A 144,179-nucleotide genomic window follows, 5' to 3' on the forward strand; every position below is an offset into this window, starting at 1 on the left:
ACTCTCTTACCCCTTAACATAACATCTTAACATAAACTTCAGGAAAGAAAGACACGTGAGACGTTAATCAATAGATAAGACATGTTCAACACAAATGAAAAAGCACAAAATATCTTTGTGATGACCCCTTGGGCCAGTGGGCAGCGCATGCATTGCATGTGAGTCGACGATCCGTCGTCACACCTAAAACCATCTAAAGTCTGATATATTGTTTGCCCGATTTTACTAGTAAATATGCTTTTGTGGATATCCTTTTACGCATCCCACTGAATGTCCGGTTAGGCCGAAGTGAGTTATTTCGACATATCCTATTTACTGCTGTGTAAATTTGAGAGATACAAAGTAACAGCCTAAAAACAGTTTGTTTTTTCTTCTTCTACTTCCGACAGTACTTTAATTCAGTTCACGCACACACATTCGTAGACAGAGGGGACGTTCAGGTCAGTACGTGGGGCTCCTGTCACATAGCAACCTTTACTAGGATTAACCTTAACTCCCGTTCTTTAACACTGCACTAAGTTTACCTAGATCTAAGGTAACCATTCTTTAACACTGCACTGTTACCTAAGTCTAAGGTAACCATTCTTTAACACTGCACTAAGGTTACCAAGGTCTAAGGTAACCATTCTTTAACACTGCACTAAGGTTACCTAAGTCTAAGGTAACCATTCTTTAACACTGCACTAAATGTAACCTTAGACTTAGATAACCTGGCTTAAGGTTAACCTTAGAAAAGGTTGCTTTGTGAAAGAAGCCCCTGGTGACGCCACCTCTAGCAGCAGTCACTGCTCGACTCCACCTTGGAAAGTATTACACGAGCTGTCGGATATTTGCCTGAGGAATTCTTCACCATTTCTCCTGCAACGCGTTTGCAAGTTCTGCAAGAGTCGGAGGACAATATTAATCATGGCGTTTACGGACTCGGCGATCAAGGTCGTCCCATAGACATTCGATCGGGTTCAGGTCAAGCTAACAGGCATGACATTCAAGTTTGCATTGGCGAGACAGGCACATGCTACACGAGCTGTGTGGGGTCGAGAGTGGTCGTGTTGTTAAAAATTGGGAGGAGGTCATGTCGCAGGATTTGGTGGTTGTACCGATTTACTGTAATATTGCCTTGAACCACCACGAGCGTGTCTGATCTAACCGTGTAGGACATGTCCCCTTACACCATGAGGCTTGCCCTACCAAATCTGTCTACCTGTCCATCTCAGTTCGGCGCAAAACGTTCGTGTCGACGTCGCCATGCACGTTGTCCCCATTCCATCCCCAACTCATTAACGCTGAACCAAACGCGTCTCCAGGTCCCCCGGTTTTCATGCCTGTTCCCTGTTATGCCATTGGAAACGTGGTTGTCGGTATAGCCGGTATGTTCAATTTCCCACTTCTCTCAGACGTTTCTGATGGTTTGGTCGAAACTTCTTCGGAGATCAGGCACCTATCGTCTTGTGTCCGTTGCTGAAGCAAATCGGTCACGTAGATGAAATCGGTCATGAGGCAGGACTGGTACTACTTGGTATTCTGGGTCGATCTTAAGCAGGTATATCGATGCCATACTCGAGACATGGTGCTGTGGTGGTCGCTGAAGTCTTGCAACGGCAGACCGAGACTAACCTGCTTCCAAATGTCAAATGGCGATACCTCTTGGAGGTTTTCGTAAATATTAATACGAAATTATGAATATGGTATGGCCCTTTATAGCCTTCATATCTCTACTCATGTTTCTGACACATTGCACATGCATTACGTGGAAAAAGTAAAGAAAGGCCAGAGAATATGGCAAAATGTACACATGTAAAGACTTCGTCTTGTTTTATAGCTCACTGAAGTGTCTTGGACGTTTTCCACAAGTTTATAATACATTTTAGATCCTTAGCATCACCGTGACTCTATCCTTGAGAGTAGTATTTGGACCTGTTTCACGGGAACCTGTCTCTCCTGTAACTTTATGTTTACCATCATGAGTAACGGCAGCTATCGAAATCCTGCCGAAACATCGAGGTAAAACGTCACTCGAAACTTGTTCAGGATCCTTCTTTCAGTACCGACTTGACAATGTTATGTATAGGGAAACATTCATTAGACACATGTGCTGTGGAATGCCATCGATTCGAATTTGTAGGTTTACGGGCTGTAAGGTTTACTTTGTAATGTCAGTGTAATGACGGACTAGTCATTGTGAACTCATCGATTTTTGCATGTCGCGCTGCTGCTATAATTCGATTGACAGAGTGTTTATGATATGACGCAATTCAGTTCATGGTTTTACCTTTCACAGCTTGACAATGTAAACTATTGTATGATAAAGAGAGCTTGGACTAATGTTGCTTTTAAGGGCATTATGCTTCACAAATAACGTTTATACATCATTTCAGTTTACCGTCTATTACACAATGTGTTTGTTAGGATAAGTAAATTTTCCCCATCTGGAAATTGTATATTAAAATGTCTGTAGGTATAACTGATTTATAAAATAGGATCTGTTTACAGTTTCACACTCTGTACTCTTATGGAAAATCCAACTCGGATCTTGAAGTTGATAGAAAGAGCTTGAGACACTGCGTTGTATGTCACCATCCTTACTATAGTGTGCTCAGAATCAACCAACGTCTTCGGAAATCCTGAAGTCACGCGACAATGAAAGCATGACACAAGTGAGGCATTGTGCTGGCACTGTTCAGATATATATACTCTTATCATACTTTTAGTTTACCATAAGAGGTTTATTAAAAGATTTGTGCAGAAGCTGCTTGCGAAGGTGTGAAGGGCGCTGGTTTCATTACCGTAAAATGTGAAATAGTTAGGTGACTTCCGGGATTCGAACCCACGCTCTAACCACCTAATCGTCCCAAGGTCAGCTCTCTGACAAAGGTTTAGACAGTGGATACCCTGGTGGTTAAAGCGTTAGCTCGTCACGCTCAAAATCTCGTTTCGATTCCCCACATGGGTGCGATGTGTGTTACGCCCATTTCTGGTGTCCCCCGCCGTGATATTGCTAAAAGCGGCGGAAAACCACACTCACTCTCTCTAACACACTTTCACTTCCACTTTCTACATGGCATCGTGTATACATAGTTTCATTAACAATAAATATTTCTTGTACAAAGTAGGCTAACTGACCAGCTCTGTCTATAGATCGTGATACAAATCGTCAATTTTGCAACACACACAAGAAATGATACAAGAACCATGTTGAATACATTCACAGGGACAACTATCAACTTCAATTACAATATCAATACTACAACAAAGCCACTTCATTACGGCTTGAGTAGTCACACACCATGTCTGACATGTACCTGGGCACAGCTGGCATCTAAAGGCATGTATTTAAGGTTCGATAGTTTTGTGAGTTGACACATTATCCCGACATCGGTGTAGCAGGCTCGGGTAAGTGTACTGAATTCTATCATATACTGTACACGATACAGGTATGTATCTTTTTCTTACGTTCCTACTTAATTCGTGTTGATATGTAATGTAAACCAAATGTTATTACACTGATGCCCATATTGTTACCTTATCGCACTCTGCTGTGCTAAAAATGTTTTCAATAATTCAAAATGTACATGACTGAGATTTTTCTCCGAAAACGGGTTGCATTAGCAACCCGAGAAACGAACGCGTTCTTTTCTGTCGAAAGTATTCGATGGATTCTTTGGAATCTATACACATCCATTCCGCTCGACGACAGAAAAACTTCATCCAATAATCTCTGGGGCATTTGAGACTGGGCACGATGACCACAGCACTGGTCAATGCTATTTTCAATGGTTCAGGGAAATCCATTGAAAGACACATGTCACTTGAAGTTTACTGAGAAAACAATTTGTAAGAATTCTGTTGTCTTACAAGACATTATCTGTACGAAATGCCGGTCTAAAGCATTCAGGCAAAACCCTGCATAAAATCAATCCGTTGACCACCAATTACGCTCCCTTCTTTGCTCTTGTGTTTCTTCCAAACGTAAAAAAGGAGAATTTTAACTGAAGAAGTTTAATTTAGGCGTCAGGTATATGAATGTTATGACAACGTTAAACACTTTTCAAATGGCGAAATTGTTTCAGTTCAATATAACTCACTCGGGTTTTAAATTACATGTAGATCACATCGATGCTCATGCTGTTGATCACTAGATTATCTGGCCCACACTCGAGTATTTACAGATTGGAATATTGCTGAGTGCGGCGTAAAACTAAACCCACTCACTCACTCACTACATGTAGCGGTCTTAAATCAACGACAAAGGACTGCAAAATTGAAAACAGAGTAGCTTTATCTTCTAAATAAAATGTTGCCCCAAAATTATCTTACCTGTTTGATATTAAATCAGATTTACGCGTGATTTTCAAGTGAAAGGTTTTACTCTAGAGTTCAAGTTTATATGCACTTTTTGTCTTTAAGTGTTAACGTTTGTGTCTGTTTGTAAGTGTCTGCATGTATGCCCGCTTGTACTAGTCAGGGCCAGGGCTCCTTTGACGAAGCAACATTTACTAAGATTAACCATAAGTCCCATTCTTTAACATTGCACCAAGGTTACCTCAGTGACTTACGATCACCTTAGTGCTTTGTGGAAGGAGTCCCAGCTGCGTTGTCATGGTACCAACTCAGTGAAATCACCCAGTGGTCAAAGTTTCTATGTATAACAAACATACCCGTGAAGATCCGGGAACTGATCTTCACTACCGTTGTGTGTTGTAGCACTACATGTATTGAAGTTCAGAACACATAGCGTATGTTGTATCAGTAATACATAGAAAAACATTTTATGCAATAGCATTTATGTATTGGAGATTCTGCATGTTTTCTGCTTCTGGGGTGGTGTTTTAACCTAGTGTCGTCACGACAAAGGCCCGGGTTCGATTCCACACATGGGTACGATGTGGGACGCCCATTTCCTTTGCCCCCCGCCTTGAGGTTACTGGAATATTGTTGGAATATTGCTGGAATATTGCTAAAAGCTGCGTAAAACCATAACCTTTCCCTTAAAACTTCATACATCGACGAACACTTATATGCTGAGATATTTAGGTTACGGTGAACCATTTAAACGGTGTATCTATGCATTTACTGAAGAAGGCTTTATGATGTGGCGTTCATATGTACGGGAACTGTTTATGCTCTGACATGTTTTAATGGCGGCGTGGACTGACAGGCTACTGTATGTGGGATTGATCTAACAGTGTCTGTCGATACCGCTATATTCTTGATTCCAATAAAACAGAGATTCAATAGGTGTTTCAACTGTGGGTATTGTGAGATGTGTTTGTACGCGAAGACCCCGGCAAAGTTCATGTGCGGCCATACTGTGCCATGAAGACAGTCTGGCTTGTTTCAGATCCAGAATATCATAGATTTAACATTAAGATTAAATATCTAAAATCGATATTCATTCTACCATAGAAACACCTCGGTGAGATGAGATCAAAGGATGAGGCCGCCAGCTGTTGGGAGGCAACGCCCTCTACCTTTCATGCATGCAAAATATAAATATAAATATAAAAAACATTAAGACGACTTATAAACAAACAATAACATATGGCAATTAGTCAAAACTGGCAGGACAATTACCAAACATCCAGTTATGATCTTCTAAGTGTGCTCAGTCGCAAAGCAAGATTACTGCGCATGTACTCAAACACAACATGTGAAATTTCGTTGAAAGGTCAGTTTTCGTAAATCGTCTACTGTTTATCGAGGTGGGAAAATGGCTGTTAATATATCTTTACCAAATGCTTTGTTCACCAACGATCGATGACTATCAGCAATATCACGGCATGGGGCACCAGAAATGGGCTTCACATGTAGGAATCAAACCCGGGTCTTCGCCCTGACAAATAAACGCTTTAACCATCAGGCTACACCCAGCTCATTATTATGAAATACATCGGGCATTTTCAATACAGACAGCACAGCAACAATTGGACCATGTATCCAACTTTAATTTGTTATGCATTGAGAAGGTACAAGCACTTATCGTTTAAGTGTCCCAAACCATGTTTCAATTCAATGTGAGTGAGCGAGTTAAGATTAACACTGGCAATATTTCAGATATATTCGTAGCAAAATAAGCGTAAATTCCACTAATAATACATGTAAATTATAAAAAAGTCTGTCTACGAAGGACAGTAAAAATAACTAGGATGTCAAATTTATAAATATAAAACTAATATGTAAATATTATAAATCACTAACAGCAGAAGGCAGATCACTATATAAGGGACTGTGGGGATTAATAGCGCCTTTGCTTCCTGCATGGACCCCAGCTTCAGCTATTAGTATTTTTTAACAAATTAGCCATAAATTGAAATAACATATAGTCTACTTTTAAAAGACGATGGTATCTTTAACTTTACTTTGAATGTACACCACAGGAGGATAATACTTTTACAATACTTTAACAATACTTCAACACTAACTAACGATCTAAGTTTCTAAGTTAAGCTACCCATAATAAAATGTATATCTGTACGAAATATATTAGCAACAGTTTATGTAATAATTCTAAATTAAATTAATTAAATGACTACTAACTCTACTAAAAAGATCCTTCGATGTTCTGATGTATGCCGTTGTAGCAGTGTTATCCCGCGACCACGACCAGGCCAACACTTTTACAAAGGGACGCCCATCAGAACGTATTACACCCGAGGGAATCATAAAACTTATGAAGTTGTATCTTTTCTGGGTTTGTTTTTCAGCATCACCATGAACACAGTTATCCTGACACTTGCAGTGACCCTGTTTATCACAGGAGTCAGCAGTGACTGTCCAGTGAAAGCAGCAATAGAGATCTATCAACCAGGTAACGACTTGTTTATGTTTACGTATCTGTTAACACTATAGGGACAAAGTAATTAAAATGTAGTCTATAAATTATTTGAACAATGCAATGTCGAAAACCATGGGCGGAGTCATTGATGATTCATTGCTATTACTCTGTACAACTGGTTTAAAAACGGATATATCTGAATGATAATATTATATTTTTATTACCATAAAAGCTTCAAACGCCTTTTCAAGAATTCGAAGAGTTATCTCCTGAATCTCCATTATAGGATTTTGACGATATTCTGACATATAATGCTATTTCTTATCAATCAATATCACATAGCGAAAAAGGTGATGGTGTCTTTCCCTTACAGTGGTGTCCATAACAAACACATGCGCAGGTGTGGCAAATTGTTTTAAAGTCCTGACAAATAAACAAAGGAACGTAACTTTCCCCGTTCATGACATTATGTATCTGACAGTACCTTCGAAGGGGTTTGAAGCTGAATAAAATTTTAGTCCTCCTGAGAAGGTTCAGGAGTCCTGATACTTTCGAAATATATTTGAACTTATAAGATTTTTAAAACGCAACAGTTTTGTAATTTTAAATCATGGCGAAATTTGCCATCAATCTCCAAGCTCTGGAGAAAAGGAATAAATCCAGCAAGGGTCCATGCAGGCAGTAAAGGCAATGTGTGTACCGATGGTCCTTAGTGTGGTGATCTACCTTCAGTTGATGGCCATCTATAGAGCATTTTTATATTGTAAGATCAAAAAAATATAGTATAACCTTAAGTTACACACTAGTTTTAAATCTTTATCTGTGGTATACGGGTTGTTTTACTGTCGTTTTATAAAATAAATTTAAAGGTATTTACTGTTTTAGTCACGATATGACTGAACTATTGCCAAAGAGAATTTAAATTTACATGTATCACGTCTAAATGCTGTTCAAAGACTTTAACGTCTATATGGTAAAGTCTGGTTCAGAAATTGCTTTCGTGGCATATTGTTCGTCTGTGTAGTTCATTATGCTGTTTTCGTACCTTTTTCAAGGTGAAGATGTAGACATGTCACTGACGATTCTGTTTACGTTTGCAGGTAGTGAAACCAGCAACTGTAAACTGGACGCCCAGACCATCGTCAACAACACCAAGGTGATGACCAGCTGCAACGTCGAGTGCGAGTGTGGCAAGGATGGACTTAAATGTTGTCTGTAAGTTTTCAGTGTCCGTTAAACATCTCTGGATATCAACACTCACCAGTAACAGCTTCACGTGAACTTGCATGGTGTATGTACAAACGCGCCCCGTCCTGTGCAGATTAGTTAGAATTAATCTTCAGTAACCCATGCTTGTCGTAAGAAGTGATTAAATGGATCGGGTGGTCAGGCTCGTTTATTTGCTTGACACACGTCACCGTATTCCACTTGCGTAGATTGATCTTCATGCTGTTGATCACTGGACTGTCTGGTCCAGGCTCGATTATTTACAGACTGCCGCCAGATAGCGATAATATTGCTGAGTGTGGCGAAAAACTAGACTAACTTAAGAGCCACGGTTCCGATCCACAAAGCCTTCGTAACGTTACGACCAGTCGTAACTCTGTTGTTTACCATAGGCTTCCGAATGTCGTAGAGCTACGAACACTTCGTGCATCGGGACCCATGTCATTTACAGATCACCTTGAGTTGAATACAAAGGTGTACGTATCAAATCCGTTATATATAAATCATCAGTAATTGTTATGATACACTTATGAATTTGTTATCACAGCTGACATAAAGCCTAGAGCTTAGAGTTTTCGGAGGCAGCTTTCACTGATTTTGGGCACTGAGTTGGGCAATCTGACATAATGACTCAGACAATGATGTTTCACCCCTAGTGACATTGCTCCTTTCCTTCTCACATCCTGCTGGAGGCGTTGGGATAGTCGAGTGGTTGAAACGTTCGCTCGTCAAGCTGAAGACCCGGGTTCGATTCCTCGTATGGGTACAACGGGTGAAGCCCATTTCGGGTGTCATTCGACGTGCTATTGCTGTAATATTGTAAAAATACTCGCTTCCTTATTTGTATCTCTTCTAAAACGCTCTTCCTGGTGTTTTTCACTTTTCACTAAGACCCTTTCCTCTATGTGTATCTCTTCTGAAACTCTCTTCCCTATGTGTATCTGCTAAAATTCCCTTCTTTATGCGTATATCTTCTAAACGTTTCTTTCTGATGTTTCCCTTCTAAAACTCTCTTCCTGGTGTATATCTCTTCCAAAACTCCTTTCTTTATGCGTATCTTTTGTAAAAGTCCCTTTCTGATGTGCATCTCTTCCAAAACTCCTTTCTTTAGGCGTATCTTTTGTAAAAGTCCCTTTCTGATGTGCATCTCTTCCAAAACTCCCTTCTTTAGGCGTATCTTTTGTAACAATCCCTGTCTGGCGTGTATCTCTTCTGAAACTCAATGTCTTACGTCTATCTCTTTTTAAACTACTTTGCTTATGTGTATCTTTCTGAAACTCACTTCCTGACGTTTATTTCTTCTACAACTCAATTTCTTATGTGTATCTCTTCTAAAACTCAGTTTATCACATGTACCTATTCCAAGACGCCCTTTCCTATGTGCACCTCTTCTAAAACTCTCTCCTTGATGTTTATCTCCTCTAAAACTCTGTTATTGTTCTCTGCTCCAGGCAGCAGAAATGTACTTTGGTGGATGGAGACTGTGAGATAATGGAAATCAACACCGATGGAACCATCGGCTGCGCCCTGTATTAACAACCTAAAACACCACCTTCCACAGATCAACCCATTATCGACGTAGAAAATCACATAATTACATGTTGCAGCAATTCACACACAATCGGCAACAGTAGATAGCGTCTAATATAAAGTTACGTATATATCCAGAATTACCAATTATCCAGATTTCTCAGTTGCCGCTGCATTTTAAGACCACATCGTACACTTCCAGGTCTGAGACTTAATATATAGTTGCTGAAGGAAGCAGTGTGGTATGGGGTGTAACTAAATATTGCTTCCCGATTTTGTGCAGTGAGAAGCCTGTGCCAGCATGTAGTTATTAATGACATATTTTTCTATGAGTATATATCCTGTGATGGTTGTTATTTCAGTGTCACGTGCTAATGATACACGTAATTACGTGTTGGGTCTCTGATAATACTGTCACTGTCACACTTTCAATGTCTAAATGTGTACTGTGTCCACAATAAGGTCAGTTCTAATAAAGCAGTTACATGAAACCTCTTCTTTTTGTCTTTTTTTATTGTTGACCGGGAGTGGGAGTATATATATATATATATATATATATATATATATATATATATATATATATATATATATATATATATATATATATATATATATATATATATATATATATATATATGAGAGAAGATATTTATACATGAAAATATATATGTGTGCGTGTGTGTGCGTGCGTGCGTGCGTGCGTGCGTGCGTGCGTGCGTGCGTGGTGTGTGTATATTTACACCCATAAATTTAGTGTTATTAGCAGTACATTTTTATTACACATAACATACTCACGCACGTAGCAGCTGGTATAAGGGTGGCATACACGTCATCGGTGCCTTACCTTGGCGGTACCTTCCGCGTCATTAGTTGCATACACTTCGGCGTTGCGTTCCACTTCAGCAGTTCCTTCAACGTCATCGGTGGCATACACGTCAACGGTTGCATACACATCGGCGGTAGCATACACTTAGGCAGTCATTTCCACATCATCGGTGGCATACACTGCATCGTGGCTTACACATCATTGTGGCATACACTGCATCGTGGCTTACACATCATTGTGGCATACACTGCATCGTGGCTTACACATCATTGTGGCATACACTGCATCGTGGCTTACACATCATTGTGGCATACACTGCATCGTGGCTTACACATCATTGTGGCATACACTGCATGTCACTGGTGACATACACGTCAGCGGTGACATAGACTTCAGTGGTGCCTTACATGTCATCGGTGACACACGCTTCGATGGTGACATGCACTTTGGCACTCCCTTCCACGTCACCAGTGACATACCAGTTAGTACTTCGGCGGTACCTTCTACGTCATCAGTGGTATACATGTCAGTGAGGCAATACACTTCAGCCTTGCCGTCCACGTCATTGGTGGCGTACTGTGGTGCTGCCTCCACGTCGACGTTGTCATACAAATTATCAGTGGACTTCGAATTCACCAGTCTCAAAATAACACTGACACTGGAATTTGTTTCTGAAGAATCTTTTTGTGTAGCAACGGAAACTTCTGTCCGAAACACCCTATGCTGAATGTCGATGACTCATTCTCATGCGCCGTGAAGGTCCAGCGGTAGAATAGGCCTTCAGCAACCCATGCTTGTCGTAAGAGGCGACTATTGGGATCGGTTGGTCAGTCACGCTGACACATGGCTGACACATGTCATCGGTTCCCAATTGCGCAGATCGATGCTCATGTTGTTGATCACTGGATTGTTTGGATAAGGCTCGATTATTTATAGACCGCCGCCATCTAGCTGGAATATTGCTGAGTGCGGCGTTACCTTGTATATATACAAGTCTCTCTTAACTCTTATAGAGTGGCTGATATATATTGGTATATTTTACCTGTTTAACTTTTTCTATCTGTCTCTCTGTCTGTCTGTCACTTACATATTTTAAGATATTTAAGACCATGCTATATTCTTTGGATATCAGGTATCATACTCTCTTACCCCTTAACATAACATCTTAACATAAACTTCAGGAAAGAAAGACACGTTAGAGTTAATCAACGGATAAGACAATAGATCACTGGAATGTCTGGTCCAGACTCGATTATTTACAGACCGCCGCCACATAGATGGAATATTGCTGACTGCGGCGTAAAACTAAACTCGCTCACTCACTCATTGTCATGCAAGTTATAACATCACTGTTGCAACACTAAAGTGTTGTGGAAATGATGTTTTCCACATTTTACAACACACAAACAAAATGCATAGGGCATTATTTGATTTAAATAATCAGAGTTATTTATCAACGGACTGATCCCCTACTCAAACCTCCCACTACATTATGCCTTAACGATGGTATCAACGTTGAATGTTACAAACTGAATACAGAGTTTCTCAGAACAGTTGGATTTGATATCATGAACTAATGAAATTATTAGACCTTGAGATCATGAACCAGTGAGATTATATGGATATAAATTCACAGGAATGTATTTGTTTAAATGAATTATTATATTTCCGTTTTGATCAGCTACTTCCAGTTTAATGAATCATCTGCTGATATCCGTCACTCGCTTTTTCTTGTTATTGTGGGGTGCATGACAACTGATATTATTCATAGAACATATCTCCACGCAAGTTAGTCTTTGTCTTTTTTCATAGACGGGTGATATTTACTTTTTGCATTTTAAGGTGTGTATGTACTAAGTAGTATGTTCAATAGCTGATAGCATGTATTGTTTCATTTTGTCTGGCATGGTTTCATGCAGAAGGGTAACAAACAGAAAAGGAAGCATTCGTAAAAGACAGCATACCGAACTGTGTCAAACGCAGTGTGTCTCCCGAGAAGATACGATGGTTGCTTGTAGAACTAAAAACTCTCGGCAACAAAACAATCATTCTAGACATAATACATAATTATATACTGAACAACTAAAAAACGCAACTCGGGCTTTAAAAGATTAAGCAACACTAACAGTCTCATTGCATTTATATTTATTGACATTGCAAATCATGGCATGATGCAATAGAAACGTGAAACATGTACATTTGGGCTTGGACAGTAAACCCCTACCAAAAATGTCCGAATACGTTCAATGGGATAAAGGTTTAGGAATGGTTATAGGTAGGTATATTCCAATGAGGGTGCATATGTGAAGAGTCGAGCACATTCATGCTACACATTTTGCATGCTGTTTCTGAGGGTGGTTGTGTTCGGGTGAAGTTGTCAGTGTTATCAGATAAATCAATTTCACAGCCCTAAAGGTTCTCAGTAACAAGCAGGCAAAAAAGATATCGAGATTGATAAAGATGTTACACAGCTGAAACGTACTTGTTGCTTGATTTTTCTGTGAGGAGTAAAAAAATACAAACACTTGAACACTTACGTTTATGCAATTTCATTTTTTCGGAACTTGCGTTTCTTTTGCTGTTCAGTATAGCTTCATTCTTTTGAGGCCCGTGAAGGTCCCGGGGTCCAATAGGACTTCAGCAAGCCATGCATGCCATAAAAGGCGAGCATGCTTGTCGTAAGGCCACTAACGGGATCGGGGGGTCAGGCTCACTGACTTGGTTGACACGTCATCGGTTCCCAATTACCCAGATCGATGATTATGTTGTTGGTCACTGGATTGTCTGGCCCAGACTCGATTATTTATAGAACGCCGACTTATAGCTGGAATATTGCTAAAAAAACTTGATAAAACTAAAACTCACTCTCTCATTCCGTTGAATTCAATATCGGTGAATATTCACATTCATTGCGAATAGACGTGAAAGCGTTAAGTAACATTCTCGCTCGCCCTCATTGCGTCACGACAACCAGTTTGAGCCACACCAGTATGTTTTGGACCATTTGTGTAGAAAAAGTGCTTTATGTAATATCTATGAATTCTTGAGCAAGGCGTTTGATAACACTCAGTGACATTTGTTTGTTCACTAGCGTCGATAGATTCTGTAAAATGTAAGGTTGCGTTAAGGTCCACAGAACCGTTTGAGTTGAGTAGCACGTAACTGAAGATTGTTTAACTTGTGGTGGAATGCAAATAGTTTCATAAGTGATCCAAACGGTTATTTTCAATGTTTCAGGGTGTAGTCACACAAAACATCAGTTGCTGGTTAAGACCAATTTGAAGATGTATAATACTCTAGGCGATGACATTGCAAAGGTGTTTCTCTGCATTCCACATGTAGGGGGAAAGTGTAACAGCAAGAAAGGCAACAGTACATATCTGAAAAGGTTTGGCTTGTACACGATCATGTTTAGCCAAATGATATTTGAAGGATACATGAAAATCTGACAGCCATACTCTAATCTAGATAAGATTAGTGGGTTTTTTATGAAAGAATCAACCTTGTCACTAAAAGATTTAACTTCAGAAACGAATTCATGTCATATTCATATGTGTAACTTCAGATTTAGAGGAACTTTACATATTCATATGTGTAACTTCAGATTTGGAGGAACTTTGCATTACAAATGACTTAGAAGTGGATATCTGCAACTTTGAGTGACTGAGTGAGTTTAGTTTTACACCAAACTCAGCAATATTCCAGCTATATGGAGGCGGTCTGTAAAAAAATCGAGTCTGGAACAGACAATCCAGTGATCAACAGCATGATGATCGATCTGCGCAATTGGGAACCGATGACATCCCAACTTTGAACACCAGAGTTCTACAGAATTCAGTGGTAATTGAAGAGATTTGTTTCCGAAAAGTCTTTCCGTAGAGTTTTTGCCTCTGTATAGTTTGTCATGGGTCAGCCCACACAAATATGTTTATTCCTGCGATTCTTGCACATTTTGAGAGTACTGTTTGAAGTAAGCCGAGGTGGAAACGACTACATGAGTGAGTTTAGTTTTACGCCGTACACATCAATATTCCATCTCTGTGGCGGAGATCGGTAACCGAGTCTGGACCAGCCAGTCTTATGATCAACAGCATGAGAATCAATCTGCGCAATTGGGAACCGATTGCATGTGGCAACCAAATCTGTTATCCCGTTAGCCGTCTCTCAACAACAATGAGATGAGTTCGGTAGAAAACAAAAACATACATCACCTATTATGGTTAGTGACTTTGTCTAAAGATTACGTCCGTGTTAAATAGATACGTTCAATTCATAAACATAATTAAACGTTTTCGGGTTCACAACAATCCATGTTATTCCTGTATATGCCTTAGAGTCTGCATTTACGTATGAAATATCAAGCATCTTTGCAATACATGTGATACACACTTTTGCAGGCTTGAACTGTAGGACACAAAATGCTGTAGCCAAGTCTGAGGTGACCATGCCTAACTGATCAGAGTGCATGTGTGATTTGTGGATAATGAGCATGCCAGACATTTTGCATGTTGCCTCTGAGGGTGGTTATTTTCGGATAGTGCTATCAATTTTATCGGCCAAATCAAAGTTGACAGTCAGTAATTGTTATGTATTGTCGAAAATTTACCTTTGAGTAACATGTCGCCAAAACTCGCTTGCAAGATTGATACAGATATGGTACTGAAAGTTTACTTGTTGATTATTTTTTGTGAAGAGTATATATATTGTAGTGAACAACTGAGTCCTGCAAGGACGATAGCCTTCTCTGCCTGTCCTGAGATTACAGTATAAAGACCATGTCCAAGCGTCCAGATGGGGTTTGCAGAGGAACCTTTGTAGGTGAAGTGACAGTAGGTGGTTTGTCTCTATTTGTTAGATTTCTCCTCTTCTTCTTTGGCTCGTTGTGAAGCTGACATTTCAGATGGGTTTTTGTTCAGTCTGAATATCTGTCTGATAACCAGACGTAGCTTGGGTGAATGCGTGAATGAAGGTTGAGGGGCTGGAGCTGAAAGGGTAGGCTATGCTGAAGTTATCTATGTCACGTCAAAGAGCGGTGATACAGAACGAGTGACCGCGAAGGTAATGTTTGTTTTGCTTGAGAGTCCATTAGCGTGTGTGAAAATAGATTTATCCAGCAGTTGGAACTTTTGCACCGTTTATCTCCAGCAATGGTTAGACCACTGCAGTTATCAGGATTGAATCGAAAGACGACAGAAGTTAAAAGTAACTTTTCTTGACATCATAACAGGGAAACCATCGTGAAAGACTCGATGGCAAGTTATTGGCATGCGGGACACAGGGATGTCCTTTCGCATATCCTGTTTCAAAACTGCAGGAACTGACCCTTTCACACAAAGATGAATGGCAGAGTATTCTTGTGGTGAGAATTTGACTCTTGATTGTGAGTATGGATAGGAGGGGGGTGGGGGGTTGGCTAAGAATTCATACACAACAGTGAGACTTTGTGTGATATAAGTGATGTAGATGTTATTGTAAACAACAATATAATGTTATTAAACTTCCATCTTGGACAAACCCATACCTTGGAACAGAAAGCATTAAGGAGGGATGGCGTTGCAACAAACGAAAGGTCAATATATTGTGTTACACCCAAATGAGCGGATACAAGTGCGACATTGTATCATAACACTTTTTTCACATATCAATCTTTAGACACTCGTGAAATAAATCTAGAATACTACATAACAATTTTGTTTGAATTGATATAATCTGGATAAAATTGAATTTACACACAGAGACTCAATTAATGAGTGAGTGTGTTGCATTTTAAGCAATATGTCAGCAATATCACAGCTATGAAAACCAGAAATGGCCTTCACACATTGCTCCCAGTTCTTCGGTGTGACGAGCGGTCGTTTTAACCACCAGGCTACCCCACAGCCTAACCTACAGCTTATGAATCTCTGTACTAGCACTAGTACTGTTTGTGATGCCTCAAATACACATAATTTGTTGTTGTTTCTATTTTCTTTCTTGATATGTATCTTTGTTTGGTCATTTTTGCTGCTGTTTTTTGTTTAGTTGTTTGTTTTTGTTTTTGCGTGTTATGCTTCAAATTTGTGTTTGTTATGTATCTTTTGATTGTTTTTGTTTGGTTTCGTTTTTTATTGTTTGTGTTGTTTTGTTTCGTTTTTATTTTCGGGATGGGGTGTTTTATGGAAGGAAGGATACTTTTACAGTTTTCAGCTCTGGGTGATTCACTAATATATATCAACAAATTTTTCTCCAGAGTTATTTTAGTTCTGCTTTGTTGGACAGTCTGTACTGGTCTATAGTTGAACGGCGTTGTGCATGGATAGTTAACACTATGGATAGCTCCACAATCGCACAACTGTTGGCGAGCGTAGTAATATATTACTTACCTACCAGTGACAAACATCCAATAGCCAAGTTATTGAACAAGATTTTTTTTTCTTTATACAAACCATTGGAAGCTATTGACGAGCTACAAATTAAGTATTGATCACGTCGGTGACATGTAGACGTGTGGCCGTTCCAATTTCGGAGATCAATTTGTATACAGCTAGGAAAATTTAGGAAACTTTGGAGGATATGCTTTCAACGTTATTTCTGTATAAGCCACTGAAGAGTCACAAATGCAAATCAAACGTATTGATGTAATGGTCTCACAAATACACGTATTGTGATCAAAGTAAACATTAGACGTAAACCTGTATAGGTAAATCTCATTAAGTAAACCCAGTACAACCTCCTCAAACATCAATGAAACTACTGGAACGCTACAATGGGACTTGATTATTGTGGGTGTTTACGTGTGTTGAGTGGGTTACACCTGGAGCAGCTGCTAGCTGCACCAGAGTATTTAAACACTGACACATTGGTGCTACCGTCATCACATCCACAGGTAAAGGTAAGTGTGAGTAGGTGCAGTTACATTAGCATCATAACTCGTTATGACTGAGACACTCTGGTTCGCTGTCGTTAGGAGATTTACAGAGTTACCTCCCTTAGATATTTCAGGATCTAATACACGGCGATTTTTATATTCAACCGGTTATGATCCATGATGTGTTGGCTTCAAAGATGGAGTTTGTCTACGATCTATGTCGCTCATGACTGGCCTCTTATACAGACATGATACGTAGTACTGAAGAGGTACTGTTTAGTATTGTTTTAAACCAAACCTAATCGTTGTCCTTTTATCATGCTGTTCACCTATTGTGTTCTTCATGACGTACACTCATCCAGTCAGGTCAGCCTCTCGTCATGTTGGAAACTCACTGTACTTTTTAATAACCGTGTTATCATTTACCCATCTTGATTTGCCAATCTCTTGTTCACACGTGTGGTTAATCACTTATTCCATATGTCAGTCAATTCTGCAAGTCTGTCATCCACCCGTTCCCTTATTCTGTTTATCACTCATCCAGTTGTTAATGTGTCATTTTGATCACTCGTTCTGTTGGTAATTCATCCTTTTGGTCACTCATGATGTTGTTCATTCATGATGTTATTCATACATGATGTTGTTCACTCATTTCCTAGTTCATGCATCATGTTTTCACTCGTCATGTTGTTCACTTATTCTGTGTGTTACTCGTCCTCATTCACTCATCCTGTTGTTTGTAACTCTTGTGGAGTCCACTCATCTTCTCGACCATTCACTCACCCTGCTGGTCTCTCATCGTATTCTTGTGGTCATTAGCTCACTCACTCCACTTCATAAGCTCAGTCATTCTGGTGATCATTCAACCTCAAGAGAATCACCTTTCTGACTCCTAAATCTTGTTTAGTCAAACGACCTCAATCGAGGGCTAGATAAAGTTAAACTTCATGCCTATTTATCCCAACGTGATAATTGTACCAAAATCACATTTTCACTGTTATAAACTGTACGCAAGGCGTCTTTAAACCAGGACTGTCGGTGAACAACATTTTATAAAATCATTCCTATTGCATACCTGTAACTGTCGAGGCTGCTTCGGTACAGTGGCAGCAGCTGTAACTTTCAGTTAGTGTTGGGAATCGTATCTTGACCTTGAAGGGGCGATGGGGTAGCCTAGTGGTTCACGCATTCGCTCGTAACGCCGATGGTCTTGGTTCGAATCTCCACATCGTTACAATGAGTGAAGCCCATATCTGATGCTCCCAACTGTGACGTTGCTCAGATATTGCTAACAGTCATATTGACTCACTCACGTGATCTTAAAACATTATCTGGCCATCTGAGAGAAGAACAATATGCTAATATACCAAATGTGTCCTTTCCATACTGAACAATGCCTGTAGTTTGTCCTGTTTCCAGTAGAGAGGGGCAGGGAGTTGTCAAAAGAAATATTATTTCCTAACAAAGAGAATATTATTTAACAGAATTTCAGCTTATGTATTCATGCATCATTTTGGGTCTCTCTGTCCAGTGTTGGTATGGTGTTGTTGAGCATACGTTGAATGAAAGAAGGAGATATTAAAGTAAAGGAACACTTTGGCTTTCGCATACCGCTTCATTTCGGCTTTCACATACCGCTTCATTTCGGCTTTCGCATACCGCTTCATTTCAAACCAATATTTAGTGATGAAATGTATGGGCTTTTGCATACCGTTTCACTTCAATCCAATATTTAGTGATGAAATGTATGGGCTTTTGCATACCGTTTCACTTCAAACCAATATTTAGTTATGAAATGCATGGACTTTTGCATACCATTTCACTTCAAACCAATATTTAGTGATGAAATGTACGGGCTTTTGCATACCGTTTCACTTCAAACCAACATTTAGTGATGAAATGTATGGGCTTTTGCATACCGTTTCACTTCAAACCAATATTTAGTGATGAAATGTACGTATGTGACTATATTTCGATAGTGATAATAATTTGCTGATAAGATATTCCATGGCACGACAGAACAAATAGTCTGTAAATTAGTATGTGCACTCATTTCATCCCCTGACAAATGTTCTCGAATGGAAGTATTTCGAATGAAATTGTTTGTCCGGCTATTAGAAAGACAAACTGACAAGTGACTCCGCTGTCCTGGTTAAATGACCACTAACGGAACGAGCCATATGCCTTGAAAACAGCAGCTATTGTGATCATCTTACTACTGTCCACCGTTGTGTTCAGTTTCAATGTGTGACCTCACGCTTGTTTCGAAGAAAAATCGTTTTCCTTATGAAGTTGTATCGACCCTCCACTTTCAACACAAGGGGTAATCTTACATGATCTTTAATGTATCTTAGCATGAAAAAATTACTCTCATGAAATTAATAGCAAGTAACAGTGAGGGTATTTATTGAAGTTGATAAGCTTGTTTGCCCATCCTTTTCAAATTAAGCTGAAATAATAAGTTAATGTCGTCTCCACATTAACATTGCAATGGCGTATTTAAACAAAAACAATAATATTATAATATGATATTATATGATTATATACGATAATAATATCAGCTGTTACTGTGAATAAATGCTTTGGAGATTTACATGGTAAATGGAAAAAGAGCCAACATTTGTAATGGTTTGGGGGATTTACTTGGTAAATGAAAATAAAAGCAACAAACATGAAATGGTTTCGGAGATTTACGTGATAAATGGAAAAGCAGCGTTAATGGTTTGGGTGATTTATGTGGTAAACGGTAACTGGGAAAAAATTGTAATCGTTTGGGAGATTTACATGGTATATGCAAGCCATTTTCTGATTTTGGAAATTTACATGGTAAATGGGAAAACGGTGTCGATGGTTTTGGAGATTTACATGGCAAAAAGAATAACAATTTTAAACCTTCTTGGAGATTTACACAGTAAGTGGTAAAAAGAACCTTTTAATGTGTTCTATATACTATATGCTCTATATATGCTGATTCTGTTATGTGATAGACAAATTATACATTGTCAGCTTCTATTTGTGAACCTGTCACTTGAAACGAATGGATAGCTATTCAACAAACCATGTGCAATATGTCAATACGAACTTGTACCGTTGAACCACATTGTGCGGTGAACGTCGATAATGTGCACAGGTATTATGTGTGGAGTTAGTACCTCAAATTGCTTCAGACGGTGTCGCCTTAGAAATTCACAATTATGATATTCTCAATACATGATTGATTTTACCATTCTGTGCAGTAAAAAGCTTTCTCCTCAGTGAGCGTAATGTAATAATACCGTCATAGTTTGGTTCTTAAATAGTATAACATGCAGTGGGGCTGACAGGTAGGTTACGTTCATGGATTCAGCATGTCCGAAGCTTCATGACTAAAATGTCAATACGAAGAGCACACATAGCACACATGTATTACATACGAAGAAAACATTAAGAACAAGCCTTACTATCTGAAAACTCAACAAGATCGATATTTCCAAGTTATTTGTTATGGTGATTTCAAATTCATTAATTGATGATGATTAATTTTGAACAGACAGTTATTTTGCACTCTAGTCTGGTAATAATGTATGGTTGTGTAGGGTAGTGTTTACAGCCTTGTGAAGTCACACTTGGAACGTGGTTCGATTCCCCTCATGGGCACACATGCCGATGTCATGTTCGGCCAACACCCTGGGATGTAGGGTCGCGTAGTGGTTAAAGCGTTCGTTCGTCACGCCTGGGTCTCGGGTTCGATTGTCGACCTGGCTAACTATTCTCGAAATGTTCGCAGCCCTACGAACTTCTTAAGCCCATTCTTAACACATTGGCTACGATCAAAGTTAAGAGTTCCTAGGACTACGAACATTCGAGAATGAGGGTCCTGGATACAATGTGTGAAACCCATTTCGTGTGTTCCGGAATATGCTGAACATTGCTAAAGACAGTGTAAAACTAAACTCACTCACTCGACCATCACAACCACAAAGCATGTAACTGTTTGCCTTCACAATGAATATTTGGCCTAGTGGTGACAGTGTCATCTAGTCACGATGACAGTCAGTTTTATATTCTGCTCTGTGTTAAAATGGTCTTGGTAAAACTGTCCCAAAGCATTACTTCACTGTGTGTTTTCAGAATCGCCATGGAAACCGTCATTGTGGCGCTTACATTGCTCATCTTCGTCGCAGGGATCAAGGCCGACTGTACTGTATCATCAACCATACGCATCTTAGGTAGGTCTCAGGCATTCCTCTGTTGCTTTTACACCATATTGGATGCAATGACCTCCCTTTGAATGTAGGCGTGATGTGTTCGGGAGCGTGGCACGATTGTTACTAATTTAGCTGGTTGTCTAACGCCATGTCTTGAATCTGTAGATACAAATAATCCGAACCAAATATTCCTATGCTTGTCATCACTTACGTCGATAAAAGAAAATATGATATGACTAAATCAACAAATATGACCATTTGATCCAGTTATCCGCCTCTCACGACAAGACTCGATTGCTGGAAACTAATTGTACCGATCTTCCTACGATGTTGTCATCTGGGCCCATGTGCGCAAAGCGGTCTCAGCGCAACAATGATTGAAACTCAGATTCTCCGACATAGGCTTAAGATAGTCGGAACGCTAAGATTGCTTTGTGCAAGTGGGGCCTGGTATGCTGGTGAAAACTCCGAGAAAACTTCACTCCAGATTACTTGCAAAACTTAATAGTTCTACTAACACAGAAAACACAGGAGAATGGATATAATTTCGTATCGGAATAAGTCGAGCGGGCCCGAGTGAAAAACCGTTAATATTTCAAGATGCATGAAGCGAGTGATGGTAGACTGGATTATGGATCAGATTCCTCCAGCAGGAAAGTTGTCTACGATGTCAGGAATGTGGTAAACATCAGACAGTATTTATAATACGTCTTAACAATAACATAAAGCGTTTCCCGTTTTGGGAACGCCATAGGTACAAGTTCATTTTAAGATTATTTCATTGGTTTGGTGACCAATTCAATTTAATTTAGCTTTTTTGCTCGTTTAGGTGGAGGATATGTAACTGTTTGACCATTAATGAATGAGAATCATCAATACGACTGAAGCCTCTTGACCAAATTTCCTCTTGACTCTCCAACCAGATCTCACAACCAACCCTACAACAATCCTTAGAAAACCAGTAGAACTAACCCTGCAATCACACTCTCCAAGCAGACCTCACAACCAACCCTACACCAACCTTAGAACCAACCTTGTAATCAAACTCTTCAACCAGGGATCACAACCAACCCTACATAAAACCCATAGACCCAACCCTACAATCCATAGAAACCTTATTTCACTTGAATTCCAAATGTTTATTCAATACCAAACATTATCAACATTGCAGATACGGTTTCTGACGGAACTTTTCAATGTAGTAATGCAACGAGAAAGAAGAAATATTAGGCGTGTTTACCTGGCTCTATTACGTTGGCCTGTATTTGGCTGTGTCACCCCTCAGAGATTACGTAAAACACTTTTCATTCAAAGTGTTTTTCTTTCTCTGAATTTTATTAGAAGAATATTTGTTCTTTTAATGTAGCACTATTTTGCTAAAGAATCGCCAACGCGTGAACGTATGATGTAAATCCAACCCGGGTGCATACAGGTAGCAAATGTAATGTAAGTCCCCATAGTCCCTAGTATAATAATCCAATTTTAGTTGCTGGTGATCTATGCCCCAGTCATGTATCGTTTTATGATTATCTGGTGGCTTACTTTCTATGTGATACTCTGGTATTTTCCTGTTCCTCGTCAACAGTATTTTTTTTGTTTGAGGTTGGTGTTCTAATTAACTAATTTATTAACTGTCCGCGCCACCGTATGCCTGAAATATTGCAAATGTGACTATAAACATTAACACACTCGCTCACTCAACTGGCAGTGTCATTAAGGTAATTGTGTTCATCCATTCAGGAGCTGGACAAGGCAGTTGTAGTGTTGGCCAGCAGACAGTGGCGGATAATGCGAATGTGCCTACAAGCTGCGGCATCACCTGTCGTTGCAGCGGACAGATCTTGACATGTTGCCTGTACGTATCTTCACCTCATTAACAGAATACGTTACATGTTTCATGGTTAACAATTTCTTTTCCTATACACGACGCTTCGGAGTTAATTCTTGCTCCTTCATCACGTGAATACTGAGTCAGTACATAGAGTGGATACACATACGTGTGTATAAGTGTACAAAGGTAACAATATATATAGTTTTGAGCATGTGCGAGGATATAAATGTAATTACGAAGCCATTGAGATTGGAATAATGCACAAAGAAAACAATGTATTGTAATGAAAAAGTCAAGAGCGGAGGCCGGATGTGTTGACAGGAGCGAGAATGTACATTGATGTACAGCGATATCAATTTAATTACGACAATGTACGTTCAACTTCTAAATGCCTTTTTAAAACCTCATTAATAGGTTCATGGTCTTAACTGTGTCCTTCAGCGTAATAGTGAAATTTCTGTAAGGTAGCTTATGAGGTTCGTCTGTTTCGTAAACGCAACGACCTTTGGTGATTTGGGCAAGAACTGCTCTTCAGCAACCCATGCTTGTCGTAAGAGGCGACCTGCTTGACACCGTGCAACCTTATCCAAATTGTGTAGATCGATGCGTACGCTAATGGAAACAAACAAACAAATTCAAACACTTCGCCAAGTTCAAACGCCAGTTTGTCATGCGAGATCTTAATGTCGCCTTACCCTCCACAAATCAACACATTTTGAATTTGACGACAGCTCGAGTAACCTGCATCAAATGAACACTCAGTAGAGTGTGTTGCCATGACACAGAGAGTTGTAACTGTTCAGTGACAAAAGTATTCGAAGTATTTTCCAGTGTGGAGTGAAATTACTCATTCCCAAGCTGTGGTTGACTGTAAGATAAAACCTTGTATTTAATACAGCCGAGTACCGATAGTACATGACACTCTGATATTTTTTGTGTTCAGATTGTGTTAACACAGAAGTTCATTTGTCCATACTGGGCAGTGGGGTAGCCTAGTGGTCAAAGCGTTCTCTCGTCACACCGAAGTCACGGGTTCGATTCCCCACATGGATACAATGTGTGAAGTCTATTTCTGGTGTTCCCCACCGTGGAATTGCTGGAATATTGATAAAGCGGTGTGAAACAATACTCACTCACTCACTCGACCCGTGAAGGTCCGGGGTATCATAATGACTTTCAGCAACCCCTTCTTGCCATAAAAGGCGACAATGCTTGTTGTAAGAGGCGACTAACGGGTAGTCGCTCACTCACTCACTCACTCACTCAATTGTTCATCCGTATATTTATCGTTTACGGTCAATGGAAAGCGTTACGGTACATAGATAGGGGTGGGATTTTGCTTGACTATTTCAAGAGCGGCGTAAAACTAAACTCACTCACATAGACAGACTTAATTATGTTCTCACGTTGACGTTTTTAATGTGCTTCCAGTGGCAGCACCTGCACGCATGTTGGCGCCGCATGTTCAAAAATCCAAGTCAGTGATGGAGGTCTCTCCTGTGCGCTGAAACGTGGACGCCGGGACGTCCTGACTCAGCTCCTTCACCGTAAGAAGAGGGAGGAAGAAACAACGACGACGGAGGACAGAATAGTTATAGATGGCACCACGTCTCCTCCTACTACTACAACCACAGCGGCAGCTCCGCCCGTTCGTTCCAAGTAACAAGCACCATCGTCGCCATTAAAAATAACGCTTATATTAAATTAGTTAATAACACTTATTAAATTAGTTAATAACACTGCGGACGCGTGGACGAGACCTGATATTACGCACTGTTTGCATTGTATACACTGGAAACCACACTTACTACACGGATTTCTGTTGAAACGTCACAGTTTAATAAATTGACTTCTCATGAGAGCACGGCTTGTTGATTTGTAAATGAGAACTTTCACTAAGAACCTCATGCTTAATAACAGCGTTTTTTTATTCCTTTTTAACGTTGAAGATAATATCGGGTTGACTGACAAGACATAACTAATAATTCAGATCAATACCACCATCTGCCCCAAACAAGCATGTCTGCATTCACGAAAAATACATGAATCGTAAAGGTGTTTGTAATGTATCGTTTAAAAGTGAAAACTTTAAAAGTGAAAAATTATCTCAAATTTCATTCCTTTCATTCTTGAAGTAACAACAACATCGTCTACTAGGAACATTCGTAAACCACTACAAGAAGTCAGTTAAAGATCTCGCTCATCACCTGGGTTCGATTCTCCATATAGGTACAATGTGTGAAGAACATTTCTGGTGTCCCTCGTGTTATTGCTGGAATATTTCTAAAAGCGGCTTTAAACATATTCATTCACTCAATCTTGCAGAAGCTCAAACTTTTGCAAACACATGGTGTCAACATTTATTTTCGGTACTTTATTGATATAAATGTTAACAATATTTGTACGCAAACAGCGAAGCACTAGGAAGGTGTCGCGACAGATATTTGATGCGTATTGCCATCTGGTGTTTAACCTACATGTATTCGTTTGCATACAAGACACAATATTGTTTATGCTTTGACTGTGCAAGGTTCTCATGTTGCAAATATCGAAGCGTCCACTTTCTGTTTGTGTACATTTATCCCACCATTTACGCTTCAGGTAGCAGCAAACTGTCTCTCGATACTGTTTTAGAATCAGAACAACAAAAATACCACGGATCATGAACTATATTTTTGTTAAAGTGTTTTGTTGACTGAGGTGGGATCGTACTATGTCATTAACTTTGCCAAAGGCAAGGGAATACTTTTTGTACTTTTTCACAAAGCATATAGGGACATGAAACACTGCATAGTTCCCCATGGAGATGAAAGCATAATACAGCCTTTATAGAGACAGTGATGACTATATAACATACACCATGGTCCCTGTGGCGATAGTGATGACTATATAACATACACCATGGTCCCTGTGGAGATAGTGATGACTATATAACGTACAACATGGTCCCTGTGGCGATAGTGATGACTATATAACATACACCATGGTCCCTGTGGCGATAGTGATGACTATATAACATACACCATGGTCCCTGTGGAGATAGTGATGACTCTATAACGTACAACATGGTCCCTGTGGCGATAGTGATGACTATATAACATACACCATGGTCCCTGTGGCGATAGTGATGACTATATAACATACACCATGGTCCCTGTGGAGATAGTGATGACTCTATAACGTACAACATGGTCCCTGTGGAGATAGTGATGACTATATAACATACACCATGGTCCCTGTGGAGATAGTGATGACTATATAACATACACCATGGTCCCTGTGGAGATAGTGATGACTCTATAACGTACAACATGGTCCCTGTGGAGATAGTGGTGACTATATAACATACACCATGGTCCCTGTGGCGATAGTGATGACTATATAACATACACCATGGTCCTTATGGAGATGGTAATGGTCGCCGCCATATACGCTGGAATATTGCGGGGTATATTGACTGTCTCATCCAAAAATCTTGAGTCGATGGTTCCCTCCAATAGTCCACACCATTTGCTGTCCACATTCCAGTTGTCACAGCAATACCTGATGTTGCGAGGCAATAATACAGTTAACGGAAAACATTCTCCCAGTCCCTGAACAATACTATTTCCCTTCTTTACTGTAGTGCTATGCTCTGCATCTAGCTCCGGATCCTCTTACGTTTGAATGGAGAGGGGTTTGTGTCACAAGTATACAGTCAAAAATACTAAGCATTACCCAATGAAGTCAAACGGTGTTCAGTTACAAAACATGAAATATCACCTGAACAATCTCTATTTGTGTTCCTCTGTCAGGATATTTGAAATTCCTTTCTAAGCACCATGTAAGGGCAAACAACCAATCCAGCTCCAAGCTGTTTAAAGTGTGTGACGAATGCAAGTCCATGCATGAAGTTGACAACGACAACACCTGTGACATGATGTACGACATCCAGGACGAGGAAACGATTTATTGGTAACAATCTGCGCAACATGTGCTCATGAATGGTGTTTGAAAGATTGAAAGAACCAACGAATACCGAGTTACGGGAGGCTACTTTAAGCACATTTTCATGTAAAACCTGTGCATTTTGAAATATCAAAGCATACATTGTTAACATTACGTTAGAGTAGTTTGCGATCTTTGTGAAGAAATTGGATAGATGACTACTTCTACGTTGTATTATCAGCGGCAATCAGATTTTTGTTCGTTTTCAAGTAAGTGTGAGATGGTGTTGCTTTGTCAAAATAGGGCACTCATAAAGTTTAATACTGGTAGTCGATGCTCATGCTGTTGGTCACTGGATTGTCTGGTCCAGACTCGATTATTTACAGACTGCCGCCAGATAGCTGGAATATTGCTGAGTGCGGCGTAAACCTAAACCCAATCACTCACTCACTCACTCACTAATATTGGCAGCATTTCGGATGTTGTATGGATAAAATTTCGATTTTCATGACTGCAAAGTGGTACTGAGAAGTAGAAAATAAGACAGGACAGACATATATTCATCAAGCAGGCATTAACCAAAACAACATGAGATGCAAGCGAAACGCAGTAATAACAACAACGACGGCATGTACTTTGATTATAGTAACCCCAGAAACAAGCACGATGGGATACAAATATTCAGAAATGGTAAGAGTCATCTTAGTCACTGCAGGTAGGTGGGTTGAGGTACCCTTGATTTCTACTGACTGGGTACAATATTATGTGCCGGCGGATTGGCACTGCCTCTACAAGGTTTTTGTTTGGACATTGTTCGAAACAATTTATACATTTTTGATTGAGCGCGAAGTGCGAAATGTGGAAAGGGTTATTACTGATTGGCCTTGATTAGATGGTGGTAGGTTGTAGCGATGTAATAATCTCGATCTTTGTTGATTTTCATTTGGTGATGACTGCCTCTAAGAGTTTTATTGTAGTGTCTGACTGGTACGGTTTACGGACGTTGGTGTCGTCCCTAAAGCTGGTGTGGGTAGGATAGGCTTCCGTGCGGTTGGACATAGCTGATTTGGAGACTTTTGTTCCTTGATTTGGGGAATCTGAAGACGACTGTAGTCAACCTCAGCAGCAGCCATCACTCCGACGGGGATCAAAGCGCTGTCCATGGGACTACAGTTCATCCCTTTCAGACAGTTGAAAAACGACGACAGCGACCTCATCACCAGACTACAGTTCATCCCTATCGGACTGTTGAAAAACGACGACAGCGACCTCATCACGAACTTCAAAACCAGCGCCATTTATCAAGGAGTTAAAATTGACTTCCTCGGTCTCTGAAACACTTGCCAAATCGAATACAAGAACACGCAGCCTCACAACTGTATGTTCACATTTTTTTTCAATAACGTGATGGACTCCTCCTTGCGAGGCATGTATAAAAGTTGGAGAATCAGATAAGGACAAAATTTTATGGATGAGCAACTTCTTTAATCAACTTCTTGTATCGTTGTCCTCTTCCTTGCTTGACAACGATACAACTGTATTCTTGTCCTCTTACTTGCTTGACAACGATACAACTGTATTCTTGTCCTCTTACTTGCTTGACAACGATACAAGAAGCTGTATCGAAACGTCGCTACACCTGATTAAGGAAGCTGCTCATCCATAAAGCTTTGTCCTTAAGTGCTGGACCTTAAGTGGTGTTAAATATCCAATCGCATATCAGAACCACATTCTGGTCAGGTACCAGCACCACAGCTATAACGGCCATGATATTCTTTGTATCTATGTCATCTGACATGCTTATAGCCGTTTGTAACGGTTTAGCGGTAATAATACCGTTTGATACAGATGAATGTCAAAATTTTGAGCGTAATGGAGGTGATAAAGCTTGAATGATGTTTGGATTCAGGTGAATCCAAGTAGCCACTACGTCATATTAACAGACCTTAGTTTAGACCATGTTAGTAAGGAAAGTGACCAAAGTGATGCTACCGTTAAAGTAATGGTCAGATCATATTGATGGAGAGGACATAACTATTAGAGAACTGATTCCAGATCGAAATGACAGAGACTTTCAACATCCAACTGACAGCACTATACCAGCCCTTTTTCGTGATGTACAGGTCGAAAGAAGACAAGCGAAAATGACTGCCTTCAGTAATGGGTAATAGTTACACGCTATAAACATGCTTATTTCCGTCACTTGTACACGGACTGGATTTGTTAACGCGTCTTGCGATTTACATATTCGACACGCACTTGACACGCATCACCTTGTTACGATTGATAATGGAATATGAACCTCACTGTACTTGAACTAATCTGACTATGACAGATAAGCGTGATGCACACCGACACGCACGTGCGCCCTGCGTTATCGCATGACCCACCATTTGCTGATAATCACTCTTTAACCTGCGTGAAAATATGTGAAAAGTATCTCTTTGACAACGCACTGACAGATCATTCAACGGTATGCCCAAATGAACAGCACTGAATTGTTAACTTTAAATAATGCCACGTTTTTTCTGCTGTTGAGAACGAGGAGTTTGGTGCCTTATGGCTCCTCTGTTAATCCAGAGAGTGTATTGTCACAATTCTAAAACAGGTGATCACATGTGTAGAGGGCCTATACTCTTTACGACAAACTGGCAAAGCAGGTGACTGACCACATACAATTCAAATAAGGGGGTCACGGCCCCGACCTAAGATCATTACATTTCTATAGTTCTCCGGGTTTCTGCCAGCTTCCAAAACAAACGCTACCAATCGTGAAAGTACCCAGTCGATACAACATCAATTACGTCAGCTAGGACTACGTGTGTGTACGTATTCTCATTACTGATGAGTAAAGATTCATCTCAGTCACGCTCATGGAAGGTTCAGAGTCCGGCGTTGATGTGGAGAACGCAACGTTGATGGACATGGGGCTCAAACATATAGCGAAGGTACGGAGAAAAACAGTCGTCCCTCACTTGGCGGCAGACCAGCTTCTTCACATTGGCATTCTCAGGATAACTCTTAAATACCGTTACTGAGAACACAAACCGAAAAACGTACATGAGTAGGACGTCGTTATACAACGAGTACAAATTCTGAGCGCGTGTACCATTCCACTTTAACCGTCCTCAGTATTATCTTTAATTTGTGGTTGTGCTAGTTGATAAATAACAGCTTTTTCCCCTTTCTCGTGTTTCAGTCTTCATTTACAATTGCCAGTTGGGAAACGTGTTTCACGTGTCAGGGAGAAACAACGTATGAACTCACCGGAGCGTTCTAATGGATGTCAGTATATAAGTGTCCTTGCAGTAATACACAAATCACTAATATAGACAGTACAACTTAGGCAGAAATAGATAGTGTATGACAGAAATGAACATGGTGAAGGTGTGAGGGGTATACGGAAAAGACACAAATTCATACACATTTTAGTCATGAATAATGCTTTGTGTTTAAGGAAATCATGAACGGGTAACAAAATCTTTTGACTAACGTTTGCAGTTTCTAAGGAATTTCGATACAGTGAGGTTAATCCAGTGTTTACCTCATGGTTTCATGAACGGGTAACAAAATCTTTTGACTAACGTTTGCAGTTTCTAAGGAATTTCGATACAGTGAGGTTAATCCAGTGTTTACCTCATGGTTTTGAAGCACAGGTACAATCTTTAGAGATGTGTCTGTCACACTTATTGGGCAGTCTCTACATCCTAGTTCTGGTCGAGGGTGACATTGTCAAGACGTTATTTCTGTGAAGTCGCTTAAAAACCCGATGGAACTCGCATTCGTCAGGTCTGATGGTAAGTGGTTCCACAAGCTTATGGCAGACGGATTAAATGATTTTGCGTAGTTTTCAGTTCTGGATAGTTGGAACTATTCCTTTATGACTGATTACTCAAAGTGGAAATAATCAAGTGGAATGAGATAAGAAAGATAGTTGTAGTTAATTTGTAACACAAGCTATATTTGGGACTACACTTTTTCGCAAAGTACACATCCTAGCATATGTGTTGGGATTCGAACCCACGTCCTCACAGTCAGTAGCTTAATCGCCATCACAACCGCCTAACCCGCTCAGCCGCGACGTCCACAAGATTTCGCTTTGAAATTTCGTGGGTTTATTTTTTTTTCATGACAAATGCCTCATGGATTCCCACAAATTATTCTTGAAGTATTTAAGTGAAGTTTTGTGACCATCGGGTTATGATCTATCGATCTGTCACCGAACACTTATCCCACTATGACTACAACAATAAACGGCTGGTGAGACAAATGATTTGTACGTAGACTGTATTGGTTTAGGTGATTTTTAAACCTTCGACGGCAATGAACAATAGGAGATACTTTCTTTATAATTTATAATAGTAGCTGTGTGAATAAAATAGAAAGTATGATGGAAGTATCATCGGCAAAAAGATTATATTCCCTTCGATCTCCTCTAAGATGTCGACAATAACGGCTGCAAACAGGAGTGGTTCTGACACTGATCCCTGCGGTACGCTGAGGTCAGATTGTGAGCCTTCGATTACTTGCCTGTGTTTACGGTTTTGCCGGTAATTGTTAAAGCAATTTCTATTGATTTCCGTTCATACAATACGCCGTAAGCATACCTAAAATTCATTTATGCCGTACTTTATCAAACGCTTTGACATCAGAGAATACAGCTTTGACTCCTTCACCTTCATCTGGTGCTCTGGCAAGGAAATCACATTTGTGTGTCAATTGGTAAACAGTAGAATCACCTGGCTTCATTCGTTATCTCCAAAATACTTAAAAGCATGCTTAAAAACACATTGTTAAAATTAGAAACTATGATTGTAAATGCAACAGGTCTATAGTTTGTGAAACTACTACAGTTACTAACAGGAGTGACGTCCTCCTTACAGGGACAGTATGAAGCTTGCTTGACAAAACATACGAAGGGGCTAGCGACAGCACAGTGATGAAGCACACGATTTCAATACCTCATTGCTAAAACAGTCTGTTTCAATAGAAGGATATCTTTGAATTTTGCGTGTGAGGACAATATCGCTTATGTGTACTTGATTGTTTGGGGTCTCGTTCAGGGAACGCTGTCGTTGATTGCGATGAAGAAATCATTCATTACATCGGCTATTAATTGGCTGTCATAGATATTACCGTTGTGGCTAACTGAGGGCATTGTTTTAGACCCACTGTCACCTTTTACAAAAAAATGTTTCACAGACTTCATCATATGCTATTATTTTGGTTATATGTACATAGGCTTCTAGTCTAGAAACTAGTCTGAACCAGACAATCCAGTGATCAACAACATGAGCACCGATTTGCTTCAGCCATGTCTGTGACATGTTTCAACCAGGTCAGTGAGCTTGAGCCAGATAGTAACCTTTCGCTTGAGTGTGTTTCTGTTACACATATTCCTTAGTATTAAATACCGTTGTCAACAGACTTTTCAGTTAATTGCCAGAACGTCTAGGTTTTATAAGCACAGTAGAAAGTACCTATGAAATAATGCCTGTTTTTGCAACTGATTTTCTTCAGTGTTGCCTCAAGTCTAACCATGATCTAAATGTCATCTACTACGAGTGCGTATAGTATATCTCGTACATCAATGACATCTCCTCTCTTAGTTACCCTGTCCTAATCTAATGAAACTCAAGAGAAAGGGTGTGATGCTGCTAAGATCTTTCCCTGAAGGCCAAGTGTGGTGTGTTACGCCATGAAGTTTGTTTTATGCCGCTTTTAGCAGCATTCTAGCAATATCACGGCGGGGGACACTAGAAATGAACCTCACACATTGTACCCATGTGGAGAATCGAACCCAGGGCTACTCGACCTACCACATGGTGCATGAATGACTGGCATTTGCCCGCAATCAGCATGCAGGAACGAACTACGGAATGACTTAACTATCTATAACTTTTTATTGTGTTGTTTGTCATTATTTTTGCGTTGCATTTTGCTTTGTAAGAATGTCTGCTACGTCGAAAACAGCCGGGGTGATTCCAACTGCTTGTGAACGAATCTCACAACGAGACTCCGACATACATGAGACATAATCATATCATACGACCACATGTTCAAGCAATTATGTTAGAGAAAAACCTCTTAACAGAATTTTTTTCCATTAAAACATCGATATCTCTCCGTCTGTTATTCTTTCATGGACAGTGGGCGGGAAGGGTATTTTATGTGACAGCACGGGTGTCTGCACAATCGAACATGTCTTTCATAGACTGGACGTTTGATCATGAAACGTTTTACGCTTGAGTGACAGCACCAAAATCAACACTCTGTCAAGCCCCCAAACTCCATCGATCTATACGTACGGAGTGTATATCAGACTACCACGAAACGCTCAGCAGTCGATATCATCTGTTGCTGCGCTGTTGAGGGGCATAAATGATGTTGATTAATATCATACATATTTATGAACACAAACATAAGTTCAGAGGAAGGTCAATCCAGTTGTTTAATAGGAAACATATTCTAGGTGTGTTGTGCGAGCCCCCTCGAAGCAGGGCTTGCTTTCTATTACCCTTGACGACAGACATGAACTAGACCTGCAGAATCGATGTCCATCATGGATTAATTGTCAGCGATAAATCATATTTGCTGTTTGAGGCCATGCATACTTGAAAAATAACTACCAAGGTTCAGTGTCATGGCAAAAACAGTTGTTTCTTGGTCAGTTCAACTGAAAAACGAATTGGGAGTGTGACTGCGTTCAATCTTTCCGTCGAAAACCTGTTTTAGAGTCCTCATTTTAGTCCAATAAGTAGCTTTTAGCTACATTTGGGATCCCTTGCAGTTGCATGCATTGCTTGAATAGTGCAAAACACAACATTAAACCTTACTCTTTCTTCTGAAGAGTAGTAAAGCGCTTACAAATGAGCTAACGAAGGTTTAACGTCGTACGTAAGATCAATTCGCCCAAATGATGGCGTACATGTGTGTGTATGTATAGCTGGTTGTACTTGTCCGGGCTTAAGCTGGTTTTATACCACTAGCTGAGATACCATGCTGCAGTTAAGCATGAATACCCCACTGAGACAAATTATACTGACTCCGAGCCGACAAGTCCTTGTACCCATCAATGCAAAGCGCCAGGCAGGGACAAACAAGTACCATATTTTAACGTCTTTTGATATGAGGCGGCCGAGTGTCGAACCCGGAGTATTAGCTCTCCGGACGGATGCTCTAGCCACTTCACCATATAGCTGTTCATTGTCATTTCAAGTCCTAAACACTGATTTTCGGTTCTGAAATAAATAAACATGCAAACTAAGTGACAAGAGATAACATACCACATTATGTTACTAGCAATATATCTAATGTGTGGATAAGGTGTAGAAAGCACATTCATGGTGACTCTGCCAATATGTATGAGATACAACAATGTTTGAAAGTTACAAATATAACACTAAATAAACATGTAGCAAAGCACTTTGCATGAAATTTGATGTCACATATCGCGAGTAGCACATGCACTTTGTGCACATCGAACTTATTTTTTGCATGCTTTTCGATACCTGAAATTCACACAACGGATATTCAAAACTGATGAACGGTTGATTATTGTCTTCCCTTCTCTTTCGCATTGAAAGAACGCAACATCAAATAGTGCAGTTACTTTATTCCAGTAGTATATATACTGGGCTGACCTATCTTCAAGTGGAAATATCTCCACATTAAAAGATACCTAATGCTGCAGTTAATCCAGCTGATATCAACAATATGGAGACTTGTAATGTTCCAAGGCTAGAGGATTTTGCTCAGATGTGCATATCTTCCAACAGTTGTTCTAAAAGCTCAATTTTCTAACATGACGATGTTCCTTGACATGAGAGTGTGGATACAGCTGGAAATTACTTAAGAAATCTCCCTCCATTGCACAATATCCTAAATTTCACGCCAGTCAAGACTGAAAATACGTTCGAAAACATGCATCGTGCTTGTGGACTTGGGAAACAAATGTGAGTATGTTCTGATGCATGAAGACACAGGCAAGTTTGCATGACGTTGTATATTGTGAGTGAGTGAGTGAGTGGGTGGGTGGGTGGGTGGGTGTTTGAGTGAGTGAGTGAATGGGTGAGTGAGTGTGTGAGTGAGTGAGTGAGTGAGATTTTACGTCACTTTTACAGCAATATTACGTTATCTGTTTCCAGTTGATTTTTTGTGAACATGATATATCAGATGATAACACCAAACGGATCTATCGGATCTAAATGTCAGTAATTATCTGGGTGCAACGATTCGGAAGGTCATAATGCGATACAAATCTTGATACAATGGCCACGATATGCGACATATGCGGTAAATTGGTGCACCGGAACCAGATGAAGGCCAGAAAATGTTGTACAGATGGCAAAGGCAGTGACAATAAAAAATGTGAAGCCAATTGGTCCCAAACAACACATGCGTGGTAACTACTTTTGATCTACATTTAATACTTATCACAGGTGGTATTTTTCTGTTGAAAGGAATAGTGTGTCTTGTTCATTCCAGACTGATATCATCCTTGCTTGTAATACTCCTGTAGCTATTACCGTTTTGAATAACCATTGTAATTCAGCAAGCATGTGCTTCATAATGTTTACGCGTGGGAAATAACTTTTTAAACTGTTTTATCTTTAATTCAGTTTCGTTTATTTATTTATTTTCATATTTTTGGTGGCATTTTATGTCTTTTTACATAGGTATAAAGTACACTAATTTTGTAACATATAGTCTCTCCTAATCCTTTTGGATACTTTTACCTCTTGAAAATTCAATATGCTGTATTTTAAGTTCTGCTGCACAAATTGTGAGACTTTAATAATCCATATTGCATAGCATTGCAAAACATTGTATAACTGCAGGATATCACATTAATGGAACACCCTGAAAATAGCACCTAGCATTATTATCTTAGCTTAAACACCGGCATGCAGTACAGTTTGTTTCGTCCAGAACTATCATCTGAGAAAATCACATTGTCCCAATCAAAATTTCCATATTGTAATCAGTTACGCCTTCGCTCCTTTTGTTCAGGTTTCATGATTGTTCCTCTACTGTTCAGCCAACCCACTGCATGCAGCTTAGTTCTAATTGTCTACTTACAGACAGCCAGAGTCTATCCGTCAATCATATCCAGCCTTACGTTTTCTACGCTCCTTCGTTTGATTTTAGAAACAAGATTATCAAGCCGCCTCCTTTCTCCGACATTAATTTTGGACCTCCCTGGTGCTGAATGCCACATCCATTTGCAATATTTTTCAAAACACGATAAACTGTAGACAAAGGGATATCTGTTGTACTTGAAATCACTTTAGCTGATCTCACGTCCCTGTTATAATACTCTAAAATCAACCAAATCTTCTCTAATTCATCCACACTGAGGATCACTAAAAATGTCGTCTGCTGGCAAAGAAACAAAGGGGGATAATTCTTCACAAAGGATCAATGGAGTTGTCACTCTTGAATGATTCACTTGATAGCTGGCCAAGGTTGTTTATACTAGAAATCCAATTAAACATATTCTTAAAATTCTCAATAATTTCTGGTCATACTATGGATCAACTTCCCCTAATGTGAGTGAGTTTAGTTTTACGCCGCACTCTTCCAGCTATATGGCGGTGGTCTTACGACAAGTATGGGTTACTGAAGATCAATTCTAACCCAGATCTTCAGGTGTCTGACCGATACTATGGCCTTACTTCTCAATATTCTAACATATGCTCCAGCAGAGTGTTTTTTTACCTCGTTTTGCTATGCTATGTTGCCGATTACGTTTACGTTGCCGTTTCTGATTGTCATTGTTGCTGTTACACATATTCCTTACGTCTAGTTTGTTTCAGGACAAGAATTCCCCTTAAGTGCCATCTTGACTTATTCAAGGCTTAATTATGAAACTAAATATTGTAAGGATAAATACAAAAGTGAAATGTTTCTCGGGCATCGGCGCGTCACTTTTATTTGTGCGCGTAACATTTTTTCATTGCCATTTACAAAAAAATATTTTTGAATGAGTGTCTGTAAGAACAAATAATCGAATAATCGAGTCACGTATGGTGTACGGAAATCCCCGATGTTTTGCGAATGCACATCGATTGACGAGAGTATCACATATAGACTTGTCATGTTCTCTGTGCTGCGCAACCCGATTTGCGCTGCAGTTTGCCTGTGCAAAATTAACACTGAGGTGTTCGGTAAGATAAATACGTTGTTCACAGGTCTTTAGGGGTCCATGTCTAACATAAACAAATAATGTCCTCGCGCGCATCCTCATGGGGAGTAAGGATGAGACTGAGGAAGAAGATGAAGGTGCGGCTGAGCCTGGTGCGAGCTGTAGTTTTCATCAGCATCCAGCCAATTATTACGATCAAACCAAAATAGAATAAGCTGTTGCTGAAACTAGGACGCCTAAGCGCATAAACACAATCAACCCATATGTGTGTTTTAATTGTGTTTTTTTTCAAAGCCATAAATACTTACTTTACATCAATGTATTGTTTCATTGTCACACTGAGTGACCGTTTCAGTTGCAATACCACTTGTGTCATTCATTCATCTGTATCACAGCACACAACATCACTGGTAGTGTTCGGCAGCATGTGACTATGGAGTTGCTGGCGGGTACGTTACGGAAGAACATTGGGGTGCAGAGGACGCCATGCCGAGTGATGGAGAATCGTTAATGTCGACTGACTATGACAAATTGAATTGTTTCACATTGTATCATTAACAATATTCATTCAATAGATCTGAGTTATAGGAATCTGAAAACATTAAAGTGTCTGTGTAATATTTTTACCAATATTAATGATGAATGGATTATTTTTACATCTCATGATCAGAAAAGGAGTAAGTTCTATTTAAATATTAATCAATTCCATTCAACTCAAATCATAATCCCTTGACTCAATTGTCACTAGTTAAAATATTTGAAACAATATACTTCCAAGACTTATAAACACTTACTTCTGATTTAGACAAAATCGTACATTGGACACAGATTTTAGCGGAGATTTCTTTGGGTTACTAGAACTTTTGCAGTCTATATTTACAAAATGTAAATGTTCTATCAGGCTACTGAATACGGCAGTTTCTGACAGGTGTGTTCCAGTTTGACGCTATTCCCCGTAATCATATACCTAGTTATCTATAGCTAGTTGTGTCAATGTCGTCATATATTTTATTCCAACGACTTTTGTAACTTGGGGTTACAACTCTAGTTTTTGAGACTGGTCATCTACTTTTAGTTACACCAACTGCATTCGGATTCGTGAGTGTAAATGATTTTACGCCACTTTCCAGCGACATTCCAGCAATATCGCGGCGAAGGACATCAGAAATGGGCTTCACACATTGTACTCGTGTGGGGTATCGAACCTGGGTCACCAGCGTGAGGAGCGAAAGCTTTCACCACAAGGCTACCTCACTGACCCCATGAGGATTTGGCTTATACACCAAGGATCCTTATTGTTTCTGATAATTCAGCTCTATCTTTGCATCCTGTTACGAAGAGGTAGAGGCTTGTTTGGCAAACACATTTTTGACAAAAAAACCCAAACAAATTGACGATAATTACATCTAGCATGAGAAAATTACATGTAGCAGCTAGTCACTACCTGTAATATGTAATATGTTTACCCATGAGCACTCATATTTTTTTCATAAATTGTTTTGTATTGTCGATGATGAAATTCCATTTGTCCATATCGATGCGGCCTTAAGCATCTGCTGTTCACGGGTATAAAAATCTTTTAAATTAACATCCCGCGCGGCATGTTCCAGCTGACGGTAAAATACATGCCTTTTGCAATACGGCATTGCAACAATGGTTGCTTATCAAATTTTAAATTTAAAATACATTTAGTCAATATGCCTTTGATGTCGGTTTGTCATCAATAACCATACGAGCGTGCATGTGTGAATGTCGCATTTGTCTAAGGGTTTTGTTTTTCACCATGAAGTCAGGGCTGTGTCAGGGGTACTCTTCAAAGTACGTGTTAACGCTTCTTGGTTGTCGTGTGGTATTGTGAACTTAAAGTCTGTTTTGTGGTATTGCGAACTTAAAGTCTGTCGTGTAGCAAAACGGGTTTTTTTCGTGTAAGCCTGACAGGCTGCACCTTAAAGCCCTAGGAATTACCACTGAATGAAGTAACGCATAAGTTTTCTATTTGTTTGATCGGTATTCTAGACGTTATTGACTCAAAAATGAAACACACAACTTGATGGATGACATAACGATGTAAGAACCTACATGGAAACATCGCTCTATGCAATGAGTACGACGTTGCCATCCATTAACTTGAATGTTTCATTTTGCAGAAGTTTTCGTTGAAGGGCGATTGTATATATCTTCATTTCTGTTATGATTCTTTTAGAACAAGGCATTGCCAATGCACTCACACTGCACATTAAACATGCTATTCTTCATATCATGAAAGGTGTGTTTCTTTCAGTGATGATTGTTTGTTTTTTTCATCGACACGTAAGTGAATGTTTGTAACAGTCGTGATTATGTGTGAATTTTGTTGTCAATTTGATTCATGGAGAGGAACATCAATTTTATAACCATCTGAAAACGTACGTGTTTGTTGATATTATTGACACGAATTAGACAAAAACAGGTATTTTAGCAAAAATAACGTGAAGCCCTGGGTTCATATCGAAACATGAGTCTCCTTAACTTATTCTAGAGTGAAAGTGAAAACAGACACCACAAACTATGGCTACACTGAATTCATATAAGAAAATGGTATTTGCAAATGAATTACAATTATAAACTCTAATAACACCGTATTTCAATATTTTATGTCGGGGTTAAGATATATCGTAGACTTATTAAATCACACTGATTAATATTTATGTTTTCAGTTAAATGAATTACTCTAAACATCCTGGACTTGTTATCGCATTACGTTGCGCAATAGGACAGACTGTTCTGCAATCGATGTTTTGACTTGTTTCCTATAATTGTAGCTACGTCCTTGATAGTGTCCAAAAAAAGTAAGTGTGATGTGTTAGAAAGAGTAAATGCCACATATTGGATCTTGCTGCCATTAACTGTTTTTTACATTGTCCCAGAAGCATTCTTGACACTAAATGAACAGGCTGAATTTTACAAAATATGCAACAAGCTTTAAAACTATATATGACATTCAAAACCTTTCAACACTGAACTAACTTCATTTTGGGTTTTGTTTTTATTTTTGTTTGTTTTCTTTTGTTGCTATTTTTGTTTGTTTGTTTGTTTTGTTTATTTTTGTTTTTGTGGGTTTTTTGTTTGTTGTTTTTTTTTTGGTGTGTGTTTAGGGTTCTTTTTTTTGTTTATTTGCTTTTGGTTTGGTTTTTGCTACTTTTTTATTTAAATATATGTTGGGGGTGGGGGTGCTGTTGTTTTTGTTTGTTTTATTTGTTGAAACTAAATAATACGTCTGGAGATTTACGTCCACACAGAACACTGAGTGTGAAGTGTGAGCACCGTTAACTATAAAGGTATGTGTTCTTCATGTGGTCACAAAATCCATTCTAACATATGGCACACAAACACCGCCGTGTAGCCATGAATTATGGTAGTCAGTTTTGTCAGTCTGCCAATAGGAATAATGCATACTTTTACGTAAATGGTTACAGCCTCCAAACTGTGTAATACGAACACCGTATCACCGTATCACAGAAAATATGAGTATTATAGTCTCTCCACCATTTACTTCGCAAGACTATACGTTTCGGTAAACCAAATAATAAATGACAGTTATCTTTTAAAAAGGTAGCTGCAGACGTGTTGTTAATTTTAATTCTCTATGTAAGTAAGGAATTATGATTTTAATTCATTTCATTTATTCTGTTTCACTCCATCGTTTGTCTAGCTCTTGCGTGTTGTCATTGTGTTATATTTGTTCTGGTGTGGCATTCACTAAAGCAAACCTTTGCTTGTTTACCAAACCAGATTCTTTGATGAATAAAAATATGTTCAAACCATGTTGGAAATGTTGAGTGAAAAGTCATGGGCTTAATCAACTGTTTGCTTGATTGTCAGTCAAATGTATCCCATGAAGGCATGGGTAAAAACTGGTCCTCAGCAACCCATGCTTGTGGTAAGAGGCGACTAACGGGATCGGGTGGCCAGACTTGCTGACTGGGTTGACACATGTCATAGTATCCCAGTTGCGAAGATCGATACTCATGCTGCTGATCACTGGGTGCTCCTGTCCAGACACCATTATTTTCAGACCGCTACCAAATAGCTGTGTATGTGTTTGTCTGTTTGTCTATGATAATACTGAACATAGTCTGTCAATCTGACGAGACATCATATCCGCAAACCAAGAAATGAATCGTCTCCTCCCCGGTACCTCGAACCGGCACCATCTACTCATCAAGTACCAGCTTACCACAGTACGTCACCACTTGAAACAGGTCTTCACGCAGTACGACAACTACCCCGAACAACAAACCATTCAGAACTTCCACAGCAGAACAGAGGAATTCACTCGTCAACAAACTGCAGTCCGTCTCCCCTACGAAGGAATTGCCAGACACAAAGTCCAGAGACTCTTGAAAAACAGGCCAGTACAGATGTGGTTCTAAGTAGGAACAACCACATCCTCAACACCCTCAAAGAGACTAGCAAACCACAAACCAGATACAGACTACCACTGGGAGCAGTTACCATGACCCATGTGATTGTGGATAGGCTTAAGAAAGCGAAACCCCTCAAAAGCCGAATCAAAGAACATCAGACCCCATTATCTAAACCTGACTCCAAATCTGCCCTGTCAGATCACATCTACGGCAACCCCGGCCACAGCATCCAGTTGGATAGCTTCAAAACCCTAGCAACCTATCTCAAAGACTTTAAACTCAGGAAAATCCAAGAAGCAATCGAGAGGCTCCAGTCATCAGTCAACCGTGACTCACCAACTCATCAATGATTCTCATCGTCGATAATCCCCCGTTAATTTATATTACGGGCTTCATTACCCTCTTGTATATACTGCAGGCTTCACTTGTTAACGCTTTTGTTAAAATGTGTTGTTACTGTCTGGCTTCCTAATCCCCAGTTGTACTGTACAATCATCTCCTCTAACTTGTATACTAGTATATGCTTTTTCGTTCTTATTCTTCACCACATGCTTGATAACGGTGTTTCAACCAACCCCGAAACGTCGCTCGCACTTGCAATAAAGAAGTCGTCATTCACATACTATTATTCTTCCGTCCTGCTCCAACTAAATGCCTCTCAAAGACGTTAAGTCTTTATCAAGCTCTGTACCGCATGACGAGCCGGTGATCAATGTGCGTGAAGACAACTTCACATCATTAGTATAGTGTAACAAATCATATTCACTCACTCTTTATCTCTGATCCGTGAAGATCCGGGGTAGAATATGTCTTCAGCAACCCATGCTTGCCACAAAGGCAAGTATGCTTGTCCCTTGAGGCGATTAACGGGATCGGGTGGTCAGACTCGCTGACTTGGTTGACTCATGCCATCGGTTCCAAATAGCGCAGATCGATGCTCATGTTGTTAATCACTGGATTGTCTGGTCCAGACTCGATTATTTGCAGACCTCCTCTGGAAATTTGATGGGCATGGCCTCCACATATTGAAACATAAATATAACAGTATTTTGTCTGAGTGTTTGTTTTATAAAAATCTCGTTCACTCGCCAAATATTCACTAAACAATATGTGGATCTACTCCAGATGCAACACACTGGCTATTATAAGAGAACCTGAACAAAAGTTTTCATTCTGTATATAACACAACTCATTAAGTTATGTACCTCTTGAAGCTGAGCAGATCAACGCTGAATCTTTGGAGTGGTTTAAACATGTTTATTTAATGAAAAAAGCAACGACAGAATTTTATGAACTGGACAACGAGTTTAGCACACACACAGAGCTGAATTATGTCTGCATAACAGATTTTATGTCATCTTCTGACAGTTCGTACCTATGTGTATATTCCCAAATAAAACATGTTGCATTAAGTTAGTGATGCGTTCTAGCGATGTTAAAGAAACTAGATTAATTAAATGTAATCATTTACAAAGTTCATATTCAACAGATTCATTACAGTACCCCTTTCGGATCTATATTTTACGGCTTGTAAAATGTTTATAATTTACAATGGCTTAATTGTATTGTTTAAACAGTATCTTAATGAAATTGGACTGTTCAGCAGAGGTAATGTCTATTTAAAAACCACCTCGACACAAGAATATTTATACAGCAAATCACAAGACACACAGGATTATAAAGGGTCGAACATATCACGCGCATGCGCACACGAGAACAAGCACATACACAAAAAACGTATATATGGGTCTAACAATATCTGTAAACGTATAAACATGTGTATAAATAAATGTATAGCAAATGTATAATCATGACATATGGGTCATGTATACGTATGAGAATGTAAAATGATCTCATTAAATCATGAACGTGTCTAAAAAACTTTAAGGGTATTTTATGTATGCAAAATATGCAAAAACACATTCAACTGGCAGTTTCAATGTTTGTATCATATACTAGAATACATGATAATAATATCTGTAGTATTGATTCTAGCTGTAATAGTTCACTGACAAAAGGCTGAAAAAGTAGAAGAATTTCGGTTATTTTAACTAAATCTCAGTATACAGTGTATGTTTGCATCTTTTTTGAATAAAGGATGGTTATTGTTAATAATATTGCGCTTTAAGTCGTTTGTAACCGCATTTAATATTTCATCCAAAGTATCCCAATCACGCACTGATGAGGCGAAACAGAACTTTTATGTGTTCCCGTGCAACAGTGCAACGCACTTGTGTGACCCGTTATGTTCTGTAGATATACAGTATGGTTCAAAATTATTGAGAATAGCTAAAGCATTTCATATTATTAAACGAGAACAAATCAGATAAAATTTAATGTATTGTGAAAGTGAACTGACCTTTTCATGTTGTGTAGGTAACAATTTAATATTTTATCAAGTCTCCTTGAGCTTCACGGCACAGTCTAAGACGGGTAGGCATACTTCCTATCAGAGAGGTTAGTGTCTCGTGAGTTATGCTGTCCCAGTATCGGACCACTTCTCTCTTCATGTCTTCAATTTTTGTCAACCCCTTTTGATTCACACATTCCTTCATCATCCCCCAAATGTTCTCAATGGGATTTAAGTCAGGACTATATGCAGGAAATGGTAATGCAGTCACATTTTTCTCCTGAAACCACTGCTTGGCATGTTTTTGCGGTGTGTTTAGGAACATTATCTTGCTGCAAAATCCAGTCATTTCCATAAAACACATGTGCACTTGGAAGGAGAAAATTATCTAATATGTTAGTGTAGCGTTGACTTGTCAGATTTCCCTCAAACACACACAGCGGGGTCGTTCCTAATAAGGATATCCCTCCCCATACATGAAACTTTGGGCTGTATTTAGGTCGTCGATACAACGGTGCTGACGCAGACTTTGTCCATATTTTCACATTATTGGGATATACCCATATTGAGCTTTCATCAGTAAAAATCACATTTTCCCAGTCAAAGATTTCATGTGCCAAACACCACTCAACACGCCTGTCTTTATGTTCTTGTTTCATGAGAGGAGAAGGAATTCCAGTCTTTTTCTCCCATCCAAGATCAATCAAATTTCTTCTAACTGTAGATTTTGATACAACTGTTGATCCCCTTTCTATCATTTCATACCTGATGTTGGAGATGCTTGCCCTTTGCTTTTTAGACGCTAAAATTCCCAGCCGGACGCGATCTGAGAAGTCCAATTTTCTGGGTCTCCCTGCTCCTTTCTGGTGCCCAAAATCCTTTCCCTCTTTACAATTCTTCCTAATCCTATACACAGTAGAAAGAGGAGTTCCTGTTCTCTCTGCCAATGTATTTACATCATCAATTCCTTGATTACACAACTCAAAAATCAACCTTCTTTTATCTTCAGCAGACATTGTTGACATTGCTGAGGAAAATGACGTCTGCTACAAATTCAGGGGAGGTAACTCTAATTGTACTATACTCAGTAGGCCAAGATGAGTTACCTCCCTTATACCATTACTTAGTTTTAAGTATCAGTGAATCAGTTGAGGTGTTAGGATAGATGACAAGAATTTTTATGGATGATCAACTTCTTTATTGCAGGGTAGCGACGTTTCGGTATAGATTCTTATACCGTTTTCAAGCGTGTATAAGAATCTATACCGAAACGTCGCTACCCTGCAATAAAGAAGTTGATCATCCATAAAAATTCTTGTCATCTTTATCTCAGCAACTTCTAGAATGCCTCTCAAACAGTGTTAGGATAGCTCAAAGTAAGAAGAAAAATTCTCAATAATTATGAACCAGACTATACCTTTGAGTGTGTGAGTGTAAACGTGGGTAGTATATGTACACATTTTTGTATAAAAATATAAAAAGGCCTGTACAATATGGTGTTTTTTATAATTTTATATATTATCCATTCTGAATGTATAAAAGTCGTCTAGCGTTATATATGACAACAAAAACTGATTGAAGTCTATCCTGACTCAAGGACGGTGGCCTTTCGACATCAACACTCATGTTTGAATTGACCAGAAACTCACTAGGCAAAATACCCCAATATTCTTTTTAACATATATTCAACAAAATATATTGATATCTTCATAAACCGTTTCAGATAACAAAATCCAACGAATGTGAAACTACACACTTCTGTCTAAACAGTAGGCTTCGTGTTTGAGGTAGACAACCGTCTTCCCTCGCTGAATGTTTGCTTATAAAACAATTACACCGTGCATATTAGAGATGGGTCGGCGCTTTAGAAGTAGCGGTCAGCTTTTACAGGCTTCAGCGTGGCTGACTTGACCAGGCCGGTCATTTCAGTCAAGCTACCGGTCCCACGCGCTACCTTGATTGGCTACTTTAGGTAAACAATGGCTGCTTTTTAGGTAAATAAACATAACGTGTATGTCTGATTTCCGTGTAAACATTTCCCAGCCCTGTCCACCAGTATGGCTGCTCAGAAAATACCAGTTGCTCATATTAGAAAACAAAGCGTCCATGATTGATGTGAAAACACTCCCGAGATCTAAAACATGCGCTTGCATAACGGAAAACATCAGAAGAAACCGAATTTTTTTACTCCAGTATATAAAGACGATGCAAAGATGTGCAATATCATTCGTCCATAAACCTTCGACCAGAAAACACTTCACCCTTCCAGTGACGATTTCTAGACGACAGTATTGCTACATTTTACTGAACCATACGTTGGTGACTGCGGACCGTGCGTATTGACACAAGGTATGTGAACTGATAACGTTAACAAAAACAAATAAACTGTTTCTCAGAAGCTTACACTGTCTTTTTCTTCTAATGTGGCTGGCAAAGTGTTCCGCATACATGTGTGGTTGTATAAAATGAACCGAACTTGTTACAGGATAGTGATATGGGTATCAGAGGTGCGTTAGTCTTCAGCCTAGTAAAGTTTTGATAACGATTTTATGTTATTTTCTTAGGCAAATCCAATTCGTATACTGTTTTTGCTCACCGGATCTTTACACAACTGGATACATTCATATGTATTCAACTTAAATGAAGAGTGTTACCAAATACAAACATGTATGCGAATAATTTGCTCAAACGAAGTAAGCAGATTTGGTCACAAAACTTCTCTTATATTTTCACAGTTTCCTAAAAAACACATCATGAAGGTAAAGACCCCCGAACCGAGACCAAGCAAGTCGGACAACAAGCGTGTACAGCCCCGCAATAGGATCAAGTACACTGCAGGCCAGGTGAGTTACAGAAACACAGATTATATGTAATTTTTTCCAACGAAGTATCTACACAATAACGGCAGTGAGGTAGCCTAGTGTTTAAAGCGTTCGCTCGTCACGCCGACAACCCGGGTTCGAATCCCTAACGAGCACAATGTGTGGAGCCATTTCTGGTATCTCCTGTCGTGATATTGCTGGAATATTGCCAAAAGCGGCGTAAAACCATATCCACTCACTCTATAATGTGGTCGGTAGATTTTCAGAGGGGAAGGGATTGTACGGTAGCTTCTAGTGAATTTAGTTCGTCAAAATGCGTTTGTCAGCTTACAGACTCTTTATGGCTATTGTGACTTTTGTTGACAGCTTCAACAGCTGGAGAAGGTCTTCATGTCTAGTCAGTACCCAGACAGCTGCACCCTGGAGGAGCTCTCTAACACACTCAGTATCAACACGGAACGCCTGTCGGTGAGTAAACGTGTAACATATAGCAAACATCCCGTATGATAACAGGAACACAGCTGTATCCAACAAGAATATTATGCTTTAATATGTGAAAAATGTAGGACCAGAAACTCGCTTGCCCAGTCCGGTATTTAGCTGTTTCCATAGTATATTGATTGTCAAGGGTGTAGCCCTGGCTTACACATAATTGTCCTTTAGAAGGTTGGGTAAGCCCTCAGTATTACCTAATCATAAAGCTATAGGAATAAATGGCTTGCTACTCGATTGATGATGTGAATGGGATGTATCAGCTGGACATTAACCCTACGCGTCATGATCGTTGTTGACGTTGACATCAGACGTTCCACGAGATAGGACACTAGTAAAAAGGATACAAAATGTTGTTGTATGCAGGAGTTGTTATTTATTTTTCTTATTTTCCTGTCAGATCTGGTTCCAAAACCGCCGGTCTAAGTTCAAGCGTCAAGCGAAGGGAAGTCATGTGAATTGGATGAGGCAACAGTTGTACCACCAGGGGTCGCAGTCGTCTCATGATGTCAACAATCAGTCGGACAAGTGTCACGTGTTGTCTCCACCTGTCCTCAGCAACACTATACCCGAGGCACCAAAAGCAAAGTAAGCCTTTGTAATAACCAAACACTCTCAATATGAGCAGTGTTTTTCTTTGGATTTAGGTTTCTGCCATGGTGTGACCACTCCGTCATTGCAAATGCTGAATATTGTTAACGCCGGTATGTAATCACTCTCACTCCCTATATTACGGATGCAGTTTCCTTAGATGAAAACGTGAGTGGAGATACCGCCCGTCGTTGTTAGGCTAATTACTTTTGATAGTTGCGAACAGTACGGATTCTTGTCATTGACAGAGACTACATGGCTTCTATGCATTGCCCAATACAAATCGTGTTATATATCTCACTATGAGACTGATATTTGTGCTTCAAGTGGTCATAGGTCGTTACTTTTGTTTCAGTTTGAATTATTATGGGATGAACTACCCAGCAGCCGTATCCGGTTGTGACAACAGCTACTTCATGACGTCACCCATGTACCATCATATGACAGCCTCCTACCCTTCGCCCAGTGAGAGGATCAGTGCTTCAGATTACACCCACAATCCTTTGCTACTTCCGCATCTGAACGATATTTCATATCCCCAAACGGCATCCTATCCCCAGCAAAGCCCATCGTACTCTAGTCCCTCCACCCCTCTAAGTGAACACGACCACAGTCAGAGTTATCTCCCTTCCTACACTTTCCCAGGAACCCAGCTGACATTCACCCCAATTGCGTGAGGAGGTCGTGTCGACAAGGACTGAAACCAGATTAGTTGAGACCTTGCTGATGGATTAACGCATTCTGGATTAACTATTAACGGGTGGTCGACGCTCAGCGGTTTTCATGGTCTCCGTGGACTGAAACACCCACTACTATCCAGGAAGAGGATAAAAACCAGGCGCCCTAGTGCTATGTTGTACATACATGGTGTATAGTCACTGCCTTAATGTATATATTTATATGGTAATACATTTCATGTGAAATTCAATTCAGTGTGTTATTGTATTTTCTCTCAACACCGAGACATACTTCCATTCAACGTGATTCGTTTGTCTGTTGTACAAGACTATCATTACCCTATTACCATTGGTGCGGTTCAAGGAATAGTAGTTGTAGTTTGTTTTACGCCACACACAGCAATATCCCAGCTATATGACGGGAGCCTGTAAATACCCGAATGACCTATCAGACAATCCAGTGATCAACATCATGAGCATCGACCTACGTAATTGGTATGCGTAAGTATGCCGTAAGCCAGCCAGTCTGACCCGACCCCATATGCCTCTTAGGACAGACACTGGTTTCGGTAGACCAATCTTTACCTGGGTCGACTCGCTTGGTGGACATTGTGTCCCATTTGCGTAGATTGATGCTTATGCTGGTGATCACTTACATAAGAAATTTTATGCAGGACTGTCTGATCCAGACAGACCGCCTCCATACAGCTACGGTATTGCTGCGTCCGGCATTAAACAAGGGCCGAACCAAATGTAACCTGTATCTTGGCTAGTTGGTTGTACTGTCCGTGATTGGTTGTACATGCAGTCTAATGGTACCTCACTAACGCCAGATTTGTAACGCTGGTCTACAAACATATCCATCGCAGGTTACAGTAAAACAGTAACGTGGCCATCAGTCGTTACTGTATCACGGGAACGGCAATGCCGGTGGTGCGTGTTATGGATGGACTGGCGATGGAACCCCGTCCAGATATTTTGTCCGCTCTACAACGCATTGTTGATTCGGAAAATCTCTACACAGATCAATTTAGAGACGCTTCTATCAATTTGTAGCTCCCTCCCTTGCCCCGACTCCCACCCCCATTCTCACTCAGCACGGTCTCTGTCTCATCCCACAAGCTCGAACACAGAGAAGGGTGTCTGCTAATGTGAACATCTCTACGTTTAATAAATACCACTTTGATGTGATGTTCACAGCAAGTGCGCGTGTGACTGTGTGCGTGGGTTCAAATGAAACTGCAACTGCACTGGGCACAATGTACGCAAAAAGCCAAATTGTCTGGATTCACCCGTCTCTATATAATCAAGGCACCTCCACTGAAATACAAATTAGCAGTTGCGTAGTCGGTGACGGAAAAAGAAACAAACTCCTTGTGATCGGGGTACCATTTTCATCAGCACGGTCCCTGCCACAAAAGTCCCAACCCCACAAGCTCGAAAGTAGAGAAGTGGTGTCCACTAATTTGAACATCTCTACGTTTAATTAATACCACTAGAGCAAGTTACACCAAGTTTGTTTGTGTTTGTGTGTGTGTGTGTGTGTGTGTATGTGTGTGTGTGCGTGTGAGTGTTTTTAATCAAACAAACATATAAACATATACATAAACTACATATATCAACATACAGTAGGACACCCCTCACACAAATGTTGTTGTTTTTTTCTGACTGACTGAGCCAGCCAATGTACCCCTGAACCGTGGGATGTTTGGTGTTAGTAGAATAGGGTCTGTTGCCTAACTCCGGTACACCTTTTTATGAACCAATAGCCATGCCACAACAATCATGTGTGGTGAAATTTCTGTTTTACGCGTGCAACCCGCACACCTGGCTCTTCTGCCACCAAGTGACCCAAAGTGGATGTTCAAATAATGAGACAAATCATCAGAGTTGGTCTGTCGATTTATTGGGATAGTGCAAAATGTTTGTTTGCAAGTATTAGATTGTTTATAGTGAGCAATGAGCAAGTATCGTTCTGAAATGAAATCAAACGGACTTTATGGCTTATCATATTCTCTCATCTCTCAGACTGTTATTTTCCTGTCTTTCCTTTTAATTCCCCACACGTAATAACTAGTGGGTAAATCGTTCGCTTAACACACCGAAAACCTCGGTACGATTCCGCACTTGATTAACACGTGCGAAGCCCTTTTTATGTGCCTTGTTTCAATATTGCTGACATGTCACTGAAAGGTCGTAAAACCTGACTCACTCGGTTACCAATACCTGTCATTAGCCTATATTATATACTACTGAACATTGGGGTATTTACTTATTCATCCGGGTTAGAATTATAATTCGGTATCCCATGCCTGACACAGGCGGCGACCACCGGGATAAGGTGGCTCGCTGACATAGTATACCATCTAGGCAGATGATGCAACTGACATACTGGACACCCTGACGCAACTGACTGACTGAACACGCTGCTACAAGTGACATACTGGACACCCTGACGCAACTGAGTGACTGAACACGCTGCTACAAGTGACATACTGGACACCCTGACGCAACTGACTGACTGAACACGCTGCTACAAGTGACATACTGGACACCCTAACGCAACTGACTGACTGAACACGCTGCTACAAGTGACATACTGGACACCCTGACGCAACTGACTGACTGAACACGCTGCTACAAGTGACATACTGGACACCCTAACGCAACTGACTACCTGAAGCGCTGCTACAAGTGACATACTGGACACCCTGACGCAACTGACTACCTGAACACGCTGCTACAAGTGACATACTGGACACCCTAACGCAACTGACTACCTGAAGCGCTGCTACAAGTGACATACTGGACACCCTAACGCAACTGACTACCTGAAGCGCTGCTGCAAGTGACATACTGGACACCCTGACGCAACTGACTACCTGAACACGCTGCTACAACTGACATACTGGACACCCTGACGCAACTGACTACCTGAACACGCTGCTACAAGTGACATACTGGACACCCTAACGCAACTGACTACCTGAAGCGCTGCTACAAGTGACATACTGGACACCCTGACGCAACTGACTGACTGAACACGCTGCTACAAGTGACATACTGGACACCCTGATGCAACTGACTGACTGAACACGCTGCTACAAGTGACATACTGGACACCCTGGCGTAACTGACTGACTGAACACGCTGCTACAAGTGACATACTGGACACCCTGATGCAACTGACTACCTGAAGCGCTGCTACAAGTGACATACTGGACACCCTAACGCAACTGACTACCTGAACACGCTGCTACAAGTGACATACTGGACACCCTAACGCAACTGACTACCTGAACACGCTGCTACAAGTGACATACTGGACACCCTGACGCAACTGACTACCTGAACACGCTGCTACAAGTGACATACTGGACACCCTAACGCAACTGACTACCTGAAGCGCTGCTACAAGTGACATACTGGACACCCTGACGCAACTGACTGACTGAACACGCTGCTACAAGTGACATACTTGACACCCTGATGCAACTGACTGACTGAATACCCTGATGCAACTGACAGACTGAACACCCTGATGCAACTGACTGACTGAATACCCTGCTACAAGAGACATAGTGGCCACCCTGATGCAACTGACTGACTGAACACCTTGCTACAAGTGATATACTGGACACCCTGGTGCACCTGACTGACTGAACACACTGACGTAAGTGACATACTGGACGCCCTTATGCAACTGACAGACTGAACACCCCGATGCAAGTGACAGAGTGAACGCCGAGATGTAACTCACAGACTGGACACCCTGATGCAACTGACAGACTTACTCCAGATGCAACTGACAGATTTAACCGTTAAACCTCTCACGCTGAAACAATGAAAACTGTTGTTACCATTTCGTTTCAACTGTCCCACTTAGAAAAGACGTAATCAACCATGCACACTCACGCATGTATACACACAGGTATGAAAGTCCAGTGTAAGACTGTCTTGACTGCATTATATGAGTGTGATGTTAACCACGTGCCGACTTGTTTTGCTAAATGCTGACCTGGCAACTCCAGTCCAGAGCCTGCTATATGTACCAGTATAACACCATGATTCAATAACTGTATTGGATTACAGAAATGATTGAATTACAGTCAGCCGAGATCAAGGAATGCGATACTGTCTTCAGGCGCATTGTGCTGTTTGTGCAAGAATACAAAGATATGTCGCAATCAATAACTTATACATCTCAGAAATCGTGAAAGCTCGACTGTTCTCATACGCTTTTACTTTAACAAAGCGACACTCTTGCAAACTGACGATGAAACACTGTAATATTGGAACCTGGTGTTATTGTCGCGGGGCTTTTCTGTCCTCCTTTTATAATGTTTCACTGTAGCGAGGACCAACTATACTGATGTCATGCCATTGCGATGTGTTTTATAAAGATTTTTGCTTTTGCTTAAACAAAAGCTGTAGCTGTATAGGGATGGTCTGCACATAATCGGCTCCGGACCAGAAAATCCAGTGACGTCATAAGCATTTGCGTAATGTTGACGATGAAGTACGCAATGATACCATTTTCGCGTGAATATCACGGATAGTGTTTAAATTACTCAATGTTCAGTTAATGTACCCGAGCTTGTAAATATCGCTGCTTCCAGATCACTCTAAATGTGCCATAACTTTGCTAGTAAATATCTTCTCATCCACATTTGCAGGCACTTATTCTGTGGCATGTAACTTAATAGGCCACAAAAACGAAGAAAATGTCAGCATGTGAATAAATGGAGAAATCGGAATTGAAAGTTTCCATGGTACAATGCATTGAAATTCTATTTGTGATGTTATAGATGTCAGTTCAGTTAGAGATGGTTTTCTTGGAGAATGTTTGAGATGAGGCTCTAGCTGGCTTCAGGGATTGCACGTACCTCTTCCATCCTCTTTGCGTTAGACATGTTGGGTTTAAGTTGGTAAGCGAAACGTCATCCTGAATCCTTGGATACTTTTCGATCAAGAACGCCTTTCGGATCATTATGGCTTGGTACCTCTTCCCCACCAAACCCAGTTTAATAACTATTAGGTTTGACTAAGACATGCCTTTGAGATCTTTTAGGTCAAGAGATTCCTCACTATCAGGTTAAGTTGTGAAATATGTTTACCTGGTAGAAAAACGAAACCTTCCCTGCTCCTCACTGTACACTAGGTGTGCTCTTTGATATCAGGATAATCATTACGGGGTCACTGGGGATTTTGTAGTCCTCATGAAGATCCGGGGTAGAACAGGTCTTCATCAACCCATGCTTGCCACAAAAGACGACTATGCTTGTCGTAAGAGGCGACTAACGGGGCCTGGTGGTCAGGTTCGCTGACTTCGTTGACACATGTCATCAGTTCCCAGTTGGCAGGTCGATGCTCATGCTGTTGATCACTGGATTGTCTAGTTCACACACGATATGTACAGACCACTGCCATATTGCTGGAATATGCTGAGTGGGGCGTAAGACTAAACTCACTCACTCATTATGTTGAACCGACTTACTTTTAGAGTAACGTATCTAACTTTAGTAATATATATTATTCGACCTTCTTGTAATTCTTGGATAACCAATATTCCCGTCATCGCCATTCTTATTGGCGGGTACATTCTTATTGTCAGGTACATTCTTATAACCAAAAATCAAGCTTCCCTTTAAGTCAGGTCAATCTTTTTAGGTGTGCGTAAATTACTCTTAAGGTCAAATTACCTTTCAGGTTAAGCACCCCTGTGTTCTGTAAGTCGACAATTTCTTTGTCATTCCCAGCGACTCCATTCAGTAATACTAACCGGTTTTTAGAGGTTTAAAATTTTCTCCGTAATTTACCAAGCAAAGGCTGGATATAGTCTAAAACGTTTCATTTCGCGTGCATATCTGTAAACGTCATGGTCATAGCTGTAAACGTCAAGGTCATAGCTGTAAACGTCAAGAGCTGTAAACGTCATGGTCATAGCTGTAAACGTCAAGGTCATAGCTGTAAACGTCAAGAGCTGTAAACGTCATGGTCATAGCTGTAAACGTCATGGTCATAGCTGTAAACGTCATGGTCATAGCTGTAAACGTCAAGGTCATAGCTGTAAACGTCAAGAGCTGTAAACGTCATGGTCATAGCTGTAAACGTCATGGTCATAGCTGTAAACGTCATGGTCATAGCTGTAAACGTCATGGTCATAGCTGTAAACGTCAAGGTCATAGCTGTAAACGTCAAGAGCTGTAAACGTCATGGTCATAGCTGTAAACGTCATGGTCATAGCTGTAAACGTCATGGTCATAGCTGTAAACGTCATGGTCATAGCTGTAAACGTCATGGTCATAGCTGTAAACTACTACTACAACTACTCAAGCTACTGCAGGATTAATAATAATTCCTTTGTATAGCGCCTAGTATCCATCTGACTAGTTCCTCACTGGACGCCGTAATTAGTATCTAATTACTATTACCCCGGATAACCCAAGCTGCCAATTATAGTCTATTTACCATATCCAACCGGGTACCCATTTTCTGCTGGATGTACATGGGCAGTTTTGAACAAACTCTCTTGCCTACGATGAGACCACATGTATCATATGTGCCTCGTTGTGGGGCAAGACTAAAATCCCAGAAACTCTCAGGAGTGAAGCTGCCAAAGACGGTCACCCATCCAAAGACTCTCCATTGATTAATTTCATTCGATTCATGACCTGAGCTTTACGCCCAGGACCACACGCCGCCACAAGGATTATCAGGTAGGAGGTCAAGGTTAGTTCAAGGTTTGCTCCAAAAGTAAATACTGCTGGGTTGATCTTATTAAAGATAAATTGTCTTGTTTAACCAGCTACGAGTGAATGGCCATATAGCTGACATATTCGGAAACAAGACCTGCAAGGTTTGTTTGGTTTTGTTTGCTGTTTAACAGCACACTCAGCAAATTCCTGTAAATAATCGACTCTGTGCCAGACAATCCAGTGATCAACAACATGAGCATCGATCTACGCAACTGGGATACGATGACATGTGTTAACCAAGTCAGGGACCCGACAGCCCGTTAGTAGCCTCTTATGACAAGCATTGGTTACTGAAGATCAATTCTACCGTGGATCTTCACGGGTGCCCAGGTTAATAGCTGCTTTATCTTGCGTTCTGGACCTGTGTGTTTGAGAAATTAATGAACGTGTTTATGCTGGTTTTGAGAATTAATTTAGACCAGGTGACTGATGCCTCTAACCTGCATGCTTTACAGGTTCCACTTTAGAGAGGTCCACTTTAGAGAGGCTGACAAGAGGTCCGCGAAGTCATGTTCTGCTATGCTGTGTTCGCGAGTTAGTATGTACCTGTCCTGACTGACGAGAATCCACTTTAGCGGAGGCGATGGGGAAGTCAGGGAGGCGCTGGTGTCAGAAGGGCTTATCTCGATGGGGAAGGAGAAGCATGGAGATGGTGGGGATAATCTGCATCATCTGCTAAAGACCGACTGTCAGATGAACTACCGTAAAGCTTTGTAAAACGTACAACAAAAAACATGCATAAAAAAATATCGGATGTGTAACAGTCCCGTATACATTTCCCTTCCACTCTCTCTCTCTTTCTCTTTCGCTCACTCTCTTTTCCTCTCTCTTTCTCTGTCTGTTCCTATGTCTCCTTCTCTGTGTGTGTTTTAAGTCACGACATGCCAGTTTAAAGAGGACTGACATAAGTGTCAATGTCACACAGGAAGATGATTCAATACAAAACGTTGTACAATGATGGATATTCGTTCATCGATCATCAGCGGATCCTTGCAAGTAAGGGAAAGAACTCTTCAACGAAAAGCTCCGATGCTGGTCCCTTTGTGGTCTTCAATGTGTTGGTTGCAAGTGGAGGGTGTTCCGGGGCACTGACACGAGGGACGGATGTTTGTATGTGCTCTGAGGGAAGTTAATTATCTTCGGGGTCTTATTTTGGTGTAATTTGCAACACGGTCGTAATAGGTAAGATTAGTTTACCCTTTCGGCTTAACAGCTGATGCTCGTCATCCCTACGGCGATCGATGACGTCATGTTCGTACGAAATCGGATTACAGGAAAGTCCTGACCTTGAAGAACTCTAATCGGCTAAACGTAATCTGAGAGACTGAATTCACACAGACTTTATTCTAATTCTGCATTCAACGAAATCTCCATTTAAATAAGGGCTAAATACCCGTGAACCGCGGTCATAAAACCTTACGGCGATGTTTGAGGTGGTGTTGTGTCTTTTAGTTTGTGGTAATAATTAGTAATGATATACAACATAAATAAAAGATTAATAAAGCTCATTGTTACTATTTTGAATAATATAATTAGTGGTGGGAAATACAAGAAGAGGCAAAGCTCTCACAGCCGGGTTTGCCACGAAACAATATTAATATATGCAACGTGGTCTGCCCTGGTCAACATCACTATAGCAGAAAATGGGTACCCGGAGGGATAAATCATATGATACGGAGTATCAATGTTGTATGCGCTTTGTGCATGTCTGTGCTGCGTGGAGTTCAGCGTTATATAAGAGGCCATGTTAATACAGCGCCCACGCCCAAATCCACACACTTTAATCAACCAGAAAACACTCCTCACACGAACGCAAACCTCGCCAGCTACAAAACCTTCAACGCCAACGTCAACGACAAAACGTTCAAGCACACTTGGTTGAAATGCACAACTAAACACTGACGGAAAGGTGCGCGGATGGTTTGTTGACGATCATGTCGAACATCTTTACATGAGAATGTCACGAACACCAAGGGCAAAGAACAGTTGTTTTCAAAACGGCAAACGCTCACAGATAGAACAGTTCATTAAAATCTTCAAAATCGACCCTGGTACACAAGCACCATGTCTTATAAAAACGTCAGAGACTAATCGATCACTGGCGCACGAAATTGGGAGATGGCAGTCTGAAGTCTGGCATAACATAACAATAACTGTTCTTGACAAACTGTCTCCCTCTACGGATAATCTGGTTATTTCCAGACAAACACAGACACTGTAATTGACCAATTCTGTTTCAGCCACGCTATCGGAGCCGGCAGTCAGAATCATCATTAATGATATCGGGATCTGTGACAGAGCATCGTATACACAAGCAGGAGATATTGTATATATGATTGGAAAAGGGCCAACCCCGCTGACCAGGGGCAGTCAGTGCCGTATGACCATCCATCACGGGGTACGCCTGTCCCCTTGGGAAATCTATAAGGGACGCTGCAAGTCACAGGCGGAGTTCATGATCTGCAATGAAACGGATACTTAATCTTGGAGGCAGTTAGTTGACTGATGATGGCCAAGGAGCTTTACCATTGGTGCCAATATAGCTGGATCTTAAAGAAATGGTAACACAAAGGCAGCATAACAGTTTTAAATGCCCGGTTTATATTTAAATGAAATACATGTTCCACATATATTGCATGGGCTAAAGTTCTCTGTGTGTTTGTATAACAACGGTATATCGTTTAGAGAACGCAATGATACGGAAGGTGGGATGTTGATCCACAGGGGATCTAAAGAGTCTAGAGACGAACCTAGTCGTTGGTGAGATAGAAATAACACCATGGCAACCATGCTGTCTTTTAAGATGAAGTAGTGAGTAAGTAATGTTTTGCGCTACTTTTGGCAATATTCCAGCAACATCGCGGCAAGAGACATCAGAAATGTGCTTCACAAATTCTACCCATGTGCGGAATCGAACCCGGGTCTTCGGCGTGACGAGCAAACGCTACCCCACCTCACCGAGTTTTGAGATGATCGTAAATAGTTTTGCATGTATGCATAGTAACTGTCCACTATTTGTTGAATGTAATTGTTTGATCAGTAGTTTGTGCAGTCCTTTCAAGTATTAAGTTTGGATCATGTTATTTTTCTTTTTAAAATCGCAACACACAACTGCTGGAGTACACTTTAGGCATGTAATCTTTGAAAATCAATAAATTTGTTCTTTATTGATGTGACCGCAATTTCGTCTCCTAATCCAGTCTTTACTAAACCATTTTACTTTTACACAAATTGTCCGAGTCGCACACACACCTCTGACAGGAATCACTCCGAATGAGTGGTGCATACAAACACAAACGCACTATGAAATTTAGCAACGTTTCTTTCAATCTCCAACTGTGTAACAAACAGGCTTGCTATTCTCGAAACGTTCATAGCCCTGCGAAAATATTAAGCCCATTGTTAACATACTGGCTACGATCAGTTAAGAATTCTTAGAGCTACGAACGTTTCAAGAGTAAGGGCCCAGTCTCTGTATACTTTATTTTGCTCCACAGTTTATACACTTCAAACCTGGACCTGTATTAAAAATTAAAAGTGTTATCAAAACGTCACTAGGCTCAAATTTCTACGTATTATTTCAGCCTCATGTCGAAAATGCAACTGTGATCCTAAAAACAAACTCAGCATCACCGCCGAAAAAAAACCAGTTTCATTCTGCCACAATTAAGCGTTCTTATATATTTCCTTTAGCCCGGAAGTGTCGCCCTCATTAAGGTACTTAGTGTATTTAGTGTAATGAACTACCTTGTACCAATGCACACCTGACAGAAATCCGATTTTCCGCTCGATCAGTACCACTTCAAGCGATACACATACATTTTGATCTCACCCTTCGAATACATGTCGATGACATTATTTATTTATTTATTTATTTATTTATTTATTTATTTATTTATTTATTTATTTATTTATTTATTTATTTATTTATTTATTTATTTATTTGTTGTGTCCGTCATTATCAAGATCTGTCACGATTCTGCCAAAAATAATCATAAAGTACTCAAGTAAAAATGACACTAAAATCAATATTTGAAATGAAAGGGATAGTTACGGAAAGGCATTAAGGCCAAATCATTTTTGTTACCCTGGAAATTCAATAATCCTCGCTGAACTTCCACACATCATAAAAATTCAAGAAAATATTGAAAGCAATAATTGAATTGGATAATTGAAAATTGCTTTAGTAAGCTAACATTTTCAGATACTATGTTGAAAACTCAGGATAAACAACAATTAGGTCTCCGAAGGATTCACGTTCTGTTTTGTGCGGACACTGCCATCAAACATTACTTTAATTTTCGAGATAGTGAGTGAGTGAGTGAGTGAGTGAGTGAGATGGGCTTTCTGCCGCTTTTAGCTAAAATTCCAGCAACATCACGCGGGGAGCACCCATGTGGGGAATCGAACACGGGTCTTCGGTGTGACCAACTAGCTAGGCTACCCCAATTTTCAAGATAAGAGCTTGCTTTTTTCTTCAAAAGTATTTACAATTCTGGTGATAAGAGTAATTGTGGCCTTGAAGGTCTGCCGTAGATATAGCTGTATGTTAAAGGACAATAGAATGTGTATTGCGCAATCAGAATAAGTCCATTACCAAGCGTTTACGTGCACGCGGGCAGGGTGACAGAACCACGCGTCCTTGCTGGTCCCAAAAAGACCTCATGACACTGAAAATACTTCCCCATACTATCTGATTCATCATTTGTGTGAGCGGGGACATCACTTACAACTTCACCTTCTATCATAGGTCATATCCGGGTTTGCACGGAGATGTCAATAACAATTGTAATCACTGATATATTATCATTTATATTTCCTGAGTTGAAACCGGGGTTTCTCTTACTCTCACATATTGTAGTAACAGTGACCCAGATTAAGTTTGTACTAGAAAATATAAGATCTATCAAGAATTGTTTACCGGACTGCGAGACCACGCCTGTTCGAGCTGAAGAGGACTGTTACTATGTAAATTAGACTAAAAACTTAGTCACTGAAAATATATGACTTTGATAGTAACAAATAAACCGATGATTTAAATTGAAAGGGAGTCCCAGCTAGCATTGCAAGGAGGGTAGGCAGTGGGGAAAATATTGTGGTTCAGGGACTGTGAGACATACTACATGTCAAGTTGAAGGACAGGTAATATTTGGTCCCATACGGTTTTCGTCAAATTTGATGTCAGCATTGTCGTTACTACTAACTTCTGAGAAATAACAAATCACTTCATCATTTCCAAATGTTGCATTTTTCAACCCAATCAGGTATCTAACACCCTATGAAAAGCGACCGTTTGTCAACCTGACACGACAACCGAAAATGGATCGAATCAAATCTCCTCAATGCAGCACATTAACTATAGGACACCATCAAGATTTCTTTTGTCCACAAATAAAATCATCAGCCACAGCATCGGTGTTGGTCCCGCTATTATACACAACACAATGATGTTTTATCTCCCCACATTGATGTTGAATACCGACTGATAGGTATTTTAACAGGTGCACAGTCAAAGCTCATTGTAACAATGTAGACCGATTATACCGGCCTCCTTCTGTGCGTGATTACCCTGATTGTTCAGCAAGTTAACAGTTGTGCGGACCCGTACTGTTTCCTCTCATGACGTCATAAGATGAGAAGTGTTGATGCAAGGCGATAATTAGGAGTAGAAGGAGAGAATCTTCACCCCACGCCCACTAATGTATTTCATCAGGTCATACCTTACAGTCGTAGATATATATGGTTCAAGACACAAATGAAAATTATTGACATGTGCTTGAAGCTCGTTAATCAACAGACAGAAATAACTATCCAAAAAGAGTTGCATGGGTAGGGTTTGAGTAAGTACTATTTTACGATGTTTGGGTAATTTTCAGGCAAAATCATTTTGGAGCTCACAATGAATGGGTACATACTGTGCCCCATTGTGGAAACGAACTCGGGTATTCGATGAGACGAGCTGTCGCGTCACCAATCTGGCTATCCCATAGCCTTTAATGAATTTGCCGTGCAATCTATTGAATACCGGGCTGCAAAAGTGGACAAAAGTTGCCGAAACGCGATGTATTCTTTCGATTCTATAATTGTAGAGGTGAGTTGCCATAGTTAGAAGTCACCTACATGTACTTTGTGATGAATATACATATCATTGAAACTTGGGGTGCGGTAGCCTAGAGCTTAAACAGAGATGCCAACCTCTACGATTTTATCGTAGTCGCTACGAATTTTAACTTCAAATACGATCCCACTAGAAATCCTACGAAATTTGAATAAAATGCATTAGAATTCGTCGGATATATAACTGTGTTTTCAACGATGAAATACGTTTTCGGACTTCACCAACCTTCCATTCATCATATTTAATGACATGTTTGAACTGGAATGATTGCAAGTAACAAACGTAATTTTAGCAAAGCCGATTTCAATACCTTTGCAATTTGACATATTTATTTCCTATGGAAATAATTTAACCACGTGACCGTAATAATCTTCATTTTTCTCAGAATCCATCATGATTTTGTTTATTTAGTTGACTACGAATTTTATGGTCAAACTACTAATTTTGAACATTGAAACTACTATTTGCAACACTTTGGGATCTCTGCATAAAGCGTTCGCCCGTCACGCCGAAGTCACAGGTTCGATTCCCCACATGAGTTAACTGTGTGAAGTCCATTTCTGGTGTCTAATGCATTGACATTACTGGAATATTGCTAAAGGTGGCGTAAAACCATACTCACTCACTCATGAAAACTCATGTCTGGTATGAATATAGTTTACAGAATAGTCCCAGTAAAAAGACATATCGTACGTGCAATTAGGTCTACGTGAGTAAACTGCGAGTGTTCAGCTGCCACTTAGAATGAATCGCTAAAACCCTGATAACAGCTGCCGTAGGGAAGAAAAGATACAGGGTACAACACAAAAATGTTTGATCAGCTGATGCACAGTAGAGCTGCCAATATCAAATTAAATCACGTTTGTAAGACATGTATTTGTTGTTTCACGTCTCACAAAGCAATACCCACTTGTAAGACGTTGGCCTCATAATTTTGGACCAGACAATCGAATGATTGATGTTATACACACTGGTCCGTTAGTTCGGGTACTATGACAAGCAGTCTACCTACCTACCTACCTACCTACCTACCTACCTACCTACCTACCTACCTACCTACCTACCTACCTACCTACCTACCTACCTACCTACCTACCTACCTACCTACCTACCTACCTGCCTGCCTGCCTGCCTGCCTGCCTGCCTGCCTGCCTGCCTGCCTGCCTGCCTACCTACCTACCTACCTACCTACCTACCAGCCAAAACAAACGAACCAACAAATCCATACATCGATCCATCCACCCATTCACCCATCCACCAATTCATCAACCAGTCAGTCAATCGGAGATCTCACCTTGAGGATTATCCTCTCGCCTAGTTTAATTGACAACGGAAGCAATAGCTTCATCGGCCGAGGTTTCACCCCTTGACTGCCACCCTGATGAACACAAGGACCTTCACCAGTCCATACCTGTGATTCGGCACGTGTACATCAGTCTACACGTCCAGTCCTGCTAACCATTCACACCCCACCCAGACTTGATGTTGATGTGTTGCTATGGCCAAATAGTACATAAATACATGCTTTCACATATACCCGCTATTCCGCTATGACTGTTTGCGAGTCGAGAATCAAATAAAATTGGAAATTAAGTCTTTATGTAGATCTCGATTCTCCCAATGGTTTCAATGAACCAGCGCCACTTCATTGAGCACAGCCAATTTGAGATTTAACGCCGATACAAACGTCATTATTTGACATCCAGAGAGCGCTGACAGCCTACAACGCAAACAATGAACCCCGGCATCGACACTGCTGGTCACGTGACAACTCTACCGCGTTCATAGTAACAGTGAGAGCCGGTCAAACTCAGTATACCGCAAGCAGTGGGAAAGCACGTTGTAAGGTTCACACGCGTCCTAATGGCTGTGGGAGGCAAAGTCACTACGCTTGTGTTGGTCTCGGTCTTCATCATCGCAGTCTCCGCGTCTGTGACGGAGAAACTTCTACAGGTGTCCTTGTTCAGGGTGGGCGAACTTTGGATTAACGCAGTTACCGCTTTAATATCAAGTCTCTCGTCCATCATCAACACAGTGCCCGATTTCTCCTGTTGGAGCACGTACTTGTATCTGTCACTGACATGTGTAGCAGGATATTTTGGTTATAAACTTCTTTTTACGCCGTTGAACCGAGTACGTAAGTTGGGCGATGTCGGGTATGTACCAGAGGGAAGTTGGAACAAGAAGGAGGTAGCGAATATGGTCCGGAAACGGCGGCAGGTGGGACAAATACCCCCCGTCTACCCCAATGGATGGTTCGGGTTGATGGAATCCTGGAAGGTCCAAGTCAAACAGGCTGTCAATGTTAGCGTCCTAGGTAAGTAATGTTTAATAAATAAGACATGTGCTTGTCATTATGACAATATCGTTAAAGAACAGGTCGTGCTTTTTCAGTATCGTGTTAGGTTTGTGATCCAGATATATTGATACAATAACAGAATGTTATGAAACACCGGTTGTGTGGCACTGGCATATACAGCTCTCTACGGGCACACTCGCTTCTCTGGTCCTCTCACACCGTATTGTTCATTCTATACGTGGGGAACTGAATGATCTATATATAGATCCAGTACCCTCTTTAGGAAACTTCACCTTTCTATGGACTAAGAATATTAAGCACGTTGCAGCTCACTTAAAACTGTTGTTTGAACAATGTCCACCACCGTTATGGAATACCTAAGGGTGTCGTATTCAGTGTTGTTTAAGGAAAGTAGTCATGGTCACGGAAGAGAAAGTTGATATCAGTCGTCAAACTACCTAAAGCGTCTCTGTGGGGAAGCACGCAATCTGGTGTTAGGGACGACTAATTTGTACGTTATGTCTGTGAAATGATGAATGTCTCGACACGTTGGACGTGTCCAATGAAATGACAGACAACCAATACGTTAGGGTGATAAATGACACACAACCAATACGTTAGGGTGATAAATGACACACAACCAATACGTTAAGGTGATACTTAGATGCATGTTTCCAATACGGAAGCACCAATATAAACACATACTGAAGTGAATATAAATTATAAATATTCATACCATATTTTTACTCGGAATGAGGTGACAAATATGTCACTCTATGGCAATACCTGGAACAATCTGTGACACCTGCAGGTACCTAGTGCCATCTTGTCACCACTGGACCTCCATCAAACTGGTCCAGGGCGGTCACTCTGGTCTCTGTCCATTCACTGTCATTGACACCTGATCCTTTACTCCGATATGAGACCTGTATCGATTACTTTAATGTAATCTTCAGTCTGCCTTGGCCTAGTTGCAAAGGTGTCGGTGTAACTGTTAAACATTTTATGTAGCTGTAACGCTGTCGATAGAGCTGTAACACTATCGATGTAGATGTAACTACATGGCTGTAACACTATTGATGTAGATCTCGATTCAACATGCCCGTAACACAACCGTTTTGGATGAAGGACATAGTTGTAACACTATCGATATTGATGTAACATACATCTGACACACCCGAGAGAGCTGTAACACCATCGATGTAGATGTAACACTGCAACACTGCCGATGAAGGTTAACATGTTACTGTAACACTGTTGACGAAGGCTAACATGTTACTGTAACACTACTGCTGAAACTTAACATATTACGTGACACTGCTGATGGAGGTTAACATGCCATGACACTACTGCTGAAACTTAACATATTAGGTGACACTGCTGATGGAGGTTAACATGCCATGACACTACTGCTGAAGGTTAACATATTAGGTGACACTGATGATAAAGGTTAACATGCCATGACACTACTGCTGAAGGTTAACATATTACGTGACACTGCTGATGGAGGTTAACATGCCATGACACTACTGCTGAAAGTTAACATATTAGGTGACACTGCTGATGGAGGTTAACATGTCCTGACACTACTGCTGAAGGTTAACATATTACGTGACTCTGCTGATGGAGGTTAACATATTGTGTGACACTGCTTATGAAGATTGCTATATTGTGTTACAGTACTGATGAAGGTTAACATATGATGTGACACTGCTGATGAAGGTTAACAGAATATGTGACACTGATGGCGAAGGTTAACATAATATGTGGCACTACTGCTGAAGGTTAAATATTCTGTGACATTAATTGCTGATGAAGGTTAACATATTATGTGAAACTGCTACTGGAGGTTAAATGTGTTGTGACATTGCTGAGGAAGGTTAACACTTCTGTAATACTTCTACATCTTTTCCGTATTGGAAGAAGTGGGTGTGGGATTTGAGGCAGGTGAGATGAGGATGGGGTAGGGGTTTAGACTGTTGAGTCACGTGACATTGGAAGCAAAGCATCGTTTACACTACCTGAGATCAAAGAGAGTTTCAACAATATGCCTGTAATTGTATTTACAGGCTAATAGAGTAGTATGTGAATCGGTTACAGCCTGACACGTGGTCCGTTTTATTTTCTATATACAATCGCAATTAAGTCTCAAATGCCTTTGACTTTTGTAACTAGATCGTTGTGAAGAATTATAATGGAAACCCACCGAGCTAATGAGGGACCAGTTTCAAAGGGCCTGCCTGTTCAGGAATAATACTTATTGAGTACACATAAAAGCAAAGGTAATTTACTTTGATTTAGTTCAACGCGCGCCACTGACCGTATATATATTACGCCCTTATGTACTCACCGACAAGGAAATAGGTGAAGAAACGAGGAGTTGAATGTATGAATGTATCATAAGTTCAAATTTCAAAAGAATTAAACAAGAAAGTTCCTACTTCAAAAAGGAACTAAACTCACATGTGTTATGTCAAGAGAACAACAAAAAATGAACCCGGAAATGATTGAAAGACACGCTACAACGCACGTTTCTCGGCAGTTACACACCGCACTTTAAACAAACTCGCGACCTTCGCCTCGATGAACCATTTAGAGGAGTGGCTTAACGAGCTACAGGAGCTGAGACGGTAGCGAGGATGGATGATAAAATACAGTGTATTGCTGGAATGACAGACCAGTAAACCACACCACTAACAGGAAATGGAGGAGGGGAGGGATGAGGGCTGGTCGAGTTAGGGTGCGGGTAAACCGTTATCGACTGCAAGTGTTGTTATAACTTGGGATGGGTTGAAGTCGGGGATTATCTAGCGTGTTTACAGATGTAGTTGGGGGTAACTCTAGTCTCTGGCGTTAAGTTTGTAACAGATTAAGACCTGTGCAGAAGTTAGCTGGGTCGATTTATATAATCCGGTTGGTATTAGCTTGTAGAACAGTATCAGGAATTAGCGGCCGGTGCCGAGGGGTAAGATGTTTTGGGGATTATTTACAGTCTTAATTATATTGCTCCGGCCCTTTCTGATGGATATCAGTTAAATTAGTACTTCCGGCACCTGCGCATTCCTACGAATATCCGTAAGCATTTCCGGTACCTCGTACTGCACTCATAAGAATATAAGTTTGTATACAGGTGTATCGTATATGGGCTTCACGTATAGTATCCATGTAGGAAATCGAACCCTGGTCTTCAGCGTGACGCGCGGACGCTTTAACCACCAGACCACCCATCTATTACGATACGACAGATGTAACTATATCTGGGTTTTTTTTGTGTGCATTCAAAATACATACCTATACCGTACATATACCTGCGTACATATTTCATGCCTAATGAACGTACTTGTCTTTCATGCGGTGCCAGAAGTAAATTCTAGCCAAGATAGCACGTTATAGTATTTGGCAAGTTCAGGGACAGTCCGAAAAAATAGACTTGTAGAAGTCTCTAATGTAATAATAAATAGTTCAAGAGATAATTTCTATGATAAAAAAATATAAATATTAATCTAACGATCAGGGGGTCCTTATTTTGACTTGCCGAGTTAAAGGATGGAATGACTTTTCACCGATGAGTTTAGCATTCCATGCAGCCATGGAGCAAGGTTCAGACAGCATGAACCTTGACTCAAGTTTACATTGGACATTATGTTAATCCAAACACTGCATTCTTTCATTTAAGAAATTTTACTTTTATTTTTTAGAATATGTTATTACTTGAGACACTAATATCACGAAATAAGTTCTCCTTATATTACATAAAATATTATTTATTCTATATAAAACTAGCCAGACTATATTTCATACTGATTGCGTGTGTGTATACCGACATGTCTTTTCATGATGGCATACAATATCCACCAAATCACTCACAGGGCGCTTATTTGATAATACAGTCACGCAAGGTCGTTTGTACAGCATACAATGTATGCCAAAACGAATAGTTGCAGTATTGGGTAACACCCAGTAACCCCGCGCAACACCAGTGTAATGTAACCAAGGACAGCACACGGTGCATGTCCGAGCAGGTGAATGGTCAATTTTCAAACCGAGATCAATTAAGATTAGTCTGTCTCAAAGGCCCTGAAGCAAATGTAGCCAATAAAGCTCACACAAGTCAAGAAAATGTTTAGCTTCAGATTAGCTGAAAATAGGGAAAGTGTCAGCTCTCCATTTCTTTATATTATTTTATCTTCACTGTGAATTTTTTATGTTCATTCGAGAGATTAGTTGTTAGTCGAAGTTAAGATCGACTTCAACTGTTTACTTTACCCCGTAACATGATCAGGCGTTTTAAGCTTCTTATTCGGCCCCTAATGCATGCGCGTTCTTGCTAAAACATTGTGCAAAATCAGAGCTGAAAATTATATTTGGTGGATGTAAGTCGTTTAATGATATAAAAATGGAAGGAAGTGAATGATGTTCTAATGTTGTCTTTAGTTTTTTTCCTAATCTGGCAAATTATCGTGAGAGCACCTGTTGGAAATGCACGTGGCTCCTCACAGCGGACTAAGCCCACGTGTGGACAAAGATGTGAACTGATTTGACACACTGAATCTGCCAGGCTGTCGGCCTCGGTTATCGCTGGTCATGTTGCGAGTTTATAGAGTACTGTTAGATAAAGTAAGGCCTCCCCCTCCACCTCACCCTCTCACCACCGCCTGTGTTATAGGCGTTGCAGGGGGCACGACAGGCAAAAATGGGTTCATTAATCATCATATTTCTTGAACACGATTATTAAATAAAACATTGTGATGACTTTCACACGGGTCACAAGTCTCATCCCAGTTTTTCATCCTGAATTAAAGCTTGGACGTCAAATAATGCAAGTCACGTTTCCTGTTTATCACGTGCATGGGGAAAGTGACTTCTTTGGTAAAGATCCTCATTCCGGGCCTGTCATAGATACCGCCGATCTGACACATTATGTCGTGCAAGGAAAACTGTACTTCAGGGAACGAATCGACTGCCAAGTTTGACGAGAACATACTTGATCTTCTATATTTGTGTGAATACCATTAGAAACGAAATTACCAGGCTGTGACTATATAACAAAACACAATTACATGGGCTTTTCAGTATGTTGTCATTGTTTGATACTATGCATTGAACCAACATCCAGTTTTGTTATCAAACAGTATATGAAGACAGTTAAGGTCTATTTTGTCCATATCTATAATGGAGACTTACCCCCAAAATTACGAGAATGTCTACTCTACTAAGAAAGTGTAGTTCTAAATATAGCACATGTTCGATAACCAGGTATAAGTGGAAAAGACGAGAGATTCATCATATTTTCACTAACATATGATTATACTAATAGTCGCTTATAACATAACTATAAATAACTGTGACAGTAAAGAGTTCCATTGTAGATTGAAAATGAGTCACTCTGAATCTGAGGAAAGCTTGACTTGCTTCATTAAGGGCATTTGTATTTTAGAACTGTTGTTGGATGGGGAATTATGGTTCGGGAGCAGTGGGACAGACTAGGAAAATGTACATTAATGTGGTTCCGAAACTGGGAGGCAGGCTAGGGGAAGGTACAATAATGTGGTTTCGAAACTGGGAGACAGGCTAGGGGAAGGTACAATAATGTGGTTTCGAAACTGGGAGACAGGCTAGGGGAAGGTACAATAATGTGGTTTCGAAACTGGGAGACAGGCTAGGGGAAGGTACAATAATGTGGTTTCGAAACTGGGAGACAGGCTAGGGGAAGGTACAATAATGTGGTTTCGAAACTGGGAGACAGGCTAGGGGAAGGTACAATAATGTGGTTTCGAAACTGGGAGACAGGCTAGGGGAAGGTACAATAATGTGGTTTCGAAACTGGGAGACAGGCTAGGGGAAGGTACAATAGTGTGGTTCAGAAACTGTGGGACAGACTAGGAAAATGTACATTAATGTGGTTCCGAAACTGGGAGACAGACTAGGGGAAGGTACAATAATGTGGTTCAGAAACTGTGAGACAGACTAGGGGAAAGTACAATGATGTGGTTCAGAAACTGTGAGAGACTATAGGGGAAGGTATAATAGTGTGGTTCAGAAACTGTGAGACAGACTAGGGGAAGGTACAATAATGTGGTTCCGAAACTGGGAGACAGACTAGGGGAAGGTACAATAGTGTGGTTCAGAAACTGTGAGAGACTATAGGGGAAGGTATAATAGTGTGGTTCAGAAACTGTGAGACAGGCTATTGGGAGATACAAATAATGTGATTCGGGAGCTGTGAGACAGACTAAGGAAAGGTACAGCGATGTGGTTCAGAAACTGCGAGAGAGACTGATGGGGGCTGACGAGATATATGATCACATGAAAAAAGTATAATTACTGCCCGTAGTAACGATTTGACGTGGCGAGTCTGTTCGGCCTGATGGCATAGAAGACCCACACATCATGAAACAGAACAGTAATTTATGTTTTGGACACAGATGCAGCTGAATATATGTAGTTTTAAAATAGTGCGTTTTACCCAAAATATTACCAATCCCTATATATTTCTAAAGCTGTAAATAACACCAATATATAGTGTAAAAACATTTTACCGGCAGTTATTGATTTAAGTGAAGACATGCAGACTATTTTTTATCAAATATGATATATCAGGTTTAGAAGTTAAAACCACTAACTTTGAAAGACATGGTATTAAGAACACAACCTTGATATTATTTAGGTTGTATATTGTAATCTATGTTTAATTTCCGCACGCAAAAAGGAAAACGTGTTCTTCCCTACACGGGTCATGATGTTCACCTCTAGCTCTCACAGAGGCAAGTAATTGAGATAAAATTGATTTGAGTTCAAAACGAATCAAAGATCAAGCGATGGCAACATCCTGTTGACTCGACCACACTCATGTGACAGTGTGGTGTCGTGCATTGTGAATGTCAGCCACGGCGGATGACGCGTGTTTGCGTATTTTTTGCCTGTGTGTTTGTGTTTGAATGTGTGAGTGTATGTGTGTGTGCGCGCGCGTGTATTATTTACGTTTGTTTATGTCTGTATGTTTGTTTGAATGTGTCTGTTTGCGCGCGCGCGTTTGAGTATGTTTGTGCCTGTGTGTTTGTGTTTGTGCCAGAGTGTGTGCGCACGTGTTGACAATCTTTATGTCTGTATGTGTTTGAATGGGACTGCGTGGTGTGCACGCGTGTTTGCGTATGTTTATATCTATGTGTTTGTCTTTGACTGTGTCTGTGTGAGTGCGCTTGTGTGTTTTCGTATGTTTATGTATGTGTTTGTGTTTGAAAGTATCTATGTGTGTGCATACATTTGTGTTTGAGTATGTTTATGTGTGTGTTAGCGTTTAAATGTGTTCATGTGTGTTTGTGTGTGTGAGTTCACGTGTGTTTGTATTTGTGTTTCTCAGCGTGCCTGAATTTATATATGTGGGCACGTGTGTTGGCGTAAATGTGTTTTTGTGTGTGCACGTATGTTTGTTTTTGAATATGCCCATGTGTTTGCATAGATGTGTGTGTGTTCTTGCTTTTGTATGCGTGTATTTAAGAGTGTATGATTGTGACTGAGTTTACACACACATACACACACGTTTCACCTCTATCCCTTTGTTATGAAAAAATGTAAAATCCCCTTTAAAAAGACATCGGTTATATCAACGAGGAAGTTATCTCAATATAAAGACAAATAATAAATTGAGAGCACACTTCGGTTATTAAATAAACGAATACAAGTGCTGACAGAATTAAGTCGAGAAGTGATACCAACTCTACCACAAGTCCAAATGACGTACTGTACACACCGCTGCTGGCAATGTGGGGAACACCAGACTGACCAACTGTATCGGTGTAAAACATGCAAACAATAATGGCCAACACTATACAGACGAATAGACAACACCATTGTCCTTGACGTGGGACTAATTGATGTGACCCCACACGGCCCAGGAGTAATCGATTGACCTGTAACTGCCACACTATTAAGCAATGACCTGCTGTGCTGGACAATGCCACTCATGACCGCTGTTACGTATGGCTTACAGCATGTGAACTTGAATTTGTGAACTTGTATATATTTCCTCTCCAACTCAACACTGCAGTGAAATAAAGTAAGCAAGATGTTGCCTCATGTCATCAACTATCTTGTTTGAAAAGAGTTCTATTAAGGCACTCATTGACAATGCAAATCATTGAAATCAAAACTGGTTTTCACCTGCCTAGCGACGACCTTCACCAGTTGTGTCTGTTGTTTAAAGTTGCAGTAGTCATTATTCCACCTATAATCTGTAAATACCAGAATGGATCAGAACATCACGTGATTGATATCAAGAACATCCATCTAAGAAAATTAAGACGCCGAGTCTGGGCCCCGTTTCACAAAACTCCGGCAAACCTAAGATCTCGTAACTCTTCTCGTAGCATTTGCACCTCATATGTTACAGTAAACCAGGTACAAATGCACCGGGAAAATTACGAGATCGTGGGTTTACGAGAGTTTCATGAAACGGGCCCCAGATCGCGATCGTTGTTTCTAAAGACAAACATGGCGAACTCAAACCCGGAACGTCGCATGCACCTCAAGTACTGTACTACTACATCGCAAAATGTTTCCTTAAGACAACGGAAATGCGCCCATACACTCATGTTATATATGAGTTATTATGATACCTAGTTATATAGTTTTAGTTAGACTACGTTTAGTTTCAGTAAATGTGTCATTTTGATAGAAATTGCATTTTCATTAAGAAGAGCCCCAGTTTAGGTTTTCGATTCAGGACCTGGTGAGTGGATTTAGTTTTACACCGCTTTTTGCAATATTCCAGCCATATGACGGCTGGAATATTCTCAAAGTAGCTTCACACGTATCCATTTGGGGAATCGAACCTGTGTCTTCGGCGTGCCGAGAGAACGCAATGACTACTGGGCTTCACCAGCCTCATTCAGACCTCTGCTGTACAGTCAGGGCCTATTTGAAGGTGAAAATATTTGGTTCTGGGACAATCTAGAATTGCTTCATGTCGGGTTTATGCATTTTTGTTCCGGCTGGCTGGAAAGGAAATAATATGGTCCAGGGACTAGGTGGTTTCAATCAAACAATGTAGGCGTGCGTGACTCGCATGTAACTATTGCGACTTCACCTTGGAGGCTAATGAATACAGGTGGACCTCAACGTATCACGGAGCTATTCATTATGGATGTCAGTGTAGCTCAACATTAGCAACAACACAAACAACGCAGTGGTGGGTTGATAACGACATGGACTACGGACTCCTTTACACTTAACACACCTGCACAACAGGCGATATACGGTATTGATTAACCAACCAAAGGAGCAGTGTCTTTCATGTGTGAATCAATGTAAAGGGGACGTAGATCGCGTGGGTGTGTTTTTGCAACAATCTTCGTCTCTTCTTTGAGAGGCATTTTAGAATTTTTGTGATGACTCACAATGCTCGGAAGTTTTTTTTTAGTATTTTTTTCCATTGTTTTCGTACAACAAAGGAATACTTGTACACAACTTGACCTTGAAATGGAAATAATCACAGAAATCATTTCTCTTAATGTCTTTCACGCACATAGCAGTATGTAGCCACTGTTCTATATTTGGCGTTTAAAGCGTTTATTCCATACAACGATGATCCGGTTTGGTGTACCCAGTTGTCTTTTTGCTCTAGTGAGTGCGTATTGTTTTACGCCGATTTTCGCAATATTCCAGCAATATTACCTCTGGGATATAACCTCACACATTGTACCCATGTGGGGAATTGAACCAGGGTATTCGGCGTGACGAACGGACGCTTTAACTGCTAGGCCACCCAGCCGCCCCTTAACCTGAACAAAATCTAGACCTACTTCATTCAGAGCTCTTCTGTACAGAAAGGGTATGTTTAAAGGGGAAATTGAGACCCCTCAAACTGCGTTTCTTGTAGTATAGCTTGTCAGTGATATCTCGTCCACAAATGTTATTGTTCACATTAAATTTAGATTGCACCAAAGCATTGTCTCTCAACATGCAACGCAACAACGTCGTAAAGACTTCACAGTTGACACCGTGACTCTTCCTCAACTGCATACTTGCCATACTTGCTCCTCGCTCGACTTGATGTTTTCTGTCCTCTGTTAGAAAGTCTCTCTACTACTTCCCCCATCAATAACGTATGTCCCTCGTACGACAGGGTTGTCAAGTCGGGTCGATGGATCGCTTTTATGGGTCACTCGCGAATACGTCACACACCTTTAGGCATGAATTATATTTACTTAGAGAATAAGCGAGCTTGTATTGAAGTCTAACTGTCATGGCAGTGTTTTGGTTACCAGTCCATTAATAGCCTGTCATCTGGCTCAGGTCTGTATACTGAACATATTAAGGCTGTCTTATAGCAAGGGTGCACTGTTAAAATATGCACCCTTAAAATGTACCTGCCACTCACTCTATATACCAGTACTGTCACACACACACACACACACACACACACACACACACACACACACACACACACACACACACACACACACACACACACACACACACACACACACACACACACACACACACACAGACACACACACACATCTATGAACTATACACCAGAACTGCAACTATGCACCAACACTGCCATCTATATGCCAGTACTGCTCCGTTCTATATATATATACCAGTACGATGACACGTATCACAGGTACATACCAAGCACATGCACAACACATTAGCACACACGCACACGCACACGCACACGCACACGCACACGCACACGCACACGCACACGCACACGTGCATGCATCTCTGCAGTCTGTGCACCACAGTTTAGTGCAACGAGCTTGCGTGGGCATGGTCCATGGGGACGCTTAGTAATCCACAGTTACAACGATTATTCAGAACGCTAGTATATGTTTACTTTATAAAAACGATTCATCCATTAACCTTCCTTCTTCAATCCTATTCATATCCTGACTTGAACCCTTAAAGTTAAGGTACAGAGATCTTTGATTATTAAGAACATTACGTCATTTTATTACAAATACAAAATATTAATAAGTGTATTATTAATCTTGTGCCGCATAAATCTAAAAAATATATGTCTCTACACATATAACAAGCCTCCTCAAGGCTATCCACTAGCCTGTCGCACAGTTCCCGAAACATATTATTTTCGATACTGCCTCCCTCCCTGCAATGCTAAAGCCCTAAATGAAGCAAGTCTATAATTCCTTATGTTCTGAGTGTCTGGTAGCTCTTGGCCTCCTTTTCAATTTAAATGGGTTTGTGTTTTACTCTCAAAATTATATATATTCAGAGACAAAGCGATAGGCTAGGATCCCCAGGTGTGTTTTCGTGATGCTGGCAGCGTTAAGGAGCAAGAGGGGATATACCATGACGTCACCACTGTTTCCCAGCTAACGTTATTATATCATTTCCGGGAACCTGTTTGCGCTTGTGTTCAAACTCACTCGAGACACACTTAATTCTGGAGCAACCGCGAACGGCGTCACCTCACACCCATTCAATCCACACACACGCACTCTCGACAGGCAGCCGCATGCAGCTAGGTTAGTATTGCAGAATGTGCGAGATCGTGAGAGAATGCCCTCTCTCCATGTTCTCGGCGGCGGCGAGACATGGGATCAGGTCACGTGTTTCACCCTACCGAAATAACTCTAATCAAAAAGGGTCATTGTCTTTTAATTCCGGGGTCCCCAAGTCAAATATTTGAGGGAGGGAAGTCAGGCGATGGGCATGTTGCAAAGCAGGACTGAGGTTGCGGAGCCGCGTGCCGCTCATGACGTTGTGTTCTCCCCTCCACTCCCACGTGTTCAGGCTAGTACATTTTCATGGGGACATTTTGTAAACACATCACTCTCCCCAACTTGTTTTGTTATGCATGATGAAATGAGTGTCATGCTCACAATATCTCTCATCTATTCTTGTATATAAGTAATCTTTGCTTAGTTTCTAGATTCAGATTTTGAGCTAGTGAATTATTTTGTGGCTAGTAACTTTCAGGTGTAGCTAGATCGACTGGCTAGCAAACTTGGGAAACTATTTCGCACACTGTATATTGACTGCTATTTTAGCACTAATGACTTCTCACTACATCCCATTTTATAGTGACAGTGTCTCACTTGATCCAGACCAGAGAAGATGCGGGGCAGAATTGATCATCAGTAACCCATGCATGCCTGTCGTAAGAGGGGACTAACGAGATCGGGTGGTCAGGCTCGATGACATGTCATCGTATCCAAATGGTTTATATCGATGCTCTTGCTGTTGATCACTGGATTTTCTGATCCAGACTCGATAATTTACAGACTACCGCAACATAGCAAGAATGTTGAGCACTGTTTGCAGCGTAAAACTAAACCCACTCACTACTCCAAGTTCTGTCTGAGTCTCCTTGCTGTTTTAATACTGTTGTTCTGCTGTGATGATAATACCGTTGTTCTGCTGCTGTTTTAATACTGTTGTTCTGCTTCGGTGATAATACTATTAATTGTTCTGCTGCAGTGTTAATACTGTTGTCATAATGATGTCTTGTTGCAAATTGTTGTCGATAGCCATGTCTATCTCTAGATTGTCTGATCGAGACTCGAATCTTTACAATACTGTTATTTCATATATATGCAATACTGTGCACACACGCACGCACGCAGACACGCACGCAGACGCACACACACACACACACACACTTTAGTAACACAACGTATATATTCCACCCAACAACTCTAACAATGCTTTATTTCAAAGACTGAACTATTTTGGACTGGACATTCCAAATCATTCTACTATTTTTGTATATTTTCATGGGACTGCTCGATATCAACTAGCGATGTACAAATGTTAGTTTCATATTCAATAACTGTGTAAACGACGTTCTACCTGCCTTGACATGTACACAGAGACTACCGTCGACTATTATCATAGAAAGATGTTATATAACCCCCCATATAAACATTTATATTAATAATACATGTAGGAATGTTCAGTTCAGCCGGTTCCTGTCGGTACCGGCTCGCTCAAACCCACTTAATAAAAAGACGATTGACCTGTCTATTTGAAGACTGAACGAAACAAAAACAAATCACTTAATCTGTGTGTGTATCGGAGTTGCTTGGCTACCACAGTAAAAATACTCAGCGGTTATCAAATCCGTAGTGTACAAACAGATAGCTCTTGCGCACGCTATCGTCCCTTGTCCTAGTCGAAATACGCCCTCCCCGTCAACGCGACGCCCGCTTCAAGGAGACATGTTTTTATCCGTCCTAAAACAGGTTCGCATGATTGTATTCGCTATGTTCCTTATTTGGTCAGGACCAAAGTTCACCAAACTGGCTTCTCCAAAGCTCCTTCTACACCAACATGAAATACTCTTATATACTCACGAGAAAATCGAACATGCCACAAAATATCACATCAGATTACATCTGTACGTGTGGTAAAGCGCACACCATGGATTGACGTCATAACTGCCCACAATGACCTTGAAATTACAATTCAGCCCAATCGTTGCATGCAGAAACCCGTGAATATCCGGGTTAAAATTGATCTTCAGTAACCCATGCTTGTTGTAAGAGACGACTAACGGGATCGGGTGGTCAGAATGAATCAGACAATCCAGTGATCGATAGCACGAGCATCGATCTACTCTACAGGGATACGGCTATATGTGTGTACCAAGTCAGCGAGCCTGACCATTTGATCCCGTTAGTCGTCCCTTAGAAGAAATATTGTTGAAAATTAGTTGTAGCACGGATGTTCACGGGTACCCTACACTCCTACAGTAGTCAGAACTCACGATTGGATGTTTTGGTCGATCGATTACTTGACTGTTGGCAGTACTGCTGTCTGGCATCAGGCTGTAAGTCCTTTCGTTTTTGGTTAATTCTGCAAATTGAGGGTGCTACTGGAGGTCAGGACACGCTTACCCCTTTTTGCGAACACCTGCAGGCATCACCGAACTTTAGTGCCCGTTCACGTACTTTCTACCCGTTTCCAAAACGGAATCTTTTCCTGACGATTCTCAAGATTTCGACTGCAATGGCGTTTTATATTTTGAAGCTTTTTCAAACTCTTACAGCCGACGTCACGGCCAATCTTTATGCGTATCTGAAAATGAACGGTTGCATGTACTGGGATAGCTGATGCTTGAGTTGCACAGAAGGGTTGATGATATCTGTTTGGGTGTTCATCGTCAAGACAGTCAAAGAGAACCAGCATTCTGGCAACACCAGGCATCGATCACGTTGACGACGTCCATGAGTAACGGTACGTCGGCAGTATAATCACGTCTGTCTGGTCAGAAACGTCAACGTTGACATCCTGCAGCACCTCCGGCCTACGTCCTTTCTGTGCAGAAACTGGGGAATCGATGACCACGGCATTAAACTGTACGTCCTTTTGCCTCGCCATTGAATAGCTCGTTTGGCATGCTCAAGACTTGGAATGTTTTAGGTCACGTGATTTGAGGGTGGTCATTTTAACCGACGCATGACCGTCACTGTCAATCGTTATTTGTTTGGAACATGAGCAAATGTTTTTCAGCCTTCGTGAATCGGTATCCATATTTTACTGTGTTTTCCATCTCACCCCCGCCTTGAAATAATAACTTTCCTTACGTCAGTCGGGGTGATGGGGTATACTTCTGGTCAAAGCGTCCGAGAACCTGGGAACATGGGTCCAGGGTGTGAGACCCATTTCTGAAGTTCCCCGCCGTGATTCTGGACCCGATGTGTCAACCACGTCAGCGAACCTGACCACCCGATTCCGTTAGTCGCCCCTCACAACAAGCATTAGGCACTGAAGATCAATTCTAACCCGGATCTGTACGGGTTTTGTACATCATAGGTTACCTGTAATAATTTGACAGGTACATAGTACCATGATCATGTTTTACGTCTCGACGAATCTCATGCCACTTCAACGCTGAAATGTTGCTGAAATATTACAAAAACGGCGCTAAAGCAAACTCACTTACTTAGTAATTGCAAAAAAAAATAGAAGCGTCCTGTAACTAACTTAGTTCCCGTAACCTATTGTCATTGTCGACGAGGTTTCTGTGAAAATATTGCTTACTGATACAAGCCGGGGTATACAGTTTCTGAGATGAATACATTAACAGATTGTAATTTTGAAAATGAGGTAAATACGTGTCCAGGATGTATGTGCAGGTTTGTGAACGCTGACATCATTGAAAACAAACATGGAGGAACGAAATTACCCATTGACGTCATTGTCGCGATCTAGTGACGACCGTTGAGGTTATTGTTATTGTTGTGATCAGCCATATGTCCTCCTTTAACCACTTTCTCAATGTCTTTCACACATCTGAGACGAACTCTAAAAGAAAACGTGAAAATACTATGTTAACGTACCAACTCTGCCCCATCCCTAAACACTGTTTTGCTGCTAAAGCTGTGACAGATAAAAATGACATGGAAAGTTAAGAATGTGGAAACAACGCGTTAAATTGAATTCATATGGACAAACAACACATTCATTTTCTTTCAAATGTTTGCTATAACAGGCTGTCTCCTGCGGGTATTAAATAACAGCTGTGTCAAAGTCAACAAGAATGTGTTGCAGGGAGTTCACGCATTTCGTGTGGACGGGCTAGCGATGCGTATGTGTCGTACAATCCGTATCATAACTAGTTGGTTAGCTGATTTAAGTCCTATACGTGTTGAGTGAGTGAGTTTAGTTTTACGCCGCACTCAGCAATATTCCAGCTATTTAGCGGCGGCTGTACGTGTTGGGCTGTGTGAATGTGAGTGTGGCTGTATGTGTGTATGTGTGTGTGTGCGTTTGTGTGTGTGTGTGCGTGCGTGTGCGTGCGTGCGTGCGTGCGTGCGTGTGTGTGTGTATGTGTGTGTGTGTGTGTGTGTGTGTATTGTTCTGTACGTGTTTGAGTTTGTGTTCGTGTCTGTTTGTCTCTGTCAAATCTGGCATCGTTTGTCTCGTGAATGTGTGCTGGATATGTGTGTTTGTGTGTTTGTTGGATATTTATGTTACTCATAGAATTTGTGTGTGTGTGCTCATATGTGCATGTGCATGTGTGTGTGTATGTGCGTGTGTGTGTGTACGTCCACATTAAACTGAAACTGCACTGGAAACATGTGTACGCAAAAAAGAAGTGCCCAGATTCACCCGTCTCTATCTAATCAAGGCATCTCCATTGAAATACAAGTAAACAGTTTCCACAGTTAGTTTAGATACTTCCACGCGTGAATGTAATACTAACCCTGCAATAAGCAGATATAGGTTTGTAGACGCCAGTCTTTTGTGTGGACAGTTCTTATTATTTATCTAGAACCCGTAAAGATCCGGGAAAGAATTCATCATCAGTAACTCTTGCTTGTGAGATGGCCGGGCTCGCTGACTTGGTTGACACACGTCATCGTATCCCTACCTAGGCCGATCCTCATGCAAGCCTATCAATATTGAGCATGTTGCTTTACCATGCCGAGGCAGACATGGACGTCAAGGTTGATGCAGTGTAAAGCCCTTCTGGTTTGTATGCTGCGTGGGGCTGTTTGCTGGTGTGGGATGAGCTTTTAATGACAGACGATCTATTACTGTGGGCGGATAAAGTTTCGTTCATTCCTCAAAGCCAATATCTATAGATCTTGCTTTAGAACAACATCAATGGTTTGTTTAATAAATTTATGGAAACAGGATCGAAAAAATATTTCAATCGTTTCATTTATTGCTATCAGTCGATACACATAATCAATGATTGATGAATCATTTCTGATGGATATGTTGGGTCATTCAGTATGAGAGTTGTGTGTGAGTTGGCCTAGAACAGAAAGAATAACTTCGAGGAACTAGATATTTCTGGCCTGAATGAATGAATGAATGAATGAATGAATGAATGAATGAATGAATGGCATCACCTTCACAGGGAACTGATCTTCAGCTACCCATTGTTGTAGTAAGATGCCACTAACGGGATCGGGTGGTCAGGCTCGCTGACTTGGATAAAACATGTCATCGGTTTCCCAATTGCGCAGATCGATACTCATGTTGTTGAACACTGGATTGTCTGGTTCCGATGCGATTATTTACAGACCGCCTCCGTATAGCTGGAATATTGCTGAATGAGAAGTAAAGTTAAATTCACTCATTCGGGTGAACGGGTACCCCGTGATGGTACCCCGTGCCTGACATTATAAGGCGTCCTGCACTGAATAATTCCCATCTAGAAACTGGTCTTTTCCATGAATTGTAACTACGTGGTTAATATCAAAGAACTGAATGCAACATCATGACGCCTTTACCCGACAGTGCGTTTTCATTTTATGAACCACTGGTTTCATTAGTCCAGTTCTCATACTGACAACTACAATATAATGTCCTATTAACGCACTGTTTTCCGTGATATCTTCTCTCTGCTTTTTTCCCACTTTCATGTACATTATCTCTCAGACATCGCACGATTATCATTGTTATCACTGTTGTCTTTAAAAAGTGATTCCAAACTTTGACATGGTCCCTGGGATACAGTATGCCCGATAATGAGAATAATCAGCATGAAGTTCCTGATATTTTGGCCTTGTTTTTCAACCAGCAATGAGCACCAATGCTGTTTTGTTGCCCCACCAATCAATGGCGACGTTGTTTTGTCAACCAGCATTGAGCACCAGTGTTGTTTTGTCGTTCCACCAATCTGTGGCGACGTTGTATTGTTCACTACCAACGAGCAGCAGTGTTGTTTTGTCAATCAGCCAATCAGCTTATGGGTTGGTTTGTCAACCACCAATCACCGGGGCCTGTTGTTTTCGACCCACCAACCAGTAACGGTTGTGTTTCACTTAGCACAGCCGCCATAAAGTAGGAATTTTGCTTAGAGCGGTGTTGAACAACAAACAAATCATTAAGTAAATTGGCATCTTGACAAATCGATAACGCTTATTGGTGACGAAATAAAGATAAATGATGTTTACTACACAGCGTAGGGAGGTCGAAATGGCTATCAGTACTAGTCTCACACACGTGGAGTGGGCAGCGTTTACCATTAACCCTGCAAATCTTCAGGCCCAAAGACCCAGAACCACAGACAGCTGTGGGCCCAGATCAGAATTTGTAGGTCATCTATTTTATTATGGCAACAATACACTTACTTCCTGGGGAATGAAAAAACTGTCGGACATATAAGGACTGTTGGTCCGAGTGATTTTCAGTCTGGGGACTGAGGACGGAACTTACATTAATTTTCGATCGTTGAGACTGGGTCCGGTATTATAAGACCTGTCACAGATATCAGATAGGGTCATTACATGCAAACACTTCCCTACATGGTGGCGTTAGGCTAATGTGTCACTGTAGTGGGACTAAAGTCAAGGACATTTGGCTCGACTACAAAACGTACTACTATTTCGCAACTTAAGGGTGATAAGTGCAGGATGGGCTGAAAAGAAGTTGAAACGAGGTTTAACGTGTCCTCTATGGGTAGATTATAGTTTTGAATATCAGCTAAACAAAATTGAATCTCACGATCAAAATTGCGTTCCGGCGGCTAATATATTTGTATTGTTAGTTTTGTTATAAACATATTTTATTTAATAAATATTAAGAAAATGATTGGGCATGTTATCTTAGAAAAGACTTCTCCCGATAATTACACAGTTCATTTTTTTTTAGTAAAATTATGATCATGATTGTTTTTTTTACCAAAATGATTTGTTTTCGGAAGCTAAGCAGCAGAAAATGCCCATTCTGTAAGCATACACAGACAGTTCGGACACACGCCCATACACCACTCGAAGCGGAATTCAAACATTTAAAGAATATCGACGCCCCTGTTTCTTCTATGCCTGTGTCATTCCCGATAAACCTGGTTAACGGGGTTTTTTGGCGTTTTATTGCACAACAAGCAATTACAGATAACAACAACTGTGCCGTCACTGTAGATCCTCATAGTCTGACCGTTGTTCATACCGTTAAACTATTGAGATTACACTCGTGAATTGTCTGTATGAATGTGAGCACCCGGAATATCATAGCACCCAACATAAACACCATTCAAGGTATGTAATCTGTGACATAAACTCTCAGGATTTCTTCAAATGTTTTGGTGATTTTTCTCAATGGCTTCATGGAGGTAATATGATTGTTGAAATATGAGTTTTAGATCAAGGCCACGTCTATGATTTGCAAGATGATATTATTCTTTTCTTCAGTGCTATGAATAAACGTAGTGAAGTGTGTGAGAATGTATCATTACACCGCATAAACACTCTGGTGTATTTAAGTGTGTCGTGAAATATGAAAACTGATATGCTGTCAGTGAGTATACTGAATGACGTACCTGGAGACGACTCAGGTGAGAGATTATGGTAGTAATGCATACAGTTGCGTCTCATGGTGTAAGAACATTACTGATATACGACCAGTGTATACGCTGACTGGACAGCATGGAACCGTGGCCTCCTAGACAGTGACAAACAGCATAACCAATGATGCAGTTTCTATCGTATACATTATAACAGAATGCAGTGTCATACAGACGTAATTACATCACACCGTTGTGTCGAAGTTAGTACTTCGTGTTAACCAAAGTTCGACAAAGCCGAAAAGGGGAGGTGGGGTAGCCTTGTGGTTAAAGCGTTCGCTTGTCATGCCGAAGACTCGGGTTCGATTCCCCACACTGGCGCAATGTGTCAGGCCAATATCTCCGCAAGTCCGTTATGTAGCTATCGTTCAAGTACTGCTAATATAAGTCTCGTGAGCAGCAAGAATTATCTCTACAGAGATCCACTCCGTCTTACAGATTGCAGTGTCTAGGTTAATTTAAATATTTATGTCAGTCATTTAGAGACACGAATCTCAAACGTGTTCCTTATTTGACTTTCTTTATTTTAAATGCCAATAGCAAAATATACACCGATGGCAAATTGTATATACAGTATGGTTCAAAATTATTGAGAATAGCTAAAGCATTTCATATTATTAAACGAGAACAAATCAGATAAAACTGAATGTATTGTGAAAGTGAACTGACATTTTCATGTTGTGTAGGTAACAATTTAATATTTTATCAAGTCTCCTTGAGCTTCACGGCACAGTCTAAGACGGGTAGGCATACTTCCTATCAGAGAGGTTAGTGTCTCGTGAGTTATGCTGTCCCAGTATCGGACCACTTCTCTCTTCATGTCTTCAATTTTTGTCAACCCCTTTGGATTCACACATTCCTTCATCATCCCCCAAATGTTCTCAATGGGATTTAAGTCAGGACTATATGCAGGAAATGGTAATGCAGTCACATTTTTCTCCTGAAACCACTGCTTGGCATGTTTTGCGGTGTGTTTAGGATCATTATCTAGCTGCAAAATCCAGTCATTTCCATAAAACACATGTGCACTTGGAAGGAGAAAATTATCTAATATGTTAGTGTAGCGTTGACTTATCAGATTTCCCTCAAACACACACAGCGGGGTCGTTCCTAATAAGGATATCCCTCCCCATAGATGAAACTTTGGGCTGTATTTAGGTCGTCGATACAACGGTGCTGACGCAGACTTTGTCCATATTTTCACATTATTGGGATATACCCATATTGAGCTTTCATCAGTAAAAATCACATTTTCCCAGTCAAAGTTTTCATGTGCCAAACACCACTCAGCACGCCTGTCTTTATGTTCTTGTTTCATGAGAGGAGAAGGAATTCCAGTCTTTTTCTCCCATCCAAGATCAATAAAATTTCTTCTAACTGTAGATTTTGATACAACTGTTCATCCCCTTTCTATCATTTCATACCTGATGTTGGAGATGCTTGCCCTTTGCTTTTTAGACGCTAAAATTCCCAGCCGGACGCGATCTGAGAAGTCCAATTTTCTGGGTCTCCCTGCTCCTTTCTGGTGCCCAAAATCCTTTCCCTCTTTAAAATTCTTCCTAATCCTATACACAGTAGAAAGAGGAGTTCCTGTTCTCTCTGCCAATGTATTTACATCATCAATTCCTTGATTACACAACTCAAAAATCAACCTTCTTTTATCTTCAGCAAACATTGTTGACAGTGCTGAGGAAAATGACGTCTGCTACAAATTCAGGGGAGGTAACTCTAATTGTACTATACTCAGTAGGCCAAGATGAGTTACCTCCCTTATAGCATTACTTAGTTTTAAGTATCAGTGAATCAGTTGAGGTGTTAGGATAGCTCAAAGTAAGAAGAAAAATTCTCAATAATTATGAACCAGACTATAACACATATGGACATGTTATTACAGGTGACAATACCAAAAAGATTCAGAATATTAACAGTATAAGTACAATGTATCTGGAAGTTTAAACTTACTAAAAAGTTTGGCATTACTGAACAATTACGCAAATTAATACACCTTGATAAGTATATTTACGCAACTATTTTGCTTATTAGAATAAGAAAAAATGTAAATACTAGAAGTGAAGCCTAATGTAGTAGAATGTACCTTAATGGTTTTAATGGGTGTTGAATTTGTGCCAAACTATGTGGAATAACTGCCTTTCTTCAGGCGAATTATAGAACTTATTTGAAAATACGCTTAACAAAGAAAATTTGCAATTATTGTGTTGAAAACGGTCATTTTGGTCTTGTTGACAAAGATATGAATGTAAAATCGTATAAGCAGGTGAGATTCAGCAAGAAGGCACCATCCACTGAACAACTGCAAACGTGTTAAATGTGCACCTACAATATACTGACTCACACTCACTGTGCTCCACAGCAGGGTACCATAGTCAAGTGGTATGAGCTCATGATGAAATATTTCCTCTTATATTCCTCTTGGTAAAGATATGTTGCAATTACATTGACAGTTACCTGCATTGCTAAGCAGGTTGTACTTCCGCCACCGGCCACCTGTAGTGCTAACTTAATTGTTTGCGTAGAACATCTATCACGTTGAAATTGCCAAATTTGACAAATTAGAACCTTCAGCACTACATGTATATTCACTTGAAATAAACTGTGCTCATAACTTGCTTAACATTTAACATGTTGTAACTCAACTTAATAATACATTTATGAATATCTAATGTAAACAGACCATCTCTTTTAACGGTAACTAATATCAGTTTTTTCGTTGCATGCTGTCTTATATGACATTGAGATAAAATACATAGCTACTTCTAGAGCTGAATTGGCAGCTCGTGTGTCAAGAAAAGAAACTGTGTTTCCCTGCATGTCTAATTAGTTTTATTTTTCATAAAGTATGCCATTCAAGGATGAACCTTTTTTATCCGAACCTCCTCTCATTCCAAACCCCCACTTCCACTTGCCATGCCTCACCCTCCAGACTGCCGGAGCGGTGGGGTAGCCTAGTGGTTAAAGCGTTCGCTCGTCACGCCGAAGACCCGGGTTCGATTCCCCACATGGGTACAATGTGTAAGGCCCATTTTCTGATGTCCCCCGCCGTGATATAGCTGGAATATTGCTAAAAGTGGCGTAAAACCAAACTCACTCACTCACTCACTCCAGACTGCCGTTAGTGTGCAGCTTATATACCTCCATATAGCCAAACTCTCATGAAGGCTTTTCATTTGCGGTTGCTGTTCACAAGTAGGCGAACTATTTATTTAAGCCGACCCTAGTGTGGGTATCTTAACGAGGGTGTGACTCTGATTATATGAGTAGACAGAGCGTGCTCATGTTTACACTACAGAAGATATTGCAAAATACCCCGCTCTGTTACCCTAAAATGTTGTGGTAACGCAGTGTAGCTTACAGCGCTCCAGACACGATTACAGGGAGCGTCTGGGTGAGGTTGTGCATGGGCACCCACGCTCACACTTTCAACAAGCAACGCTCTCAGCGCTCTCAACAAGCAACAAGTACAGAAAAAAGTAGAGATAACACCTAGATTTAACATATGTTCCACTGTCCCTCTCTCTGTCTGTCTCGCTGTGTGTGTGTCAGTCTCTCTCTCTCTATCTATCTATCTATCTGTCTATCTATCTATCTATCCTTCTCTCTGTCACACACACGCGCACATAAACAACTAATATTAGTAGTTCATTCCTCAATCTCTCAAGCATGCATGAAACACTAAAATAATTAACAAAACACACAATATATCTTCCTCTGCGCTCCCTCTCTCTGTTTTTCTCGCTCTGCCAGCCTCTCTGTGTGCTTGTCTTTCTATCTCTGCCTCTCTCCCCTCTCTGTCTCTATGTCTGTCTGTCTCTCTGTCTCTCTCTGTCTTTCTATCTGTCTGTCTCTCTCTTTTTCTTTCTTCTCTGAATAGCATTAGCAGTTAAACCGTTCGCTTGTTGGGCAATAGACCCGGGTTCGATTTTCCACATAGGTACTGTGAATGAAGCCAATTCCTGGTGTCTCTTTCGCGTGTTATTGTTGAAATTTTAAAGCAACGTGAAACTATACTCACTCACACGCTCTCTCTCGCTCTTTCAGTTCCTGTCTCTATCTCACGATCTATCTGTTTGTGTTGACTCCTGTCAGTGATACAAGCATACACACGCATATTGTTTGACTCCTTGGAACGTTCACGCTCACAGACATTCGATTTCAACGTTTCAGTGGCTATAGATCTTCCCCAGAACGTTCCTTGAACTTCTCAAACGCTCTTGAACATACAGTCGGTCATGTGGAACGCTTTTCCGCGATAACGAGGACAAACTCGTTGATCTTTTGTCCCTTTATTGTCCCAACATTGTCCCTACATTGTCCATGTCGGCCACGATGAACGCTGCACATACCAAATGATCTTTCACACTGGACTGTTACGCTGTTGCTAAGGCTATAAATATGAATATCGACCTGCAAATGATTTATTGAAGATTGCCCCGACAGAGGTTCGCTAGCCACTACCAGACCAACACCACGCCGTTAGAACACTCAGGCATTGTACTTCGTACTTAGACGAGTGGAACTGATATTTAATTGAAGGTCATATCGACATAATTTCCCCCGACAGTCACTGAGTGGAGGTGAATGGCAACATCAAAGAATAGGATTTACACAACTATCCCAAGGTCGCTCTTTATGAAAATCCTCGTATCTCTATCCATGGGCCATTTGGCTTTAAATGTGGTTGTCGTAGATAAAAGATAAGTAGCGTGCCTTCCAGGGCTCACAACAGTTTTCTGAAAATGGAAACAAACGAAGTTAAGGCATCACTGGTCCCGAGCAATTTCCGTGGACTCGTTGTTGCTTTTGTTATTGTTTTTGTATTGTTGGTGTTACCTCAGAATTCTTGACTGGTATGCGATCTCTGCTGCGCAACCCGCAAGCGCAATTGGCAATATACGTATACATTGATCAGGAAAGTTTTTAACCCTTTTCACTCATTAAAATTTCGATCTTAATTATTATGATAGCATACAAAAACAAAATGAAAGCAAACGAAGTTAGTTACGAAAACAATATGAACATCTCAGCTTAACTGATTGTAAACCATTTGGACCGCTGACCTTCGAATTTAAGCGTTCAAAAATTCATTTGACATAACACTTGTGACGCTTGATCTCAGCATTCCCTGGATACTGATGTGTTCACCGTGTCACACAGACTGTCAGTCACATGGTTAGATCTTCGTCCTCCCACTTGACACATCATTTTACGTCTTTTATAGCCAAATCGTCATGCCACGTGATGTTGCGTCTGACTGTGCATCACCATCAGGGCGTGGCCCTGCCTCATCATGACTTGTTCTTGACGAGCTGACTGAATGTTTATCATACAGAATGGTTGGTGCCTTAGGCAGGGTTGCCTCCCTTAGTTGGGTGTCTGTGGGTTTTGAGTGAGTGAGTGAATTTAGTTTTACGCCGCCTTTAGCAACATCACTGTGGGGGACACCGGAAATGGCCTTCACACACCGAACGCTTTAACCGCTAGGATATTACTGAAATACTGCTGAACGAGGCCACCACCACCATCATCATCATTATCATCATCATCACCAATAACAACATCATCATCATCAACAACATCATTAGCAACAGCAGCATCAACAACTACAACATCATCATCACCTTGACTCAGACCCAGCTATGACTACCTATGTACGAGACAACTCTGCCTTAACGTCATAACGGGAACTAAATTCCTTTTGACCGAGGAAAACTCCCAGTATTTAGCAGTTGTACTTCATGTCTCCTCGGATGACAATGGCATATAATGCAACGCCGAATACAACGGAAATTAAAACTTCTTTTGGTTGACATGGAGGATATATTTGAAGCACAAATATATTCAAGGGGAAGTTGGTGGCCAACAGGATGCAGGTATATGGCGATTGGGGTTATTTCCATTCCTCTAGTCAACTACCTAACTCAGCCCAAGGTCCGACACGGACATGGGCAAAGATTCAAGTTATGATTTATGTTCACGTTATGAACATCACGGATATACACATAAATCTTACATAAGGACTTGACTTCCAAAGGCGATGTAACCGGTCGTCATATAAATCAAAATATACCATTCCGGTATTTCAGTTTTCAGTATTTTACACTCCGCGCTTGGAGTGCTGTGCCATTGAATCCGTCCGTTGTTATTTAGCAGACGACAAACACTGCTTTGTAGAAATGTTTTAGCTTCTTGAAGACTTCATCAGTGTAACATGATCTAGTCTCAAATCTAAACCTTTGCATCATTTCATCTGCTCGTACGATCCTGTCTGGGTTTTGTTTTGAAAATAACTTTCTTGATTTTATCATTGTTACAGAAAATATATTCAAAGGAAACACTAGGCACAAACATTCTTGTCATAGCAACTATGGAGGTTTTAACCTCAAGGAGAAAACTTTTTCCCACGTCGAAAATGACAACCTTTTAAAACCAGGAGGGAATGCTTTGGAAGTTCGGGGGGTTGGATTGCTCTTTTGTCGGTCCTGGCAGTAAGTATTTACACTGTTGCACCGCAGCTATGTACCGCTTGAACACACGCTGGTATTAAAGGTGTTTACCAGTCTGTGCAGACAATGTGACTTGGGTGCCAAATGCCTACAAATTAACCTGTAAACAGTATGTTTGGCACGTACAAGGACCATACTGTAAAACACTTTCATAACGGACACTCCAAATTCAGACCTCATGTATACACTTGTACATATCAGGATCATTCGCTAATCCGGTAATTTAACTTCCTTGAGGAGAGGATGAAGACATGGATAGAGATCTTCTTTTTTTTTGCAATGGGTGCGACATTTCGGTGTAGATTCTAAAACCGTTATCAAGCAAAAGACGCCTGTGCGTGACTGTGTGAGTTTAGGTTTACGCCGCACTCACCAATATTCCAGCTATATGACGACGATCTGTAAACAACCCAGTGATCAACAGCATGAGCATCGAGCTGCGCAACCGGGAACCGATAACCGAGCCTCATGTAGAAGTCTGAGCAGGAAGGATGGATACGATTTATGGATTTACAACTTCTTTATTACCTAGCTGTTAATCCGAGCGGCGTTATCAAGAGATCACTCGGATTACTGACGTCAGGATACGCTGATACAGATAATGAATCACCTCACGCATCATTAGCAGTGTTTGGCTATTCTATACTTAACAGAAAATTTGAACTTTGCTAAATAATATTTCTCTAATCCATAATTAGGGCGGTTGGGTAGCCGAGTGTTTAAAGCGAACGCTCGTCACGCTGAAGACAAATATCGATTCCCTACATAGGTACAATGTGTGAAAGCCATTTCTGGTTCCCCACAGTGACATTGCTGCCATATTGCTAAAAGCGGTGTAAAACATACTCACTCACTCACTCACTCACTCACCATAATAAACACTTTCTAATACATCAAAGGGTAAAATATACTGCTCTAAAATGACCCATCCGATTATTGCATGGCATCGACGGACATATCAACAGTAGCAATATGGGATAATCTGATTTTTCTTTACATGTTTTGAGTAGCATAGCAACTAGATAGGGTCGCATCACAACGTCGGAGGCTAAACTGTTGTACCTGTTTCAAACTCGATTATTTCTAATCCGCTATCATATAGCTGGATCACTGTTGAGTACTGTGTTGAGTACTGTGTTGAGTACTGTGTTGAGTACTGTGTTGAGTACTGTGTTGAGTACTGTGTTGAGTAGTTGTGATAATGGACATGATGACAGTGGTGATGATTTGGTAATTATGACGTTGGCGACAACGTTGATGACGACGATGGTGGTGATGAGGAGGAGGACAATTATGTTCTTGATGATAATAGTGATGATGATGGTGGTGGTGGTAATGAAGACGACGGCGGTGATGATGACAACGATTATGTTGATGATGATGACGATGTTGATGATGGTGACCATGGCGATGATAAAGATGATGGTGGTGGTGGTGGTAATGAAGACGACGGCGGTGATGATGACAACGATTATGTTGATGATGATGACGATGTTGATGATGGTGACCATGGCGATGATAAAGATGATGGTGGTGGTGGTGGTAATGAAGACGACGGCGGTGATGATGACAACGATTATGTTGATGATGATGACGATGTTGATGATGGTGACCATGGCGATGATAAAGATGATGGTGGTGGTGAAGATGATGATGATGACTACTACTGCTGCTGCTGCTGCTGCTGCTGTTGTTGTTGTTGATGATGATGATGATGATGATGATGATGATGATGATGATATTGATAAGTGAGACAGCACGTGTCAATATCTCCAGTCATGATGTGTTGATGACTATCGCTCAACTAGCATTCCGCTCTACTGGCATTCCGCTCTACTGGCATTCCCGATCTAAATGAAAGCTATGTTTAGTTAACACACAAATCGCGCACTGAGAATGTGGCTATTAGGTCTCGGGTAAATAGTTAACTGTATATTTGTCTTCAATCACACCTTTACGCTTTCATGACGTGATGGGTGGGTTTGATTTATGCAGAATACGGTAAAAACACAATTTGTAGATGTTACGTGTAATTTTGTTAACGGTACTCGGTTGTAGATGTAGCAATGATGTGTAATGGTGTAGGATATATGCGTGTTAGTTAAGGGACGAGTCTTATCAACCATATCTGTCATAATGACATTTCAGCGTCCTCAGCCATAACAAATATGGTTTGGCCTGAACTGACAATAAAGTTTACTCACCCTTGAAATCATTTTTTAAAACATAACGTGTAGATGTAGACTATATTATGTTTACTCAAGACAGATGTTCCTATTGTGTTAAGGTTATGAACGTTCGCTCCCTGAGTCATGTTCTCTATGTCATCTGGGGAGACGTGCAGATTTGCATCCCTTTACCACGCCAGGATCCGCTGATCAATTTTTCGAATACCCATGTTGAAGTTCTCCCTGAATAGCAAACGTGCAAGCACGTGTCTTTTGGGGTTTCCTTTTAATATCAGGAGGAATGTAAAAATATATCAAAATAAGTCATTGTTTTTATGACGGAGGTTCAGCTCTCTTTGGACATTCCTGGTTCGGCTCTCTGTGGATAGTCATGGTTAAGCTCTCTGCAAGTAGTCATGGTTCAGCACTCAACAAGTAGTCATGGTTCAGCTCCCTACAAGTCATGATTTAGCTCTCTACAAATAGTCATGATCCAGCCCTCTACAAGAAGTCATGGTTCAGCTCTCTACAATCAGTTATGGTTCAGCTCTGTACAAGTAGTCATGACTCAGCTCTCTGCAAGTAGTCATGGTTCAGCTCTCTACCAGTAGCCATGATTCAGCTCTCTACAAGTGGTCATGGTTCAGCTCTCTACAAGTGGTCATGATACGGCTCTGTACAGGTAGTTATGGTTCAAGCTCTCTACAGGTAGTCATGGTTCAGCTCTCTACCAGTAGCCATGATTCAGCTCTCTACAAGTGGTCATGGTTCAGCTCTCTACAAGTAGTCATGATACGGCTCTGTACAGGTAGTTATGGTTCAAGCTCTCTGCAAACTAGTTAAGGATCGGCTTTCTAGTTATGGTTCAAGCTTCGATGGGTACCATTCCTGAACCCTCTAAATCCAGACACGACTCCATTGCCTTTATTGAATATAAGTGATAGGCTGAGCAACTAACTTTTCTAATTTCTCCCCAGGGCTGGACTTGGCCGTCTTCCGTGACGAGAAAGGGGAGGTGCACGCCATCAACGCCTACTGCCCCCACATGGGGGCCAATCTGGCGGCGGGGGGTCGTGTCTTCGGCGACACTTTGGAGTGTCCCTACCACGCCTGGCGATTCCGGGGAGAGGACGGCAAGTGTACACACATCCCCTACACCGACAAGAGTAAGTGAAATGATCACTCATTCGAATCTCGGCTCACCCCAAATTTTGTTTGAAAGTTTACAGCATAATACCCATACTTATAGGTTCATTGACGTATTGGTGACTGTCACTACCTTGGCCTTTCCCCGGCAAGCTCACATAACTGAAAACATTTCAAAACGTTAAACCTAGCTCTTTTTCTAGTTTAACGTGAGACAGATAGAAAAAAAGATTGTAGATTTCATCACTGAGAAATGAAACAAGCTACCAGTAAGAACTTTTATTTATTTTATAATTATTTTTGTTATTATTCCATTTACTGCACTAAATCCACACTCACTACTTGCTCAAAGTGCAGACAGTTCATTCAGACACCGGATAACCCAAGCTGCCTGTGAAGCGCTGGAAGGTTATAGTCACATGACTTATCCCACCGGGTACCCATTTTCTACTTTCACAGACACTCTTAAAAGCGCATGTGGCATATTTAATAAGACTCGGGTCAGTGGTAGTGTGGAGAGTTGTATCCCTTGGACTCTCGTCAGATCCTCTCGTCTTTGATCTCAATCCCATGTTACATAGCATAGAACCCCACTGTCCATGTTGCCCAGTGTTGATCATCTGGTCCAGACTCGATTATTTACAGGCTGTCGCCATGAAGCTGGGTTATTTCCGAATGTAAAACTAAACTCACTTACAGAAACAACCCTTGCTGACTAGAGCATGTTCAAGTCTCCCACACACGAACTAACCCATTCTGTTTTTCAGTCCCTGATATCGCCAAGGTGAAGTCGTGGCCTGTGACGGAACTGAATGGATGGATCTATCTGTGGCACCACGCTGAGGGCATTGACCCCTCGTGGATGTTGCCGGAACTGGAGGAGATATCCAATGGGTCGTGGACGTACCGGGGTCGCAGCGAACATATCATCAACGCTCATATAGAGGTAGGTCCTACAGAATTCACACTTGTCCGCTGGCCCGTGTGAACTAAAATTGGACCGACGAAATGTAAATGGAAGATTTACCAGTGACTTTTGGCATTTGTTATCTCTACGTTTGGCCAAAAGGAATTGAATCCATCCAACATGAAATGTAAGCAATAATATAAACGTGTGCCTTGTTTAAAGATGGAGGGGGGGGGGGGGGGGGGGGGCGCGGTGGGGTCACCCAATGGTGAAAGCGTTCGTTCGTCACGCACCTTTCCGTACAATGTGTGAAGCCCATGCCTGGTATCCCCCGTCGCGATATTGCTGGATTATTGCTATAAGCGGCGGAAAACCATACTCACTCACCTGTTAACACGGCTACAGACCCCGATTGCAGGTTAACAAACGGTTAACACTAGTTCTCTGGATTAGTTTCAAAGTATGGTATCAATTACTGGTTTTTCTGACCCAGACACGATTATTCCCAGACTACGACGGCCAGCTTGAATATTGCTGACTGCTGTGTTATGCAACACACTGTAATACAAGTCTGCGTTCCTGTTTTGATATAAACTGACTCTTACCCCAAACCCCATTAAAAGCCTTCGATCCAAGCATATTCGTCGCGTTTTTGCATGTAACATTTTGCTTGTACATTTGAAATTGTTTGTCAGATCTAAACTGTTAGCATATATGTTTTCTGGGAAAGTTGTAATGCCATTTTTTACTTGTGGCTATCATATGGATTATTCGTCGGTCCACCTGTATAAAATGCATACTTGTCCACGTCTCTAAAACTTACTTGTCCACCACTATAAAAGACATACTCGTCCACCTCTATAAAAGAGATACTCGACCACCTCTATAAAAGACATACTCGTCCACCTCTATAAAAGACATACTCGTCCTCCTCGGTAAAAGACATACTCGTCCTCCTCGGTAAAAGACATACTCGACCACCTCTATGAAAGACATACTCGTCCACCTCTATGAAAGACATACTCGTCCACCTCTATAAAAGACATACTCGTCCTCCTCGGTAAAAGACATACTCGTCCTCCTCGGTAAAAGACATACTCGTCCACCTCTATAAAAGACATACTCGTCCACCTCTATAAAAGACATACTCGTCCTCCTCGGTAAAAGACATACTCGACCACCTCTATAAAAGACATACTCGACCACCTCTATAAAAGACATACTCGTCCACCTCTATAAAAGACATACTCATCCTCCTCTGTAAAAGACATACTCGACCACCTCTATAAAAGACATACTCGTCCACCTCTATAAAAGACATACTCGTCCTCCTCGGTAAAAGACATACTCGTCCACCTCTATAAAAGACGTACTCGTCCACCTCTATAAAAGACATACTCGTCCACCTCTATAAAAGACATACTCATCCTCCTCTGTAAAAGACATACTCGACCACCTCGGTAAAAGAAATACTCGTCCACCTCTATAAAAGACATACTCGTCCTCCTCGGTAAAAGAAATACTCGTCCACCTCTATAAAAGACATACTCATCCTCCTCGGTAAAAGAAATACTCGTCCACCTCTATAAAAGACATACTCGTCCTCCTCGGTAAAAGACATACTCGACCACCTCTATAAAAGACATACTCGTCCACCTCTATAAAAGACATACTCGTCCTCCTCGGTAAAAGACATACTCGTCCACCTCTATAAAAGACGTACTCGTCCACCTCTATAAAAGACATACTCATCCTCCTCGGTAAAAGAAATACTCGTCCACCTCTTTGAAAGACATACTCGTCCACCTCTGTAAAAGAAATACTCGCCCACCTCTATAAAAGACATACTCGTCCACCTCTATAAAAGGCATACTCGTCCACTTCTATAAAAGAAATACTCGTCCACCTCTTTGAAAGACATACTCGTCCGCCTCTGTAAAAGAAATACTCGTCCACTTCTATGAAAGACATACTCGTCCACCTCTGTAAAAGAAATACTCGTCCACCTCTTTGAAAGACATACTCGTCCACCTCTGTAAAAGACATACTAGTCCACCTTTTTGAAAGACATACTCGACCACCTCTATGAAAGACATACTCGTCCACCTCTATAAAAGACATACTCGTCCACCTCTATAATAGAAATACTCGTCCACCTCTTTGAAAGACATACTCGTCCACCTCTATAAAAGACATACTCGTCCACTCTATGTAAAACACACTCGTCTACCTCTATGAGAGACACCTGTAGTGGCCAATGACCTCATCCTGTTGTCCTTCTGTCTCTAGGAGATACCTGAGAATGGCGCGGACGTGGTGCATCTGTCCCAGGTGCACGGCTCGTTCATCGGTGCAGGCATAGACCTACGTCACATGTGGAACAAGATGTGGGGCTTCGCTAAACACGAGTGGTGCGCGGAGTGGCATGCCTTGCCTCCTCCAGATGGACACATCGGTCACATCAAGCTACAGCACAGCATCAACATGTTCGGGATCCACTTCCCTCCCGTCGACCTCAACATCAGCGCTCAACAGGTGCGTCATTCATTGCGTAGAGGAGTGTACCGACATATACATATGTGAACAGTTCATTTTAATATCTTGTCTATGGCTACATCCGTGCCTATTAATATTTCTCTATGGCGTGAAGGGTAAATAAAAAGAATTACCTATCCAACAGCGTACCCGGACTAGACATTTCTTTGGTCATGCTATTGACCGCTTATTCTTGGTAAGGGGTTACTGTTCAACAATGTTCAATCGTTTAAGTGTGATAATTGTATTATTCTCCAAAGGTGAGACATTTGCCAACAAACAGGCTAGTTTCGTTAATCCCTGTGCCATCACTGATTGTAAGTGTTCGCTTCATGTAAGTAAAATCACCTATTTGCCGGTTTTGCCCAATGGGGAGTATTTCATTAAAGGGTATAATCGATATTGTCTTGATGTTTTGAAGCCGCCTGTCCACATGAAGACCGTGCCCCCTGTTTCAGATCGGCCCCGGGGTAGTGTATCTTGAGTTCACCAGTATGTTTGGCAAAGGAGTGTTTATACAGAGTCTCACGCCCATCGAGCCTATGGTGCAGAAGCTCGTCCACAACATCTACGTCCATTGGACAATGCCTACGTTCATCGCTAAGTTCTTCATGTTCGGGGAGGCTATACAGGTACGTATATTACAGTGAGTGAGTGAGTGGCTGGAAGGGTGGGTGGGTGAGTGAGTGAGTGGGTGGGTGAGTGAGTGAGTGGGTGGGTGAGTGAGTGAGTGAGTGAGTGAGTGAGTGAGTGATTGAGTGTGTGGGTGGGTCGTTGGGTGGGTGGGTGAGTGAGTGAGTGTCTGGAAGAGTGAGTGAGTGAGTGAGTGTGTGGGTGGGTGGGTGAGTGGGTTGGTGGCAGGTTGAGTGAGTGAGTGAGTGGCTGGAAGGGTTTGATTTACGCCTCTTTTACCAACGTCTCACCAGAAATGGCTTCACACATTCCACCCAAGGGGAAAAAACCGGGTCTTTGACGTAACGAGCGAACACCTTAACCTTAAGCCTACCCCAGCACCCTGATCACAATCAGGCACATATACCTACACATTAGACACAAGACATACAACGGCCTCAAACAACAGACACACAGTGATCAGTGAAGACAATGCCGAAACCCGAACCACATGAAATGAGGTCTGTGAGATTCATATCATGAAAATATGTACTCATGGTCACAAATACGGACACTCCTAAAAATACAAGTGTTTCTTTATTCTTTTCCATATATCTTCACAGTTTTGTATTGCTCTGTAGGTGAAACCCTGGATAAGAATAAATTTGTACCTGTACTTTCAGATGTTCCCTTATTCGTATCCATGAGTTTATGGAGGCTACCAACATATTTTTGCTCTATTTGCTTTTTCGCTGTTTTGAACCAATTATATTTGTGAATATCATTTGCGAACCCCCTTGCATTCTCTGATCAACAGGTAGAAGGTTTTTCGAAAACCACGTAGCTGGGAGGCATACTGTAAGACACTGCCGAACAGTATTGTGTCAAACGTTAGAAGATGCCTTCAAACCGCCCGGCTTATTTTTCATTTTTCTAATCTCCCGCCAGTTTCAAATTACCTCGAGTACAGTGACATGTTACTGATTTACAGTCCTTTGTACGCGGGATTTTATTATATCATCATGTAATATCTGGGGTCGTGCCAACTTAACTTGTCAGACGAGTACAGAACGTGCGTGGCCTTGACATCCTTTTGTCAGGCGTCCATTTTTCTATAAGCCCCGGTGTCGTTGGTCGCTGACTTTGTTTGCAGCCGAATCGAATCACCAGTTTTCGAAATTAACACTTTGAGGTATCAAATTTTCTGTTCAAAATCCTATTTTTCTACCTGAAAAAACAGTAGCTACAATAAGCTACCTGGTATTTTTAGTGAAACCGCTTACGTTCATCAATTAGCCGTCATTCAAAGATCTCCACTTGCGCACTTTCACTTGTAAAGTTACTGATACTGGTTTTTATTTTCCAAAAAAATTGCTCATCGTAACTTTTCTTGGTCACTTACGCATCGCAATGCTCACATAACTGCGACAGAGAATCAGAAGTATAGCATTACTGCTTCATATGTTTGATAATAGACATTTCCTGTAGCGTGAGGGCGATGAAACGTCACCTGCTAAATACACGCAAAGGCATTACTTTTTGCATAACTTGATACATACCGGTGTACAGAGGTACTTAACACCCTATGAACCGTTACATGACATAAATAACACAATAGGCAAAAAACCTCCAGCCAGGTAAGGGACTTTGCTACTATTTTAAAACCAGGTGGCAAGCACTTGCTACTTCATAAAAAAGTTAATTTCGAACACTTATCGAAACTCAATTAAGGCTTGATTTTGTTCTTTGCTGAGAAATTGTAATCTACAGTATATCAGATGTTGATATATTGACGTTACGTTTGCAAACATTGTAGTCATCCCAAATACTGCCAACACGGCTTAAAATGCTCACCCAATCACTCATTTACTTACTTACTCACTCACTCACTCAACAGACGCACGGTATATGACATATTCGTTTCATCAAAAACAATGCGTATGTATCTTTTCAGAGGATAAAGGAAAGCTTCACAATTCAACACATCACACTCGTTAGAGGAAATTAATATTTTAGAGAGAAAAAAATGAGGAAAAGGAATGCAATATTTAAACAAAGGGAAGATCATGTAATATTCAGACTCTGTGACGTTTGTCTTTTGTCTGTGGTTTTCTATAGGAAACGCTAATGAATATGCTTTTTAACTCATAAACATATGAATGTTTTATAACGGTCTGATGTTTCTTTGTCATAAAACGACTGAATAGTATCAAGATTTCTACATACTATTGTATTGAGATACTGACGTCGGGAAAAGGTTGTTAGCTGTCACACACAGACGGATGCCTTACACAGCTGATGTCTTTGATGTGCTCCCCGTCACGTGGCATTGATTAAGTTTACAATGGGTCCAGGAGCCGTTGGCGACGTAACTCATTACGACGTTGACCTATTTTCATCCCACGTTGTTTTTGTCTGTTTGTTTTGTTGTTTTACGTTCTAAGGCGGTGGGGTAGCCTCATGGATAAAGCGTTCGCTCGTCACGCCGAAAACCAGCGTTCGATTCCTCACGTGGGTACAATGTATGAAGTCCATTCCTGGTGTCAGCCGATTAAAAGGAAATCTTTCGCTTACATTTAAACTCCTGTTCAAAGCTGGTGCCAAGTTGCTATCGTTTGTGGAACACGACCGAAATAACGTTCTGCAGTTTAAATCGTACAGCATTGGTTTGCCTGGACCAAAATACTACCGACTTCAGCGTAGAACAGCTTAAATCGTACAGCATTGGTTTGCCTGGACCATAATACTACCGACTTTAGCGTAAAGCAACTTAAAAATAGTACACCGTTGGTTGCCACGACCCCGTTGCACAAATTTCTCGTAAGTCTAAGATTTGGTAACTTTTCTCGTAGCAATCGTTCCTCCTATATTGGACCTATATGTTGTAAGCTCTCTAAGCGCTAAGACAGTCGTAAGCACCATACATTAACACTGACTAACGACTGTCTTAGTACTAAGAGAACTTCGAAAATCTAGGCCCTGTAGCATAAACTGATGACAACCGCAGTACTAAGCTAGCTTTGTGAAAACGGACCCTGGGCCATAACATTAGCGACTGCAGTGTAGAGCAACTCAAATTTAGTACTCCATTAAACATTGTTGCCTGGACCACAGATTAGAGACGGTAGCTTTAAACAGCTTGAATCGTACACCATAAGGTCAGGTAAAGCATATTATAGATGTTTTCAATCGTAAACCATGAACACCATTATCATTAACCTCTTTATTGATGGTTTCAGGTTGAGCGGGATGTCATGATATGGAACAACAAGCGGTATGAAGGAAAGCCCATGTTCGTCAAATCCAAGGAGGACTCGCTTATCGCCAAACACAGAAGATGGTACTCGCAGTTCTACTCCGAAAACAGTCCTCGGCATTTATTCCGAAAGGAAAACTTGGACTGGTGAAAGATACTTCCACAACGTTGACTGTAACAGTGATCATCCTCATCGTCATCAGGTGTGTCAAGGAAACGAAGTCTTGTCTTAAGGTGCTTGCCACAATCGAATTCAGATCAACACAAATGGATTGGATGAGGATCGAGGAAACCCTTGTATGGAAGGGGCAGTAATGTTCAGATTAGGATCAGCATCAATACAAGTGATGTTAAGGAGCTAGTAATTTAGGATTCGGATCAACACAAATAAATTGGATGAGGATTGAGTAACGCTTGTATTGAAGGGGCAGTAATGTCCAGATTAGGATCAGCATCTTTTCAAGTGATGTTGAGGAGCTAGTAATTTGGGATTCGGATCAACTGAAGTGATATCTAGGACTTCGTAATTTTCGGATTCTCTTCAATACATGTGAAGCCGGAGAGTCAGCTGCATTCTGCTTCGGCTCAATAAATGCAGCTGAGGTGTACTGCTAGTGTGGCATACGAGTCGAACGTCGAGATAACACAAAGGTCGACTTTGAAAGGAACACTGAAGTTAGTCGAGCAAACAGGTCTAGTGCGTTTATACTCAGACGACCTAGATTTATTGATTTTTTTCTGGTTTCTGTTACAAAGGCGTCTCTGTGATGGCTCATAATTTCAGTATTAGGGCAATGCACGTGGTGGTACCCACCCGGGTTACATAGTATTGTGCTTCCGTCTTGTCAAAGTCGAGTTATACTTTCAAATACATATAAATAGTGTTTTGGAAACGACAGTTATGTCAAGCCTGCACTGCGATTTACGTGCAAATTCATTTGAATATATTACGATTGCAACAGCATTCTATCCAAAGTTTACTTTATCTGTTGACTATACCGAAGGTCGAACCCGTCAGTACTCGGTCTCTAGATATTCCTGGTAAAATTTCTAACAGCGGCGAAGCAGCAGAATATTTCTCTTGGTGCTAATAGGTTTACAAATACGAATATGTTAGGTTATTTCAAATACGACACTGTAAACTGCAATCTGTTTCGCATATTCCGGGTGACACGTTTTTGAACTCAACATGGACGCCACGGATATATGCGCATAATGAAAGTTATATGACGTCATGACAGAAACTGGTCTGTGACGTTGAATGTCGTAAACAATAACTTTGTTACAATATTTATTGTTGATCTCAAATATAATGATTTCATTATGTCCAGGACACACGAAGCAACTTAAGATATCTATTTCGGCATAAATTTGTGTTAGAGACACAGAACATACAGGGATACTGGAAACTGCTATATTAATGCAAGATCTTTCGATGCCCCCCAAAGTGCCAAGGTTGTATAAAACGAGATATACTATTATTTGTTGGCGAGACTGACTTGTGAGAATGTGAGTATGTTTTATTTACAAATCAATGTATGAATGTGACGGAGACTTGTGACCATCAGACGATGTACAGGTAACAGATGGTTACCTGCAGAGATACTCGCAAACCGAAGTTGAGAAATCCGTCACAGCTGTGTTTGCGGTGTGGCCATTGTATCCATTATCGTTATAAAAACCGTTGCTGAGTGACATATTTATTTTACAAATGTGTAATATCAATGTATATATATGGATGTGAAATATTTATTTTTAAGTGACAAACACTCTTGTTTCATTTCTTTCTTTATGTCTATCCGACATTCCAAATTGTATCGACGGTGCAGTGTAATATTTAGTTTGCCGCTTCAAGTCCATTCACTTGACGTTTTTTTCGAATGTATAGAAGCACTTACAGAGTACAGAGTAAAAAAAAACTAACCATGTGAGAAACGCCATTTATGTCATGTTGTGGAATTATCAAATACTGTTATGGTTTTGGAATAGTTTTATGCTTTAGGACACATTTCCACCTTTTGTTTCATCGGGTTGTATGTCCATAGATTTATCATTCGAAGTCCATGTCCAACATTCCTTTCATGAGTCGAGGTTCCTGGTCACCATCAGTATCATCGCTCGATGTGTTTGTCCATCATCAAATTTATAACTGTAACCCCGTGTTCATTTTCAGCCTCTGGGTCATGACCACCATCTGTAATTTCTGTATAAACTATACCATAAAAAAGTAGAGAATATTCCATTTTGCAAGCATATCACTAGCCAATGCCAGTGAACTGAGAAAAAGTAATATATATCCATACTGATGAAACATTTCTAAAGGAATGGAATAAATTAACACACATGCCCATTAATTTCCCTTCATCATCTGTTTCCTCCTTCATCATCTGTTTCCTCCTTCATCATCTGTTTCATCCTTGTCTTCATCATTTGCATGTTATCAATCTTGTGAATTCAATATCCCCTACTTTTTCAATAGTATATATACATGATAATCCCAAGAGACAAATTCCCTTTGGAGGAAAAGGGGAAATAGCTGTGAGTTACATGAATGGATCTATGAAAATTAGTTAATACACCGGGTGTTCGTGAATAGGGCAAGCATGTCCTGCCCTAACGGTAGCACTCACAAATCATGAAGTTCGCTTAAAGAGTATCTATTGGCTGCTTAACGCTACACAGCACTAATACCGTCATGGATTTAATCTTCCATCATGAATTTATGCAAAACCCGCACCCAGTCTCTTCACATAGTTACAGTTAGCAGCCATAAACGTCATGCTTGTCTAGTTTCTTTTCTTTATTATTCAAAAAGTATGAACTGGTATGAGCCAATTTTGATCGCCCAAAATCGTGTCTCTGAGGGTATTGATTCACTCCAAAGGGGTAGTTTATAGGGTATTTCTACACCTGTGTTCAGCACTCTATTAAAACACTTGTTTTAAAGCGCAGTTTCCTACTGTTTATCTGTTCACACGCTGAACATGTTTGTGACGCAGCTCGTAAACTCCCAACAGCGATTTACATGTCTGTTAATAACGCGTCTTTTATGGACAATTCACTGCAGTCGAGTTTCTGTATGCTGGACGTTTACCCAATATGCTCACCCAGTGAGTAAATAAAGATATCCTTAAGTGGCAACATTGAGTAATTATGCAGAGCGTTGTTATACCATTTGGTTCATTTAATGTTTTCGTACGTATTTGAACGCGAGGGATTTAAACTTAAGCTCCTGAATGCCTCGTGTCACGTATTCTGTGACTTTATCGTCCCTCATAAATTCAGGTTGCAATTACTACCAGATTTATCATCCTGACATTTGCTGCGACTTTCCTGTAAAATGTGCATGATCGACGCAGCTTGGACTTGGTTCTATATCAACAATGAGAATGTGTGCCTGATATGTCCATCATGAGTGATCTCCCTTGAATGTAACTGCCGTCCGACACGGCTGATTCCAGAGCACATAGTGTTGTACTCTTTTCGTCCATTAGAAAAGGGAATTTATCGACAATAATTCTAATATAAATGTTTTGTTACAATATTTTATTTCTTTTGTCCATGACGTATCACATCTACAGTTTGGCATTATTTAGTTCTGCACTTGTTTATTCGTTAATGTATTTATTTTAGTAGATCCATGTATATGTTTATGTCAGACAACTACATAACAAAGATCTACACTTTTCATTTGTTGATATTTATGCGTATGCTTTTGCCGCGGCGTTGTGTGGAGTTTGAAACAAGTGACAACGCGTTTGCATAATATATATTTTGTCTTTCACCTCGAGCTCTGTACAGCCGTGATGGTGTGCGAAAAATTCCTCGGATAAAAAGCAAGGGGAAAGAATCCTAAATTTTCCTTGGAAAAAGGTTCTCCGGAAAAAAGTAACATTTTTAAAAAGATGATTTTTCACTAAAGAATAAAAAAATATTTTTTAGTTTTTCATAATTTTTCATAGCATTTATTGACCTTCATGTATTGTATATTCATAAAACCAGTACAATAGATAGATCTTGAATACGTTACAGAGGTTTTCAGCTGTATTCCTACTACAGAATAATGCTGAATAAAAGTAAAAACAAAAACGCGCATGGACACTTTGAAACATACGACTCATGCCTTTGAAAAAAAAACTTTGACATCAAAGTTGGTTCATTAAATAAGTTTTTATTACATTAGGATTTTTCCGGTGTACTTTTTTCGGGCACTATTATATCGCTTCACGACTGCTTCACCACTACCGACCTGTATGTATGTATATATATATATGATGTAAATATGGAATAATAAATTATTATTTTTCTATCATAGTTGTCTACATATTTATGTTTGTACAGACACCAATCTTGATTGCAAAGGGCAGAGCAATCGGTATCTGGGTGTAACTTGTATCCGTGTTTGATGGGTGTGTGAAGAGAGGAGGCTAGGTCTAAGGACGCGTATCCCGGATATCCAGGCTGGGCAATGGGTAGGTCCCGGGTATCCGTCTCAATGTCCGGATCCGCCATGATCATCTGACTTATAGATTAAACAATGACATATGTTATACCTTTATGATTAAAACGATGCATGGTCTTTTAGGATTTCGGCATAATTTACAGTCACGTCTTTCTAAAATAATACATGATTAAGATATAAATTTAGAAAAAATGCGAAATTGTAGCCTCAGAGATGAAGAATATATTGCCATTTCTTGCAAATTTGATGTCAGGAATTGATGTAAGGGGTATCTGGGTAATATACCTGGGTAAAAAATTTGGGCCCGTCCCAGCGCTAGAGGGAGCCTAGGTTGCAGACAACAACAACAACAACAGTGAATGCAGCTTTTTCCTGATATCATATAACAATAAACTCTGCCATGCCTGTGGCTTTGGCTTCGAGGTCCATCCATGGTACGACCATGAACATCTCGAGGGCGTCTTGGAAAATGATGCTTTCAAACTTCTCTGGAACAGGCCAATTTACAGCCTGACACGAATTCCAGTCAACAAACCTGATCTTGTCTTTTTTTATAAAGCCAATGAAATTATTTATATCATTGAATTTTCTGTCCCTTTTTGACAGCAATGTGATTGGCATGATTCAGGAAAAGCGTGATAAATATGCGGACCTCGCCTTTGAAATGTCTCGCTTGCATCCCAAGTACACTGTCGTCAGGCTCCCCATTGTTCTCGGTGCCCTTAGTTTGGTACCTCCTGATCTCTTGGCACAGATCAGGAGTGTGCCCGGGTCCTCCACCGGGAGCACAGCCCTTCTGACAATCTGGGTAATGCAGTAGGCTGGCAGTGTTGGGCAGCCTTCATATTCTCCGGAAAGTTCTTGGTGGGTTCGAATAGGCAGTGTTTCCTGGGAGAAGTCCCATTCGCTGTCTGGGCTGCGTGTAGAGGGGACGAGGGCCCTGAGCTGATGATGAGCTTTACCAGCCTGAGTGTGCCAGGATCACCCGAACCCTCTCTGCAGCATTCTATCCTAATCTGCAAAACATAATAACAATAATAATAATGGATAGCATTTATATAGCGCTAATCTCCGGAAGGACTCTTTGCGCATTTCTCTCACAAAAGTTGGATGGAAAAGGACACAGTAAGGAAAAGCCTGTTTAAAAAAGAATGTTTTTAAACCAGTCTTGAAGGAACTTAGAGAAGGGGAATTGCGAAGTTCATTTGGAAGAGCATTCCAAACTGAGGGCGCACTGTATTTGAGTGAGCGCTGTCCTGCTGACTGTAAGTTGTATTTTGGGACTTTTAACAGTTTCTCACTGGAAGAACGGAGAGTTCGCGGAGCCTTGTATGTAGAAAGTTCTCTGGACAGATATGGCGGTAGTGAATCATCAAAATGGCGAAACACAAGTGTTGCAATCATGTATTTGCATCGAAATGCGATAGGCAGCCATTGGAGATGCTGCAGCATGGGTGTTATGTGATTATGCTTTCGTCTCTTCATCACATGACGAGCTCCACTATGCTGTACTCGCTTGAGTCGAGCGATCTCATCAAGAGGGAGACCAAAGAAAACTGAATTGCAATAGTCCAACCTTGAAGTGATAAAGCAACTTACAAGACTGGCTGCTGCGGCCTCAGTGAGATATGGTCGTATGAAAGCAAGTCGGTGCATCTCAAGGAAGAAAGCGCGTGATACACTGGCGATGTGGCCCGTGACGCCCTTTAAAATTGCACCTACGGACATCCTCGTCAGAGGCTGCTAATTTGGCTGGTATATATGATCGATTCCCCTTTGCTGGGATCGATGCTCATGACGTCAATCACAGACCAGATTGTTTACAGACCGCCGTCATATACCTAGAATATTGCTAACAAGCAGCCAGCTTGAACATACAGGTCATGCTGACCTGCGATACATACTCCATCTCTGGGCTGTTGACCGAACAATGGACAGCGCAGTAACCCAGAGTTTCTCACAGTATCTGAACCATATTATCTTCCCTTCTAACCAGTCCTCTATGTAATGCTAGAGCCTAGAAATCACCTGGAAATATTGCTGAGTGAGGCGTAAAACTAAACTCACTCACTCTTTGATCATCATATTATAGAGAGACGGGTTGGAGTTTGAGGGTGGGTGAGGAAGAGAGGCCGTGTCAGAGGAACAGGAACAGTGTGGCGGTGATTACCAGAGGGGCGAAGTAGCAGAAATCGGTGCACCGTTACCATGGTGAATCCACTGTAATACTGAATACACCTAACTAACAACTTGACGAGCTGATCGATGTCAGCAACCCCGACACTATACAGGTCGATCCGTTTTAGTTCATTCAACATCGTAGTACGAGACGTCAGTGACAATCTGTGTCCTATTGCTGAATCGTTCGTGAGTCGAACAGCATGTAGTGTTTTAACAAGTAGTATATTTATTGTTAACAAGTATAATAATTATACATGTAGTATGTTAACAAACGATATATAGTTTGCTAGTATGGGGTATGTTGTTTCTTAACGAGTAATATACAGTATGTTAAAAGCGATGTATAGTTTGCTAACAAGTGGTATTTAGTTTGTTAACAAGTAGTATATGGAATGTTAACAAGTGATATAACAGAATCCAAAAAGGGAAACGCTTAGACGAGAAATCTGTTGCCAAAATGTATTTTCAAATGTGAATAACTCGTCCACAAATTGGCTGTAGTGCATGAAAGTTTACACAAGTTTTGAAGAAGGTAATATCTATACAACCAAGTGCATACTTTTAGATAACGCAGACGCTGAGCGCGATGGTGACGACGTAACACGAGTTGCCTGGCTCTCGGGCCAGTCTTGCAACCTGTTCCGTACAGTTTGACCGGATATCTTCTGAAGTCCAGGCACCCTGGCTGCTGTACCCGTGGCAGTACGATCACGCAACTGTAGTGCCCGGATGAACCCATCTTCGGCTGTAGTGGTAACTCGAGGTCTACCTCTACGGGGACGGTTATTTGTTATACGTGTTTGGTTGCAACGAGCTGCAAACTGTAACATCTTGCTCAGAATAACATTCAGGCGATTGGCAAGATTGGTAATCTCTAGCATGCATTCTTTCAATGATGATGCTCCGTGTCGCAGAGTCAAGACATGATCTGAACTTAAAACTCCTCCAAAACGAACGCCAATTTCTGAAAGTAATTTGGATTTTTATTGCCAGACAGCGAATGCTCATTGCTGCGCACTGTTTACGTTGTTTCGATGCTTTTCAAATCCTTGTAAGGTGAAATCTCATCACAATCAACATTATCAGGTAAAATCGACTTCTTTACTTGTGCAAATTGTGTACAATAATGTTATCAACACTTATGTTACATATTTTGACGACTGTTTGAACACTATATGCAATTAATAGATTATTTAAAATACATATCGCCTATGCGTTTTTTTGGGGGGATAGTATAGTTAGAAGGAGGCAAATAGTTTTTACAAGTGGTACAGACATTGTACATATGGAGCATATATTTTGCTGACAAGTGGTGCACAATTTGTTAGCAAGTGGTATTTATCTCGTTAACGAGCCGCATACAGTGTGTTAACAAGAGGCTCATACATAGTTTGTTAGCATAGTGTTTGTTCAAAAGCAGTACAGAGATGGTAAAAACGGACATGTAGTTTGCATGGTGTGTTAACAAATGCCAAATAGGCTGTTAGTGAGTTTAGTTTTATGCTGCACTCCGCAATGCACCAGCTATATGGCAGCGCTCTGTAAGTAATAGAACCTAGACCAGACAACCCAGTGATCAACAGTATGAACATCGATGTACGCGATGACGTGTCAACCAAGTCAGCAAGCCTGATCGACCACACGATCCCGTTAGTTGACTCGTTTGATAAACATGGGTTACTGAAGACCAGTTCCAGATCTAAGCGGATATTCACGGGTAGTCAACAAGTAACTTGTTTATTAACAAGCGGCAGGTGGTTTTGATTACAAGTTGGCCCACACCATATTCCTTTTGTAGTTCCCAGGTTACCACCCACTAGAGTGATGACAAAGTGACGACACTGGACTAAATCATGTGACGTCATGTGCCTGACACTGCTCGTACTGTTAACCACTGTGCTTTTCAGAAACAGTCTTTGTAGTATACCACTAGTGTATAATTTCAAAATTTTATTTTATCCTATCGAAGTTATAACCGCAAATTATAACATTACTATCATATTTGAAAAAGCACCATCGCAAAACATATGTTCGTGGATTCGTTCTACCTCTCCCAAACGCAAACATTACGTGACCAACGTCACGTGTACATAGCGTCACGAGTTCAACATGACGTTGTCACCTCGTGTGTCACGTGGTCAACATGACGTTGCCACCTGGTATGTCAAGTGGCCAACAAACTCGCTCATCCGGATGTGTCTGTGTAGTGTGGAAAGATGAACTGAACGGCCAAACCACATCATCGTGGAAATTAACACTTGAAACAACTAGACCCCGGGACCTTGATATGGCTTGTATCCGCCTTGTACTATTTAAAATAGAGAGAATCAGAGGTTTATTTATAGCCCCTACGCAGAGGGGGAGTTGATATTAGTCAGATTTACATTCAGTCTCCGAAATGAATTTATTTTACATGAAACGCTGTGTCTAAATAATATTTAAAAATATAATAAAATGGAGCCGGGGCGTTTTCTTCATATTCAGAAACTGTTGTAATCAAGACCTACTGTAAATGCTAGATGTGCCAGGGTTGTATCAAGTATATTTTATTTTTGGATCTGTATGACTAAAGCTTAGTATCTTATATTTTGTTTCTGTACACACAAGCGTTTGTGCTATAGTTGAAGTGACATTGTGAGTGAGTGAATATGGTTTTACGCTGCTTTTAGCAATAATAACATCACGACGGGCGCCATCAGAAATGGACTTCACACATTATACCCATGTGGGGAATTAAACCGGAATGATTTAACCACTAGGCTACCCCACCGTCTCTAAAATAAGATGAGGTTTCCTACGAACACTGGTTCTGTAGATTATATGAACTAAAGCCTAGACAATCCCCAATTCCTTATATCAAACAATTAATCGTTTGATTAATAATACTTACTAAAGAGTTTACTGTCAATGAAACATAGGTTTATCAACTCACTCTGTTGAACTGGAAGTTGGCAGGGGTAATGGAGGCGAAACCCGAGTTGAGTACCACGAATGGCGCTTAAAGTGTTGAATAAAACATATTTCAAGTGAGTAATTATTAATTTACCCTACAGTTTGCCTGAGGTCAACTAAAATTTACATAATGATACCGTACATTATACATTACATTCAGAGTTTAGGTAAGGATTTTTAAGTTGACTAGTGAAAGTGCAATGTTTAAACAGGATCTTGTTTGGGGTGGGTGGGTGGGTGGGAGGGGGGCGGGGGGGGCGGGGGGGCACACGTTGTACCCATTTGGGGAGGGGGGGGGGGGGTCACACGTTGTACCCATTTGGGGAATCGAACCCGGCCTTCGGCGTGATGAGCGAACGCTTTAACGACAAGACTACCCCATCGCCAAATATCTGCGACATTAGTGTCAGCTATCTCAGATAATTACAGATTTTCTTCTTTCGATAGCACAAATTAACCCTTTAAACATAAGACGATACTCTTATATAACTTACATCTTTGTCATTAAAGTCAAATACTACCAGCTCTATGCATGATTCCATACTGACATTTAAACGTATCTTTTGAGAAAAGCTCCTCGAAACCTGAGAATGGTGAACAATGAAACATACACGGAAATGAATAGTAATTTTTATTTTAGTCTCTGATTGTCAATAAGAAATTAATTTATTGTTTTAAACAAATTCCACCTCAAATTTATCTGGGACCCGCGTCATTTCTTGACAAAAATTGTGTATGGATTTTATCCATGTACACAGCCGAAGTTGCTCAGAAAGAATTGTTTAAGGTAACAGTTAGTGAGCTAGCCATCGATGAATATCACGGCAGGGGAAACCAGAAATGGGATTCACACATTATATCCATGTTGTAAATGGAACCCGGGACTTCGGTGTGACGAGCAATCTCGAACGCTTAAACTACTACCTGATACACCCAAGTGCTAATAACAGTATGAATTAGGACCCGTGCCCTTGATAATGAATTCCTTCAAATATGATCTTCCACTGCTCGAATACTGGTCCGTATGTTACAGCGAATAGTGTGTCGTTATTGTAAAACACAGGCCACTAATTTAAACATAAAGAGCCTTACTCGAAGTTACTGGTTGAACGTTCAAATATATTAGTGAAATAAGTCATTCAAACGTTTATCCGTGTCGCTCAAATTGCATTTCCGTGTATCAATATTGTAGTATGTGCAACAAATGTTTGTGTACTCCATTGTGTCGGTTTCTAATATTTACATTGCCAACACAAGGCACAAGAGTATGGATCGTCATAACGTGTCCATAACGCACAGCGAGTACTAAAAGTTCGTCGATGTTGAGTGTCTGCTTTGTTGACGAAGCGAATCTTTCATTTTCACTGTAAGGAGAATACAGGTCACGCAACGCTTTCGCAATTCCGGCTCGTGGAGAGGGATTCACAACAGTATTATGCGAACATTGCACAACGTTCACCTCGTATCTCGACACAGGGGCCCAGATACCAGCCTGTAGCCTGAAGTTAAACGGGCCGATCGATCTGTGTGTGTGTGTCAAAGCGGCGGATGTGTGGTCGAGCACAGGGGAGGCCTGGCGTCCATGGGAACCCATCACAGGGCAGGTAACAGTGCACTAGTAGGATGGCGACTCGGTGTATATACTCCGCAGCAGTGTGTTTTCTATGTACATTGACAAACTTCGTATCAGGAAAGGAGACGGGGTTTCCCAAGTCCTTGACAGAGGCCAAGGCTCTGTGGATTGAGACCACTACTTCACTATTTCATGGAAACGGATTAGCTGTTGAACTATGTGCGTTTGTTGTAGAATGGCCTGTAATTACTGCAGTATGTGCTACTGCAATTGCCCTGCTACTATACTATGGCTATCAGCTATTTTTTATACCCCTCAATCGGGTACGTCGTCTGGAGGATGTCGGATACGCCCATGATCCCTCCATGGGGAAACGAGATATTGCCAACATGGTTCGGAGACGCCGGGCCGTGGGGAATATACCCCCTGTCTACCCAAACGGCTGGTTCGGCCTGATGGAATCGTTTGATCTTGCAAAGGGACAGGTGAAAGAGGTGAACGCTCTAGGTATGTAGATCTAATTAACCTTCGCTTATCAGCAACACATACATTTACCTGAGTCATGACAAGAGATAACGGTGTAGGATTGCGTGCAAAAATTCAGGTAATCAAACCAGTTACTGACGAGAGAGTTCAGATAGATCTGCGGGGATATTATCATGAATGAGAGTTATCCTTCTTAACCCGGACATACACGTGTTTGATGGGTCTTCCAGCTGACGTCGGGTAACAAGACTTTATTTATACGGGTGGACTTGGTCACAACATTTAGAGTGAAAAGGATGATCCTGTCATCCTAATCTACGACACCGATATTCGCAACGCGGGGTTGCCTCCAATGGGTTTGCCAGGATCCAGTGATCTAGGCATTCAAGTCCCTCATTCGTCCAGAGTATGTTTGTTGCTACCATGGTCATATCAGTTGACGTAACCTTAATGATACTTATCAGGATGAAGAATAATAATAGCAGCTGAGCTGGAGACTGGTGCTATCTATGTAGGTAGGTAGGTAGCTAGGTCGGTGTGTGTGCGTGCGCGCGCGCTTGTGTACGTCTGTGATGTGCAAAATTCCATACTACAAATTAATGGCCAGGCAGTATATGTACTAGGTGTGTGCTACATAATTTATTTTCTGCAAAGAGGATGTAGTCCACCCATGTGCGCTTGAAGATGAACAGTTAAGCTTCTGTATAGGGGTACCTTTGTATAGGGGTACCCATTCCTAAGAGGTACCCATTCACTACTTGGTGGGGCAATGGGTGGCCAGTTGGTTAAAGAGTTAGCGCGTCACGCTGAAGATCCGGGTTCGGTTCCCCACATGGGTACAATGTGTGAATCCCATTTCTGGTGTCCCCCGCCGTGATATTGCTGGAGTATTGCTGGAATATTGCTGGAATATTGCTACGTAAAGTTGACGTCATTCACTCACTGGTCAGTGACTTGGTTGGCATATATATGATTACATCCCATTTGCTTATAACGATGCGCATGGCGTCAATCACGGGAATGTCTGGTCCAGACAAGATTGGTTTACAGACCGCCGCCATATAGCTGGGAAATTGCTGAGTGCGGCGTTGGACAATAAACACAATATACACATAATAAGAGCGGCTTGCAAATGTAGGTTCCACTGATGCAACATAAATACTCAACAAATGGGCTGTTGACCGAACTCCGCACAGCGCAGTAACCTTTCTCGCAGTCCCTGGACTGCATTATTTTCCCAACAGTCTATCCCTTCTGCAATGCTAAAGCTGCAAATGAAGCAAGTCTAGCTTTCCACATGTCGCGAATTTCAATTCTGACTGGGGCTTCTTTTAAATTCAAATGGGTATATTTATAAATTTTGTATATTCAGAGACAAAGCGTCAGTCTAAGCAATATCTTTGGGAGTAACCGCAGTATAGTCTTGATATAGTTCAAAATGACGCTTTTACGACACGTTATACTGATAATGTCACGCTGACCGTCGTCATTCAGTCACTCGACTTTTTGAAGTAAGCATGTTTGTGATATATACCATGTGTGTTGATGTTACTTGTCAACTGTTCATCACACTGTAGTATCTAACACGCACAGGTGTGGAAGATGCATGGGCGAAATTATCCAAAGCTGTTATCAGAATGATATCGAACAAACACATAGACAGTCTGTGAGAATAGTGGTGGTGATGTGAATGAGTGAGAGATGCGAAGGAAGTGTGTGTGTGTGTGTGTGCGCGCGCGCGCGCGCGAGTGTGTGATGGCGGAGTGTGTGATGGCGGAGGTAGATGGGCAGAGAGGGGGGTGTTGGTTGGTGGTGGTCGGAGGAGGTCGATGTAGTTGGGTGTGTGATGGCGGAGATAGATGGTCAGAGAGAGGGTGTTGGTGGGTGGTGGTCGGAGGAGGTCGATGTAGTTGCATACATAGTACAGTTACTGTTGAATACAAAGTAATTTACATCTGTTACCTGGGTTGCAATTAGGACTACCTTGGGCAGTAATCGATGACGAATTACAAGAACTCAAGGGACGGTACAGCGTTAAACTGACAATAGCCGCCATGTTCATGTTCGTGTAATAGACATTTTTAACTGAAAGAGGAATTACTGCGTAAAACAATATTGTTATGTTATCCATAATCAACGCCCAGATAACAAATTATGATTTTTAACAATATCAGTTCTCATTTAATTATTGCCTTTTTGAAATACTTAGATTTGTTATGAGTTGTATACGGAAAACTATTTCATTATTGGTAGTTTAGATTGGTAACTGAGATTGCACGTAGATTGACGTAGCATCTACAGCCATGAGACGTAAGGAATAACAGACGTGTTATATTAGCAAGGCCCTGCATCCCCTGTAATACGGGGGTCAGTCTCACATTCTTGGACAACAATTGGTGCTCTTCGGCCTAGTCATTTCCACGACGCAAAACCCCAAAATGAAGAATGTCTAAATTCCCTGCTGGTTCTAAATTTACTATCTCGTTTGGGCTTATTTTTTTGCTAAAGAATCTATGTTTCCATCCAAATTACATTTTATAATCAGAGACAAGCTTTAGTTGAAATAGATCCCCTGCTGGCTGTGTTTTTCTTTAGAGGCAACCGAAGTCATAGGATGGTCAGACTCGCCAACTTTGTCGTCATCGTATCTCGTTTGCTTAGATCGATGCTTATGTTGTCGATCACTGGATTGTCAGGTCTGAACTCGATTATTTAAGGCTGCCGCACTAAAGTTGAGATGTTGCTTAGTGCGCCTTCAAGAACAAACAAACGTAACAAGCATAGTCAACACCTGAATGCCCATGGGTATTTTAATGCGTTATGTTTTCTTTCCCATTTAAGACCGGAGATCCAGCCTCACAAAAAATTCTCTTTTAGTGTGACTGAAAGATGCGATGCTAAATATAACCGTCCAGTCAATTTGCGCTCTTCAGGTGTAGCTGAAATAATGCTAAAGTCATCTCATTCAGTTAGTAACCGCCATGTATTGCAGAAAGGTATTTTATTAGCTACGCCACCCAGCTCGAAGTCCCGTATCCTAACACGTTCACACATACCTGAAGTACACTGGACGAGGCCTAATGGCGGTGGAAATATCTGTTCCGCGTATTAGTGTGTCCATCGATTTAGCCTAGATAGAAAATCCATTAACAAACGTGGCTGAAGTGAATATCAGATCAATAATGTAGACTGACACTTAGGCTTTAAAACTGTTACACTTGGAGAGAAACAAGCATCTATATTTAAACTGAAAAAGGAGCTCCAACGAGATTGGTGTTTTGTGTGAGTTTAGTTATACGCTTGAATTGGCATTATTTCAGCAACACAGAAACACCAGAAATAGCTCACACAGTGTACCCATGTGGGGAATCCAACGGGGGTCTTCTGCGTGACGAGCGGACGCTTGAACCACTAGGCTACCCTGTAAATATGCCGCAATCCGCAATATTCCAGTAATATGGCGGCCATCTGTAAATAATATGGTTTGGACCAGATCTGTCCAGTGATCAGCAGCATGAACATCGATCTATGCAATTGGGATACGATGACATGTCGGGTTAAAGCAATCTTGACCCAATTACGTCAAAACAACGGATGTTTTACGGTGGATGTTTGAGTGAATACTGTGACCGCAGTCGATAGTGCAGCAAGTATGTCACAGCGGTTTAAATAGCCACTCAGAGAGATGAGTCGAATCCCATCCTCGGTACAAGGTGATGGAGCTCAAACACTGCACGAACTGGCGTCATATCCCTCATTCACTCCCCGGCCAAGATAAACTTATCCCCTTAACCACCTAATCACTCACAAACCCCCTCACCCAAACTCTCTCACTCTCACGCATATTCAGTCATTCAAAAACTCCACTTTCTCTCATTCACAAATTCTGCCCGTGTTAAACGTGCGCACCACCCAACATAAATCTATATTACCGTAGGTAAGCTGATCTCATAGATAAGCCGAGGTCCTAAAATGGTCATTAGAATGGTATGTTCCGTAGATGTGCAGAACTATTCACGTTCGTTCATCGTTTCGTCGTGGTCGGTCATTGAAAACAGAGAATCAACAAATCCAAATTCAGTTAAGCAAATTAATCCTGTTCTTACACTATCTCGCAATAAACATGTCCTTTGCATATCTCGACTTATGTTTACAATCACGTTTATTGACTTTACTCGGAATGATTCAAGAATTTGGATATCATCTGCGGTGAAATCATGTGTCCCCCGGGTCCCAGTTTTATACCCTGGTAACCCGCCACCAGTTACCCTGCCCTATTCGGATACCCGCCATGTTAATCCATGACTTCAGATTTGTAAAAACAGACAATATATTCATCAGCTCAGAGGCTACAATTTCGAGTCTTTCAATACCTTAATCCTGTATTGTGTTCAAAACAGATGACCGTACAATTATGTCTTCAAAGACAATATACAACCTTTTAGTCATGAAATAATAGCACATTACAAAATTTAATCTATTACTCACATGGCCATAACGGGTCCGGGTACTGAGACTGGGACCTGGGTCCAATTCATTACCCACCCGTCCCGGGTGTCCGGGCTACCCGTCAATAATATTGAGGGTGGGGGTAATATTATTATTTTCGGAAGTCATACTGTTGTTTTATAACTATGCGACTGAAAACGTGCCAAGTTACGACGCAGCCAAGGCGTATTTAACTTCCTCGTCGCTCTTCACACCATCGAACATCAACAGTGCACGTGCATGTGGGTCCAGAGACTGGCATGCAGATCTATGGCGGCAGAGAATTTGGTAATGGTGGGACTTTAAACAAACGAAAACACACGGTTTGTAAGAAAATTGCTCCCCAAATGTCTCTCATGCCAGTCTGTAAATACTCTGACACTTCACCTTTTGACCTGACCTCCCAAACACAAATGAATAGCGAAGGAGAAAAATGTTGACAAACGCACTTGTTCCATTTGGAATGAACCCCAGAAGTCTAAATATCTGGGATGGCGGTTTGCTTTCAATTAAATGTTAAGCAACGAAACGAGGGCGGTGGAATCTTTCGGCAATACCATATTCTCCTGTCAAAAGAAACAAGTCTCTTAAATGATGACGCACCTTCTGGTGGATAAGTGTGCACATTTTAAAGCATTTATTGAATAAATTCTGAGGTATGTCGTGTAGAGAGGGATAAACTTTTCATATGTCTGAATGCCCGTGTCATCGCCTTGAAGTATGAAGACTGATTAAATATGCATAGCCTCTTTGCAAAATGCTGCATTACATACGCAAATAGTTTTCTCAGAATGAGCGTATGTTTCGACTCTGAAGTGAAGCAACATAAGATATTGTGTAGTGTGAGACACATATAGTACAGGGCGAGACACGTTAGGTGCAGTCTGAGATAATTATAGTGTAGTGTGAGACACATATAGTACAGGGCGAGACACGTTAGGTGCAGTCTGAGATAATTATAGTGTAGTGTGAGACACATATAGTACAGGGCGAGACACGTTAGGTGCAGTCTGAGATAATTATAGTGTAGTGTGAGACACATATAGTACAGGGCGAGACACGTTAGGTGCAGTCTGAGATAATTATAGTGTAGTGTGAGACACATATAGTACAGGGCGAGACACGTATTGTGCAGTCTGAGATAATTATAGTGTAGTGTGAGACACATATAGTACAGGGCGAGACACGTTAGGTGCAGTCAGGTACACGTATAATAGTGCAGTATTAGAGGCATATGGTGCAGTGACACGTATGGTGCAGTGGTAGATACATAGAGTACAGGGCGACACGTATAGTGCAGTCTGAGATACTTATAGTGCAGGGTGAGACACATATAGTGCAGTGTGAGGTACTTATAGTGCAATGTTAGATACAAATAGTGCAGTGTGAGACACATATTCGTAGTGCAGTATTAGAGATAGATACAGTGCAATGTGAGACACGTACAGTACAGGGCGAGACACGTACAGTGCAACGTGAGGCTACACTGCTCGTCTCATTTTCTCAATACGTGTCTATCAGTGCGCTATACGTGTCTATCTCTGCTTTGTAAGTGCCTCACACTTCGCTATGCGCACCTCAAGTGAGACACGTATAGTTCAGCGAGACACGTATAATACAATGAGCGACGCACATGTAGTGCTTTCTGAGACATGAACCCTTCATTGTGAGACACGTGAATTGCAATAGTGGACACGTACGATGCAAAACACGTACAGAGTTACGTGACACACCTACAAAGCAACGTGAGACACGCATGTCCTTCAAGCGTACCTGTAGGTATACATAGGATGCGGGTATGTCCCACAGTCAAACACACGTGACATGTATCAGCTGACGTGAGCTATGAGTATCAGTACAGGTATTGTTCTCATATAGGACGGCTTAGCTTTGCTTCAAAGCTGTACTCAATGCTGAGCCCTGGTCTGTCTCACACTTCTCCCTATTGCCCAGCCCTCTCTGCAGTGCTAAAGCCCAGAATGAAGCTAGTCTAGATTTTCACCGAATCTACCATCTCACTGGGACTCCTTTTCAGTTTAAATGCTTTAATTTGTTACTATGAAAATTAATTATATTCAGGATGTATAGAAATTCTATCCTTCGAAGAGGCAATTAATTCCAAGTAAGCAGACAGTACGGACCCCAGTGCGTATTTATTATTTTTTAAGACATTATCACTTAATTATTTTTTACGTCAGGGACTTGTGGAAGTTTAAGGATGGACACATTATTCTCGGACACATAAGCTGTGTCCCGTCCCGTCCTTGATTACGGAGTGGGTCTTTATTTGATTTTGAAAGGCGGAATTCAGGATTTGCCCACGACGCAACCCGATTGTGCGATCAGTCACGTCCACCCTGCAAACTGGGTCAACAACGGTAATATTTTCAAACTTGCGTCTGTTTACATTATACAAATTGCTTTAATACTCGTTCCATTTAAGTTCAAGCAAACGTATTTCAAAATTCATCTCGGCGGTCGCTATGCGCGAGGGGCGGAAGTAACGTTATGTAATCCTCATATAGAAACGGCGAGTAAGCTGGTAGTGTATCCGGCGTGAAATACCACACACGGTTAAAATACATGTACTCCTAACACTGCATGTATACCGACCTCTAAGTAGTTCAAGGGTCGTTGTACACCGACAGCGGGGCACGCCTCGGATCTGACAAACACGATGCCTGTCAAGCTGACTTTTCCAGCGGTGTCAAACAAGCCATGTGGCAGTTATCTTTCCTTGTTGGGAAAAAGAGGAAATAATTCAATACCAAAATAAAAAGAAGGAAGGACTTAAATCAATTTCCTTCACAAACAAGAATGAATTTGACTGGTCAAAATTCGGAAGAATAAATATTTAATACAGAGAGAGGGAGTGTTTGTGACTTATATGAAGAGACTCTATATAAAGAGAAGGCCGGTAAGAGAACTATACAGGAATTTCATGAAACTGGTTTTGCAAAGAGAGTGAATATAGAATTTTCTTTATTAGCGCCCCTTAATTAATTACTCTTTTTTTAAATAAAGCCTCATTTGATCCAACTACATAAGGTAAATATCATGCGGTTACTAGGAAGGACAACGGAAAACAAGTGTTTTTTTATGATGTCATTTTGTGCGATACCTACCCTGATCGCAACGTGACAGTTTCGTAAATTTGTTGATGCAATAACGTCATTCTGGTGAGTCGAACTTTCACTTACGTGTTGTCTTATTTGAAAAAGAGTAAACGTCTTTAGAGTGTTTAATGTTCACTTACATCCACCCGTGAAGTACCCGTTAGAACTGATCTTCAGTACCCCATGCATGTCGTAAGAGGCGGGTAGTCAGGCTCACTGACGTGGTTGACACACGTCATGTAATCGTATCCCATTAGCACAGATCGATGCTCATGCTGTCGATCACGTGATCGTCTGATATGGTGGAATATGTCAGCGAGCTTGACCATCCGATGATGTTGTCTAACCCGAAGTTTGACATCAGCCTCGAACACGCCCTCGAGTTAGGTATACGAGCCTTCACACATACACTCACGGCAAGTCCACAGTGGAAAGGTACACTCAACATACAGAAACACGCTGTATTCACTGTTTGTGGATGTGCATTGCTGTGGAGTGCTTGAAGAATGTCAACGAGAATGACTACCCGATTCCATTGGTCGCATCTTACGGCACGCACGGATTCCTGACTCGCATCTCCACTGGTGTTTGCAGACAGTAGATTCTACTTTACATTTGCTCGCTACTGTTTTAGCTTTGGAAAGACCACCAATGCATTACAGGGACATTTTATCCAAATAATAACAAGAAGAAGATACAGTCATCAATACCCCCGCATTACTTCCAATTTCAGTCTAAGTCACACTTGTTGCCATGGAAACGCGAAAAATACTAGTCTTTATTAAGAATACCCAAACTACCAAAAAGCACCAATACACCACCAGATCTATCTAACTGCCAAGTTTGGTGAAGAAATATTGAATGGTTTTAAAGTTCTGCTCCAGAAAAGATAAATGTGCACTTACGGACGTGGATAATTACCCATATGTTCTGGTAAATGTCTAGAGTGCATTTAAGTGGGGACTGTTTCCGCTTGCACATGTTGTTTCATACCTATCTGCAGCCACAAGAGACCACCTCCTGACAAGACATTGATGCGTGTTGAAGTGTCGTCCATAAGGGAACACATTTACCACTGGTTTGCATGATGCAGGGATGGCCTATTGTAACATTGGCTGTTAGTCCACTTACGAACAATCTTGTGGCGTACGAGGAAACACATGACCACATGTGAAGTAAAACGTCGTTCTAGGAGACTGAGGAACCCAGAACGACCTTGATCTTGATGAACTGGCAAGACGTCAGAACTCCAATGGGAACTGGAAGTTTCTCAGGCAATCCATCATTACCATCATCCCCCCCCCCCCCCCCCCTCTCTCTCTCTCTCTCTCCCTTCCTCACAGACAGGAACAGGCAGAATAGCCTGTCGTCGGGCAAACAGCAAGAACTGCAACTTGAAGAAATGGCGTTGGGTTGATTTGTCTCACGAACGACGCTTTCTTCTACCTGTTGTCCACTTTGCCAGTCGTTACATATTCATAGATGACAACACTAGGCCGTCTCGTGCCGCAATCGCCCTTGGTAGGGAGCAATTCCGTCGAAGCATTACCATGGCCCGCAAGGAGCCCCGATATAAACCCCATTGAATCTCTTACGGACTACGTTTGAGCTGGACAGTATCATGTTCAAAGTGAACGATTGAGGCATACAGTCAGTTTTCTCGGTAGGTTTTGTACGAGTGCGTGCAGAAAAAATTATAAATATGTTGTCCAAATATTTTGCGCTTGAATCATTTCAAATTTTATTGCTTTTGTACATGTTTCTGTTTTAAGGTACTGTTTAGCATTAAGTAGACCAGAGTGTATGCTTTCAAAATACACAAGGAAAATATTTTGTGCGTGTTTGAATTATTTTTTGCGCGAAAAACGCCGGTTTCTGCGTTAACGCTAACAATGGCATTGTATAGGGAATAGCAGCGAAATTATAAGTCCGAGGGATTGGTACACATAACACTGGTATAGCCACCTGTGGTGGTTCATACAATCGGGACCCGTGAAGGTCCCGGGGTAGATTAAGCCTGCAGCAACCCATGCTTGCCATAAAAGGCGACTATGCTTGTCGTAAGAGGTGACTAACGGGATCGGGTGGTCAGGCTCGCTGATTTGGTTGACACGTCATCGGTTCTCATTCGCGCAGATCGATGCTGATGTTGTTGGTCACTGGATTGTCTGGTTCAGACTCCATTAATGGCAGACCGCCGCCATGGAATATTGCTGAGTGCGGCGTAAAACTAAACTCACTCACTCACTCATACAGTCGGAACAATCATTGTCTAAAAGCTGCGATTTCTGGGTTAGTCATGGTGACCAAACTCTGCAGCATCGTTGATGCAGTAATGTGTGTCTATGATTCAATTTCAGTTTTGTTCTTGTTGAACTCATAGTAAAATGTGTTACAATTACCATTTTAATCCCTGTATTCTTCGTACTCATTTTTATAGTGGGCTATTGTACGATTAATGCTCGTGGATACATTTCATATTGGCCTTGAGCATCAAGTCCAAATTCAATATCGTAACTCATCATTTGTCGTGTAACTGTCAAGGGATTGTAAGGGAAGACGATGAATGTATCATCATGAGTTCTCAGTTTCTAATAAATTATTTATCAACATAAACTTAGTGCATTATCACCAACCTTGATGAAAAACAAAACCTCACAACTATATTCATGATAATTTGTAAAGGAAACGTTAAGGTTATGTATTTTCTGACATTTTTAAAATGGGACTTGGTAAAATTGACACTGATATACAATAATTAAATTGTTTTTTAAGAAACGTTTAACGTTAAAAGTGAGTGATATTTGCAAGAATAAAATATTTATAAAATAATAACTGCTCCCTTGCGAAAGATGTAGATTTAGATTATCTGCCACACTTGCCCTTGAGTCTAATAGCTTAAAGATGTCATTGTTAAAAATATCCAAAACTTTAAATTCTGAATTATCGTCCTGGAGTTGTTTTGCTAAACTGCACGTGCATGTAAATTATTACTTCACACATTGAGCAGATCGTGTAAATTTTGAGTTAACAAAAGGAATAAGGATAATTTGGACCCGATATGAGTAACGCCTCCTGGCTGACTTGCCGTTTGTGTTTTAGGTGTACACCTGGCCGTGTTCAGGGACGAGGAGGGCAAGGCTCACGTTGTCAACGCCTACTGCCCTCACCTCGGCGCCAACTTGGCCGTAGGGGGCAAGGTGGTGGGCAACTGTATCGAGTGCCCTTTCCACGCCTGGAGGTTCAGAGGAGAGGATGGCAAGTGTACCAACATCCCTGCCGCAGAGAAAGGTGAGGCTGATGTGTCTGGCTTCCCTCGCACCAATGCCCTAATCAGTGTTATATTAAAGCATTATATGTGGTCTTTTTCCTTCGCTCCACTGTCAGTAATGCAAGTCCAGATTTTCATCATATTCTGAATCTCCCAGGGCGGAGTGGTCAAAGCGTTCGTTCGTCACGCTGAAGATTCTGTTCGATTCCCCAGGTGTGTATAATGTGTCAGATTCACTTCTGGTGTTCTCCGCCGTGATATTGCTGGAATATTCTTAAATGCTGCGCATTCGCTTGCTTACTCACTCATTCACTCACTCACCCTACGAGATAACTATATATCTGGACTAAACGTAAACTTAACTATTTCCCTCAGTTGTTTTCTGAGAATATCACACTCTATAATTTCAGGGTATCCAAACTTTTTATAATTGTAAAAGGATGTCATCTTTGCCTCTTCTTTGATATTGAGTCAGCTGTATGTGTATCCGCAGTTCCAGACATAGCGAGGGTAAAGTCGTGGAAGGTGAGGGAGCTGAATGGCTGGGTGTATGTTTGGTACCACGCCGAGGGGGATGAACCCTACTGGTTTCCCCCTGAAATAGAGGAGATCACCAAGGGGGAATGGACGTATCGGGGTCGGACGGAGCACATAGTCAACGCCCAGATACAGGTAAACTTGGGAACGACATACCGACGTACCCTTTCTTCTTAATCACATGTGGTATATGTTTTTTTTAATACTAGCCCCCATTACCACAATGCCATGACTAGTATGTCACATTATTTCACCAATGCCTAGCCATCCCTTCAATGCTAAAGCTAGATTAACAGCTTAACAGCTAGTCTCACAAATGAACATATTTTATAGAAAATGAAAGTTTTGAAATTAAAATACAATACAGGAGACTTAGGAAATCTATACTTGCCACGTTTTTTCAGACTTTCGTGGGTTTTCTTGGGCGTACTTGCTTCAGGGGCTGTATGGCAGACCAGCTCACTTTGGCTCCTTTACAGTTTAAATGTCTTTATTCGTTACCATCAAACTTATATGTATTGAGAGACTAAGCGTTAGTCTGTATTGTCATTGACATCGGGATGAACCTACTTACACTAATCAACACTATGAGCTAGACCTAGCCACTCTGATCATTACTAAACGTATCGTGACCTTCACAGTTAAACTTTGTACTGGAGCTAGCCATAGTGTTTTGCTCTAACTACCACTTTACTGTGAGCATTTTGACGTCATCGCGAAAGCCATTTGTCTTGACTGAAAATAGAACACCAGAGGCACGAAACCCGTCCATTATACGAGAAAAGAGTATTACTTCCAGAGCCGCGACTTACTTATCTGGATTAGGACTGCCAATGTCGTGAGTCCAGGAAATATCCCTAACACATTTATGATACTAATAGTCCGCGTATATGGCGTTCATATCCACGCACATTGCCCTCTTAGGCGCTACATACATTACTATCTCCGGTCATAGGACATTATCGTACTTTGCGATACTTTTTCAACTCTTTGGGAACCATACAACCATGCTGCCTGTTAAGACCAAAGATTGACATTGAAAGCACATCCTTACGGGTACCCATTTTACAGCTGGGTGAACTGATACATTGAAAGCACATCCTTACGGGTACCCATTTTACAGCTGGGTGAACTGATGCAGGGTTTTTCGTACGTCATGAGACCTCTGGTCTGTCACTTACTTATGCACGTAATTGGAGATCTGAAGTATCATCCCACGACCAAGTGGGGCAACCTCCGTATATTTTCAACGATATCCATTATCCCTCTTAGTGTACCCAGCCGTAGGGCTGCGCAATATAAAAAAAAAACACACTGAAAAAACGATACGAACTGATATATGCTGATCGAAATGTTGACATGCATTCGGAAAACCTCGTAACAGGGAAATCCTCATTCGTCACCACTCAGCCCTTTCCGTAACGCCCTCGCTATTCCGCTTGCACCGGAATAACAAGAGATGGTCACGAATGAGAAAACCTCGGATGTATCACCGGAAGTCAACTTGAGTTCGGATTGAAGTTACGTTCTTAATTTTTGTTCAATTATTTCGCAGAGTTCGTGATCTGAAAGTTTCAAATATTAATGACCAGGTGATAAGTGATCGCTGATATATCCTGAGCAGGTCAAGTTGCTGTCTAAAAATTAGTAAAATCCTACCTAGTTCTCTCTAGTAACCATTGTCAAATATTATTTACATTTGTATTTTGTCATGATGCACCCCTGCTATGTCCTAAGTTCGTACATCTTGGTTCAGAGATAGATCAGAGATCTTGACTATGACCACAAATTTCGAAACTCCCTAACGTTGTATTATCATAGATCATTACTATCAACAGATGGTTATTCTCGAAACGTTCGTAGCCCTACGCCTTTATACGCCCATTCATATCACATTGGCTTCGATCAAAGTTAAGAATTTTTGGGCTCTTAACGTTTCGAGACTAAGGGCCCAGTATCGTGAATGTGTCATGATTGGTTGGTTTGTTTATGGCGGCGGTCTGTAAATAATCGAGTCCGGACCAAACAATCAAGTGATCATCAGCAATAGACCGACCTACACATTTGTGATACGATGACGTGTGAACCAGGTCCACCCGATTCTGTTAGTCACCTTTTACTACAAACATGGGTTACTGAAATCAATTTCTAAACCGGGATGTTCACTGGTCTGTCACGAGAGATCCGGACTGACGCTACCAGAACTGCACATGGTTCCCTTGTTCAAGAATGCACAGCCATCTGCAGGTACCATTTAATGTTCCTGATTTCGCTGACGTACATCTTTGATTTTACCAGAATCAGTCGGAATAACCTCTGTTGTCGTTTTCAGGAGATCCCTGAGAACGGAGCTGACGTAGCCCACTTGCCGCAAGTGCACGGGCCCTTCATGGGAGCTGGGACGGACCTCCGGTACATGTGGGCTAAGATGTGGACATTCGTGGAGCATCGGTGGAACGCCAGCTGGGAGGCGTTTCAGCCGCCTGAGGGGCACATAGCCCAAATGTCCGTGGGGCACAAGCTGTGGCTGTGTGGCATGCATATGTCCATGCTGGACATGGACGTCAAGGCCAAACAGGTAAGTGACTACTCAGGTGGAGACTAGTGTGACGATTCATCGATACGCATCGATACGCATCGATACAAATCAACCGATGCCGTGAATCGATGCACCGTTTTGTGCACTGTGAAACGTTTTGCATTGCTGTATATCCAGATACGATACTTCAAATGAGACACGATACATCGAGGTTTAACTTTGAGTATTACTGAATCGTGATGTCTCTCCGGAAAATAGACTTACGTTTTTTTAAGGTTAAAAATATATGCTGACTTATTTTCCCTTCATATGTAACGTTTTCTCGTCAAGAACTGTGTCAGACGTGGCGCAAGCATAGTATCACCATTTGCAAGGTCAATGTATAAAGTCTATAAAAGTATGTCGAATGAACTTTGAACAACGCTGACAGAGTTTACCGTGCCTCTTGACAGGATAGAATAATTATGCATTCATAGGCTCTACATTCAGTACAGCCTTAGATTGCCCTGCATGAATCTTGACTGAGATCTGCAGGTTGTAAACAGTTCATGATCCGGTTACACTTCCGCTAATTTGAAGGAAATAACGTAATTATTTCATCGCGTTCCTCGTTAATCTTGTCTTGTTAAACAATTAGCAGACTAGCCAGTGCTCAGTGTTATGGTAAACTCGATCCGGTGAATTGCGCAATGTTGTAGTATCAGATATACTGCATGAGGAGTTTTGTTCTGTCAGTAATGCTTAAAATCCCAGTGTGCGGCATGTTGTATGCTTGCGGTGTCGGCACTTACCACTTTCACGGCGTTGATAAGGATCATAGTTCCACTTTCACCCGTGTAAAATCTTCTAGTCATATTCTGGCTTTTGTCAATCTGGCCCAGTCCAGTTAGGACATTGTTGCTCATCCTTCGGTATGTTTATCAGAAATAGTGCTACTCTAGGGTAGCTTATGGACACACGTATGATGTGTTTATCAGAAATAGGGTATCTTACGATCACATGCGCGGTATGTTAATAAAAAATATGGTATCTATGATGTCACATATACGGTATGTTTATCAGAAATAAGGTATCTCGTGATCACGTGTATGGAATGTTTATCAGAAATATCAGAAATCTCATGATCATATGTATGATATGTTTATCGGGAATAGTGTATCTCACGATCACATGTATGGTATGTTTATCAGAAATAGGGTATGTTATGATCACATGTATGGTATGTTTATCAGAAATAAGGTATCTTATAATCCCATGTATGATGTGTGTATCAGAAATAGGCTATCTTAGGATCTCACATATATGGTATGTTTATCAGAAATAGGGTAACTTACGATCTTACATATATGGTATGTTTATCAGAAATAAGGCATCTCATGATCACATGTATGGTATGTTTATCAGAAATAGGGTATCTTATAATCCCATGTATGATGTGTGTATCAGAAATAGGCTATCTTAGGATCTCACATATATGGTATGTTTATCAGAAATAGGGTAACTTACGATCTTACATATATGGTATGTTTATCAGAAATAAGGCATCTCATGATCACATGTATGGTATGTTTATCAGAAATAGGGTATCTCATAATCACGTGAATGGTATATCACTGCTCTGTCTGTTGTTCCACTAGAAGCTACAGCACAGCGATAGACGAACGCCTAGTCTCTGAATATGTATAATTTTGATGTTAAAACAAATAAACCCATATAAACTGAAGAGGTGCCCCAGTGATTTTGGAGGTTCAGGACCTGGGGAAATCTACACTTGCTACATTTAGGGCTTTAGCATTGAGGGCAAGGCAGTGGGGAAAATAATGTGTTTCAGGGTCTATGAAACAGACCAGGCAATAAATAGATACTCGTATACCAGGAGAAATCAAACGCGTTTGCATGGTAAGGCAGATTCTCAGTTTTGTTTGTCACACGGACCCAGAAACAAACATATCATGAAAACCCTTGTAAGTCTTGAATATGTGGCAATTCTAGATTTCCAGAGTTTCAGCCTGAAAATGAAAACTGTCTCAGGGCTCCACTTTATCATATATTTTTGTAAGTTTTTGTCTGTAAAATATGTTCATTTGCGGAGTCTAATAGTAGAGATCTCTATATAACCATACACACCTCACTGCCTCATGTTTCAGATAGGTCCAGCATTTGTCTATCTGAGTATGGACTGTGGGATATTCGGCAAGGGCGTCATCATACATAACCTGCTCCCAGTAGGACCCATAACACAGAAGCTGATACACAATATCTACGTGCAGAGTCGCATGCCAACATTCGCGGCCAAGTTCTACATGATGGCTGAAGCAATTCAGGTAGAGTTTTGAGTATTATTGCAATAAGTTGTGTTAACATTATCTCCATATTTTAATGAGTTAGAGCACTCCCTTAAATTATTTCATTGCTTTTTATACAGTGAAAGATTTGGGATCCATACCATGTCAGTATCTTTTGAAATTATTCAGTGTTTGTTTACATTCTAGCATCAACGTGCTACAATAATTGTTGAATTTTTATTCTGTTCCTATTTCGTTGTTTCATTGTTGTTTCATTTTGCTCTATCGTGTGTGGGGGTTTTATTCTCTTTCATTTCCCAATACATTTTGTGTCAGTACTTGTTTCATCCTGTTTCAGTTCCTAGTACACTGTGTGTCATTACGCGTTTTATTCTGTTTCAGTTCATAATGCACCGTGTGTTTCATTCCGTTGCAGTCCCCAAATACAGTACATGTTTTATTCTGTTGCAGTCCCCAATACATCAATACAGTACATGTTTTATTCTATTTCAGTTCCCGATACGTCGTGTGTCAGTATTGCTTTCAGTTCAGAATACGTTGTGTGTCAGAACTTGTTTACTTCTGTTTCAGCTCCCAATACATTGTGTGTCATTTCTTGTTTCATCCAGTTTCAGTTCCCAGTATATCGTGAGTCATTATGCGTTTTATTCTGGTCCAGCTCCCAATGCATCGTGTTACAGTAGCGTTTCATTCTGATTTCGTACGTATTTCATAGCCTTTCAGTACTTCATCCTGTATCTGCTCTTAGTTCATCTTGGTACAATACTGTTTTTACGTACATTGCACTTGTCGCCGTGAGGTACACTTGTTTTATTGTCCTTCCAGTCTTGTTTCGTCGTAGGGACGGTGGAGTCCCCAAGTAGTTAAAGTGTTTGTTAATCACGCCGGAGACCTGGGTTCGATTCTGAAAACGACGTAAACACTACTCACTTACTCACGCACTCCTATTTGATCGTGTTGCAGGGCTTGTTGCGCTCTGTTTCTGTTTCTTTTTCATCGAGTTGCAACGCTTCACTAAACTTTGCACACTTGCTTCGTTGTTTTCGTATCGGTTATGTTTCAGAATGAATTTCTCTGTGTTTCATATATCGAGTTTCATGACGTTTCATTATTTCAGTTTGTACACGTGTATGCTTCGTTATGTGTCAGTTTGTGCTTTCAGTCCTTCTGTAGATGGGAGTAAGTCTTGTTCTATAGTTAGGTCAGTTAGTTTCTTTGCGTTTAAGAATTCAACGGCGTCTGTATACGTACATACGTTGGTACCTACGTCCCGTTTCGTGTTAACGCGATACCTTATGAACTGTTGTATCCAAAGTCTTCAAATTAAATGACAGCCTAAATTTACGCAGACACCAGTCGATTTGGGTGATCTTGACCGTATTTTCAAGGTACCCACGACTCTTGTTAAAGCGATATCTGATGGTCTGTGGAACCAAATATCTTCAAATTTGGTGACAGCCTACATTGGGAAATTACGCTGACACCCCTTTATTCTGTGGACCTTGACTTTATTTTCAAGGTCACCCCGACTCTTTGACCATTTTTCATCATTTTTAACCCGATATCTGATGAACCATTGTATCCAGTGTCTTCAAATTCGGTGACAGCCTACATTAGGGGATTTACGCAAACACCAGTTGATTCTGGTGACCTTGAACTTATTTTCAAGGTCACCACGACTCTTGTTAACGCGATATCTGACAAACAAACACATGTTTTGTGATGTGCGAGTCTTTGTTGGTTTTTTGTTTGTTTGTTTAGTCTTTCTTTCAGTCTTTCAGTCTTGTACTTGTTCCCTTCTGAGTACACGTGTCAATGTACGTACATAGTAAATCTGTCTCACTTCATATTTCTTTGTTTCATTCATGTTTTACAACTTTTAGTGTTTTCTGGTGTTTCAGTATGTCTTCTGTTGTGTTTCAGTACGTATTCCATTGTGTATCAGTGAGCATTCCATTGTGTTTCAATTCGTCTTCTATTGTGTTTCAGTACGTATTCCATTGTGTATCAGTGAGCATTCCATTGTGTTTCTGTACGTCTTCTATTGTGATTCAGTACGTATTCCATTGTGTATCAGTGAGCATTCCATTGTGTTTCTGTACGTCTTCTATTGTGTTTCAGTACGTATTCCATTGTGTATCAGTGAGCATTCCAGTGTGTTTCAGTACGTCTTCTATTGTGTTTCAGCACGTGTTAGATTGTGTATCAGTGATCATTCCATTGTGTTTCAGTTTGTCTTCCATTGTGTTTCAGTGCGTCTTCCGTTGTATTTCCGTACGTCTTCCGTTGTTTAAGTACTGTTTTCTTGTGTTTCAGTGCGCATTCCATTGTGTTTCAGTGCGCATTCCATTGTGTTTCAGGTTGAAAGGGACATCATGATATGGAATAATAAAAGGTACGAGAATAAACCAATATTTGCTCGATCTAAAGAAGACAGCACCATAGCTAAACACAGACGATGGTACTCACAGTTCTACTCCGAACACAGCCCGAGACTCTCCTTTCAGGAAGACAGCCTGTCTTGGTAGCCACCGAGGGATCTTTATAGGTTCACGGCCACAAGATTCACAAGATTTACCGCCATTTTATCAGAGTTCACAGTTAGGATGTCATATTTTTGGAGAAAGTATAAATTTGACTTTTATATGATTGTTTTATGGTAATGTGCCACTGCTGCTGATTGCTGTGTGTGTGTGTGTGTGTGTGTGTGTGTGTGTGTGTGTGTGTGTGTGTGTGTGTGTGTGTGTGTGTTCGTGTGGTTGGTTGTCTGTGTGTACGTGTGTAAATATTGATTTAGTGGTCAGTATTGTTTCACGCCACTTACAGCAATATCCCAGCAGTATCACAGAGAAGTAAATGAGAAATCGGACCACATACATTGCACCCGCGTGGTTATTTGAACCCGGTGTGTGATTGTGAGTGCCTGTCTGAATTATAAAGTGATTTCACTCGGTACTGAAAAGTCAGGTACAGTGTCATTTCCAATTAATTCCAGCCACTACATGACTTGTAGTTCTGTTCTGATGAATATAGGCCCATGCATCGAAGTGTGATTTTTCTATTACTTTTCTGTAATATGATAATATTTTAATTTCAAGTGAACATGTGTGCTTTGTCTTCCGCTTTCTAGTGAAATTGAATACCTTTTTTCATTTTTCATTTTCAAATTTCTAAGTGATGCCTTGCCACCAAATATGGATAATATATGACACACACACACACAAGACATTCAATAGCAACCAATGTTTATTTACGATCATTACACGACAAAGAAAATAGATAACAAATTCACAACGCCGATATATTTAACTTATTTTCTGTCGTTGACAAAATGATGACCGTCACCAGGTTGTAATGAATGCACATAGCAGTGAGTAAATCGTATTACTAGTACACGTACTTCTGTGGGTGTCACTAATCATGCTGACCCAGCTGTCTCGCTATTCCATGCATCTCTTATGTGACAACTCATGTAGACATCAGCTGTCTCGCTATTCCAGGCATCTCTTATGTGACAACTCGTAGACGTCAGCTGTTTACAACAGGACACCTTGTAAGGCATTTACATGTAACTTGCCTACCTCGTAACCGCAACTCTGTTTTCTATTGACAACTGAGCAATACACCTTACTTCAGCATTGTCTTATCTTACTCCGGTTGTCCCGAAGGTCGGATAATTCGACACATAAGTGGCTTTTTCAAAGGGGACGTGTGTACGCTTTACCATCACCTTTAAAGAGTCAGCTAGTCGTAATTTCTTTAGTTCATGTAGCTATTGTCAATTGTTGTTTACACATACGCACGCACACACACACATACACACATATACACACATTCACCCCCTTCCCTCTGCAGGACTTAATATTGATTCGATGTATAATCCCAGTAATAAAGTATCTTTTTAGACGGCTACAACATAAAAGAGGCCCGAGGAACAGTCGAAGGCGGAACAAATCGTGTCTATTTCAAGTCCTTCCACATTTAAGTTGGACTCTTTTTCAAGTTTATTCCCGAAGATATGGAGACACATCAGATGTTAACGTTTTGTGATCAAACTTCCTAATTGAACGACGGCAGTTAATCCCCAAAACACCAGACCATTTTCGTTGCGTAAATTAACTCAGACAAGGCTGTTCTGCATATTATTTATACTCGTATGAAATATATCAAACATTTTGTACGGGAAACGTTTGAACTTAATTCAATGAAAAGAAAAGAAAAACATTGCTACTTTACATGGCCTACATAAGCTATTACGGGTTGCATAGACAGTCACGCCATTGAAAATCCCCCCGACTTCACACTGATTGGCCGGGAGCCTGTAACTTTGACCTGTGATTACATCTGTGTCACGGGTGTTACGCTGGTATGTGTTATCAATGGAGGTAGTACAAAGACGGACCGTGGTGAGTCACATTGCCCGCTATTCTGGACTTGTATGCCGTATGCCTGTGCTTCATTTGTTGGTAGAAAGAGCATTGATCGATAGTATAATATAACTATATTTTTGTCCTGGTACATATAGCGAACCCTTTTGTTTCATCCCGACCACTATATATATGTTAGGCAAGGTGAATATATTGTTATAGCCGTTGCGCCGGTTATTGACACAGATAATCGTGTTTATTCTGAAGACCGCGGCAGTAAACGGGAATACCGCCAAGGCAAACAGCAAACAAAACCTTAAACATTTCAATATCTGACAATATCTGTTTTAATTTACAGTAAACTTTCCACTGTGTCAAAATGGTTCCACATGTAGATAAACACCGATGTGTCGAACGCTTCGTCTCGAAGTAAAGGTATTATCCCTTCGTGTTCAACATTTAGAAATCTTGCGCATGTGTCGAACCATTTACGCAGCGCCTTCCATCTGCTACACAACGGGAAACTTTTTGGTCGTATATATGTAGATGGTTATGTTGCTTACGGTCAAAATAGATAAGTTTTATGGATATTTTCCCCGTGTAGTAAAGGTACCCGTATTTTGCTATCGAGTGACTGAGTTTAGTTTCACGCCGCTTCACACGGCGGGGACACCCAATATTGGCTTCACACATTATGTCCATGTGGGGAATCGAACCGGGGTCTTCAGCGTGACGAGCAAACACCTTAACCACTAGCCATAACTGAGAGTGTTTTCTTGTCAGTGTGGCATGTCGCCATCGCGTCGAAATAATAGAACATATTACAAAGAATTGTTTTGATTGGTTGATTTGTTATTGTTAAGCTAATTATGTTTTCATTTTGGACGCTATTGTTGAATGTTTACCAGATATTCATGGGTTTGTCCGGAAACCTAACAAATCTGTGATATTGTAATTCAGACATTGTAGGAAGAACAGTAGCATAGCATGAACGTAGCGCGCAGTGTCTCCCGCCACATTCTGGATAATTGGTTTGGCTACCAAAAAAGAATTTCATGATTTTCGCATGAAAAGAATCACCGTCGAATAGCCATTTGTTGCCGTTTCGTGTTTTCTCACCATTAAGTCTTTTAGCATACTTTGTGATTCCCTGCACTGCAGACCAATACAATTAATTATACTAATACAGTTTGAAGAATAGGCGGTGCATTGCACATTGCTTGTGTACATACAAGTGCATATTAATTATGTATTATAAAAATCGTATATGTGAATTCTGACGATACTGTTTTTCTGTATAAAAACGTTAAATAACCCCGAACGAACAAAATCAATGCAATGTTGTTATTCTGTGATTTAAGATCATCTAGACTTGTGTATGTTTGTTGTTTCATAGTCACTGATGTGTGCTGTTGAAATAAACTTTATTCTTATTAATTTATTTGTCATTGTCGCTAACACCTCGTGACAACTGATTTTCAATAACCAATACATACAAATGTTACCAGTGTTTTACTTTCCACTATCAGTGATATCAGTGATATTTGTAACGGTGGAAAAAAATCAAGGCTGGTTAATCTCTGGCCTTGATCTTTAACATGTACTTAATCATGATGAAATGATGATACTCATACACGAATGAGCATGCTCCAACGAATGTAATAATGTTGGTATACCACCATACCGTTATTGGTTTCCACCAGTGTCGTTAGAATTGGTCTTCAGCAACCCATGCTTGACGGAAGAGGTGAGTATAACGGGATCGGGTGGTCAGGCTCGCTGACGTGGGTGACACATGTCTTCTTATTGCGTAGATCGATGCTCGTGATGTTGAAACACTGTATTGTCTGGTCCAGACTCGATTATTTACAGACTGCCGTCATATAGCTGGAATATTACTGAGTGCGACGTAAAACTGAACACACTCATTCTGAGGACAAAAAGAAAGAAAAAGAAATAAAATTGGACTGACCTTAAAACATTATTGCGGACTGCAGCGTTAAACAACATTGAACATCGTAGCCATAAGTCGCACTACGAAACTGATACCTGCCTTTTTCGAGTGTATCTCTGAGAGATCGTACTCTGATCTAAATTCTCATTCCATCATAAACACTATGTGAGCACCTGTCCTGCACTGGAAATAGCCCTGTCCTGTACTGAAAATAGCCTTTTCAGGTCACCGCTATATAGTTAGAATACCGTTCAGTGCGGCATTAAACATTTCACCAAAAACCAACCCAGGCATCAAGCATCATTCTGAAGAGAGGTATATCTTCCAAAACAGTCAAACCCATTTGTTATTTCAGCTTTCTTTGTTAACGAATTGAAATTTGGAAACGACGTAGACTGCGAGTTGCATTATGAACCCAACGTGGTTTGGTAAGTGTGTCAGTGTTACCAGAAGTCATGGCGATACATACTGTTGAAACGATTCGACAGACCAGCCGGCTTTTCACCTTTCGTATATCAGACACATCTGACCATACTAACTGTCCACAGTAACCCATGATTGTCGTAAGAGGTGGCTAACGCGACCAGGTGGTCAAGCTCGCTGACTTGGTTGACACACGTCATCGTATCCCAATAGCCTAGTTTGTTCATGCTGTTGAAGACTGGATTACTGGTCCAGACTCGATTGTTTACAGACTGCTGCCATATAGCTGGAATGTTGATGATTGTGGCGTAACACTGCACTCACTCACTCCCCTAGCATCCGAAGCAGTACTATAATGGAAGTACTGTTCAAAGGAACATTAACCCATCCTCACTTATCCATTCGTAACCTTATTCGGCATTTAACTTCATCACAACTTGAATCTGGCATTGTCCAAAGCTGCACAGTAGTGTGGCCTGAATATACAGTGTCATTTGGAAAGTGGTAAAATGTAACAAAATTACATTTGGGACAACATGCTCTCAGTAAGAAAAGATTTCCAAGCAAGCCGAACATCGCGTAGAGTAAGCAACTGAATCACTTATTTCGGGCTTGCGACAGTTTGAAGCGTCTATCGCTCTTCCAAAATGGCGGAGCGATTACCGTTTGCTCGTCTGGCGCTAATAAAGAACGTATTAGGAGAGTCTCGATGACGAGTGATGAATTTATTATTGTTCATGACTACATACAACCTGTGGAACAAACTGGGGATGCTGGGGTGTGAGCTGTTGTTTCTGCCATTGGTTTGCGATTGGTTGTTTGCAACGCACCCGAGTGCTTTTTGTCAAGGTGAGTTTCATGCGGGACTCGAACCCTCACTCGCCAAGTGAGGCCCATTGAGGCCCATTGTGTTGGGCAACACACACAGAATTCGTTGATTTTACGTTCAGGTACACACCAGTGTCAGCGGCGAAATGTGACATAGAAGCCGACAAGAGTTTTCTCCCTTGTTTTGTCTCTCGCGTCTGTGGCGTCATTTTATTTCTTCAGCCAAAATATTTCTCATGATTAAGAAATAAAAAATCAACATGTTTCTCTGAAACTTCATTTAACTTGTACATTTTATCATAATAAACACATGCCTGAAATTATAAAGACAAACGATTTAAAGCATAGTAATGTATCAAAGTAGCGTCATTAAACATGGATTATGCGAGCACAGCTGTTGCAAAGGACAATCATTTGAAAACGTTCTACTCAATGCCTCATACATGGTTGCCTTGCGCTGAATCAGATTCTCATTTACCCAAAGATTAGGTGGTTGCCCTGTTATTACGTGGTGTACATGGTAATGAAACTTGCTGGAGTATTTTTCAAGTGCCCAGACAGTCTCTCTGGCACCATAATAATCATTCTTTCTCTGGCACAATGTGCTTGAGTTGAGAGCAAGATAACACCGCCCGTGCATGCTGAATTCAACGGCGGAGACCAGGATATGTGTTTACAGGGCTTCTCTGAATATTTCTTCAGCTAAAGAATCTCATCTTCCATACAAATATAATTTATATATTTTGTTGACAACTAAATTCTATGAGAAATTTCTCAAATCTTTGTTTTGGTCTTTATTTAACGACACCTCACCACACCCTGTTTCTTGCGTATCCAGTATGTCCGCCAAACACTGGAAAGCGCAACCAATCAGAAAGCGACATTTATGAGTGAGGAAAGAAAATGTTATTTGTTTAGACAAATCACCTTTAACCTTCTTACAGTTGGAAAATTTGATTCGAACAAGGCAGTTCTTGGTGACACTGTAAGACATTTTTATATCAACACAAGTAAAGGCCATCAAATGCTGGGTAAGAGTTCTAAAAATGGCAACCGATCGTCACGCACACCAGCGTTACCGAATGTTTATATCACTCGATGATGTAGGTAAAAGAGACTCGATATTCCAGAGACATTGTTCAAGACAGGATCCTCTCATGTATGGATCGCACAGGAAGTCGGAGATAATAAATACTTTGTTATCATGTTTAAAGCATCGCACTCCAAAACTAGCATCATGAAATAAACAGTTCAATGTCCTCCCCCACTGCACTTCATTCCAGATTTCACTTGAAAGAGAACCATGTATCACGACCATCAGGAACAAACAACTAATAAGAGTTTACTTCAAATTAAGAGCTTCGTTAACAAATATCAAGATACACAAGCTAAGAGCCAATAAAGACACATCAAAGAGAAACACGCATCTGTGAACTTTGTTATCATAACCTTCATGGAGACGAGAAAAACGCGCGTTTTGTTGGACAAGTAAAATCCAACCGGAAGTTTATATCTACGAACGCTACAAGCGGTCTATAGAGGTCCATTACCTATCAAGAAACATGTCACAGTGATGTACGGCATCTAACAGTTATCTATCTCACTGAAATATTAAAAGTAAGATCTATATAATTCTATGTAATTCATGCATTTGTCAACTGTATCATAGGCCTTATGACCCAAATACAAACTGACCAAATTTCTCCTCTGTTCTGAATTTGTTCACTGTCCATTATGGCAATGATGTGATGTCAACTAGTATTTACATTAGGACAACGATAGTATATTGTTTTACGCGAACAACGTTATATCCCAACGATTCTGTGGTTGACAATTATGATAACCATATATTAGTACACTTTCTGTCCTGTAACATACTGTTATATACAGGACATAATACTTTGGGGATATTGGTATTTTTATGACTGATATTTTACACATCATTATAAATACATCATTATTCATAATTTCAAAATTTACATTTATCCCCAATTATTTAGTTAGTTAATATAGTATCAGCAAACTTAAACTTTGGGGGTCATTCGACTGGCATTTTGGACACCTGACCACGTCTGAATACTGGTTTGGTTAATCTGAAGAAGTTTTGAAAATTGAGAAAATCTGGCATCTGAACGACATTTGGCGAATACCTGTTAAACATATTAGTGTTTGGTGGATGAAAATCAAACCTGTGGCTCAGCCTCAGTGCTATTGCTAACAGTTTCTGGTGTTGTTCATGATATCCATCACTTGTTTCTCACTCAGGTTGCAGGCAATGGCCACAACTGAAATTGTGCTTATTGCACTTCAAGGTTATGCCTTGACCTCCTTTGTGTGAACATTGAGTACACATGCGAAAGCCAGGGTGCACATGCATTTTATGCCAACGACATTCTCGGTCACTGTGCACTTGCACTCCATTTGTATCTACTACAACAAGAATTTCCAGTTTGCAGGAATATCACTCCAGAGATCCAGGTTCAGTTCCCAGCATGAGAACACTGGTCAGGTCATTGTTGTGTTATCTGATCTGATATTACTGAATGATTGTTTCAGATTGTAGGGAAACGTACCGGAAAAATTATTCATCAACTCTGGCGTCGAAGATTTTAGAAAAACCTGGATAACTCACACATATGAGTTATTAAATAGATAAATTGATATTTTTTCTATTTTATTTTTAAGTATTCACATGCAGAGGGTAATTAAAAGAACGTATTAAATGTCTAGATAGGTCTTTGATTTTTTAAATAACATTCAGAAACATGTCGTCCTTACATTTTGTGATTATAAGGGACAGATCAGATATTCAAGCAGATCTGTATAGGACAACACATACGAGTCATTAGACATTAATGTTCTTCCGTGTTCTGTAGCAGGATTAAAACTGAAACCCTCTGTAATGTAGAAGAGATCTGTGCTTTTTACAATTGTTATACGAATATACAATACACGAAAATCAACAAACGCTATGAAGAACTGTTACGATTAAGAATTGGCTGTGACAAAAGGTGTAAGAAATCCCCCGTGAACCACCAAAACAGAACAAAGACAAGTCTAAAACATTCAAATATTTTTTATCATTATCATTATTATGGAGAGCAAGTTATACAAAGTCACAAGTCAATTTCACAATAGCGATTTCGAATACAGTACAAGTGAGACAAAATCTAACTCACCAAACTCATCAAACTCACCAAAGTCTTAGTGCGAGAGAAAAACAGTTATGCAGAATGTAACACAGCGAGCGGCTAATGTGGATTCAGGCGGACTTGTTGGAGATGTAAACTCTAGAGAATGTCCGTGTCTTAACACGATAACCAGCCTTTTTATATATATTCAGTCATTTCCCGAAAGTTCGAGCACATATGACCATCACCAGTCCCGTGGAATGCCCTCTCCGGAAGTCAGCAAACAGAAAACCAAGGGCAGATAATTTCCGGAAAACCTGCTGCCAGAATCTTAAAAGTGTTGACCATCTATTATACGAAATGTGACCCATCATAATTATTATTCAAAACACTAAACGTTCTGATCCAATAATGATTGTTACTTAACTAATAACTAAATATACATAAAATACACACTCATAACAAAACTGAAAAATAATTTTTTTTCTCTTCTCAAAAATTACAGTTTGTAAGATAAGACTTATTCACACGGAAGGACTTTTTTCTGCAAGCCAAATTCATTCACTATCACTCATCTACTTGCAGGCCAGGATGCAAATAGCTTTGTGTGTGTGTGTGCGTGCGTGCGTGCGTGTGTGCGTGTGCATGCGTGGGTGCGCTTGTGCGTGCGTGTGTGTGTACTGAGATAGAGAGTTGTTTATACTATGTTTACGTTTACAGCCAAATGTTTGCTGGTATAATGACCTTCGAGTAGATTCCTCGCCAAAGAAAGTTCCCTTCGGTAGGTATGCAGGCACAGATGTTTGTCTTGTGAGCTCTAAGAGGATTACCAGTCTATTGTATAGTTTCCCTTCAATATGTGCGTACATATCTTGCCGTAGTGCGAGTGGTTGACTGGGCTGTGGGATAGCCTTGAGGTTAAAGCGTCCGTTAGTCTAGATGTACAATATGTGAAACCCATTCCTGGTTGTCCTCTGCCGTGACATTGCTGGAATATATCTAAAACGGCGACAATCCCAACTCATTCACTAATCCGGCGATTAAGGCAGCTTAGTGATAACCTACAGTGATCAGTTATTGAGTAGTTACAAATATCTGAGTCGATGTCAAGATTTTCATTCTCGACTCGATTTTTAATTAATATGACTTTTCTGAGGCATAATACTAAACCGTTTGACATACATCGCAACAGATTTTCGAGTATTGTGATCAACGATCCTCGACTGCATGATCTTAGCCTCGTTTAGGTTTTATACTTGAAAATAAGCTACTCAAAAAAAAAAGAAAAAGAAATGCATAGGTAGTATATTTCCACTTGACTGTTCGAATTTGAATCACTGGTGTCTGTGTGATCAGTATATCTATGATAAACGCTGTCTGCAAACATTCACGCGTTTGAATCTATTGTCATTGAATACTAATGCTCTTGTGACTGTTGACAGTCTTACAATTTGGTGTTAAAATCATGCCTAGACTTACTTAGGATCAACGCAACAATGCGACTGGTCAGATGGAGGCTGGGGAGTCTCATTCTGCAATTGCAAGGCAACCAAATGTGTCAAGGCGTACCATAGCAAGACTTTGGCATCGCTACCAGCAGCAAGGGTGAACGGCGAACCCTGTGTGAATACGCCTGCTCAGGACAGGTTTATTCGGCTTCGACATTTGCGGAACAGGTTCACCACAGCATTCCCCACAACATCGGTAGTGCCAAGACAATTTCTGATCAGACTGTGAGGACCCACTTATGTGAGGCTGGTATTCGTTCCAGAAAACCTTTGCGAGGACCTGTTCTTACACGTCAGCATCGGGAACAACGCAGGTAGTGGTGTCGCCAACATCTGCCATGGCCATTGCAAAGGTGGAGAACTGTTATTTTCAGTGACCAGTCACGTTACTTGCTGCGACGTCCCGACGAAAGAGCACTTCTATATCGACGTCGTTCAGGTCAAGGGCAATTTGACAGCTCGACGTTACCGTGATGAAATCATCAGGCCTCATGTCCTTCCTTTCATGAACCACCAGCACGTCATTTTTCAGCATGACAACGCTCGGCCGCATACAGCAAGAATAACCAGGGATTTCCTTGCCCAGAACAACGTTCAGGTTCTTGATTGGCCCTCTCGAACACCGGATCTTAACCCTATGGAACATTTGTAAGACGAATTGGATCGTCGTGTGCGACAGCGTGACCCTCAGCCACAGACGTTTCCTGCTCTGTTTGTGACCTTGAGGGAAGAGTACAAACTAATTCCCAGACACTTCACCCGGAATCTGGTCCAGTCTATGGGACGCCGACGCCAAGCAACCACTGATAATAATGGCGGCCTCACAAGATACTGACTGCTCTGCGACCTTGACCTTCGAACACTTGTCATTTATGACGTACAGTTTCTTGAAGCATTGGACCATTAATGTTCATTCAAGTTTTCTTCATGACTGCCCTGTATATCTGAACCTTAAGTGTATAAATTGATAACAATTTTCAACAATGCGTTTCTTTTTTTGAGTAGTATATATGAGATCGCTCTATTATGAAATGATAATAATGGTAAAAATTGCGTCATGTTTGTGGTTTTGGTTCCGAGATCCTACCATGACTCTACCTAGAATATGGAAACTGACACTTAAAAAATATGGTATAGTCTCGGGTATACGTCCTTAGACGTAGCCAAACTAACAAAGCCTGACATTATCCTTTTAGATGAACGTCTCGTATTTTATTACATTCCTTTCCCTTTTGATATTTTTGCTGTGGTTGATAAGGCTCAGGACAAACTTAGCAAATGGTCTTTAAAATGGTTTGTTTGCATCACAAGTACGCTGTCATCAGGCTCCCCATTGTTCTTGGTGCTATTGCTTTGGTACCTCCTGATCTCTTGACGGAGGCTAGGAGCCCGGATTCCCCACTGTGAGCTAAGCCCTTCTGACACACTGCCTAAAGCAGAAGGATCCTTTTTTGGGGATCCCACATTTTCTCCGAAACGTTCCTCGTGGGTTCAGCTAGGCAGAGCTTCCTGGGAGAAGTCATATTTGCCTATTTGCTGAAAAGGGCTGCGAGTACAGGAGGAACGGGCCTTGAACTGACGTTGAATTTAACCAGACTGACTATACCGTCTACCGAACCCTCTTGCATTTATCTGTTTAATGATGAAGCATAATAATAATGGTGAGTTTGTATTGGGGATTTTCCATCTCAGAATCATGCCCAACACACATTGAAGGGAGAAAAGTTTAGTTGAAAGCTAGATCTTGTGAGGGGTTACTTACTAGCCATACACGACCCAAGCCTCCTGAGCTACTTACCATCGATTAACGTTAAGAATCCGTGTAGAATATTTACATATTTGATGCATACTTGCCACATAGGTCCACACAGACTGGTGGTCAATCTAATCGCATCAACAGATTGCAGTAGGGGATTAGACAAGGTGGAAGCGTTCTTCTTGCTGGAAGTCACACACAACCATCCTCAATCAACCTCCAGGTTTGTCCGTCATATGCTTACATGTTCTCATTGCCTCTGTAACTTTACATGATATCATATTTTGGGTTCGTGGAATGTTACAGACGAAATATTTACCAAATGATTTTCTAGGTATTTTAGTAGTTCAAATATGCAGTATGTATATAAAATTATGACTGTATTGTGTTTATATTTCAGTTCCTGAACTGGTCTGTTCTGTACATGACTGATATATTGCTGATCAGTCTTCTTTTGACAGGGCTGTTTAACGCTCCAGTTTACGTGTTAGTGTTTTCTCTCAAAAAAAGTATCGATTTTTCCCTGAATTAAATCATTGTTCAATTTTACAAAAGTTTGTGTTGAGGTTGGGTTTGTCGTGTGACAAAACTCATTTCATATCTTTAACCCTGACGGATCGCACCAAATATGCACACTGTTGATGATTTAAACAAATTCCAAAACGTGTGTATGTGTTTACATAATAAATATGTTTTAGAATTATGTAATTATGTCGATGTCTTCAAATAGTATGGGTACTTACCAGAAGCCTCACGTATTCGGCGTAAAACTTGCAACCCGTCTTGCACATTGCCTTAAGTCAATGATTATCCCGTTGTAAATCCCTTGTACAATGCTGATCATGTACTTCTGTCGGGTCAGCACTTGGAGCCACCTTGAACGTGTTCTTTCAGTTTCAGGAATCTCTATTTACCACAATGAAGGTGCTGAGTGTTGTCACGGTGATGCTGCTTCTAGCTGGCGCCTACAAAGTCTCCGCGGAATGTTCACTGAAATTCTTCGATGTCTTTGTTCACAGTAGGTATAGGTTACTTCAGTGACAGGACAGGTGACATCATAATGTTTATGATGGCATCAGAGTTGGAATTGGAGTAAGATCTCTCACAGACAGGTCTGAAAACTGCAGATATCACCTTCACATTGAGAATCATGGTTACGATGTTCGATTTGGTTGTTTAACGCCACACTCAGCAATATTCCAGCTATATGACGGCGGTGTGTAAATAGTCGAGTCTGGGCCTGAGCATGCAGTGATCAACAGCATGAGCATCGATCTGCACAATTTGGTACCGGTGACATGTGTCAACCAAGTCAGCGAGACTGACAACCCGATCCCGTTAGTCGCCTCTTTCGACAAGTATAGTCGCCTTTTGTGGCAAGCATGGGTTGCTGAAAACCTATTCTACCCCGTATCTTCACTATACCAAATGGTGCGAAATTACAAAATGTATTGGCAACGCGATATGCAGTAACAGCGCGTTCTTTACTTTCTGGTCACCCTTCCACAATCAATTCACAGAAAATTTTACGTCAGAAAATATATTTTAAAGACAGTATATTTATGCACTATAAACCACTGTTGGATATACAGAGATAAGGTATTCAAAACAAATTCAAAAATATTTACCCATTGTATGGATGGAGATTTGTGCATGTATTTTATATTATTACACTGTGGAAATAAGGGCGGCAACAACAAAAATAATAAAATAAATTATAAATTGCAAATTAGGATTCGAACCCTCAGTTATGATGTTTGAAAAACTCGGTATCGCTAGGTAGCTCGTGCAGTATTCTGGACATGCAAACTGCTCTTCTTGACAACAGAGGACAACGGGGAGACCTGTGGACGGACGAGACTGAAGTATCCGCTGGACAGCAACGACGACATGGACACCTGTGACACCACTGTCACATGCAGCAAAAACAATGAACTCCAGTTTTGCAGGTAAGTTCGTTTGCTATAAGGGTTATCATGCACAGTCTCACTGAGTCTACCCATGTAATAACCTGCCTCTATCACCTTGCAGGAGTTTCCCTACCGAATGTGTCAGAGAACTGTCCCACTGATTCTG

At 40.8% G+C, this 144,179-nt stretch overlaps 4 protein-coding genes across 4 annotated transcripts in view; all 4 read left to right on the plus strand.

Moving 5' to 3' along the window:
* Nucleotides 1-17,099: 17,099 nt before the first annotated feature.
* On the plus strand, nucleotides 17,100-25,081 carry LOC137273381 (uncharacterized). Its single transcript, XM_067806009.1, has 4 exons — nucleotides 17,100-17,226; nucleotides 21,313-21,410; nucleotides 23,130-23,244; nucleotides 24,652-25,081. Exons 2-4 carry the CDS (start codon nucleotides 21,320-21,322, stop codon nucleotides 24,881-24,883), a joined length of 438 nt encoding a protein of 145 aa, XP_067662110.1. The 5' UTR covers nucleotides 17,100-17,226; nucleotides 21,313-21,319; the 3' UTR covers nucleotides 24,884-25,081.
* A 38,277-nt stretch (nucleotides 25,082-63,358) lies between these two features.
* On the plus strand, nucleotides 63,359-104,532 carry LOC137272338 (cholesterol 7-desaturase nvd-like). Its single transcript, XM_067804707.1, has 6 exons — nucleotides 63,359-63,825; nucleotides 92,747-92,935; nucleotides 93,683-93,861; nucleotides 96,112-96,357; nucleotides 96,816-96,989; nucleotides 100,209-104,532. The coding sequence occupies exons 1-6, from the start codon at nucleotides 63,372-63,374 to the stop codon at nucleotides 100,374-100,376; spliced, it is 1,410 nt and encodes a 469-aa protein (XP_067660808.1). The 5' UTR covers nucleotides 63,359-63,371; the 3' UTR covers nucleotides 100,377-104,532.
* A 6,418-nt stretch (nucleotides 104,533-110,950) lies between these two features.
* Nucleotides 110,951-133,940, plus strand: LOC137273383 (cholesterol 7-desaturase nvd-like). Its single transcript, XM_067806012.1, has 6 exons — nucleotides 110,951-111,900; nucleotides 122,586-122,774; nucleotides 123,248-123,426; nucleotides 125,624-125,869; nucleotides 127,978-128,154; nucleotides 130,497-133,940. The coding sequence occupies exons 1-6, from the start codon at nucleotides 111,444-111,446 to the stop codon at nucleotides 130,662-130,664; spliced, it is 1,416 nt and encodes a 471-aa protein (XP_067662113.1). The 5' UTR covers nucleotides 110,951-111,443; the 3' UTR covers nucleotides 130,665-133,940.
* Nucleotides 133,941-138,079: 4,139 nt separating this feature from the next.
* The window catches only part of LOC137271635 (uncharacterized), a 6,461-nt gene continuing 361 nt past the window's right edge, over nucleotides 138,080-144,179 (plus strand). Inside the window, exons 1-4 of the mRNA XM_067804072.1 lie at nucleotides 138,080-138,212; nucleotides 140,611-140,661; nucleotides 142,966-143,121; nucleotides 143,932-144,052. Of these exons, the coding sequence (XP_067660173.1) occupies nucleotides 138,080-138,212; nucleotides 140,611-140,661; nucleotides 142,966-143,121; nucleotides 143,932-144,052 (461 nt within the window). The remainder of the gene's footprint in view (nucleotides 138,213-140,610; nucleotides 140,662-142,965; nucleotides 143,122-143,931; nucleotides 144,053-144,179) is intronic.

Source organism: Haliotis asinina, chromosome 2 (genome assembly GCF_037392515.1).
Source record: "Haliotis asinina isolate JCU_RB_2024 chromosome 2, JCU_Hal_asi_v2, whole genome shotgun sequence".
Taxonomy (NCBI): domain Eukaryota; kingdom Metazoa; phylum Mollusca; class Gastropoda; order Lepetellida; family Haliotidae; genus Haliotis; species Haliotis asinina.

Coding starts and splice junctions, on each gene's coding strand:
- LOC137273381 (XM_067806009.1), top strand. CDS start 21,320: ATGGAAACCGTCATTGTGGCGCTTACATTGCTCATCTTCGTCGCAGGG. Junction 21,411..23,129: donor ATCAACCATACGCATCTTAG/GTAGGTCTCAGG, acceptor TCATCCATTCAG/GAGCTGGACAAGGCAGTTGT. Junction 23,245..24,651: donor CAGATCTTGACATGTTGCCT/GTACGTATCTTC, acceptor ATGTGCTTCCAG/TGGCAGCACCTGCACGCATG.
- LOC137272338 (XM_067804707.1), top strand. CDS start 63,372: ATGGCTGTGGGAGGCAAAGTCACTACGCTTGTGTTGGTCTCGGTCTTC. Junction 92,936..93,682: donor CATCCCCTACACCGACAAGA/GTAAGTGAAATG, acceptor TCTGTTTTTCAG/TCCCTGATATCGCCAAGGTG. Junction 96,358..96,815: donor TCAACATCAGCGCTCAACAG/GTGCGTCATTCA, acceptor CCCCTGTTTCAG/ATCGGCCCCGGGGTAGTGTA.
- LOC137273383 (XM_067806012.1), top strand. CDS start 111,444: ATGGCGACTCGGTGTATATACTCCGCAGCAGTGTGTTTTCTATGTACA. Junction 122,775..123,247: donor CATCCCTGCCGCAGAGAAAG/GTGAGGCTGATG, acceptor GTGTATCCGCAG/TTCCAGACATAGCGAGGGTA. Junction 125,870..127,977: donor TGGACGTCAAGGCCAAACAG/GTAAGTGACTAC, acceptor CTCATGTTTCAG/ATAGGTCCAGCATTTGTCTA.